General features: G+C 38.9%; 3 protein-coding genes across 5 annotated transcripts; 2 read left to right on the plus strand and 1 right to left on the minus strand.

Annotated features, from left to right (window-relative positions):
- Positions 1 to 21,361: 21,361 nt before the first annotated feature.
- Positions 21,362 to 31,512, plus strand: f3 (coagulation factor III (thromboplastin, tissue factor)). 3 transcript variants are annotated; one of them, XM_031900998.1, is made up of 7 exons: positions 21,362 to 21,673; positions 24,443 to 24,557; positions 26,501 to 26,685; positions 27,618 to 27,805; positions 28,723 to 28,873; positions 29,303 to 29,346; positions 30,297 to 30,428. In XM_031900998.1, the coding sequence occupies exons 1-7, from the start codon at positions 21,598 to 21,600 to the stop codon at positions 30,324 to 30,326; spliced, it is 789 nt and encodes a 262-aa protein (XP_031756858.1). In that variant the 5' UTR covers positions 21,362 to 21,597; the 3' UTR covers positions 30,327 to 30,428. The 3 variants fall into 3 exon arrangements, with proteins under 3 accessions (XP_031756858.1, XP_031756859.1, XP_002933837.1); XM_031900999.1 differs by having other exon boundaries at positions 29,306 to 29,346; XM_002933791.5 differs by lacking the exon at positions 29,303 to 29,346 and having other exon boundaries at positions 21,369 to 21,673; positions 30,297 to 31,512.
- Positions 31,513 to 44,910: 13,398 nt separating this feature from the next.
- abcd3 (ATP binding cassette subfamily D member 3) lies at positions 44,911 to 81,439 on the minus strand. Its single transcript, XM_002933792.5, has 23 exons — positions 81,279 to 81,439; positions 72,553 to 72,589; positions 69,956 to 70,054; positions 68,200 to 68,288; positions 65,647 to 65,716; positions 64,970 to 65,067; positions 63,806 to 63,929; positions 62,839 to 62,895; positions 62,488 to 62,630; positions 62,312 to 62,381; positions 61,985 to 62,054; positions 59,618 to 59,715; positions 59,440 to 59,531; positions 58,919 to 59,010; positions 58,755 to 58,827; positions 52,312 to 52,375; positions 50,561 to 50,638; positions 49,608 to 49,673; positions 49,431 to 49,520; positions 48,633 to 48,752; positions 48,295 to 48,399; positions 46,430 to 46,486; positions 44,911 to 45,935 (listed from the first exon to the last, which is right to left on the minus strand). The coding sequence occupies exons 1-23, from the start codon at positions 81,380 to 81,382 to the stop codon at positions 45,858 to 45,860; spliced, it is 1,974 nt and encodes a 657-aa protein (XP_002933838.2). The 5' UTR covers positions 81,383 to 81,439; the 3' UTR covers positions 44,911 to 45,857.
- A 37,060-nt stretch (positions 81,440 to 118,499) lies between these two features.
- Positions 118,500 to 125,331, plus strand: LOC100491442 (putative nuclease HARBI1). Its single transcript, XM_002933801.2, has 4 exons — positions 118,500 to 119,075; positions 119,229 to 119,367; positions 119,458 to 119,826; positions 125,255 to 125,331. Exons 1-4 carry the CDS (start codon positions 118,500 to 118,502, stop codon positions 125,329 to 125,331), a joined length of 1,161 nt encoding a protein of 386 aa, XP_002933847.1.
- Positions 125,332 to 144,179: the final 18,848 nt, after the last annotated feature.

The raw sequence follows: 144,179 nt of genomic DNA on the forward strand, positions 1-144,179 counted from the left end.
CCAGAAATCTTGAAGAGCCTTCAGTTTGGAGTACCACTATTTTTGAATGGCCCAGTTTGACCAGGTCTGCACGGTCACCTGGAAACGTACACTCACACAGTCACCTGGAAATGTAAAATTAATTTGATATTCTAAGTTACAATAAACTGCAGTGTAAAAGTAGAAAGATCACTGCCATTATTATCCTCTATTTATAGCACTGGCATTTTCCACAGCTCTTTACAGAGATTATACATCATTGACATCATCCCTACCCCAGAGGTCCCTTTCATATACACACTATAGTAAGTGTGATCAGGAGCAATAAATGCACATGCAAATATCGAACCTAGGCAGTAATATTAACCACTGCACTGTGCATATTACTGGCATTTTTATTATTAGTTTATATTGTTTTTACTAGTTTTCACTATTTATTCATACTCTGCACAAGACTTGCATTTATAATTTCCCATTTTAAGGGATATTTGTTATGTTTCCCTCTATTGGCAGTACTGTGTAGGAGATTACTTATACATGTAAATGTATTCATAGGAAGAAACACTGCCCGCAGGGACAAAGGACTGTCAGTTTTTGAGTTGGAGATCTCTTAAAACATGAAAGAACAAAGAATATCTGTCTGAATTACTAAGCAGCCTAAAAAAGGGAGCAGCATTAGTAGTCTCAGTGTGCAGTGGCTGGCAATTCTGGTAAGGTCATTTGAATGCTGAATTTGTGAGTACAATACTAAAATGCCTTAAACTTAACTTCTCAATAAGCTTTACAGTAATGATATTAGAGCAGTAGCAGCATGACACAGTAACTTGTGAACTACTTTACTGGAAATAACACTTCATTCACTTGGTTTACATAGTAATGATATCATCATGTGGGATCCAAGAGACAGACAATACTGCAGTTCATCAGCTGCAAGAAATAGTATTAGCAATGCAAAAAGCAGAAGAGGTTTAGATGAAAAGCAGTGCTCTTGCTCTTCTGCTCAGGGTGCACATCATTTCATCAGGTGCATCAGGTTGGCATAGGAATAAGTTGTGCACTGAAAGCAGTTTGATGTTGCAGCCTGTCCTGGGGATGGGCCAGAGGAAACCAATTAGGAAAAGTAACATAGGGGATTGTTCAGCAACAAAACAGCAACCCTGCTTTAACATAAATTTCTGTGTATACAAGTGAAAAGGCTCTGCACTTTTCTGCACTACAGCATGCAGCACAAATTCCCATAAGTCTCTGAAAAGATTTTTAGCATTCAGAAGAGATTTTTTTACTTCTTGTAACAATAGTCTATGATATTTCCAAACTCCAACTCCAGTTACCACTTTAGTCTCAGATTGGGAGAGGCTATTTTATTAGAGCCCACCTGAGCCAATGAAAATCTGGCCTGGCTCCATGGCCTGGAACCACTGACAGAAACCTGGAACAGACATTAGGCTGATGCCACACGAGGCGTAGGGCTGAAATTTTCGGCAAGCGGAAAAACGCTTGGCGAAAATTCAGCCCTACGCCTGCTACTTGTGCCTGCACCTGAATGAATGGAATACGCTCGGGTGCAGGCACATGTAGCCGATGCGCATGAAAACCCGAGAGAATGCAAAGTCTCGTGTTTTCATGCGTATATCGGCTACATGTGCCTGCACCCGAGCGTATTCCATTCATTCAGGTGCAGGCACAAGTAGCAGGCGTAGGGCTGAATTTTCGCCAAGCATTTTTCCGCTTGCCGAAAATTTCAGCCCTACGCCTCGTGTGGCATCAGCCTAAACTGCTTCCAGAAGGACTTTTCCAGGCATGCTGCTAGTGATTCTATATACAGTCCAGGTGATTAAATGGGGTTGTTCACCTTTGAGTTAACATTTAGAACTATGTAGAGAGTAATATTTTGAGACAATTTGCAATTGCTGTTCATATTTTATTATTTGCAGTTACTTTACTTTTTGTTCAGCAGCTCTCTAGTTTGGAATTTCAGTTATCTGGTTGCTAGAATCCAATTTACCTTAGCAACCAGGGAGTGGTTTGAATTAGAGGTTGGTATATTAATAGGAGAAGACCTGAACAGGAAAATAAAAGAAACTTATAAAAAGTAACAATACCAATAAAACTGTAGCCTCACAGAGCAATAGTTGTTTGGCTGCTTGGGTCAGTGACCCCCATTTGAAAGCTGCAGAGAGTCAGCAGAAGAACACAAATAATGAAAAAAACATAAAAATAAATTAATGAAGACCAATTAAAAAGTTGCTTAAAATTGGCCATTTTATAACATACTATAAGTTAACTTAAAGGTGAACCCCCCCTTTAAGATAGTTCCCATGATGTAACGGAAGCTGCCCTCACAAGCAAAAGTATCGTTTTATTGTAGAGCACACTAACACTAACCTGTGTTACAGGGAACGATCTTACACATAGGAAGCTGTACCCGCTGCACTGGATTGTGTTTCTTCAAAATTTTCAGTTAGTGATCTGATTTGCACAAGAAAGTCTTGTAATAGAGTATATGTCCACATTGGCTTGACACTTCTACTTTAGATACACACACTGGTTACTATGGCTGCAAGCACTGAGCAATGACGACTGCTTACTATAACACAAGGACAAACGTATTTTTGTCTGATTTTATTCTTTGCGTTCCTTCTTTTTCTTTTGGATGATGCCACATATAACAACTGTGTTTTTCCACATTCTATTTTATTTTACTTTGTTTATTTCATTCTGCATGTTGTGCCTCACTCTGGTGATGTCACAGCCTCATTCTCCCGCCCTCTCATGTATGTATAAAGTGTTTGCACATTTACTTTCACAAAGGCTATTGTGCTCTACAGTAAAAAACATGTTGTTGTACTACAAGTTGTGTCAATGCAGATTCCTTTACATCCCCTTGCCTTTAACAAAACAGGGACTGTTTCTCCATATATTGCAATATCCTTGAAGCTGGCTAACTACATCAAAGTCATTCCCTCTGGCCAGTCCTACACTCACTTTTATCTGATTCATTTAGAATTCTACTGCTTCATTATACATTTCACAAAGGGACTGAGTTTTACCTGCAACATACTTGCTTTCAAGGTTAAAACCCCCAGCTGGTTGCCCTTTTATTGGCTCCACTGGGATCACCTGACTGTAGATAGAAAGGGTGGGAGCTACAACATGGAGCTGTCCACTGCTCCTGTATAAACTATAGCCAAAAAAGGGAAAGTTATGTTCACCACAAATAATCAATTTTGCTTAAAGGGGAGGGCATTTCTTGGTAGCCTAATGCACAAAATGTCTTAATGTCCTATATATATTGATAATAGGGGAGTGCAGAAGATTCTGTCTATATGAATTTTTTGGTCACAGCCTCATTGCACCCCCATCAAATGAAAATTCTAATTAAAATTTAGTGGTAAGCACAACTTTTTGCTATATTTTGCTATAATTTATACAGGAGCAGTGGTTAAAAGAGACTAGTGTTGAGCAAATTTTTCACCAGGCATGGATTTGCAGTAAAATTCTTCATTTTGCCATTGGTAAAAACATATAGCATAAGCGAAAATCCCCTACTCTTGTAGGCAAGATGAATAATATATGTGTCAGTTTTTACTCTGGGGTAAAAATTATCATTATCTTGGCACTTATATTTGGACTCCCCATTCACATCTGGGTTTCAAATAAGGGGCGTGCTTCTGGCCCTGATGACTTCCACTGGCTCTGCACAGCCTGGGAAAGAAGGCAGCCCAAAACAAAACTTTTCTCAGCACATCCCTCCTCTTTTTAGAGTATAATGCACTGGCACATGAAATGTTTTTACTATTGGACCTGTGAAGATAAAATGGTTGTAGAACCATCTGTTTGTGAGTCTGTTGTTTTGGTTAACATTAATACAATGGCTTCATACTGAGAACCAATAAACAATATTTTCAAAAACTTTCTAAACTAGTGAATGTGGTAATAATATTTCCATATATTTCCTTACTGTGGGTACTGGATGCTTAACTAGTGGTTTGTGTCTTGGAGAGGCAATTCCTATTATACATCTGTACTGCCACTATAATTACACATGAATTGCTCTGTCAGTTTATTGTCTGTTACACATGCTCTATGTCAGTGATCCCCATCCTTTCTTACTCATGAGCCACAGTTAAATGTAAAAAGACTTGGAAAGCAACACAAGCATCATAAAAGTTCATGGAGGAGCCAAATAAGGGCTAAGATTGGCTATTAGGCAGCCTATATGCACACATCAGCTTACAGGGGGCTTTATTTGGTAGTAAATCTTGTTTTTATTCAACCAAAACTTGTCCCCAAGTCAGGAATTCAAAAATAACTACCTGGTTTTATAGTTTTTACTTTAACATTCTTTATCAGCTGGCATTTGCCTTTATACAGTAACTTTAATAAGTCAGCATATTGCATGGTATTTCTGTAGATATAGTTACTGGATTCAACAGCTTGTTGTTGGATTCTTACCTCTAATTTTACTGAGCTTTATTGAGTCATGGATTTCATGTGTAGAAAATAGTACAATGTCAGAATGCTTGCTTAGGGGCCTATGGCCAGGATTGATACGGCTGCATAGCCAACTGGTAGTTAGGCTGCCTGGTTACACTTGCCCACCCAACCCCTAGCAGTTGGGTGGTACTCAGCTTGCATATCAATTGGGGAGTAGATGCAATTTCCAATTCAATCCAAATAACCTGGAGAGTACACATGTTCTTCAGTGCAACAGTGTAATTTATTGAGATATCACGTGCAGTGATATCTCAATAAATTACACTGTTGCACTGAAGAACATGTGTACTCTCCAGGTTATTTGGATTGAATTTGAAAGTTGTACAGCCAGCACGGGGCCTGTTACCTGTTGACGAGTACTTTCTTTGAATACTGGAACCTACGGCATCAATTGTAGATGCAATTTCACCATATCTATGCAATTATATAGAATAGAATATAGCAATCACCCCCCCCAATATTATATCATACATGCCTCTTTATTTCATAGAGCTTATTTCATAGAGTTATTTCTTGCTGTGGCTAGTTGTCACTATATTATGACCATAATATCAAAGCCTAAGAAAAAGCAGTTGGTTGACCTTTACCCTTAACTGGGCCCTTATGAGCAAAGCTTGCATGGCTGGAGGGAGGTCGACAAAAGCAGCATAGAAGAGTGGCTGGTTGGCCTTACCATCAGCTGGGTTCTCTGAGCTGGATCTCTACAGCGTGGAAGGGCTGCTGTGAAAGCAGCATGGTAGAGTGGCTGGTTGGCCTTACCCTCAGAGCTGGGGTCTGTGAGCTGGGTTTCCACAGCGTGGAGTGTAAGTATTGTTTTTAAATGGAAATGTTTTTAAATCTAAGTCAATGTCTATTTATTTATATGTATCCTAAATGCAGTCGATAACATTCTTTACAGTTGAGTTGAAATATTAGAGTGAAAGCTGGTATGTTTCATGCCACAACAGCATTATTCTTAGCATTCATTGTTAATCACTGCAATATATGCTTTACCTCTAGAGACTGATGTTCTCTGCTGGAAGTTTTAGGCCCTGCCTTGCAGGAGTAACAACCATCACCTATATTGAGTTGGTCTATGAATTTGTTTATACAAATAGGTGTATTTTCCGGTAAGTACATGTGGACACTTGTACAATGTGTTAATAGGAGTGTCACTGGTTTCAGCTTAATTATTAAGCTTTCCTTTTAAGGACTGCTTTACAAGGAAGCAGCTTTGGTTTAAGCTGTCACTGTCTGGAATGTACTCACTACCATGTTTTTTTATTTACTCTTTTGTAAGGCGTGTAGGGATGTGACTAAGGCACTAAGCATGCTAAGCTATTACAATGCCCTGAAGATCTATAAAGCACTTACATCACTCTTCTTTTGCAGTTCGGCAAGATCATTGGGTGCGATTCTACCAATCTGTATTGTGCAAAACTGGAAAATATTAAAAGGGCATGTGGGTGCTCAGCAATGACATAACTCTGGGGCACTTAAACATTTGAATTTCTCTGAAAAAGAACACAAACAAGCAAAGTCATGTTTGGTGAAATTACATGTACAAACATTTTTGGTTTATTTGAGGTCTTTTAAACAAAATCAGTTGTGTGCATATGAAAAGATCCCATTACTTCTGTATATTTTTCTCTATAGGTCCCTGGCACATGCCATTTTGTCCATACCAGGGGCAGGCAAAATGAAATCTCTGCATGTCACATATCCTTATGCTAGTCAGTGGCAAGAACACAACTAAATGCCCACAGAGTAGTGAAAGGGCAAAAGTGGAGAAACTGCCAATGCGCTCTGAACCTTTTGGACAAAATCCGCCCTGTTGCACAGTCTTTGATTAAGTATTTTTGGAGCACGAAATGAAAAGGCTACATAGATGATGGCTTACATAAACATATAAACTTTTTTTTTTTAACTGTTTTTGTTTTGGCCTTCTTTAAGTGCCCATCACTTTTTGGTGGCTTATCCACTTTAATAGCTGAGGGTCTGGGGCTGATACACCTAGACCACCTGTTCTCTGGAATATGTTTTTTTATATCCTATTTTGGTCCTGATTTGTGGCCAGAACGCAGTACTATAACTACCAGCTGGCCCATGGCACAGTGAATTGGATCTTTCCCATGAGAAGAAAATAGCAGTGTAATAGACACAATACATTATACTGTATATGCAGGGGGCACGGACCTGAAGGGGGGCATTTACTAACATTCAAACAACAAAACTGTGACAAATCCAAAACAACTTCTAGTTCATGTAGAAAGCAATAGCATGTGCCCTTTTTACAACTGGAAGATCTTTTGTTGCTTCATGGTTTTAGAGGCTTTTGGGTTTTTTAATGGTTTCATTTGTGAGACAATACAAACAATTTCTGTTTTCCACCTTTTTCCCCACATCTTTGTGCTTTTTTTAAAAGGCTGTTTTAATAAATCACTTTATGAATTTTTTTATGCTTTCAAAAACTTCTAAAACCACGAAAATGAGAGTGTTGATAAATGGGCCTTAATATAAGCAAGGTTTATATCCTGACAGATCCTGACCAGGACATAGAGCATTTTAATTAATGCAATGTTTCAGTCAAAAGATCAGGCTTCTACGGATATTAACATGTAAATCATGACACCGCTCAACAAACTGGCTGCTGCAAGAACTTTATATAAATGCAATAAACAATGTTCTGAGAGTGAATAGTGCCGGGTCCCCATACCAATAGCAATAAATGAGATATTTTTCCTCTAACTGGCAGTTGGCTTAGTTACTCTTGACCAGGGGTCCCCAACCTTTCTTACTCGTGAGCCACAGTCAAATGTAAAAAGACTTGGAGAGCAACACAAGCATCATAAAAGTTCATGGAGGTGCCAAATAAGGGATAAGATTGGCTATTAGGCAGCCTCTATGCACACTATCAGCTTTATTTGGTAGTAAATCTTGTTTTTATTCAACCAAAACTTGCCCCCAAGTTAGGAATTCAAAAATAACTCCCTGGTTTTGGGGCACTGAGAGCAACACCCAAGAGGTTGGTGAGCAACATGTTGCCCCCGAGCCACTGGTTGGGGATCACTGCTCTTGACCAAGCAGCAGCTTATTGATCTGGCCTCCATGATGAATATCTGATTGAGTATAGGTCAGATATTAAAAGGGCACAAAGGGCAAATTAGAATTATTTGCTTAAAATGAACTCTTTCATCATCATTCTATATATCAGATTTTCAGATAAAATATCCTATACCTGTACTAGAAACTAAAATCTATACTGTGCTTTTGTACCCTCATTGGTATTTTGGAAGCATTTGTTCTTTTCAGTTAACAGACTAGTGTATTGGGTCAGTAAGAGCTGACACATCATACTTGACTGCACACCTTTATTTAACTAAGCAGAAGCATTTCCTGGTAAAATCCTTGAGACTGCAGCTCATTTAAAGTAAACAAAGAAATACTTTCCCAAAGGCTTTTGTTTCACAATCAGCACTTTACACTCTGCATTTACTTACAAATGCCCTTTCTACATAAGGGCTCTGGCACTCGGGGAGATTAGTCGCCCGCAACAAATCTCCCTGTTCGCGGGCGACTAATCTCCCCAAAATGCCATCCCAAATTCCTCTCGAGGCAACTTCCGCGATTTCACTGAAATCCTGCCGCCACGTTTGCCATCCCACCGGCGATTTACATTTTTGCCGGTGGGATGGCATTTCGGGGAGATTAGTCGCCCATGAACAGGGAGATTTGTCGCGGGCGACTAATCTCCCCGTGTGCCAGAGCCCTCTTAAAAAGAAGAGGATACAATGTATTGCAATGTTTTTCTCTAACATTAGGGTTATAGGGTGCCAGAAAGGGTTATTATTGGTATTATGTGGGTGCTCAACACTAAGGGGCACATTTACTAACCCATGAACGGGCCGAATGCGTCCGATTGCGTTTTTTTCGTAATTTTGTGTATTTTGCGATTTTTTTGGAAAATTATCACGACTTTTTCGTTACCAATACGATTTGCGTGAAAAAACGCAAGTTTTTCGTAGCCATTCCGAAAGTTGCGCAAAATCTGGCAATTTTTTCGTAGCGTTAAAACTTGTGCGAAAAGTCGCGATTTTTTCGTAGCGTTAAAACTTGCGCGAAACATCACGCCTTTTAAGTTTTAACGCTACGGAAAAGGCGCGACTTTTCGCGCAAGTTTTACCGCTACGAAAAAATCGCCAGATTTTGCGCAACTTTCGGAATGGCTACGAAAAACTCGCGTTTTTTCGCGCAAATCGTATTGGTAACTAAAAAGTTGCGATAATTTCCGAAAAGTCGCCGAAAAAATCGCAAAAACTACGAAAAAGTCGCAAAATGTTCGTTTTCCAATCGGAATTTTTCCAATTCGGGTTGGAATTCGTGTCTTAGTAAATCAGCCCCTAAATCTTTTGTGTATAAATGTTCCACGACCTTGATCAGCAGCAATGGAAATTACAAGGTACAGCACCATTTATTCTATGAGAAATATTTCTTTAATGAAGGCGGTCGTTTAAATTGTTCCCCCCAATTACAGCACGTATTCGTTAAGCATTTTAGGCTTATTAAAATGACTGTACTAACAATACATGCCAACACAAGTTCAGCTGTGCAAGCACAATACTATTTCATGAGCATTATAGGTGCACAAATATGTATCTTAATCTCCTTCTGGAGCCTCATTTTGTTGTTGCAACAAAGGTGCTATAGTGGTGCCTGAAACTGTTGATTATGGAAAAACAGACGTCATGCTCTGAAATGTTAGTGCATGTAGGTCCACACTGTGAAGGCTAAAAATCCCATCTGAAAACTTACTGGCCTATAATTGTCAGGCTGAGATCATAAACCCTTTTTTAATACGAGTATTGCACCTGTTATCTATAATGCTTGGGACCGGGAGGTTTCCGAATTAGGGGTCTTTCCATAATTTGTATCTCCATACCTTAGGTCTAGTAAAAAAATGATTTAAAGATTAGTTTAACCCAATATGATTGTTTTGCCTCTAATAAGGATTAAGTACAGTGGTGTGAAAAACTATTTGCCCCCTTCCTGATTTCTTATTCTTTTGCATGTTTGTCACACTTAAATGTTTCTGCTCATCAAAAACCGTTAACTATTAGTCAAAGATAACATAATTGAACACAAAATGCAGTTTTTAAATGAAGGTTTACGTTATTAAGGGAGAAAAAAAACTCCAAATCTACATGGCCCTGTGTGAAAAAGTGATTGCCCCCCTTGTTAAAAAATAACTTAACTGTGGTTTATCAATTCAATGTTCAATTTCTGTAGTCACCCCCAGGCTTGATTACTGCCACACCTGTTTCAATCAAGAAATCACTTAAATAGGAGCTACCTGACACAGAGAAGTAGACCAAAAGCACCTCAAAAGCTAGACATCATGCCAAGATCCAAAGAAATTCAGGAACAAATGAGAACAAAAGAAATTGAGATCTATCAGTTTGGGAAAGGTTATAAAGCCATTTCTAAAGCTTTGGGACTCCGGCGAACCACAGTGAGAGCCATTATCCACAAATGGCAAAAACATGGAACAGTGGTGAACCTTCCCAGGAGTGGCCGGCCGACCAAAATTACCCCAAGAGCGCAGAGACAACTCATCCGAGAGACCACAAAAGACCCCAGGACAACATCTAAAGAACTGCAGGCCTCACTTGCCTCAATTAAGGTCAGTGTTCACGACTCCACCATAAGAAAGAGACTGGGCAAAAACGGCCTGCATGGCAGATTTCCATTTAAGCAAAAAGAACATTATGGCTCGTCTCAATTTTGCTAAAAAACATCTCAATGATTGCCAAGACTTTTGGGAAAATACCTTGTGGACCGACGAGACAAAAGTTGAACTTTTTGGAAGGTGCGTGTCCCGTTACATCTGGCGTAAAAGTAACACAGCATTTCAGAAAAAGAACATCATACCAACAGTAAAATATGGTGGTGGTAGTGTGATGGTCTGGGGTTGTTTTGCTGCTTCAGGACCTGGAAGGCTTGCTGTGATAGATGGAACCATGAATTCTACTGTCTACCAAAAAATTCTGAAGGAGAATGTCCGGCCATCTGTTTGTCAACTCAAGCTGAAGCGATCTTGGGTGCTGCAGCAGGACAATGACCCAAAACACACTAGCAAATCCACCTCTGAATGGCTGAAGAAAAACAAAATGAAGACTTTGGAGTGGCCTAGTCAAAGTCCTGACCTGAATCCTATTGAGATGTTGTGGCATGACCTTAAAAAGGCGGTTCATGCTAGAAAACCCTCAAATAAAGCTGAATTACAACAATTCTGCAAAGATGAGTGGGCCAAAATTCCTCCAGAGCGCTGTAAAAGACTCGTTGCAAGTTATCGCAAACGCTTGATTGCAGTTATTGCTGCTAAGGGTGGCCCAACCAGTTATTAGGTTCAGGGGGCAATTACTTTTTCACACAGGGCCATGTAGGTTTGGATTTTTTTTCTCCCTAAATAATAAAAACCCTCATTTAAAAACTGCATTTTGTGTTTACTTGTGTTATCTTTGACTAATAGTTAAATGTGTTTGATGATCAGAAACATTTTGTGTGACAAACATGCAAAAGAATAAGAAATCAGGAAGGGGGCAAATAGTTTTTCACACCACTGTATATCTTAGTTTGAATCATGTACAAGCTACTGTTTTATTATTACAGAGAAAAAGAAAATCATTTTTAAAAATTTGACTTATTTGATTAAAATGGAGTCTATGGGAGGTGGCCTTCCCATAATCTCTTACCAGATCCATTACCTGTATAAGAATTAGAGGCCTAACTAAAACTGAACTAAGCTCTCTCAGTACCCAAGGTTGAATTCCAGCCTTGTTCATGTTAATTCTGAGTAAACCTTTATGCACCATATCCTGTGTCAATCACTCACTAGACTGAGCTGAGCAAACAGTGCAGCTATTGGGTCGGGTTTGGAATTCTGGCTTCTCTGTTGTATACACTGAGAACTGTTCTGGTCAGTTTGCCTTTTTAGTATTCATTATAATCACACTATTACCATTATTTAATGGTGCCACACTCTCAACCCACATCTTTGTACTATTAATATAGTAAAAATAGCTACTATTAATGTACTTAAAAACCTTAAGGGGATAGTCTTAACCATTATAAATCCATTATATTTTTGCTAATTTATGTTTCCATTTACTGTTTCGAAGGGGCAGTTATTAATAGGAGCTTTAAACCAATTCCATGAGAAAGTTTCTTTTCAGGCAGTGCCAAATAACACAACAATGTGCTGCAAAGGGAACATTGTGCAGTGTAATAATTTGCCAAGGAATGCACAATAACCTGACACCTGCCTAGTCATGCACATCACAGAAAACCAAGTATGGCTCTAAAAAAAACATTAATTTGTTTGCTAAGCACAAATACACCATATAAGCCAGGGCTGTCCAACTGAAGCCCTGTGGGTCGGGTGTGGCCATCCAAAGGATTTTTATGGTCCAAAGTCTGCCTAAAGGCTCCATAGACTTTACTATATGGCATGATCTTTTAATTTAATACAGTCTAGCATGAGTGCAGATTTGCCCAGGGCCCAAGTGCTTGTTAGATGAGCACTAAGGGGTGCACTCTTTTTTCTTGATTTATGAATTTCTATTACCATTATATTTTCATTATATTCCCTCACAAAAATGTTCTGTCAAAAATTAATTTTCAAGGTATTAGGGTGTCAGCAATCCCTGATACATAATATGCTTAACGTGCTAAATGGCAGGTAGTGTGCCATCCTTGTATACCAAAGGTTTCATAAGTAGACAAATAACTTATTCCATTTATAGTGATAAATAATTATAAACTATTGATACTGTTCTTACAAGGCAAGATCCAATATCAGTGCCTGTGGGCCATAAATGTAATGTTATCAACAAGGCGTCACTGGCCTGTATGTATTCATGGGCTGACCATCTCATTATTAGTTAGTACAATGCTGTCCAACTTCTGTGGTACTGAAGGCCGGAATTTTCTGGCCTATGCAGTGGATGGCCAATAATAAAAGCCAGATTTGGCAACTCCCCCTTTTTAAGCTGCACCCACTTCAAACCACACCCATGTTGTCAGACAGGGTAGGACAAGCAGAGTATGACACACACAGGCAGAATAGGGCAGGCAGAGTACGGCACTCACAGGCAGGGTAGGGCAGACAGAGTATGGCACTCACAGGCAGAGTAGGGCAGACAGAGTATGGCACACACAGGCAGCATAGGGCAGACAGAGAATGCCACACACAGGCAGACTAGGGTAGACAGAGTATGGCACTCGCAGGCAGAGTAGGGCAGACAGAGTATGGCACACACAGGCAAAATAGAGCAGGCAGAGTATGGCACTCACAGGCAGGGTAGGGCAGACAGAGTATAGCACACACAGGCAGAATTGGGCAGGCAGAGTATGGCACTCACAGGCAGGGTAGGACAGACAGTGTATGGCACACACAGCCAGAATAGGGCAGGCAGAGTATGGCACTCACAGGTAGGGTAGGCCAGACAGAGTATGGCACTCGCAGGCAGATTAGGGTAGACAGAGTACAGCACACACAGGCAGGGTAGGACAGACAGAGTATGGCACACACAGGCAGGGTAGGACAGACAGAGTATGACACACACAGGTAGAATAGCGCAGACAGAGTATGACACATACAGGCAGCATAGGGCAGGCAGAGTATGGAACACACAGGCAGCATAGGGCAGACAGAAAATGCCACACACAGGCAGCATAGGGCAGGCAGAGTATGGCACACACATGCAGCATAGGGCAGACAGAGTATGGCACACACAGGCAGGGTAGGACAGACAGAGTAGGCACACACATGGCGTTTGAAACAATGTAACACAAGGCAGCAGACTGACAGACCTGCCTTGCTGGAGGAGACTGGCACTTACAACATTGTTTAAAAAGTAACAACCAGGAGTTCAGCAAATGCTGCTTTCTATAGCAATTACATTTACAAATAACTTTTAAAGCACTAGAAATGTTCAATAAATCAATATTGGAAAGTTGCTTAGAATTTATGTTTTCTTTTATTAAGCAAAGATTATTTTTGGGGTTGACATGTCCTTTAATGTCATAAAAAAGCATTTATTGGATACACATGGCTTGACCGCTAACAGCCTGAGTCTAAGTTGTTAACAATGCAGGGCCTTGTAGTTGTGAACAATACAGGACCTACAGGTGTTAATAATTCAGGGACTTACAGGTGTGAGTAAAGCTGTCCGACAAGTGGGGACAATGCAGTAGCTTACAGCCTGAATCTGAGGTGTGAACAATGCAGGGGCCAGTTAATCGCATTACCATTTAAAGTTTACAAAAAGGTAAGCAACCAGACAGTTAGTTAGTTACAACTAACTTCTAATTCTCACCCTAACTGGTATTAATCCTGGACCTATTTGGTATTCTGTCCTCCTAGGTGGACTAGCCCAACAATCTGGCAGCTTCTTCTTAAACAGACGGTTTCTCATTTGTGTGTCTCAAAGGAACCAAATCCCTATGTATCAAATGCCCTTCCCTTTTTAAGATAAGAATTAATTCTAAAGTACATCAGAAATAAGCATTGCTGAAGGAAAAACTCCTTTTCGTTCTAATGTAGCAATCAGAGGATAATCTATTAAAGAGATACTGATATCAGAAATTAAACCTTATTTTACATTTATCATAACATTGACTTTGCTTGATATTGATATTTTGTCTTAAAAGTATTTGCCATATGCTTTTTTACATTACCTATCTGATCGCCATGTCCCTCTCTGCCATATTTGTACAGCAGTAGTGCAGTGAGAGGTCCAACTAAAAGCTCAGGGTACCATCTAACCTAGATTTGAGCCTGCTGACAGCTGCACAAGGTGTAAGTATGGGAAGGCTGAATAAAGGTTAGTATTAAAAAGTCTAATTTCTTTTAATTAGTTTTCAGCTCCAAATCCTGTCCTTAAGTATCATAAAGTGAATTTTATTTATGGGCAAGTCTATAAGTTGTTTGTTTTATCATACTAGCATTACTTATTGGCAGACAGGGTGTACTTATCTAACCATGAAAGTGTTAAGTGTCCTATGCTATTGTCCATATTTCTAATATCAGATTATGAGCACTGTATCACCCAGGAAACCATCTTCCCAGAAACATGCTTGAATGCCAGTTATGTGACCTTGGCATTCCAAGCATGCTTAAGTGTTTCCAAACCTGCTTGATGTTTCAAAGACCTTTCTGTAAGAGACAACATGAAACAGACTGTGCATAGATGGGTGTGTTCACTTCACAGAACATTTTCTCTGATCCTGACAAGGGGAGGGTTTTGGCCCCCGAACCGTTGATGCACAGGTGGTGACAATAGTGAAGTAAGCTCCCCGACTGCATATAACTCGTGTGTGGCTTCTGGGAGTCATGTTAGTAATGGCTAACAGCAGTGAGAAGCAGCAGTTTTAGGACCTGGGTTTGAGGTGGAGCTTTAGAACCTCCTAGAAAAGAAACAGTAGGGATGGACAGTGGGCACTTCAGTTACAGGTAGATTGTAAAGCCAGAGCATGAGAAAATACTAGGAGGCCCAAATGTAACATATGGAGCCCTTACATCACAATGAATAATACTACATTTTCTATTTAATAGCCCCAAAAATGAATGGCCCAGACATTAGCGTACCATACTCTGATAGTTGCCCTGGGAATAAGAGAGTGGAGAGTACAGTTAATAGAAGGGAAATTTTTGATGCTTATATGTCCCGCTGATCTTACAATCAATACAAACACACATATTTATATATAAAAGTGCCAGAACAGTAACACAAGCCATTTGCTTTTATGGCTTTTGCTAGTTATGTATAATAAAACTCTAACTATATACTGTATATATATATTATGTTAGAGTTATATTATATATAACTATATATAGTAAGCAGTGTTATCACTAAGTATGCTGGGAATGTTTCTACGGGAAATGATGTGCTGACATGCTTAATGCTTTGTTTTGCATACCTTAAAGACCGCTGAGCAGAGAATGAAGGGGAGTGTGAAAACACAATCTAATTTGATTTACAAAAACCTCCTCTAAAAAAGATTCCTCTAGCTTCTCTGGTATCAATCCCTGGCTGGTACCTGCATAGTGTGTCTCTCCCTCTGCGTTGGTTCCCCATCATTCTTTATGAGATCGTCAAGATTTCCCAAGCGTCTGGTTTATGTCAGATCCTATGACATACAGCTTGGCAATCAACATTAGAAACCACTAGTGCACCAGCCTTTACACCTCAGTGGATAGGCATTCCATTTCATACAGATATGTCTTAGCATTGCTTTCTGCTATAATCATAAAATAGTCCTATATATTACCTTTTCTTCCCTCAAAATTCATTGTAATATCCTCCACTACAGTAAGCAGAAATCCTGCAATAATTCTGGGTAATAAACACATGCCAATAAACTGCAATAAGAACATTTAAATTGATCTAGTTTTATAATCATTGTAGTTTGGTTTTAGATTAATACTAAGATATTACATTCTGTAAAATTGCAGTTTTTCCTGTCTGTCTGTATCATATATACATAGTGAGTCTTAAAGGAACAGTAACACCATGAATGTAAAATGTTTTAAAGTAGTTAAAATATGATGTATTGTTTCCCTGCACTGGTAAAAGGTGTGTGTTTGCATCAAAAACACTACTATATATATAAATAATCTGCTGTGTAGCAATGGGGGCAGCCATTCAAAAAAGGAGAAATGGCACAGGTTACATAGCAGATAAACTTTGTAGAATACAATGGGAATCTACGCAGTTTATTTGTTATATGCTATGTAACCTGTGCCTTTTCTCACTTTTACCAGTGCAGGGCAGTAGTACACACTTTCATTTAATATGTTACTGTTGCTTTAATGCAAAGGATTCCTGTTATTGCAGGGAAGGATAAAGGACTAAGCAGCACTTCCAGTTGTTCAGCATGTGGGTACTGTGGCTTGTATTCCAACTAAAACTCAGGGGACACATTTTGGACAAAACCAATATAAACAAAGTATTATCATTTTCATCTTGGGTATTGCAGTCCTCTTTGTCTGCTACTGTATGTGGACTATCCCACAGTCACAGTGCATTGCCACAGGCTAGTGCATTTACTGCTACTGGCACAATCTGATTGAGTTATACCCACTTCTCTACTGGTTATGATCCCCACTGTTACTATAAGCACTATGCTGCCTAACAGTCACAATACCTTCTGTACTAATGCTATAGCCACAACCCCTTCCCAGAAGCTATTATTTCCACTTGCCCGACCACACCTGCTAAAACACAGCCACAGTCTTTCTTTGACTGGAATTCTGGTTGGTGAATACATCCTGATTATGTTTTTTTTGTAATCATACATTTATTCTTCATTTAACATTGAATAAGGGAAATTTAGAATCATTATGTTTCACTTGCTAGCTAATAAAAATTAAACAAACCCATTAATTAGTGTGCATTAATGGGAACTAAGGCAATAAAAGGTGACTTAACTGGGTTTTATTAGATTCTATTTTATTTTGTCAGCTGTAATGAAATATATTTGAAGCTAATTATATTTAACTATTCATTTTCATGTCTCAAGTGTTGCTGGTATAAAAAAATGAATAATCTGAACTCTGTACACACCCAAACAATCACACAAAACGCAGTTTTGACCCTTGAGCTTTGTATATATATCCAAGGAAAGTGCACACACATCTACATTTAGCTGTGTTTTGATACATGGCAGAATTCAGAATATTAATGTGTCAGAAGTAAAATTATTCATTGCCCAATACAGATAAAGGTGTCTACTAATAAATGTACAATGTTGTGAACCTCAGTAAAGACTTGTATAGTAAGGAAAAGGAATGGTCCCCGTAGGTTCACCATACTAACACAAGTGCCATCTTGCATTTTTATGTAATATACCCACCCTTTCAACCAACTACTGTTTCTCTGCTGAGCACCATTATATGTGGAGACCTGTGCAGTGCCTCCCAAAGGCAGGTCATCTACTCAAAGCTTTATTATTCTGTCTTTTGTACCCCTCTATTCTGTAAAGCACTGCGTAAATTGCTGGCGCTATATAAATTATTATAAGAATAATAAGCTTTATTATAATTAAAATTCAATATAGAACTCAAGTATGCATTGCCCCTGTAATAAATGGCCATGCCCTCCTGTTACTGCTATGTGTGCGTCAGGCACAGCTATTTCCTTGGTAATTACAGTGTATATTCCACCTCTTAGTAGCAGTTGTCACTGGCATTAGACTCTGGGTAATGTTACATAGGGCAATTTTTAGGTGCTTGGAGTAGACTTTATGCTTATATATTGGGAAAAAGTGAAATCTATTGAGTGCCAGCTTTCTATTTGCATTATGGTCGATTTACCTCTCCATTATGATGAAAGGTCTGGGGCATGAGCAACTTTACCACCACATCACTCTGTGTAATATTTTGTTACCAATATTGGTACTTTCATTCTAATATTTAAAGGGGAACTGCATCTAAACAGAACTTGATCTTTTTGAAAAGTAAACATACTAATTTTAAGCAACTTTGCAATATAAATGAATTTAAAAATATGCAGCCTTTTCATGATTTTTAATGTAATAAGGCTGGCCCACTGTTCTTCTGCTGACCTGGCTGACTACTTTGAGACTCAAATAAAATGTAACAGTAGTCAACTGTTCTCAGTCTGCCTTCAGCCTGCATCTTCCAAATCCTACAATTCCCAACAATGTGATGAAAATAAGGAAAGGATTGTCACAGTACTTTGTGGCTTATGTAGCTCCTGCATGATGTCCATAGGCTGTGGTGAAGTTGTTACAATGTGTAACATCAATGTTTTAGTCGTTCCTCCCCTGCCAGGCTTTCAAATGAAGCAAAAAGAGAACTGCTTTGCAGCTAGATTTCAGCATATAAAACTTTTATTTATTCATTCTTTTTGAAGAAGAAGATTACAGTGATAGGTATATTAGTAGTTTCCGTGTTGTGTGGTGCTCTTTAACAAATTTTGGTTTGGAAGCCATATTTCCTCTTTAATTGCTTTGAGTGGGGAGCCATATTTTCAAGCAACCATTGACCTTGGGACAAGGGCTGGAGCAGGTTGGTGCTTTCTCGACCAGCAGATAAAATGTATTAAATGACATTGGTCTTAAACAGAAACTGGGCTTCTACACAAATAATACAATGTTAATATCCATTTATTTGCTAATAAGGCAAATATGCTACAACTGAAAGCTAAAGTGAAGATTTGCAAGAAACTGCAACCCCCTAGGCTAGTTTCACACAGCATGTTGTCTATACCTGCATTTTTACCCCAGAAGGAAACTGCTACAACTCCAAATCATGCATAGGACTGGGTGTTTTTGTTACACATTTTAATTCGTTCATGCTTTTTATATTCAGAACTTATAATAAGTAACTAGACACTTGTGGTTTTAGTAGAAATGTGTTTATTTGTGGATTCAAAAACCATGAAAATCCAAAAGTTGAAAAATCTTCTTGTAAATGTTACTTTTATTTTTCTATTATGTAAGATAATACTGTAGATTTATATTTTAACTAAAATATGCAATGCTAGTAGTTTATATCACATTTCACATTTAATGAATAGACTGCATCATGTTAAATAAAAAAGGATTTTTTTGCACCATAAACATATGTTAAAAAAACACTACCAGTCTAAAATCAACAAAAAAGATGACTAAGTTTGGTATAAATCTCCCACAGGTGGAAACTTTTATTTATGGCATTTCATTCTAAAGAGTCAGGTACTTCACAGAAATACTGATACACACATTCAGCTCTTTGGCAGCAAAAGACAGGACCTGCCATGTATACATAATGCATAGTTTTATTAAAGCAAATCAGATATCATTACCTTCTTAGTCACAGTTTAGAGACGTGAGATCAGAATACAGTGGAAAGTATTCACTGACTACATGCACAAGCTATGTATATGAAGCTAGTACTCTCGAAAAAAAATGTAAAACTTGCCATTTATCAGAAAAAAAATATATATACCAATTTTCCCTCCTTTTATGACCTTTTGATTTTATTGGACCCTGCCTTGCCTGGAACTTTCATGTCAGCTCAGTAGATTTTTTGTTATGCACCCTGTAACGTGTTATAGAAAACACAATTGAACTGTGAATTTTTGGTGACCAAAGGAAGGTCAATTTCACATCAAGCTGTTAATACATAAAAAAAACACTTATTTGAGAAAGTTGACAAATGAGTGGATCATTGGCAATTTGGCCTCCAATAGGGAGTTATACAGTTTCAAAGGAAAGGGATCCCATCATTAGCCCATTGCATTCCTAATCTGATGAGGCTTTTCAATTTGCATGATATATAACAGGCATTGCAAGGCAAGGTGTTATTTTGGTCCCATGGGCTAACTGGCTGGAGTAGTGATGTCGGTAGCCAATGCGGATTTTCACCAGCTTCATGTTCAATTTCTCACATGAAAATCAAAGTTAGGGCATCTAAGCTACAAGGCAGTAATGTTAACCACTGAACATAGGGCCATTATTAAAGAGTTTGGTTTAAGGGTGCTTTAGCCACATGGAAGTGTGACCTGCCATTCTGGATAACAAGATAAAACTACATGGTTAGTTAGGGCTACGGCACACAGACTGTTGGCTCCGCTGCTTTTAGCTGGCGTTTTTATGCAGGCTGAGAGAAGCGGATCCGCTCCCAGGCAGCAGCTGGATAGTCCATACAGCTTTACAGAGAGGCAGAAGGGAGTAGATCCGCTTTTCACAGCCTGCAGAAAAAATGCCAGCTGAGAGCAGCAAAGCATACCTGTTATATAATATCCTGAAATATGTATCCTTATAAACTTTGCTTAGTGATGTAATATGTCACATGATTCAATAAAAATTGTGTATTATAAAAAATATTACTCCTGTTATATAAAATGAGAATATTACGTTACCTGTATACTCACAGAACCCATTTACTGACTTATACACAGTGGCATAACTAGATAGTTACATAGTTACATAGGGTTGAAAAAAGACCAGTGTCCATCAAGTTCAACCCATCCAAGTAAACCCAGCACACCTAACCCACACCTACCAATCTATACACTCACATACATAAACTATATATACAACCACTAGTACTAACTGTAGATATTAGTATCACAATAGCCTTGGATATTCTGATTGTTCAAGATGTTACTGGGCCCCACAGCAAATTCCCCCAGGGCCCCCACACACCAGTAAATTGATTTATTCTACCAAGATATTACAAAAATACAAATTAACTAGGACCCTCTACACTCCTTGGCTGGTTCCTCTGTATTTACACCCCTGCTTGTGAAGTGAAACATCCCCTAATGTTACTCTCCCCCATTTTATTCCCTGACTTCATTTCCCTGATATTTACATTTTTCTGGATTTTTTCTGGTCCTCTTAAAAACTTGAAATGGGGGTTCTACTGTAATGTAAGAAAATCAGTAAAGTTAATCTTTGGATATAATATTAATAGATTCGTTCATTGTATGCATACTAGAGCATTGCCCTCAACTCAGAACTGACTGTCCATTGCTCTGACCTGATATTTATCTAAAATATCCAACTTAAACTCAGAATAAAAATGTTTACGCTTTGTGACAAAACCCATACCACAAGGAGTGTGCCTATACATTGGAAACGCTATAGGAATATGCGGATTCCTTATAAAAAGGCAGGCTGTACCATTGACGAAAGCGATGGGGGGACACAGAGTAGTGTGCGAAAAGACTGGAATTAATGCCGGCATTCTATAGCTTTGCAACAAACAAACCGGCACGTCAGTGCTCCGTGAGCAACCTCTATGGGAGAATAATGGTAATAAAATGCAGTCAGAGCCCAGTCAGCTATTCATCACCGCCCCAAAAACCCCCGCCAGGCTATGTCTCCTCCCCTCTCTCACCTACAGTATAGGCTAGCTTCTATCGGACTTTCCTCTGGCCTGGGCTCCGTATAAATTTTCAGCCACTGCGCATAATCCCCAGATCCTTCTTGGAAGTAGCGCCGGTACAAACAGAAGTAAAGGACCTGACGGAGGAAGGAGAGCTCCCCCGGCACTCACATCAGCGCGGATTATTACCTCTGATTCACTTACAGGAGATTTATACGGATATTGTAGGATTTTACAGAACCATGGGCAGAATTTCTTTACCCTTTACAGTGGTGGCTGTCTGCTGGGTGCTCTCCTGGCACAGGGCTTTAGCCTCAGGTAAGCCATAAGCAATATATATAATGTGATCTCTGTATAATTGACAGTATTTATATCCTGTAAAATATATCCTTATAAACGTTGTTTTATGGTGTGCCCAGTTACAGTTATTGTTTAGTAATGCTGCTTGTGCCACTGAAACTTGTGTACAGGTGTGAGATCTATTATCTGGAACCCATTATCCTGAATACCAAGGCCTCAAGCTTTCTAGAGATTAACATTCCCATGCCTGTGTTTTAAGAAATTGTAAAATATAAGGAGTTTTAGAAGTGTCCTTGGAGTTCCCTTGTAGCAAAGCACTCAGCCTTTCATTTCCTTATATTTTACACCAGGAGGTCCACTGTTTGCTACTTATATATACTGTTTTATTTTACAGTACAGGTATGGGACCTATTATCCAGAATGCTCGGGACCTGGGGTTTTCCGGATAAGGGATCTTTCCGTAATTTAAATCTCCATACCGTAAGTCTGCTAAAAATCATTTAAATATTGAATAAACCCAATAGGCTTGTTTTGCCTCCAATAAGGATTAATTATATCTTACTGTTTTATAATTACAGAGAAAAAGGAAATCATTTTTGAAAATTAGAATTATTTGCTTATAATGGAGTCTATGAGAGATGGCCTTTCTGTAATTCAGAACTTTCTGGATAACGGGTTTCCAGATAAGGGATCCCATACCTGTACTGTCAGAAATACAGTAATAGCTAATAGATTACCCTTATTTACCCACAGGGCTTCCCTATCTACAGCTGCTGAATATGACAGGAAGTGTTAAATCATACCTAGAACATTAGCTTGTAGAGGGAATTTGGTCTGAAGCAGGGGAATTATTATTAAGTAGTGCTTATAACACATGTCGCTATGGGCAGTTTCCCTAATCATAAGCATATGTATCTGTGTGTATATGTTTCCCACCAGTGTCGGCTTTCATGGCTTTTCTGTTTGGGGCTTGAACATGAGATCAAATCTTATTTAGTATTTTCCGTGCATTTGAATGGATGTGTGCTCTTAGAGATCCTGTTAGTAGCTATCTAGATTATACTACTACTTATTGTGCATTGTACGCAGGTTGTGTACAGTTTATACCCACCCATAACATATGATTACAGTGCAACTTTAACTGTAATGTACCTTTCCCCACTGTGTAGGGTTAATCTTCCTCCTGAGACTTTCCATACATGGATATACATGAGTTTATAGGTTATTTGCTCAGTTACTACAGTATGCACAGTTTGCTGTGGGGCTTTAGTTGCCTTTTAATACATTTCCAACTGTAGTACAGGTATGGTATCCCTTATCCGGAAACCCATTATCCAAAAAGCTCCGAATTACAGAAAGCCTGTCTCCCATAGACTCCATTTTAATCAAATACTTCAGAATTTTAAAACTTTTTTTCTTTTTCTCTGTAGTAATAAAACAGTATCTTGTAATTGATCCCAACTAATATATATTATATATATATATATATATATATATATATATATATATATTACTAATATATAATTAATGCTTATCGGGTGCAAAACAATCCTATTGGGTTTAATTAATGTTTTATTGATTTTTTGGTAGACTTAAGGTATAAAGATCCAAATTACGGAAAGACCTGAATACTCTTGGTCCCGAGCATTCTAGATAAAGGGTCCTATACCATGTATATCTATAGGTGGGACATCCTAACACCTACATTGTGTGCTCTTTCTAAATGTAATGCATTTCTAATGTGTCCTGCTAGCTTCTATCTTGCTGCTTATTGTAAAGTGATTTTGTGCCATAAGGTTGTCCTTGTATTTGCGATTTTATGCCTCATTTATCAGTGTTCAGTTTTTTCGTTGTTTTTTTATGTGTACTAGACCTATTATTACCTATCTTTGAATGGTGGGCTATACATGTAGGGAAAATTAACCTTTAATGTGCTATGCTTTTAAAAAAATCACAAATACAGCACATGATTGTGAATAAAGTCATAAAGTTAAAGACAGCATTATAACAACATGGACTAATAAGATCATACTGAACCACTTCCTCCATGACCTATAGACTAGTATTCTTGGTGCTTGCTGATGGCAGTATTCATTCATGACTGTGCTTGTGATATAAGCTTCATATTGATTCTTCATTGCACTCCTGCAAATTCCTCTCTAAGGTGCTACAATATGACTTACTCCCTATGACTACACAGCACTAGCACCTGAGGGTTTAAGGGGTTTTAAGACTTATGGTGGATTTAGACATGCAGCTAAGGTTTGGCACAGAGTCTCTGTGTACTTATATATGAATTAATATATTAATGTGGTGAATAAATTATATTTAATATAGGCACTTTCTAGTTAAATAAATAACACGTTGAATACAGAGATTGAATCTGTAAAAATTGCCACACCCACCGCCTTACTAAGGATGCACCTATCACCCAAAGCATTTTTCGGTTGATAGGTGCCCTTTAGGTCACTAGAAATTCATTTAAACATTAAACCCAATAGAATTGTTTTGGCTCCAGTAAAGATTAATTATATCTTAGTTGGGATAAAGTACAAGGTACTCTTTTATTATTACAGAGAAAAAGGAAATCATTTAAAGGTTTCTGGATAAAGGATCCCATGCCTGTATTGCACCTAGGGCCCTGCAATTTTATTCCCAGCTGCAGTTCAGCCAGAAATTGATGATCATTACACTCTATATTTTTAGTGGATTTGTAGTCTGTTTACAATCAGAGACTGAAAATACTGGACATATGGAAATATTATGTCATATATATTTTGTGTGCAGATACGACAAGTATTGGCAAAGCTTCAAACGTGAAATGGTCGTCTATCAATTTTAAGACTATTATTGACTGGGAGCCCAAACCAACAAATTACACATACACAGTGGAAGTGGCTGGGTGAGTATGGGGTGATGCAGAACGTCTTCTATACTCTATATCTATAGCTGTTATATTTTAGCTTTAATACTGTATATTTTCAAGGGGTTAGCTTAGTAACTAAATATGGTGTTTCTATTCTACAGCCTACCTACATGTTCCTCATACTAATGTATAATATTAGTACCCTCTGGGAGTGTGAGTCCCTTTGTTGGGTTTCAGCCCCTGCAATTCTGGCACTTAGGGAGGGTGAATCACCTATCTATGTGCAAAGGATAAATACCAGAGACAGACTGACTCTGCTTTGATTTGAAAGTGCATGGATTGAAATTATCAGCAGCCATACCACTTGGGGGTGTTATTCTAAACTGCACAAACTCTATGATCCTATTAAGCAGTCAGTACATGCGATTCACTAAACAGCAGATGCCAAAGGATGTCGGACTTATCTTAAATGATAGAGTGCATGATACAATGCGGTGAGCGGATATTGTGCAAGCATGTGTAACTTCTAGTTGAACATCTAATTCAGTCACAGTCCCAGACCGATACAGCCTAAAATTAGGATAAAACACTAAAGATTTGTGTGCACACTCTCCAAAATGTTCAGATTCCTGACCAGTGAAATGAGAATGACTTTGGAAGTTTGTATTCTGAAATATGTAGAACAGGGATCCCCAGCTTTTTTTTTACTGTGAGCAACATTTAAATATACAAAAAACATGGGGAGCAACATGAAAAATGTTCCTAGGGGAGACTAATGAAGGCTGTGATTATTGTGGTTATTTGGTAGCCCAGTGGGGACTGGCAGTTTACAGGAGGCTCTGTATGGTCAGCATGGTCTTATGCTTCCAAGACTTGCCTCCAAGCCAGCAATTCAAAAATAAGCACCTGCTTTGAGGCCACTGGGAGCAAAATCCAAGGGGTTGGAGAGCAACATGTTGCCCCCGAGCCACTGGTTGGGGATCACACTGGTATATAGCATGCCAGATATTTAAGTGAATTGCACATTGTGGTTTTAGCAAGCTGTGACAAGTCATGCAGTTCCTTAGTAGCAAGCAGTACAAAGGGAAACTGGCTCGGCTTGGATTTTGTGTCTGGGTGGGGGGTAGAATACTTTCCATTCTGCCAAAATTCAATGCAGTGTGATCCTGTTCGTGTAATATACCAAACACTTGCTTTACTAAACTATCCCGGGTAAGGGTATTTAGAAAAAGAAGGTAAATTTACAGATTACTAGTTTCTCATTTCACAACTAAACCTTAAATCCCTTAAGCAAACCTAATGACTCAGCCATATGTGGTATCAGTTTCATGACAAACTCAGGCTCCTTTCCGTCTGTCTGTAACTAGTTGTATCGTTTCAGTAAAGAAACTGAAAAGTTGGTACTTGGGAATGCAGATACGAAGGCAGAAATAGGCACCCATTATAAATCAGCTGCCTTTGAACTACTATTCCCAGCATGCTGGCCAATCATCTCTGTAGTTTCACACACACACACTTGAATCCTCTCCCTGGCTGAAAGGGGTTTTGGCACTGAAATGTTAAACATGCACATACTCATGTCAGGGTAATTCTACCCACGTCAGCTTTCCTGACTAACCAAATCCATATTGTGCCTCAGGGTCTACTAAATTTTTTTTAATGACAGATTTAATGGCTACTTTATGCATCACTCCTAGGTCTGGAAAGCAGCCATATCATTTTGTTAGATAAAAGCAGTGGAACTAGATTTTTTTGCCTTGTTCTCTGTTATCTGTGTGATCCTGTATGGAGGTTAAACATTCCGCACCTGTTCAGAACAAACTGCACACAGACAAATACACTGTTACTGGGATATTTGCCAGAGGTGTATGGCATCTTGTTCATACCTGTTCAGCTCGTATTGCTAAGCAATATCTATTCTATCATTCTGTGCAGATTAAAAGTAAAAATATACTAACAAAATCTCTGTCTTATTTTAGTGAAGGTTCCGACTGGAAGAGGAAATGTATCTATACAACTGCCACAGAATGTGATGTGACCGACCTGTTAGAGAATGTAAAGGATAAATACACTGCTCGCATTATTTCTGAAGTACAAGATGCTGAGGACTTCACAGAGGAGGCCCCTTACACTGATAGCCCTCCATTTTCTCCATACCAGCAGAGTAGGTGACATTTATCATACACGTTTATGCAGCCCAAAGGGGCAAATGCAATAGCTGGGTTCTTCCCAATGAGCCACATCATAGCTTTCCATTTTAGTGCTATGAGTTTTTTTTGTTGCTTATATGTAGAGAACTGGGGTGCTTTGTCTGTGGACTGGAGCATCACATAACACTAATACTTCACATTCACCATAAATGATATGCCTGATAGGTGTGATTATTATTTTGTAGCACGCTCTGAGTGACAAAAGACCATGTTGGTTAATTTAGAGATTGCTTTGTGGCCAAGGAACCATCATGATTGTTTCCAGAGGGTTTTGTATCACTTATCTTAAATAATCATGGAGTTTACATACATTCTTGTAGTTTAAGGGCTTTGGCACACGGGGAGATTAGTCGCCCCTGCGACAAATTTCCCTGTTCACGAGCGACTAATCTCCCTGAATTGCCATCCCACCGGCGACAATGTAAGTCGCCGGTGGGATGGGACACGCGGCGGCGCAATTTCGGCAAATCGCCAAAAATGCCTCGCGAGGCAACTTCGCCGATTTGCTGAAATCACCTGCGCAGCGTGTGCCATACCACCGGCAACTTACATTGTCACCGGTGGGATGGCAATTCGGGGAGATTAGTCGCCCGCGAACAGGGAGATTTGTCGTGGGTGACTAATCTCCCCGTGTGCCAGAGCCCTAACAAATCAACAAGGCCATGTAGTAACATAATCCAATTACGCATAATCCAAAATGTGCGTAATAGATTTCCCTACTGCGGCGTGGGAATTCAAGTACCTGTAGCACTCGTGTATGGAAAGGGCCAGTATCTGCACAGAATATGTTTTTATACCACTCCTATTTGGTTTTTGTGTATAAATGTAGTAAGGAGGTGTTTTGCACTTCATTAAGTTGCCCTTTCTCTTCTTATTCTACCTCTAGCAATTATCGGAAAGCCAGTCATTGACGGTTATAATTTCAGTAAGGACCATACGAAGCTCACGGTCATAATAAAGGATCCATTAACACCCTACAGATTCTCAAATGGCAATTTTAAGAGTATTCGGGATATTTTCAACAACGACCTTACCTACACAGTTTTATACAGGAGATCTTCTAGTACAGGGAAGGTAAGTGAGCATGCTAGTATTGAGAAACATTAGTTGCCTCTATCAGGTTTTGTACCTCAGTGATTTTAACCCTTAATATAGGTACACTAAGCTAAGCTCCAGATCTGTAATAGAAAGAAAGATACTTAGGTATTTCGTTATGATTATTTAAGTATATGAGTTGTCACTTACTCATGTATATGTGAATATTATATTAGGCCCAATTCCACCGTAAAGCTATATTTTAGCTCTGTTGCTTTTTTAAATATAATGTCTGCTCATTGTTTTCTTATAGGTTTAGGGATTTCTAAATGAGCATTTTTTCTGACATGGAATAATGGGCATTTTAGGCCAGTGAAGCTTAATTCTGGGTACGCAAATGCTACATGGCTTTATCTTCTAAAATCATCCAACATTAATATTATAAGAAAAAGCAGTTTATTTGGGGATTTAGTGATAAGTGATTATCATCACTTTTCAAAGCAGTCAGAATGTCACGCATGTATTGGAAATGAATGAAGAGATTAAACTAATAATTAATAAAGTCATATATATGACGGGGTAGCTATATTATATAAGTTATGCCACTGTGGGGTTTATATATAAACACTGGGCTGTGACCCATGTCAAGCAATTGGATGTTTTCAATGTTGAATGTGATAGGCGTCAAAGATTGTAAGTTCCTCTGGAGCAGGGACTGATATGAATGATGTATATATGTCTGTAAAGCACTGTGGAAATATGCCAACGCTATATAAATTACAGGAAGTAAATAGGGTAAAAACACTAAACTGAGCTTAATTGTAGTCTGAGGCTGAGCAAACATTTAAGGTCTAACACACATAGGTAGTATTTATCTTTGCATAGCTACATTTTTAGGAGATGGATTATTTGATCTGCAAAAAATAATTATTAAATAAATATTATTCCTTTTGCAGAAACAGGAGACAAGTAATAGCAATGAGATTGTCATTAAAGTGGATCGGGGTGAGAGCTATTGCTTTTATGTACAAGCAACTATACCATCTCGCAGTCAGAACCGCGTCAGTCAAGTATCTGACGAGAAGTGCACTACTGCCAGTGAGAACGGTAGGTGTCTAATCACTAATCCATGCATCTCTCCCTACAATGTAAGCAGTGTGCACTGTTATTAGAAGGATAGATTTGCCAGTGTATAGATAATTCGGCTTTATGTGTATGTACACATATAAAGCCATATAGTTAACTATGTAACTATATACAAAAGGTGAAGTTGAGAAGATGTGCACCAATTCTTTCTTAGTACCCCTCCATTACTCACCTGTGTACTATGGAAACTGCAGTAAGGGTAAACATTGTCTGTAGACACTATTGTTCTGTAGACTTCTGGTGCACTTACAATTTGAGAAACACTAATGTATATATACTGTATGCTTTATTTTACACACTCGCAAACAGACAGTCTGATGTATTGATGGTATCAGTTTGCATCTCGGAGATCTGAATATCTGTCTATTTGAATATGCCTTTGCCTTTCAGCAGCCAGTACTATTGGTTCCCCAAGTGAATTTATATTCCTATGTGTAAGTTGACTCTGGCATGACTGCAGTGCACATATGGGAGAAGGGACCTGCTGCGTATTAGGCTTTTATTCATTCTTTGCAAGCAGCTCCTATGGGTCGATAAGACAACAGCAATACCACATCTAACCTATTGCTGTAAATGCTTTCCTCCTGTCTGGGTTTGCTGGAATAGCAACACATTGCAAAGTGATGGGTTGCCACTTTCTTCTTTTAAATGGTGTTTTCCATCTTTATTAACAAACCAGCTGCATTCTGTATAGATTTGTTGCCCTGTTGTTTGCAAAGGTGGTTGGATTTATTACAGTTAAAAAAAAAAGCTTTATAGGCTCAAATACAATCCTTTTGTAATAATAACGAGATCACATATGACATAATACGTAAAGGCAATAATGCAAGCTGTAGTATAAGAATCGTGACCATATAAAGGTAGGAGGCTGTAGGCTAGTTACCTTTATACTAATCCAACTTTATACAGACTCCAATACCTAATGTTTTGTCTTATTTACAGTAGCAGAAATATTATACATATGTGAGTGCAGGGCAAAATAATTAGCACAAAGGGCAATTTGACAGCTGAAAATGGTGGTGATCAAAACTCCACTGCCCACCTGTCCTGGACACCCTGTGAGCTGCTAGCAATAATGTTTGGAGTTCTCTGACCTATGATCACTTATCTTTATACAACCTTCGGCACTCTAACACCCATAATTAATAAAAGGAACTTTTAAAGAATCTTGCAAATGTAATGCTCAGTGGCATCAATTACCAAATATTAGGCCATGTGACAGTATGTAACAGCTAGAGGAGACATTGCTTACACTAACAGGGAGAAGCCTTGCGTTATTATATGCATTCATAAAATGCATATACTTCTTTATGTTGGTTTCAGCATGCCGGTGAACTTGGATGTTTTGACTGTGTCTAAGCTTTTTCTTTTTTGTGTTTTTCAGAGTTGGATATTACTGTATTGGTTGCTGTGATTATATCAGTGGTACTGATCATTGTGATTGTTATCGCTCTGTCTGTTATGCTGTGCAAACGTAAAAGGGCAAAGCAGGGAAAAGAGTCCAACGACGTCTTATAAGCAGCATTCCCAGCCTGTCTACACTACTAGAACCCTGCAGCTGCCCAGCACACTGCTTGCTGCTCCTGGCAGTGAATTACTCTCCTGTTTCTGTGAAACACACTGGTTCTGGAAAACCTTTATAACTGTTACAGTCAGATTCTGACTAGTTTAGAATGTAATTTTGCAAACTATTGTATGGAATTGTGTATGTATGGGAAACGCTACATTTTGAATTTCAACACTATTTTAGTATGGCTCAGGTTGGGCTTAAATTCTGTGCTAAAGAAACTGGCATAGCCAGAGGTCACTAACTAATAAGGTACAGAAAATAGGTACTTGTTTAAACAGTAGCTGGATACTGAGTCTCAGGTAAAAAGGAGGATTTCTCTTGGAGAAAAATATCAATTTTTGCACTTATATAAATTGTAATGCTGTTATCTTATGCTTGTTCATTAGACAATGTTAGGGTTCAGAATCTTATTTATGGCTACTAAGAGGTCCCCAGTTTCCATGTGACATTGGCTGCCAACAGCTGGATGAACACAAGTCTGGCCACTTTTGTGGGGACCAAATCAAAAGTGTACATTTTCATAATATAATGTCATAGTATAATATCCCATGCCATAGGCATATCCTGTGTTACTGGTACACCAACGTGATGGAGCTTGATTTATGTGATTTGTGCATCACTTTTATTTTGTGGCTTTGCCCCATGTCCTTCAGAATGACTGTATATGGGCAGATATGCCATGCATTATATTGTAGATGCAGGTGGTCTCTTTATAGTATCATGAACACTCAGTGCTGCTCCTTAAAACATGACAACATTCCTTTCCATGGAACTATTACATAGTTTTATCAAAGCACTTATAAAATGAATAGTCTATTTTTATAACTTTATAGTATTTTGCATATATATATATGTTGTTTTGGGATAGAGTTTTTTAGACTACGAATCAAGGGAATTATTTATGTATGTGATTTTATATGGTTGGTTTTATGGGTTATTATTAATATTGATTGTGTATTTGTATATTTTGGAGTAACTTATTTTAATGTGAAGGTCTTTAAATAAAGGTGAATGGGGAAAAAGTACTGAATATTTGTATCATCATTATTATAATAAGTAAACTACACCTATACTTTGGTGACATTCTGTTCTGTCCTGGTTAATTCCAATAGCAAAAAATGTTTCCATCCCCAGTGTTCTGCTAATTAACTGTATTGCTAATTTAGTGGGAATGGGTGGTGCTTTTGCACTAACTCTAAAATGTCCAGCAATACATACAGAATATCTCAACCACTTACAACTCAAAAACCCCAAAATTTACTGCTTGGAGTTTTTGATCCAAAGAAGTCAGAAATCTTCATAAAACTATACAAAGACATGAGGCTTTCCAAATCAGTTGTCTATAAAATAAAATGTTTCTGGTATAAATCCCTATATCATGAAAAATAGCGTTTCTTTTTTTTTTTTTTTTTTTTTTTTTTGTATTTCAAGCTCTTGTTCCAGAAGTGGAAATACACAAAAACCCAGATTTGGAAAGCTCAGGTTCTCCTGAAAAAAAACAATATATAATTTGCCTACCTAAACTTAACCCTGCCCCCAGTAAATGCCCCTAAAATGAGTGAGCACAAAATATTAAGAAAACGTCTAGCACTGAGGGGAACCGAAATGTGAAATTCTGCTGGCACTTAAAGGGTGAAACTGACCCCAGTAACACAGACATAAAAGCTACAACCCAAACCAACACTCAAGATTCGCCACTGAGGTAGATTGTAAAGGCTCCTGCCCTATAAATATCACACTCTCTCCTTGTACTTTGCCCAAGATGGCTTCTGGTAATTTGGATCCTGCTTAAAGAGCAAGGAAAGGCTTCTACTGTAGCACCTAATATATTGTAGAGTCCCCTTTCCTGTAGCAAATCGCCAACTTTATTTTTTAAATAATACTAACTTCTCCCCAAAATTGCCTTTTAACTTCACAGTATGTGTAGTCTATCAGGGCTGCCATCTTGGATTTCAGCAAACACCCGCTGTTCTGCTTGGCTGTTCAGTTCATCGTCTATGTGTATCAGTGAAGGGGAACAGAGGGGAGCGCACCTGCTTCTGTCTGTGAAAATGAGCAAAGCACATGCGCCACCTACAGTGTCCAGGTCGCATAGTCTGAGCTGGAGCGATGCATTATGGGAATCCTCTTTACCCAGCTCAGCGTTTTTTCTCCCTGTTTGGCTTCTGATCTTCTGAACAGGAGAAATATGGGGAGACTTAAGGGCACTATTGAGAGAACTGAAGGTATGCCTGCAGCTTGAGATTAACTCTTTACTAGCCTTTCCTTCTCCTTTAAGCCCATGTTTGTTACTATTTGGTTTTTGACTCCTGCCTGGTTACTGACTTTGATCCTTGCTACCTGTCCTGACACTTGGCCTATTCTAGTTTACGTTTTGAGCCTCCTCCTTGTCTGCCCAGCGTTTGAAGTGTGCAAGTTCTCTGTCTGATCCGCCACAGAAAGTTCTGGGGCCCAAAAAGGGCATTGGTGAAGACCGGGGTTGACAGGGGTCTCTCCTGTTACACAAAAGGGTTTCTCTCTCCTGCAGTCACTCAGGGTTCTCAGGAGATTACTTAGATTAACACTTTTCTGAATGTATTAAAAGAGTGTCCTCATAATTTAGCACTTACCTGTATGTCCTCTCATTACCCTGTTTTGTCATTTCAAATGTCTACCACAGAGCACAGGTGGTGCTAACACTGCATAGGTGCCTTGTATATAGGGGATACATGTGTAGGTGATATCATCTAGAGTGCAGTCACGCCAGTTTGTTTTTAGGCATTTTGGAAAAAAAATTCAAAGAATGTGCTGCTCAGCAAGGAGAAACCAACAGAAAAGATACAAGTGGGGGAGGAAAAGAAGTGAAAACACTAAAAATCAGGGGCGAGCCAAGCCTAACAGGTGCTCTAGGCAACCCAGCCGGCCACCTCGCCCCTGCACCCTGCCCCCCACATGTGTGTGCAAAGAAGCATGGGGGACGCCATACAATGACAAGTGCGGGGGCAATGGAGCAAGGACTGCTAACAGCAATAAATGAGTTTGTGGCACAGCTCTGAGAAGGCTCTTACGTTTTAAGAGAGTCAGTAACAGAGTAATTACAAGCTTTGTGCACATTTGCCATCAACTGAGAGAACTGATTCAATTTCAACCCCAGGTCCTGTCAGTCCCTATCTTCCCATTAATGAATAGGTACAATCTAATTATGCTGAAGTGGAATGTTTTGCTTTCATAATGCAATGCCGAATTTAGTAACTATTTAAATTAAACAGCAGAGAAAATCTATAAATACAAACATCAGATGACAGATATACAGGATATTACTTTCCATAATTCTGCAATCAACCCACTGATCAAGCCTGGAAGTGTGGGAAAGAAACATTCCAGCCTTAATTGGCTTCATACCAGGGTTTGACCACACAAACCCACTCAGCTATTCTGGTCAGTGCACTGGTGCCATTGGAATGCATTGTTAATAATGTGATTAATGGATCTATGGGAATCGTTACTCACAAAGAACCTCTTGCTCTAATTACAAAGAGAGAAGATCCTGTATGTTTGAAATATAAGAGATGTGTTCCCCTTGATTACATCTCGTACTGGGTGCTGTCGCCAGATTAGCTGTCATTGTTGAACCCTATTTAATACAATCCGAGAAAAGTACTGGACCTGAAAACACAAGGGTGGGTTAATTTGTAACCAAAATAGCACTGAATCTGTCACTTTCCTTTTCATTCCCTTCTATTAGAACTGCATTGTGTTGAATGGAAGGATACTGCTTAAAGGTGTAGTTTAACTTTAAGGGCTCTGGCACACGGGGTGATTAGTTGCCCGCGACAAATCTCCCTTGTCACGGGCGACTAATCTCCCCGAACTACCATCCCACCAGCGAACATGTAAGTCGCCGGTGGGATGGTACACGCTGCACAGGCGATTTCAGCAAATCGCTGAAGTTGGCTCGCGAGGCATTTTCGGCGATTTGCCAAAATCGCGCCGCCGCGTGTGCCATCCTTGACTTACATGTTCGCCGGTTCTGAAATTCCAGCTTTCAAATAGGGGTCATTAACCCCAACATCTAAAAAACAAATGCTCTGAGGATGGTGAGGCAACAATTTTTAATTGTTATTGCTACTCTTTATTACTCCTCTTTCTATTCATATTACAGCCTCTCATTCAAATCAATGCCCGGTTGCTAGGGTCATTTATACACTAGCAACCAGAAAGGCTGCTAAAATTCCAAACTGGAGAGTTCTGAATAAAAAGCTAAATAACTTGAAAACCACATGTAATAAAAAATTAAAACCAATTGAAAATTGTCTTAGAATATTAGTCTCTACATCATGCCAAACAGGGCCAGTCTTATAAACAGTGAGGCCCAATTGGGACAATTTGGTGGGGCCACGCACCAGCGGGAATAAGCACATAAAAGCTGTCCTGTGCCAGCTGGCAACACCTTTGTAGGGGGCCCCGCCAAATTGTCCCAATTGGGCCCAATTGACCTAAGGCCAGCCCTGCATTCAGAAAGTTTGCACCCAGTCTACTAACTCATAGCAAACAAGCAGAATTTGCTTGAGGAGTGAAAAACACTCATATACTCAGCGCTTCTTGGTGATAATCCGTATAGATAAAGTCTTCAATATAATGGAAATCACTGTAAACATGTGCTGCTTCCTCTTGATGTTAGCTCCCCTTCAGATGAGCCTCGGAATATATATGTAGAATATCGATAGAAGCGCATAAAAATGAAAAATAAAATATATATACTGCAAATCAGTAAGATAAGAAACCAGTAAATAAAGTGAGTGCTTTAGTTGAACACCACTAATACATGTGACCCCAACTCTATGTATCTTCAAACTGCTCACCAGAACAACGTATCGAGGAGCATATAGACCAAACCCAGCTGGGCATTGATTGAAGTGGGATCCAGTTCAGCAATGTATATAGGATAGAAGATGAGGCAGATATAGTGTAAAACTGTTTAATAAATATAAAAGGCCCTGCGCTCTGCAGGCTACTTACAGTATAGTAGTAGTATAAAAGCAATGAACATTCAAAGTGTCCACAGAAGCTCAACGCGTTTCGCATGCTTGCTACACGCTTCCTCAGGAGCAAATAAAATAAAGTGTACAAGTCGCATCGCAATAATCAATATTTGTAACGTTGTAATCAAGCTGTAAAATGAAACCACCGGAGAGAAACCGGAAATGCATTGATGACGCGCTAAAAACCTATGTCGGGTAACCAAGGTGACGAGTGCAGCGCGCGCCCGAAGTGCGCGGTTGCCTGCTGAGGAAAGGAACGGTCGCCATGGAGACGCGTCAACAACTAATGTGTATAGTGTAGGGAAAGGGTAGGTATAGCGCGCATCACTTGCACTGTTAAACAAGTGATCGCTTATAAAATTGCTCAAAATAATCCCAAATCTTTTAGCTACCCATATCTATCTATTGATATGGACTTCATTTTGGTACACGTTATTATTTATTAGTTATTTAGTTATATTAGTTATTTATTAGCTTCTATCAATATTCTACATATATAAGCAGAATTTGCTGCTCACCTATTGGAACACAAATAATCTAACTGCTTATAGGCTGCTATTGGTTATTACACCTGGGGTAAGTGCTGCTGCTATTATTATATTCCCCCACTGAGTTATTAGGCCACATTTAGGGAAGTTGGTAATACAAGGGAGCCATGCTGTTTGCAGGAGCACACTATTTGCCTGGAATTCTGGGACAACATGCTGCACCTCTTTTAACTCTGTACTTTAGGGCTCAGGCACACAATTATGGTCATTTATGACTGCAAGTGTCAGTTGAAAAAGTGCAATTTCAGATGCAATTTGACATTTTGTCCCACAGAATGCCGAATTTTTTTCTAAAATTCTTGCATAATTGCTGCCGTATGTGTCATGAACAGTGAAATACGTCAAAACAAAAGCACAATTGCACCAATCAGATACAGTGTCACTGGACATATATTGACTTAGGCCCTTGTGGGAAGCCTGGAGCCACTGTCAGCTTGAAGATGGTTGTGGCTTTAGAGCCAATACACACACTTGTGCTGAGCGCAGCTATGTGGGAGCACAAGAATGATTTTGGATCCTTTAATTAATGACACCAATTCAAGCAACAATTGTGTCCAGTTCTACATGTCTGCAACTGTGGTTGCAGTTATAAATGAGCCATATTGTGTCTCTTTGTATAGAATGTAACCAGGGTGCCAGTAATCACTGCTTTGCACTTTATAATGTGCCTGATCTGTCAGTACCCACTGCTTAAAGGAGAACGAAATGCTAAGTCATTTGGGGGTGCCAAAATGTTAGGAGAAAACCGCACCAGTCCGGGGTACCTGCAGCGAGCACTTCCTCTTCCTTCTGTTGTCTGAATCCCAGGGCCTGCGCATGCGCATTAGAGTGAAAAAGCAGACTTTTTTAGTTCGGCTCTACTGCGCAAGCACAAGCGCGCAAAGAAGGAAGAGGAGACGCTCGCTGCAGGTACCCTGGGCTGGTGCGGTTTTCTCCTAACAGGGGCACCAGCACAGGGGAAAAGGTAATTTACCTGGCCCTCACTATGATCTGACGCAAGGACACAGTGGGGAACGGAAGACGCAGGGGGGTGCCAGAGGAAGCAATGGGGGTGGGAGGACACAGCAGGGGTGCAGGGAGCAGGAGGAAGCCGCAGAGGACTTTAGTCCGGCCCCCAACACTCTGAGGGACCATGAACTGGCCCCCTGCTTAAAAAGTTTGATGACCCCTGCCTTATACCCTGGGTTGGTGTTCCTGTAAAAAGCAAACTGCACCAGCCCGGGGTAACTGCGAAGGAGCAATCCTCTTCCTTCTTATGTCTATCTTTGGAATCCAGGGGCCCATGTATGCGCAGTAGAGTGAATAAGTTGGCTTTTTTGTTAAGGTTCAGCTTTCTACTGTACTGCATAATTACTGAGATTGTAACAGGTTAGGATGTTTTAATAAAAAACAGGTTCCCATTATTACACTTGATAAAGGGTATTGACCCGAAACATGTCGTCTTACCACTACCCATAATAAATGTTTTGCAGTAAATCTGCTGAAGCTTTTTTTCCTATTTTTTGGGTCCCCATTATCCAGACACTAAAATGTGTTCGAGCGTAGAAGTAGTTTTCTTATGTAGTGCACATAAACAACACTTATAAGCTGTTATATTTAAAAAAATAAATAAATAAATAAATATATCTGTTGAACCAGAGGAAGGCAAAAAAACCCACTTGCCAATTTGCTGCAACAGGGGAAAAAATTCCTTCCTGACCCCTAAGGGCTATGGCACAAGGACATTTATACCCCAGTAATACCCTCAGGGAGAAATCTTCCCTGTCTGTGACTGCTTTTCATTGAGAGCACCATGGTGGTGAAAACACCAAATGTGCAATAGGCCTTAATGGCAGTTGGAAAATTGCCCTGGATCAACTTGAAAATAGGGAAAATAATGTAAAAAAATTAAAAATCTGCAAAAAAATTGGATTGGAAAAAAAAAATAAAAAGGGCCAAAATAGATGTTAATATTTGCTTATTTGAGAATAAAAAAAAAAATTTAAAAAAGGAGAAAAAAGAAAAAGAACAAAACAAGAAAAAGGCTCATTGCAGCCTTGTAAAATGTAAAAATAGGCAGCAAGAGAAAAAGGGAATTCTAATATTAAACAATAGAAAAAAGAATTGAAATTTCTGTTGAAAGTTCTGTTGTACCTGACACACTGCAGCTCTCTTTGCCGGATCCCACTCATTGCAGCAAACGTTAAAGTAGTCCATGTGATGTCCATGTTGGGGGAGACCGACACACTGCAACTCTCTTTGCCATAAATGGCAAATTGCAGCTCTCTTTGCCGGATCCCATTCATTGCAGCAAACGCTGGAGTAGTCCATGTGATGTCCATGCTGGGGGAGACCGACACACTGCAACTCTCTTTGCCATAAATGGCAAATTGCAGCTCTCTTTGCCGGATCCCATTCATTGCAGCAAACGTTAAAGTAGTCCATGTGATGTCCATGTTGGGGGAGACCGACACACTGCAACTCTCTTTGCCATAAATGGCACATTGCAGCTCTCTTTGCCGGATCCCACTCATTGCAGCAAACGCTGGAGTAGTCCATATGATGTCTATGCTGGGGGAGAGCGACACATTGCAACTCTCTCTATTATCATCTGTAATATTCAAAATATGTTATCTGATACGTTCTTTTAGATTTCTACTTGTCTGGCCTACATATTGTTTACAGCATTACATTACAGCATAAAGACATTGGAACTACAGTTACCTTTCTATAACATTTACAATTAAACTCAATGTAATAAACACCTCTTTTTACTGTTCTATTTGGGTAGAATGAAATAAAGTTCACAAAAATCTAATAAATCATAGAAACCAATTAGCATTTGGTGCTCTCATGTTTTAAAGTAGATAGATTGCTATGGGTTAATAGACCTGCTGCAAAGTTTGCAACTTTTATTACATTATATTACATGAATGTAATAAACACCATGATTTGTGCATTAAGGGAATTAGCACATTAAAATAAAGCTAAAAAGTTTCAAAAACATTAAGATGATTGTTAATTTTTGACAACTCTGTAAATATTGTAGGTCTCTTAACTGCACATCCTCACTCTTCAGCTTCCCCACTCACACTGACACAACTCAGAGATATCAGAGAGTCTATTTGGAGTTCATCACTGGTCACATGATTACTTACAGAAACGCCAGTTGGAAAATTGAGGATTTATTGGTATTGGCCATTTAGTTTTTACGATTCTCAAAATATTATATTAATTTAACTCTTCTTACACAGACACAATTGTTTTAACTGTGCAGTTTGCACTTACTAAAATAAATATAATAACATTCAGACGGCCAGTCTTATACACTGTGAGGTCCAATTGGGTCCTTTTTGGCGGGGTCCCCTACACAAGGTGTTGCCAGCTGGCACGGGGTTCCAGGGCTGGGTGGGCAAATAGTCCCTGCCTTTCGTTCTCTCCATGTAAATAATGGTGTAACCCTGCCTTTTCACTTCTCATTCCATTGCCCCCCAACATTTCATGGCACAATGTGGCCCCCAAGCACTGGGCACTGACACACCAAGTACACTATACACAGTGTGATTATTGGACCCTCAAGCACACTATACAGTGACAGGCAGTGGGTACCCTGGGGCAGCAGTATGAATGTAGTGCCCTCTTTGTGTTTACGGTCCCAGAACACATAGCAGCATTATCAGCCAATCGTTGTTGGTGGCAGGCTGGACAGCTTTATGTGCTTTTTATAGCTGTTGCAGGGCCCCCATGGGTGTGGGGCTCTATTGGGCCCAATAGGTCCAATTGGCCTAAGGCCGGCCCTGATGCCAAAAGATAATTCTAAAGGTGAATAACCCCTTTAGGAAAGGTGTCAGCCCTTGTTTAAAAGCCAGTGGGCTAAAAACCAGTCCCTTACCTGCTGTCATTTTGAAATGCAGCCTGCAGTCCCTATATCTGATATAAAAGTGTCAGAATGGTGACAGATATATCCTTTTTACAATTAGGGGTGGATTTATTAACATTTGGTAAAATCATTTTAGAAATATCGATCTTTTCCTGTGTTGCCTCTCTCCAAAAAATGTATTTTGCTCAATCTTCTTTACACAAAACATAGGAAAGCAAATTCTTTCCTGTGCAAAACTGCCCATAGATGGTCATTATAAGAACATTTATTCCAGGATGAAAATGCTTTTTGCAGATGCATGTTTCATAAGACAGAAGATAATGCAACCCTTACTGAAAGCTATTAGAAGTCACCGAGGAGTTATTTGGCCATGTAAGTGCATGACACCACAGGCTGGATGTTTTATAATGGTCACAGACTCTGTTTAAAAGAAAATCCATAAATAGCATACATTTCTGTATAAGAAATATCAATACTCACTGGGAAACTTGGAAATAATACTCTTAACTTACAACTGTCTTATGAAGAGGGGCATTCCATTCATTTTTCATGGAGTGGCACAGTGACACAGTGGTACTTTCAGCAGAAGTTCAGATGTTTAATGGCAGCATGGGCATGAATACACTGTTTCCCCTTGAATGCTGTGTGTCATATAGTGTATATCAATTAATCTTGGAATGGCCTATTCTAGCAATGCCCAGATCATGTCTCTTTACTAGCCACTGGCCAGTAAGATGGAAGTGACACGTGTAAAGCTAGCTTCTTGCTCTAGTGAATGGCAGGCATTTCTGTGAGATGTGCCTGGTTTCTCTGCACTAAGGGACTTAGCAAAGGTCTTTAGGTGCTGCTGGACTATGTTCTCTAGATGGAGGCTTTTCTAAGCTTGGAGCTTCACACTTGACTGCAAGATTTAATGCATCTGAGGCAAGGATGAAGTAGGGCAGGAGAATAGGAACACGGACATAATTATAATTCCCTTGGTAAAAAGAAAAGGAACAGGAAGCCAGGGGAAGACTGAATTAGCTTTTATTAAACATATATTTCAGATTACATTTTTTCAATACTAGGATACGGTTTTGCTTTTTGACTGCTGCACAAGCTAGTGCCCACTATCCCTTTAATAAAACCAGAACTATATGGAATTCTAAAGCATGAATTGTTTTGAGAGGGGTAACTATAGAGAATGGGCTGATTGCCTGTTAGAAAATGAACTTGGAAGGGAGCATTAGGGAAATAGAATGTTAAAGCTAGGAAACTAAAAATAAGACAATTTTTGCAATAAGGAATCAAATGTGGTTTGTAAGTAGAGGTTTTAAACTTCCCAAAATGATGAAATAGAGTGATGAAAGCAAATAATAAAATAACAAGGCTGGAGACTGAGAACTGTGTTGGCTTATAGCTCTGGAAGTTAGAAGGGCACTATACACTGGATAAAAAAACTCTGGACTATTTTTCCCTGAACTACCAGAGCTCAGAATGTTAAAAGAGTAAGTATTGTAAATGGCCTGTCCTAATTAGAATGCACCCCCCTTTGGCCTACTTCCCTGCATTCAGGAATTCCAAGCATCTCCCCACGCAGACATGTCATCATCTGTAATGAGGAAGAGGATAGGATTAGAATCTACATCATACCGAAGGAATTATACGATTCTACTCACCTTGATGGCATCAGAAACAAACGATTTTGTGCAAGGACATAGCAGACTCGTTAAATGGCCGTAGAACAGTTTTAAGACATAATAAATTAGGTAAAATGTTGTTTAAATATACAAATAAAAAATGACACCAGTGAGACGACTGACTGTTGCTTGCTTTACTGGATAAAAATAAATATGGGATAAACAGTGCTGGCCCTGCCTGAGATATGCTGTCAGAAGTGTATACTGTACATTCACATTTCATTGGAAAACAGAACTGGGCAGAACTTGTGTTCCCAGGAATCTTGTGACTTGTCCCAGTGATGAATCATGTTTCATAAGACTTAAACTACACCCGTAGACTGCCGATAACTTGCGGTGACTCCACCAGTTAAGCCTGGTCAGCAGAAAATACTTTACATAATACAATATAAAAGTTAGTTTCAGGAATACCCCAACTCAACTTATCCCTATTCAGCTGTGTGGTTAGATAACACAGATTTCTAAAGGGATCTGAGCACATTTGCATTTTTTCAATATTCATTTACCATGTTTAGCTGTTTCTGAGACATTTGCAGTTTTGGACAAGTAAAACTAGGCTTTTAGCTGAGCAGCTCTCTGAGAGCATGCAACCCTCGTGTTAACTGACTATACAGCAAGTGCGTAGAAAGCACATAGACGAGGATACTCTGACTTTCAGAGTGCTGTTGAGCCAAAATCCTGGTATTAGCAGTCTACAACCGCTAAAATATCTGCATCTCCTAAAAACAGAAAATAAATGTAAAATGTCAGTGGAACGCTATTTTTTTAGGTTTAGATCCCCTTTAATATAAGCTAAAAAGATGGATATAAAGAATGTTATTGTACAGCGCTGCGGAATATGTTGGCACTTTATAAATAAATGTTAATAATAATAATGTCACGTTTGCAAAACACCCAGTGACCCTAGATTCAGATATAAACATTTGGATTGCTAAGATGTTCATAAGACTTTAAGATACATTAAACACCAAGCCAGATTAATTACCCTGTCTAAAACACAAGGATTTTATTGTATTCACAAGATATTTAACTAATTCAGTACAAATTAAGACTGATATTTAAAACGGTCAATGAAAAAATGATTATGGCAAACAAAAATTAATATGGCTAGATTCGCCACATTTTATATACTGAACTTACTGCAGCAGGCTAAAGTTTCAGCATCTCTATAGCAGCAATGATCCAGGTCTTTACTTTTCTTTGTCACAGAAGCTCCCTATCTTGGATTTTGTTACGAGTGTCAGTGACATGCACATGCTCAGTGTGCTCTGAGCAGCTGTTGAGAAGCTGAGCTTAGGGGTCGTAGCAAATTATCAAGCAGAAAATGAGGTTTGTCTGTCATACAAGCCGATGCTGCAGGGTTAATTATTAAATTCTGATGCTAATTGCATTGGCTTCAGAGCTGTCATTTAATGAGAATCTGAATAAATTACTAATCAGCTAATACACTAATATTACTATAGCAGCACATATCTCAACACTGACATAAATCAGGACTGGCTAAAATAGACCATATAATGTTATTTCCATTTCGGTCTATGGGAACAAATCTTTAGAAAATAGTGTTTGTTCTCTTGCCTCAACATAAGTTCAGCTCTATAGTGTTGTTTGAATCTTCTGAAATAAAATAGATGGTATAAAATAAATTAAAAATTGCATTATATCATGGGTACATTTACCATGAAGGTCAAAAAGGCCCATGCCTAAGACAGATCAAGAAAAAGTTTAAATGCAACAGTAACTACCTGTAACTTTGAAAGGGAACTTACATTTGCATCTTCTTGATGCTGCTGGCACACTCTGACTAAGTAAAAGCACAGTGATACATCAGTTGTAATGATCAGCAGGATGTTCAACTAACGTTTAGGTCATGCACACTGGATCTTCCTAGTAAGACAGCAGCATGGGCATCCTCACTGTGGTGGGATCAGGAGACAAAACTCAGATTTCAATGGTGCTTCCTTGGAGGTACAGCTAACCAGGGCCTGGTGCATAGTGAACCAAAAAATAGAATAGGTCCATAGGTAGTGCTTCACACTCCTTTGGCCATATTTTAGAAGAGCCACAGTACCCCACAGTTAATGATAAAATTGAGGAATATTGGCCTGGAACATAATATTTGTATTTGGATAGAAAACTGGCTGAAGGATAAATTGTGGTGCTAAATGGAACATTTTCTAATTGGGACAGTGTTGTTAGTGGAGTACCGCAGGGGTCAGTCCTTGGTCCTTTGCTTTTCAGCTTGTTTATTAATGACCTGGAGGTGGGCATAGACAGTACTGTTTCTATTTTTGCTAATACTAAAGCCCTTCCTAGTGATGTTGAGATGGCAGATTCCGTTAATGCCTTAAAGAGGGGCCTGGATGAGTTCTTGAACAAGCATAGTATCCAAGGCTATTGTGATACTGAAATCTACAGTTAGTATTGGTGTTACTATATATGGTTTATGTATGTGAGTGTATAGATAGGTCAGTATAGGTTTGTCAGTACTGGGTTCACTTGGGAGGGTTTAACTTGATGACCTTTGGTCTTTTTTTCAGCCCAGCTTATCTATTTAACTTCTTTGGTGAGGTTGCCAAACGAGCAGATCTTTTGCTAACATAACCTTTCCTTGGGGTAAGCAATATTGGATTGATCTGATTGTTAGGCCTGAAGGACAATGATCAGATCATAACTGGAGCTATGCAGGCTGTTGGAACAAGGGTGACATCTACGTGCAGATGTGACCCTCTTTTTGATAGCAAAGTGAAGCCTGTCTGATCGATATATATTCCCGATTTTCAGGCAGATATCTGTTGGACAGGCCTGTCAGCTGGCACCATGCTTGGACCACTGCCAACTTGTTTCAGAAGGGCCGATGTATGGCCACCTCAATGCTGGAAGGTTGTAATTGGCTTCATAAAATATACTGGTCAAGAAATGACCACCCCAGCTACAAACACTCAAGATGCTAATTTCATGGTACTAAATAGACAGGTATGGGACCTGCTATTTAGAATGTTCAGGACCTGGGGTTGTCCGGATAAGATGTATTTTCGTAATTTTGATCCCCATACCTTAAGTCTTGGCTGGGATCAAGTTCCAAGTACTTTTTTATTATTACAGAGAAAAAGGAAATCGTTTTTAAAAATTTGAATTATTTGATTAAAATGGAGTCTTATAGAGATGCCCTTCCCATAATTTGATGCTTTCTAGATAATGGGTTTCTAGATAACCGATTCCATACCTGTACATATATTGGGACAACATTTGATATAATACAAAAACTGCCCATGAACAAGAAATTTACATTTGATTTAAATAAAAGGATCCATTACAAAGTCTTGGAAAGGATTTTGTTTTATTGCGTACTCAGTGCATGCTTTCAAGTAGCACATTTTTATGTTACAATATATCCAATCAACTCCCAAAACCAATAAATGGCTCGCTACTGAATTAGTTGCATAAAAAGCCATCCAATTAACATCCACTTTACATTAAAAGGAGATGGAGGTTGCTGAAAAATACATCATGAGCTGTATAACTTGAAAAGAATCAGTGTATTGTATACAAAAGTGCAGCCAAACTGCTTCACGCCAGAAAACATACCCTATGGGTAACCAAGGGCTGCCATTAACTGGAACAGGCCAAAGTCCTGCATGGCCAGCTGGGCTGATACTGCTCAGCGAAAACCATTTTTTTTTTTTGGTGAAACATGCCGCATTATATTTGAGTCTTATTATATGGATTAGGTGAATGGGAAAGTGCATCAAGTTATGTTTGACTTGTGCCTCAGTATCAATATAGATACAAAATGAACCTGAGAATAATTTAAAGAAAACATTTTTACATTTACAGCAGTTAAAACAGACATGCTTTCGTGGTTTTGAATGATTTCTTGGTTTCACCTTAGGCCTAAGCCAACGCCACAGGAAATGCTTAGGAAAGGAAGCACAGCTTTCAGGCACAGGACAACAACAGTAGTACCCAGAGAAAACGTGGCAACCTAGACGCTTCTCACATAGGAACAAGACGCATTGCCCCGTGGCAATACAAGCTTCAGTATTTCTTATTAATCCATTCATTTAAACCCTAACCTCTGTGAGGAATTCATTGGTTCTCTTAGTGCAGGGTTAATAATTAAACAGACGTAAACACAATTGTCAATATTCTAAATATTAAACATGGATTCTTTAGGATTAGGCAATATTGGTAAAAAAACCCTACAAATTATAGTTTTTAACAGGTTTATGGAAGATTTGCTGTCACTGTAATTACTAGCAAGACGTTCAAGATCCAAATGCATCCGTCTCTTCTGTGATCTGCTTGAACTCATAGTTGCCCCTGCCGTCCATGTGAAGGTAAAACTATGTGGGGAAAAAAAAGAGAGGAAACGGTCAGTCAGTGGCTGTCCGAAGGCCGGGCCAGTGCAAGAAAACAAAAAAATTCTCTATGGATTTGCTTGTAATGCACACTATTCCTACTGTTACTCATCATTTTTAGAGCAGTTATATTTTCATTTGTCAAAATTACCATTTTGTATGTGGTCTTGTTTAGGCAACATATAAAAAAAGCCTTCACATACCACAGCATTTGCACGTAAACATCCCTCACTGCAACTATCACATCAGGTGACTTTTGTTGTTCCCCATGTATACCAGTGATATCACCATGGGGTAGGGAGTAGGACCCAAGGCTGTATAACTACACACACAATAACTGTATCTGGATTACAGTGAAGAGATATATGCACAGAATGATCAGTGTCATGCCAGTGCATACATCCTTTAAAACAGACAGATGGGCACGTGCTAATAAAAAAAAAAAAATTCAAATCATTCTGCACATGAAAATGTCATACCTCATGGTGCTTCCAGAGGGACTTTCTGTGTGACACTGTGAACAGAGTTATTCCAACCTAGGAAGCAATAAGAAAAGAGATCCACAATTAACAGAATAATAAGAAAACAAAATCAGAAACAGTTGTGGTAATCATTGTAATACAAGGACAGTGGAGTCACTGCTTTAAAATGTGACCTGCAATATCTCTTGTTAGTGGTTACATACACAGTACTGTCATTTGCAACAGGGTTCTTCAGATTTTCTGTTTCTTCATAGACAGTAGACATTTTCACTTGAACATTTGTGAGACATACTGTACATGTCAGCTCCATCACAGTGGAATGAGAATGAAGATCTGGTTACTGCACCATCTGCTGGTCAAACATTCCCCACTACAGACGTTGTTTTAGTCTGTATCTAATTCTGCTGCTAGTCCTCCTCCTCTTCTCAACAGAGAACAGGTCCCTCCACTCCTGAAATCCTTATCATGGCTTCCCATAAAGCTAAGAATAACTTATAAGTTTCTTCTCATGACTTTCAGTGCCCTTCATTCCTCTGCAGCACAATACACACAACATTCCATTGCTGATTCCTCTGTTGCTCTTAGGGCCACTGCCTGGTCGCACCACCAGCTTCTACTGCTGTATGCCAGCTTAACATTCTGTCTTGCTGCTGCTTTTTGGAATGCCATCCCTAAATTCCTCCGGAGAGAACCTTTCCTTAGTCTATTTAGAAATTATCTCCAAAGGAGCACTTGCATAGCATCTGACTGCAGGCACATGTAACATTCACTGTAACCTGCAGCACCTATTATCCTCCTAAGCTAAAGACACACTTATACTGTAAAGCTGGCCATACATGCACTGATAATATCGAGGTTTCGTACAATCTTCAGTGCGTGTATGGTAATTCGGGACCTTCTCCCTCTTTAAAAGTTAGCATTTAAACTATAATGTAACCGTATTCTTTATCTTTTATTTTATCACTGTATTGACCACAGTTTCCCATTAATTTATCATTCTTCTGTACAGTGCTGAGTGCACCAGTAGCAATTTATAAATTAGATGATACATACATACATGGGGCTAAATTACAACCTGCACCAAAACAATTATCAGGCTGTATGACAAAGTCCCATCTGCTCATAAAAGTATTTCCACAGAAAAGCCTGTGATCTACCAGTGAAGGTTTTAGAGAACAGAGATTAGCAATGATTACCACCACCAGTTTAATTACCCTCAGATTGTGTTTGTTGTATCAAGGGTCATGATTATGGCATAACAGACCTTAAACTAATGGCACATGAGGCAGATTGTAGCTGGCACAAAAGCACCTCAAATTACCCCCTGCCACTTCCCATTGAGTTGAAAAGGATATACCTGAAATCTACAGCACAAAAAAGCCATACAAGAGTATGAAAAGCCCTTCTGTAAACCTTTTAAGGCATATGGAATTTAACTCAATAGGAAACAACAGAGATTTTGGGAGTTTTGCAGCTTATGAAATCATCCCCTGCGCCTTTAACCTTATAAAGCAAAACAGACAGATTTATTTCTACTTGTAGCATGCCATGGCACAGATAATCTACCTGAACACTGTGCACGAAATGTATTGCTTCAATACACCACCAGCCCTTGCAGCTGCAAAGCCCATTCTGAACTCTAACTCACTTGAATTGTTGCAAGAATGAACCTGCTCTAATCATAAAACCAGGAACCAGGAAATATAGGAGTTGAGATAGACAGACCCTAACACGGATTCCATTGTGGTGTATTCATATATTTTGGTAGGTTGCTGCCAATATTTATAAGATTTTGGGCTTATAAAACAATTCTGTTCCATTTACTAGATTTGTTTGTGTTCTTTTTAACGAGTAGTACTTACCTTCCTACAATGGCTGTAGATGTAACCTTCTACATCTACACTAACGGCACTTGTGCATTCATCCAATATGGCAAACTGGGGTTTGTGGTAAAACAACCTCGCCATCTGAAAAAAATATATATAAAAACAATGTATTGCATGGACACACGGGCATGATTGTGTGAAACAACAATTAAACATTTTTGTATAAACTGATAATACAGTGTAAGTAAGTAGTATTTAATAAAGATAAACTGGCCCATAGTCACAGTTAAAGGGCTTATGGTTTTAAAACTTCCGTAAATTTGGTGCATCCCTAATTGCAGCTGTTTAACAACTATCTTTAAACACACGCATACCGCCATCCTCTGTTTTTCTCCTCCGCTAAGGACGTCCATCCAGTCTTGGACACTATCCCAGCCTCCTTCACGGTCAAGAATATGTCCCAACTGAACATTGTCAAGGTATTCCTTCAGCACCTGTTAATGAAACGGGGCCAATGCAATGCATCACTGAATCATCAGAAATTACTGCTGTAATAACAGCTTGCCTCTTGTGAAGAGTTAAGCATTACTTGTATCTACGACCAGTAACAGTTAAAGGGATTCGGTCATGATTTTTATGGTGTACATTTCGTTTTTAAATTACACTGTTTACATAGCAAATAATTCACTCTACCATTTAAAATTGTATTCTTGAACCAACAGATGTATTTTTTTCCCTACTCGCATGTAACTGGAGGAGTCCCAAGCCAGACTTGGATTTCTTACTATTGAGTGCTATTCTGATATCTACTGGGAGCTGCTATCTTGCTACCTTTCCATTGTTCTGCTAATCGGCTAAGGGGGGCGATATCACTCAAACTTGCAGCTTAGCAGTAAAGTGTGACTGAAGTTTATTAGAGTACAAGTCACATGGCTGTGGCATCCTGGGAAATGAAGAATATGGATAGCCCCATGTGAAATTTCAAAATAAAATATAAAAAAATCTGTTTGTGTTATTACTCTATTAACTGATGCATTTTGACGGGGGGGGGGGGGGGGGGGGGGGGGGGCAACAAAATAAAAACACCACATCTTCCCATGACAGTATTCCTTTAAGTTTTATTACAAAAAAAATTGCCACATGAAGATACAAAAGCATATGAAGCAGCTTACCTTATCAGCTATTCCTTTACATTTCTGGTCTTCTTGGGTGTCTGGATAGATTACTTGATCCCGCAAAGTCCCAAGGGTCATGTACGGTCTCTGGAAGGGTAGTGATCACATTATTTATGTTGTAATCGGATCATGCAGAGTATAGATTATGGAGCAATCAAATACATCAATACATACCTGAGGTACATAAAATAGTTTTCCTCTCTCAGGTTTTGTAAGAGAGCCTCCAAACAGAGGCCACAACTGTAAAATATAAAGGAATATAAATGATTTGTTGCACGTGCTTACCTCTGGAACTCTATCCCTGAATCCCTCCGTAGGGAACACTCACCCACTCTCTTTAAGAAAAAGCTCAGCTGTTACCTTCTGGAGCACTAAAACATTATTTTGCCCAGTCCTGCGCTTAAGGGCAAATGCCCATACCTGGTGCACTCTTACCTTCCAATTTGTGCCTGTATGTTACCCAACCACTTAGATTGTAAGCTCTAAGGGGCAGGGACCTCCTTCCTACTGTGTCTTATACCACATGGCACTTATATATAAATATTTATTGTATTTATTATATCACTTGTCCTCCCTGTGTGTAATTTTGCATTCTGTAAGATTGTACAGCGCTGCATACCCTTGTGGCGCTTTATAAATAAAGTTATACATACATACAAACATACATACATACATACATACGTGAAGCAATCAAGAGGTTGGGAAGACCAGTACTGTTATTCACTAAGCTTTTCCATTTACACCTCAATCTTTACATGCCATATATAAAGCACATTTACACTGACATTGCTCTTCACTATTACAATATTTATATGTAGAAGTGGGATCCTATCATCTTAAAATGTCAACATTTAGGGCACATTTACATTTTTTTCATAATCAGAGATTTAGCATTTTTGGATTCTGACATGTTGGGTTTGATGTAGATGACTATTTATTGTAGCCAGTAGGAAGAAACCTACCTCTCATTAAAAATAAACTATATCTATATCACTTTTTGACAAAAGCTAGATTGCTAGCTAAAATGTTTAGTAACCATATACAGATTTTACAAAAATTAAGCCAACAAGTTAGCACGAAATATGTACAGTTAATTAAAGTCTCAGAAAGTCCAAAGTAACACTCACCTCTCCCAACACACGGAAAAGTGAGCTCTTTCCACATCCATTGGGTCCACAGACTAGAACATTAGTGCCCGACCTCACCTAAAATATACACATTTAAATAGTAATCAGTATCTTATTAACAACACAGACATTTACACACAGCATCGATTTGGCTTCTTTCCAACACAGCCACTTAAAAAGCCTAATAAAAGAAAACATAATTCTAAGCAGCTTTTAAATATACATTCATAACAAATTTCCAAGGGTTTCCAATTTATTTGTAAATGTAACTGCTGCTGAAAGCAGGGTCTGTCTAATTTGCTATTCTTTGCACTACTGGTTCTGACTGTTGGAACAATGCAGAAGACGGCTGATGGTAAAAGACGTCTTATCTGGATGAGAGTTGACCTGTAATATTGTTTCAAGAGTCAACCAAAACCAGAAGTGCCAAAAGAGACAGATGCAGCAATTAACAGCAATTAAATTTGCAAATCATTTTAAAACCAATAAAACTGTATAGTTAATATATACAGGAAAGTTCTTTATTTTTGGGTTTACATCTCCATTAACTTAAAGTAAGTACAATCACTAGTCTACATTTTTCACAAGGATGTTTTTATAAGGATATACTGAAGGATACAGAGTCAGCTCATATTTATTGGTATGCAATTTAGTTTGCTATATGATTTACATTATGATGAGAGTTGACCTGTTATATTGTTTGAAGAGTCAAAACCAGAAGTGGCAGACAGATACTACATTTAATAGCAATGACATTTTCAAATCATTTAAAAACCAATACAAATGTGTAATGTATCAGCATGCAATTTATTTCTGCTCCATAATGTACAGTTCTGAGAACATAACCAACAAGCGCACAGGTATGGGATTAGTTATCCAGAAATCCATTATCCAGCAAGCCCCGAATTACAGGAAGGCCATCTCCCATAGTCTCGATTTTAATCAAATAATTCAATCTTCGATTTCCTTTCTACTATGTAATACACGTATAGGACCCATTACCCAGAATGCTCGGGACCAAGGGTATTCCGGATAAGGGGTCTTTCCATAATTTGGATCTCCATACCTTAAGACAACTAAAAAATAAATAAAACATTAAAACCAATAGGATTGTTTTGAATCCAATAAGGATTGTTTATATCTCATTTGGTATCAATTACAAGGTACTGTTTTACAACTTTATTCAATGAGAAACACAACCATTTATTGGCTCAGAATTTAAATACAAAATTCAAAAAACAAAACATACTATACCAAATGGAAAAGTACATCCCATGCTACATGGCACCCTCTCCTTCCTAACGCGTTTCGCACACTAAGTGCTTCATCAGAGGAAGTCCTTTAATGTGTTTAATTATTGTATGGTATTTCAGGACCTTTCAGTGAGATACATCTTAGGTTTTCTTTCTCAATCTTACTAATTGTTATGAACTGTTTTACAACTACAGAGAAAAAGGAAATCAGTTTTAAACTTAGTCTATGGGAGACAGGCTTTCCGTAATTCAGAGCTTTTTGGATAACGGTTTTCCGGATAAGGGATCCCCATACCTGTAATAAAACAGTACTTTGCACTTGATCTTAACTAAGGTATAATTGATCCTTATTGCAGGCAAAAAATCCCACCAAGTTTATTATATGTTTAAAAAACTTTTTAGTAGATAAAGTATGGTCATCCAAATTACAGAAAGACCTAAGGTCCCAAACATTCCAGATAACACATCCCAAAAAAAGAGTTTTTGGGTTTTTTTTACCTCAAAGTTTAGGTCTCTGATCAGTATATCTCCATTGGGTGTTGCTAGGGGAACATGATCAAATCTGTAAGAGAGAAAAAAAAAACTTGTACAAAACTATACATTTACATCAGTAACTTTAGGGCAGATTTATCAGTGTGAAATTACAGCTTACCACAAAAATATTTCACCTACTTTCTATTCATTCCTATGGGATTTTTAGAAGTGTATTTTTCAAATGGTGAACGCTTCTAAAAATCCCCTAGGAATGAATAGAAAGTGGTGAATTTTTTCTGTGGTGAGCTCTGTTCTCACACTTCTGGCAAATTTGGCATGTTGTAATAAACCTAAAATATAAGCTTCTTTCTCGCTGGTGTTTAGTGTCAGGGTTATATATATATATATATATATATATATATATATATATATATATATATATATATATATATATATATATATATATATATATATATACACAGGGTTGGAATGACAGCACACGCAGGATGTTTTTCAAGAAGAATCACAGAGGTTTAGATAAATAAATGGGGGGCCTGTAGGCGTTGGTTCCCCCCTTCCCCAGGTACGAGTATATGCCCTGCGGAGGGCTTTTGGCACCCAGTGACTGCTGTTGCTATCCCCTTATGTGAGCTATACAGAAGGTACTCTGTGTCTCATGGGCACTATTCATAGGCACAATGCGCAGCCCTGGCGGTACCCCGAGTCCGGCGCGCTCCCTTATGTTTGTGGACAATCACAGCGATACCAGGTTCACCTATGCGGTGACCTAAGTGTCTGCTGTCTATTTGCTTGTCCCTAATATGTAATATGGCCCTGCCCTTTTGGGTGCATAAGTTTGGCCAATTTTGCATGTGCCTTTCGATGCCCGCTCACGACCAGGGGTTGGTTGCCTAGCAACGGCGACGGTACTAGTTTGCGAGTGTGCTCAAGGTTCCGTACCGTGGGGTTGGTTTTTTGTACAGGTGGCTCCTTCCCAGCACTAGTGGAGGCAAGAGGGGGTGGGGCTTTTCATGCTCTTGCAACTTTTAAAAGAGACAAAATGGCCTGATGTTGTCACTCCCTGAGGTCTTCTTTTCTTGTACCCAATAGCTCTGGACTTATTATCCTTATATGTCTACACCTATATGCAATTTTGGCAATGGTTTTCCACTGTCTTTTGTTGTTTTCATTTTGTTTTGTAAAAAAAATAAAAAAAGTTTTTTTTTTTTTTTTTTTTTTTTTTGTTTTTTTTTTTGTTTGTTTATGGTTGCCTAGCAACAGGCTTGGCGCCCTTTTGTGCTTAAAAACGTTTGTACTGCACTGTGATGTTACTGTCCCTGATGAAAGTTCCAGATAGGAACTGAAACGTCGGACTGAATAAAGCCTCACATTTATTTATCTAAACCTCTGTGATTCTTCTTGAAAAACATCCTGCGTGTGCTGTCATTCCAACCCTGTGTATCTACGCTTTCAGCACTGGCACCCAGGTATTATCTTGCTCTTATGGTGTGCAGCTTTCCAGCAACTCGTTTCTATATGTAACATTAAAGCAGCACCCAGCCATTTTGTATGCCTTTCGATGTGATGACTCCATGATGCCATATTTCCTGCCGTGAGATCGGACAGAGGCTATTCACAACATCACTTCTAACCCAGCAAGAGATTGCACCTTTGTTTGCTAAACTTAGAATGGATGAAGGTGGTTCACAATTCACTTATACAGTTGATACCTGTCAGGATTTCACCTTTAACACAGCGGATGCGGACAGAATTCTATTTACAGAAACTCCACTGGACATCTCTGTGAGTAAATCTTCCATTGACATTTATCACGATATTTTGCATCTAAGGAAACGGGAACTTGACCTACAACTTCATGGCATTTATCTTTCCAACTATCATAGACAAAAACTGATTCCAAGGGGCTTTAGAATAAGCAATATCCCTACTATTGGTCGCAACAACCCAGATTTTTGTAGTAAGTGGTGTGGTATTCTGAATCACTGCTCGTTTGACTTACTTTTACTGGTAGTGGAACAGGTGGGGAAAGATCTTGCTACTGTCAGGGGTGACCTTAAATTACTTGAAACACAATATCTTGACTCACTTAAAACTGATAGTACCTCTGACTGGCTTAACAAACTACAAAGTAACATTGACAAATACAAACGTGACCTTACTAATTTCAAACAAAACAAGCTCAGGAAGGTATCTGACGATTACAAAAATAAACGGGTTTACGGGTGGTTACTTGGTATCAAGACAGATAACCGTAATTTCAGACCATTGAGAAAGAAAAGGTTACCTAAGCCTCTTCTGACACTGGACAGCTCAGATCAGTCCACTGACTCTGACAGTTGTTCTGCTACCAAACCTTTTTTAGGGGTGACTACCCGGTCCAGAAGGGACAAAGAAAGCGACGGTACACCAGACGAGGGGGGTGGAAACATAAAAAGCAAACCCCCAAGACCAAAGAAAATATTATCTTCAACCTAAGTCAACATATTATGACTGAGGGTGAGATTTCCTTGCTTTCTAGAGGGCTTTCCTTTGTACCCAGCTCTCAACCAGATACTTTTAACACACTGGTTGATATATACAAATTTCAGAGAAAATTAAAACTTAAAGAGCATTTCAGAAACTCCTCCCCTACAGTGCAACCCCAATTCAAGGGTAAAAGCCAGTTTGAACCCCCAAACACACCACCCACAGTGCGTACTTTTGGCAAAGTACTCTCTCTTGAAGCCAAACAGACGGGTAAAACCAGTAGCATGCACCCCAACTTATCCCCTGCTGAACGACAAGCAATCCGTTCTCTCCAGAATGACCGGAACCTGGTCATCAGGCCAGCTGATAAGGGTGGGTCCATAGTACTACTAGACTATGCATACTACAGGGAAGAGATACGGAGACAACTCTCTGACCTGAACACGTACAGGGCACTAAATGGTGATCCTACTATTAAATTTAAAAATGAGCTGGACCATTACCTTTTCCAGGCTCTGAACGCTGGCTGGATTACCCAGGACACATACAACTTTTTACTTACTGAATTCCCCCGTACACCCATCATATATACATTACCAAAAATTCATAAATCCTTATCAGCACCACCTGGCAGACCGATCATCTCTGCGGTTGGCTCTCTCTACCAGCCAATCTCAACATATATTGACTCATTCCTCCAACCTCTGGTTAAAACCATGACTTCGTATACTCAGGACTCCACACATGTTATTAGAAAGCTAAAAGAATTGGGCGACATCTCGGACAGTCATATTTTGGTTACCATGGATGTTACTAGTCTGTACACGGTGATCCCACACGACCAGGGTATTTCCTCAGTAAGGAGGGCATTGGCCACTAGTGAGGGCAAGAATGTACCCACTGAGTTCCTTCTGCATTTATTAGAACTCACATTGACTAGGAATTTTTTTCGTTTTGAGAAAGATTTTTTCCTGCAATTGTCGGGCACCGCCATGGGCAGTGCCCTGGCACCATCCTACGCTAACCTTTACATGGCTGACTTCGAATCAACACATCTACTCCCATTACTCCATAAGTCCATCTCTGTATATTTTCGGTACATCGATGACCTGTTCCTAATCTGGACTGAAGGTGAGGAATCTCTGCTCTCCTTCCACCAATATCTCAACAATCTCGATTGTCCCATCAAACTGACTCTTAATCACCACAGAGACAATATTGACTTCTTAGATCTCAATATTTTTAAAACAGATGGTGGAGTGGGGACCAGACTCTTCCGCAAACCAACAGATCGGAACTCCATCCTGCACGCCTCTAGCTACCACCCTCCTGCTACAATCAAGGGCATCCCGTATTCCCAATTCCTTAGGGTCATCAGGAACAACAGTTCACCTGACACAGCCAGAATACAACTCCAAGACATGTTTGACAGATTTCTGGAACGTGGCTATAAGGAACAACTACTACTCACACAACTTCAAAGGGCTCTCACCCATACCCAAGACACTTTGCTTAACAAAGACTGCACACGGGACGCACAACCAGCACCACTAATTTTCACAACCACCTTCTCATCCACTTCCCGTGCTCTCTCAGAAAGCATCACCAAAAATTGGCCTATGGTCAATCAGGATGAATCACTATCTCTCTATCATGTCAGCAAGCCTGTTATTGGCTACAAAAGAGGTAACAGCCTAAGAGACCTGCTAGTCACAACTGACTTTAAAAACTATGATGGTAAACAGAAAGACTGGCTTTCTTCATATAAGAAACTCGGGTGCTATAAGTGCCCGGACTGCGTCACTTGCAGGTGCCTACTATGTGGCCCGGACTTTCCACACCCACATACGGGCAAAAGGTACAAAATCCTCCATAGACTTGGCTGTCTCTCCACCTTTGTAGTATATATTATCACCTGCCCGTGTGGTTTATACTACGTGGGTAAAACGGTGACTACTTTGAGAGAACGCATTGGGAACCACCGCTCTGCTATTAGCAGAGCGTTGAAAGAGGGTGAGTCCATCCAGCCGGTCGCTAGACACTTTGTTAACATGCGACACCCCTTGCCCACATTTAAATGTATGGCCATCGATCACCAACCTCCCCTAACAAGAGGGGGCAACCGGGACTTGGCCTTACTCAGAAGGGAATCTCGCTGGATATACAAACTGGACTGTGTCGCTCCACGTGGTCTCAATGAAATCTTGCCCTTAGGTTGTTTTATCTAATATTTTGTATTGTTCCTTTCCTCAGAATGGACTCTGAAACGTGTCCGTTAATATAGCTCTGCAATACACTTCTTCTTACCTATGTTTTTCACCATTTGTTTTTTGGTAACATTTCCACCAGGTACATGGTTCTGTAACTATGCACCACTTCCTTAGCAACATAGTTGCAACCTCTCCTGTTGGGCTAGGGTACTACGTTCGGTATGCATATGACCTCTTGTGGTAACTGTGGTTATGGCGACTCTCCCTATAATGGTGCTATATGTGGGTAGCAGGCGTACCCATGCCCCTTCCCTGAACCAATGTATATTGCCCCGCGTGGGGTACACCTACTCCCCGTGTTTGGTGTTGGTGCGCTGTACATTGGGGGGCCTGTAGGCGTTGGTTCCCCCCTTCCCCAGGTACGAGTATATGCCCTGCGGAGGGCTTTTGGCACCCAGTGACTGCTGTTGCTATCCCCTTATGTGAGCTATACAGAAGGTACTCTGTGTCTCATGGGCACTATTCATAGGCACAATGCGCAGCCCTGGCGGTACCCCGAGTCCGGCGCGCTCCCTTATGTTTGTGGACAATCACAGCGATACCAGGTTCACCTATGCGGTGACCTAAGTGTCTGCTGTCTATTTGCTTGTCCCTAATATGTAATATGGCCCTGCCCTTTTGGGTGCATAAGTTTGGCCAATTTTGCATGTGCCTTTCGATGCCCGCTCACGACCAGGGGTTGGTTGCCTAGCAACGGCGACGGTACTAGTTTGCGAGTGTGCTCAAGGTTCCGTACCGTGGGGTTGGTTTTTTGTACAGGTGGCTCCTTCCCAGCACTAGTGGAGGCAAGAGGGGGTGGGGCTTTTCATGCTCTTGCAACTTTTAAAAGAGACAAAATGGCCTGATGTTGTCACTCCCTGAGGTCTTCTTTTCTTGTACCCAATAGCTCTGGACTTATTATCCTTATATGTCTACACCTATATGCAATTTTGGCAATGGTTTTCCACTGTCTTTTGTTGTTTTCATTTTGTTTTGTAAAAAAAATAAAAAAAGTTTTTTTTTTTTTTTTGTTTTTTTTTTTTTTTTTGTTTGTTTATGGTTGCCTAGCAACAGGCTTGGCGCCCTTTTGTGCTTAAAAACGTTTGTACTGCACTGTGATGTTACTGTCCCTGATGAAAGTTCCAGATAGGAACTGAAACGTCGGACTGAATAAAGCCTCACATTTATTTATCTAAACCTCTGTGATTCTTCTTGAAAAACATCCTGCGTGTGCTGTCATTCCAACCCTGTGTATCTACGCTTTCAGCACTGGCACCCAGGTATTATCTTGCTCTTATGGTGTGCAGCTTTCCAGCAACTCGTTTCTATATATATATATATATATACACACGCACTCACCAATGCCTATACTACCTAACTGTAGATTTTAATATCACAATAGCCGTGATATTATTCTTGCCCAAGTCATCCAAGACACTCTTAAAGGAATTCATAAAATCTGCCATCACAACACAAGATGCCCCTTTATTAAAGTCAATTTCTACAGCTCTCATATTGCATTTATAATCCCATTTCTAAAAGCAAATATGTAGCATTGTCTGCCATACTCCACCCTTTAAAAAGTGGATGGTAATTTCTGTGCCTGTCTGGCAAAAGGAGAGAAATCAGATGGAAGATGTTGTTTTATAAGAGGTACTTTTATAGGTAAGCAATAGTACTCAGACTGTCTAGCTAATGAAAGCATCTATAAATATAAAACCCCAGACATACTTAATTATCTTGTCAGCATTGATAACTTTTCCACTTCCAGGTATTAAGGGGATGCTTGGAACAGCTTCTACCTCTGTAAGATTTAAAAACAAAAAAGGGGGAATAAAAATGTGTGCATGTCATGTTATGTACTGCAATAAGTAATAAGTAACAAAGTTTATTACCTTTATCCTGCTGGGAGACCATAGTGCGTTCATACTTCCCTTGGTTCAAATCCTTGAGCACTTGCATTAATTCTGTTATTCTTGCGGTAAAACTACAAGCCAAATAAACATATTTAGTTTTTCTTTTAAGAGATGTTTGTGCTTTTAGCCAACAACTGGCAAATGTTCAAGGTTCATAGGGATTAGTTTTTTCTTTACAATTAAGCTCTCTTAGCACAAACATGCCATGTAGTAATCTGCCTGCTATCAGTCCTGCTTTATAAACACATCGTAATGGAAGCAGAAATGCCAGGTTTTGCAACAGGGAACAAAGGTAACTAATTTATGCTCAGTATTTACAAGATTTATTTTATACAAAGGGCAATGAGTACCTTGTCCAAAATCTCCCATTAGTTACTTTATTTCACAACATTATGTATAGAGTGAGTTTAGAGCATCAGCTCAGTGTCTAATATCATAATTATACCAGTAAAATATGTAGCAAAGTTAATATACAATCAAGGCTAAATTTGTAAACTAACCCTGATAATCTAGTCATTTCGCGGCCTGCAAGAACGATCCTTCCAAGAGCCTGGGACATCCGAAGCAACATCCTTCCACTCTGATAGTAGTCCTAATAATAAAATGAGGAAAGCCATGAGATACTGCCACTCAAAAGGCATAACCTGTACTTGACATACCATCAAACTTTACACTCACTTCTAGAAGCTCTGCATGTGAACTGTTTAGATGGCGCGGGTGGTTTATTGTTAAGAATGGACGGCTAACAACAAGGTATCCAACCACAGTTGCAAGATCTGAAATAATAATATATCACAAAATAAAAAAGGTGTTTAGTAATGGAATAATAAACTTAAACTTATACAGTGCAGCAAAGAGTAAAGGCAAAGGAAAGCTTATCTACTTACAATTTAAACCTTTATACAAAATATATTTTCAGCTGAAACTAAAATTAAAATAGCATCATTTAGGCCAACGCCACACAGGGCTTGTTCGCGCCCTGTGTATCAATGCAGATGAGAATCAGCCGATTTGCTGGCATTCGCTCTGTTGTGTTTCTGCACTTGGGAGTCAGCCTGGGTGAAACCACACACAGCAGATTTTCACACAAATTCATACTCAAATGTTCTGCTTCCTAAATCCACTCCATGTGTCCACTCCAACACAGTGACTCCAGGTGCAGACACAGTATAGTGGCCTATACTTATACACAGGCCGAGAAATAGCCCCTTGTGGTACTAGCCTCAGGGTTACTGGCTTAATACATGTATACTAAGGGGGTGATTTATCAATGTTCGAATTAGAATTTTTTTCACGATTCAAGTTTCCCTAAAATTATGGTTGAAAAACTTGTCTGTTATTTATTAAAAAAAACTTGAATGTAAAAATTCGGCATCTAAAAACTTTCAAGTTCATGTAGAAGTCAATGGGAGTTGTCCTAGGCAAAGCCATATTTTCAATTTGAGATATTCAAGTTTTTTTGAGTTTTATTGGAGTTTGTAAACTGGAAAATTCGAAGTATTTGAGTTTTTTATTCAAATGAGTTTACCATAAATAAATAAGCCCGTAAGTATTATCTTGTATATAATTCCTCTTGGTTTAAATTAATATAAGAGCATGTAATTCATTTTGGGTTAAGAACATTCTACAAAAATTAGAAATGTATGTTTTCATTTTTTTATATTCATTTGAATACAGAACTCTCTGCAAAAGAATAATTTAAAACACAAATTTACATTATCAAAAATTTGCATCACCAGAATGAAAATGTATTGGCTTTAAAAGTTACCGGTACACGACTTTAAGGTACTGAGCAACTAAAGGACAAGGAAATTGTTATTCACCATGGTTTCCTATGTGAGCACAATGTCTCCTTCTTTATTGACTTTTTAGCAGTCCCCTGTGGCTGTCTAGAATCATATGAAGCTACAGTATAGAATTTTGTAAGTTATTATTCTGTGCATGTGTGAATTTCACATGGTACAATACTGTGCATGCACAGTGCTCCCAACAGCAACAAGAGGCCAAAGGATGTGAATGAACAGTGTCGGACTGGGGTATCAGGGGCTGCCACCTCAGGGGCCCCCCACCAAAGTTGCAAACTTACAGATGTGCCTCCATCAACCCCCAACCCCTGTGTCAGTTATGCTGTGTCACTTTGCACGTTTCACATTCATTATTCTTTAACGTGTTGGAGGGCTAAGGGTGGAGGGCTAAGTTTCAGGCAGGGTTCCGGACTGGTTCGCTGGGGCCTACAAAGGCCAGGGCTCACCAGGTTTTTTCCCAGTGTCCCGTCTGCCCAATCTGACCCTGTGAATGAAGACCATGGCATTAGGGCTGGAACTATGGGTAGGCAGAAAAGACGTGTGTCTAGGAAGCCCGACGGGGCCCTAGTTCTGGCCCTGGATAAGGGAAACTTTGGTACCAGCAGCAAGCACCAACATTTTTTGAGAGCAGAAGTTTGTGTTTCCTCCCGTGCTCAGCTTGTCAGGGAGGGGGATGAGGAGTGAATCAATTTCGGATTATTTACCTTGGACACCTACGGAGCTATGCCCAGCAATGGTGGAATGGTGCTAATAGGAAAAGTACCCTATGCTTGTGCTCCTCTTCACTGAAAAACACATCAGCCCAGAGGACTTTTTCTGTGAGCACCATGCTACAGTGCTCCAGGGTCCAGATCACATGAAGGACCTGTGCATTCTCAAAAAAAAGGGAACAACCTCCACAGCACAATGCAGCCTTCGCCCCACCCAAATGTTGGGGGGGCTGTAATTCTGGAACCAAACCAAGAGTGGTCGAGTTAAATGGCAATAAGAGCTGTACAGCTAGCTATGCAGGCTGCCTAGCTCTGATGCCTAACTGTTGCATCAAACTGAGCTGCTCTGTACCAGACGTCAAGTCAGGAAGCAACATCAATAGAGGCTGAAACTTCTGCTGCTGATAAATACTGGTAACTAACATATGACACTGTAAGTAAATATATTTATTGATATACTTTACTTTATAAGTGTAGAGATTATTCTGTAATTAGCAGAACAGGAGTGAGAGTAATAAGGTTTGACTTACATTTGGCAATAATGCTATCTACAAATCCCATGGAGAAACGGAACAAAATAAAGTTATGCAAGTGCTCCACCTGTTGAAATAAAAGAAAAGTACAAAAAGGTTCATGGCCACATAATTTTATTTATTTTTTCAACGACCTGCTTAAAAGAAAACTGGCACAGGAAAGTTATTTTAAAAATATTTATACTCCTCAGATGTCTAAAAGAACAAATGGGAGGCAATTAGTCACTATTGTACTAGAAATTTGTCCTCTGCAATTATAAGCAGAGCATGCATTATGCCTAACTTTCCACCATACTATCAGTACTTTTCCACAGTTCAACTTACCAGTTTTTGGAAAGAAGAGTAGATGGTAAGTTTCTCCCTCTTATTCCCATTATAAAATGCAATTTCCTCACTAAAAACACAAAAAATAAATTCATAAAATATTATTTGAAGCTCTAATTATTTCAAGTCTGATTTAGCAGGACCATGTTTTTGGTTCTCCCACAGCAAGAACATACCTATTGGTAATGAGCCTTGAATTGACATATCGGTATTCGCCTTCATATCTCTGTTCAGTAACTGTCATCTTGCCGATGGGTCTTCTGAGGCGTGTAAGGAAAAGGCCTGAGACAAGAAGGTATGCCATCATACTTGCTGGCCCCTGCAGGAAGACAGCACAGGCAATTTATAAGGATGATATTTCAGTTAAACAAGCTTCTGAATGTGAGCATGAAACAACTGCATGGCATAGTGTAAAAATGGGTTATTAAAAAAAAAAAAAAATAATAATAAATATATATATATATATATATATATATATATATATATATATATATATATCTACTAACACATACAGAATCAACTGTTACCTGAGCTCCAATAGCACTTGTCAGTTTGAAGATGTACAAGACAATGTCCAAAAATGGCTAAAACACAGAAAAAAGATGAAATGAATTATAATAAATACAGTAAATATATGTAATTTATTTTAGCAACAGTGACCTAAATTTCATTGAGAAATGACAAAGGTGGGATGTCGTACAGATATCCCTTCCCAAAATTCCCAGATAATTAACTTTAAAGGAGAACTAAAGCTTAACTAAAAAAGTGAGATAGAAATTATGTACATTATGTTTTGGGTTTCTGAACCAGCCCAAGGCAACCGCAGACTTTAAGCAGGGAAGATCTGTGCCTCCAAATATGCCCCAATCTTCTTTTCTGCCGATTCCTTGCACTTGCTGTGCTGTTCTTAGTTACTGAGCTTAGGGGGCTGACTTACAATATACTGCATATACACAATATAATTGTCACAATATAATGCTGATTTGTAATTAATACAGACAGGGGTGGCCCCCCGGCTGCAGATGGATTATTGTCACCACCGCGTAATGACGAGCGCCGGGGGCAATGACTAAAGACAGCGGACTAGGGGTAGGCAGGAGAGGCTGCCTCTTCAGCCTACCCCTAGTTCCGGCCCTGAAGACAGATAATTATTACACTGCAACTGTAACCAGTGCAATTAGTATCAGAAAATAATAATTTGCCCTGTAGCATCAAGTTCTATGACAGGCAAACCTCATTTTCTGATTGATAATTTATGACGACCCCTAAGCTAAGCTTCTCAACGGCTGCTCAGAACACACTGAGAATGTACGTGTCGCAGACACTTTCCACGATGGTGACCCCGTGACAGCTGTAAAGACCTGGATCCTTGGCTACTGAGGTGCTGAAACTTTAGGGTGGTGCAGAAAGTATATAAAATATGGGTTGCATTTTAGCCATATTCATTTTTAGGGTTTAGTTTTCTTTTTAGATATTTAATCTTCTGCAATTCACCTTGCTCAGATTGGAATATAAATCCACCACACTGTTACAAAACCTCTCAACATCTTGTGTAAGCAGTTGGTCAGCATTCGCTATTCTGTTGTCCAAATTTCCCATCTTGTAGTAGGTAAAGGATCTAAGGTAAAATAAAACCAATGTTCAAAAGATACAAATGATCAGTTATACTGCACAGTAGATAGGATTTATTTTAAATGCAATCCTAACATGGCTGTACACAGTACATGGTGATAACACACTGCTAGATAGTCTAACATGTGTATTATGGCCTTACTGGACATTGTTAGTTGGCTCTTCCTGGGAACTACTCTTTGCAGTGCATATTATTATACTGATAGGGAGAGACAGGGAACATGACAATATACTAAATCCTAGAGCAAAGTGGTGCAATGATTAGTACTGCTGCCATGTTGCCCAAGGTTCAAGTCTAGCCAGGGCAAAGTCTACATGGAATCTGTATGTTCTCTTTGTGCTTGTATGGGTTTACTCTAGGTACTCTGGTTACTCCCACATTCTAAAAACATACAAGTAATTTAGCTCCTGATAAAACTGGTCCTAGTGTGTGTGTGGATGTGTTAGGGACCTTAGACTGTGTGTTCCACTGGGGCAGGGACTGATATAAATGATGTATAATCACTGTAAAGTTCTGCAGAATAGGTGGGTGCTATATAATACAGGATAATTAGAACAAATTCATGGCTGCTATAGCAGGAAGGCTTGCTGTGGCCCAGTAGACTAAATAATAGAACGTTATGACAGCTATTGCAGGACGGTTTTGTGTAAGATCCACGCACCATAGTGTTGTGTAATGGTCAGCAGTTGTCACTTGGACCTCATTATTCTAATTCCTATTATGCGGGCCCACTAGGAGAATACTGTCCCACAGGGCACTTTTTAATTAATAAATGCACTGCAAGCTGAAGAGGGTTTATATACAGTATAGTATACAGTCTGCACACAATGGTCTTTTCTTTAAAGTGCATACATACAAAGATATTCATATACACCACAGAAGGGACCACTGAACAAGAGAGGCCTTGCCAGCCTATAATCAAGTTGTCTTACACATTGTAATCTCAAACATTTAGTTCTGTAGCACTGTTCTCAGAACAGCACATTTTAACTCACTGCTATATATTAATAAAAATAAGTACTTACTTTAGATATTCATCATAGAGGTATTTGGTAAGTCTTTCCCGGAAACACAATTTTAACTCATTCAGGCCAAACTTCAAGAAATTATTTACCAAAGAGATCTGGCGAGCATAACAAATTACTATTAGAAAAGTAGCAAGAAGATAGTTGCTTAAAAACATGCCATCTGCCTCAAAAATGCATGCAGAAGTACTTTCACAAAATTACAGTGTAAGTCAATAAAGGTCAAACAGACATTTTTGTATTGCGATTTTTGAGCTTAAAATTATACATAAGGTGCCCCATGTGCAATTACTACTACTAATATAATAATAACTACACAATCTCATAGCCATGAAAAAAATATATGAAAATATTTTCCCTTTAATAATTAACATAAGTGGCATCCACTATGAATACTTAATACAGCAGAGAACTTATTTATTGCTGGGTTAAGCATGTACTAAGTGTACACTGGCATAGGTATGTGGCATTGCTAACCAATGAGGGAGAGGGCGTTCTAAATAAAATTATCTTTCATTATTTTAACATTGACACACACACAACTGAGATATCAAGTAGTACAAGTATGGGATTGGTTATCCGGAAACCCGTTATCCAGAAAGTTCCAAATTACGGGAAGCCCATCTCTCCATTATAAGAAAATAATTGTATAAATAATAAGTATAAAGAACACTTACAGCAGGCATGGCAGCGATAAAGTTGAACAGGTATCTCTTAAAATCTTTTCTGCTGCGGCCAATGATCGCACTGCAAACCACCACATGCATATACTGTTAGCGGCATCCATTTAAATGAGTACAAGAGCTTGTAAGAGTCATTTATATCAGACAAAAAGCTTTGACCATGGATGAAGCAATTATTCCGAACAGATATCAGGCTTCCAATAGAATGATCTTACACTTACATGGCTACTTGATACAGGCAAAGTTTGCACAGTTTTAGCAACCAACCAACAGGCAGCATTTATTGGTCACGTCTTTAAAGGCAAACATCTGTTTAGTTGCTACAGGTTACTAGACCTGATACAAACATTGTTTCATTACAAAATTACCCCCTTTGTGATTTGGTGCCTGGCTTGGAAAAGAAATGTGGGGAATATGCTTATATATGCATGCATGGATGTTATTGGGCCAACTTGTATCTTCAATTTAGTGACTTTTTAAATTTTAGTTAAGGCTTGTAGTAACATTAGTAGTGTGCCCAGCCACGTGCATGCATTCTTGTCATTCATTACCAGAGGAATCGCAGAGACATACTGCAAAAAGTGTTTCTTGAATACAGATTTTTTTCTGCTTATGATTCCACTGGTGGGGGGGAAAAAAGCAGGGACTCACTTTAATAATATGATTAAGAATCATATGTAAGAAAAAAACATTTGTAACTGTGTTAACCGCTAATAAATATAAAGAATTTTAGCTGCTACAGAGGGGGAAAGGTATATAAACAGTGGTGCTTGAAAGTTTGTGAACTCTTTATATTTTCCAATATTTTTATATAAATGTGAAATAAAACATTATCTGATTTTCAAACAAGCCCTAAAAGTAGATGAAGAAAACCTAGTTAAACAAATGAAACAAAAATGATTATATTTGGTCATGTATTTATTGGAAAAAAATGGTCCAATAACATATCTGTGTGTGGCAAAAGTAAGTGAATTCTTAGGCTAATGCCAGACGAGGCGTAGGGCGGATATTTTTGGCAAGCGGAAAAATTCCGCCCTACGCCTCCTACATGTGCCTGCACCTGAATGAATGAGATATGCTCGGGTGCAGGCATATGTAGCCGATATACGCATAAAAACGCGAGAGAATGCAAAGTCTCACATTTTATGCGTATATCGGCTACATATGCCTGCACCCAAGCGTCAAACTGGCTCTCTTTGTGTAGAATAACCCATACCAATATCTTTGACTCAACTCACTTATAAAACTGGCAATAAATTATCTTTAAACTACATAAGGGTTACTATATTATGGGCTATTTTAGGCCCTTTTAAAAACTGCATTTGTTCTTTTGCTCAAAAAAATGCAATCTTGTTTGGCTACCCAATACCATATCTAATTTATACCCTGCAATAGTCCATGGGATGAAAGCAGCAACTAGAGAATACTGCTCATGCTACACAGATTATTATTAGGTGGGAGGATGCGATTATGCAGATGATTTCAGATCTGGTCTCAGACTCATGATAACATGGTAAATTAATATTTTATTTTGTTACAGGTTGCATATTAATATAGTGCACTGTACATTCCACCCTGGTGTGGAGAAAGCTCTGCATGTTAAATTAAGTATATATTTCTCTTTAAGATTGCTTAGGGCAAACTGTCCTGTTGGAAGACGTGACTTAATGCATCTAAAAGGTTGTAAGCCAGCAGAAACATATGGATGGGGCTGGCATTAGTAATAGTGTACATATATTGTAGTGCCTCATAAAGAATGAAAAATGTTATCACCCACTATCAAAGACATTTCTATCAGGAAATAAAAGTAATCAAATGGATAAGGCAAATTCAGACCTGTGTTTTGTAGGCAGGTGGAGAGAAGTAGATCTTCTCTTCACACTTCAGGGAAATGGTGTGGTGTTTTTGTAAAACTTTTAAATCACACACAATGTGAAATGATGCACAGAAGTTAGTCCAATTGCAAGATCTGGTAAAAATGCATGCATTCACATTTTTTAATGATTGGACTGGCTTCCATTCAGTGATTCACATTGTCTGCAATTTAAAAACACACCATGTGCCATTGCAAAAGGTACAAACTGCAACTCAGAGGGATGATGTTATGATTCTGCCACATTTGATGCCTCAAAGTTTGCCAATCCATGGCTTCTTAAGATTATTTGCAATGGTTACTAAAATGAATTAAGTGCAAAATAGTGGAAAAAAAAAAAAAAAAGTTTTTTTTTTTTTTTTTACTTAAAATGCAGTAGAAGTGCAATGATTCTTGCTGGATACTGAATACCACACATTTGTGCAAATGGTAATGGATTATTGTGCAAACCCTTTTTGGTTGGAATTCTGGGAAATCACTGTGGTTACATTGTTTTGTACTTTATACCAGATTAGCAAATGAGCCCTGATATACAATTCTTCAATTTTTAGTGAATAGCCACAATCATCTAAATCATACAGTCTACACGGTAATGTTCCAGTTTCTTCTTCTGTTTAAAATGAACAGCAACTATAACCTATTGATCTTAACATGAGAAAGAAAAGGGTAAATACCTTTCAATAAATGTGCCATTCTGAATCATCCAAACATCACAGTATGTACGAGCAATTAGCATCACAGCTATAAGAACCAGATAGCCAGTCTGGGACAAAGAGAAATAAGCATTTGATTTGAATGTATGCATTTCAGTTTTTAATTTTTACTCCATCTATGTAAAGTTTGGAAGGAATAATTTTTCTTGCATTTTCCTGCACAGGACAAAAATGCAGGTGCATTTACAAATATCCCTTAGGTTTTTATTGCCTAAAACACATTTTTAGGCACAATGCAGATGAAAATCCCATTTGAAAAATACTTAGGTCAGCATTAACAACAGCAAAAGTTAAAAGGTTCTTAAGGTGTTGTTGAACTTTATACAGCCATGTGCTAAATATTTTCTGTACTCCCTACTACCAGCTGCTGTTGATATGATAAGTGTAGATGGTTCCATGGAAAGCCATAATGTGAAATCATTAGCTGCTATGTGAAGGAGGCCTGTAAAAGTTTTCATTTTTCCTATAGGGCAAATAGAAAAACAGTTTTTCTAGGCACTATCTGAGATGAGCAGGTCTTTTGGGGGAACTGGGAATTAGTATATTCTTCTATGTTGTGTCTATGTTGGTGTCTTAAGGCAAATGCCAGACGAGGCGTAGGGCGGATATTTTCGGCAAGCGGAAAATCACTTGCTGAAAATTCCACCCTTAGCATCCTACATGTGCCTGCACCCGAATGAATGAGATGCGCTCGCGTTTTTTTGTGTATTTCGGCTACATGTGCCTGCACCCGAGCGTATCTTGTTCATTCGGGTGCAGGCACATGTAGGAGGCATAGGATGGTATTTTCAGCAAGCGCTTTTCCGCTTGCCGAAAATATCCGCCCTACACCTTGTCTGGCATTAGCCTTAAAGGACATGGAAAGGCAAAGTCACTTGGGGTGCCAAAATGTTAGGCACCCCCAAGTGGCTTAAATCACCTACCTTTTACCCCGGGCTGGTGCCCCTGTTGGGAGAGAACAGCACCAGCTCGGGGTAGCTGCTGCACTTCCTTCTTCCTGGTTCGGGTGTGCGCGCATGCGCAGTAGAGTGAAAGCCGAACTTTAACAGAGAAGTCGGCTTTTCACTCTACTGCGCATGCACCTACCGCATAGTCACAGCTAAATGAAGCAGGAAGGAGGTAGCGCATCGCTCCAGGTACCCCCAAGTGACTTTGCCTTTTCTTATCCTTTAAAGGAAAACGAAAGGCAAAATCACTTGGGGGTGCCAAAATGTTAGGCACCCCCAAGTGACTTTAACCGCTTACCTCGTACCCCGGGCTGGTGCCCCTGTTAGGAGAAAACAGCACCAGCCCGGGGTACCTGGAGCGGATCGCTTCCTTCTTCCTGCTTCCGTTGCTGAAATGCCAGCGGTGGGCGCATGTGCAGTAGAGTGAAAAGCCGACTTTAATGTTTAAGTTCGGCTTTCACTCTACTGCGCATGCGTGCGCAGCGAATCAGGAAGAAGGAAGCGCCAGCAGCTACCCCGGGCTGGTGCTGTTCCCTCCTCACAGGGGCACCAGCCCGGGGTAAAAGGTAGGTGGTCAAAGTCACTTGGGGGTGCCTAACATTTTGGCACTTTGACTTTCTTTTTCCTTTAAGGTACTCTGGTTTCCTCCCACATGCAAACTGGTTAATTGGTCCAGTTACATAGAAGATATGTAAGAACAAGAAGTTACCCTGCCTCTATGATTTAGGGGAATGAGAATAATGGGGTATTATAGACAAAATGAACCATACCTCCTTGGAGATAGTTTTAGGCACTAGTATTTTCAAGATCTGCCCAATCCGTGCAAAGAAAACTCTATCAACCACTGCTTTTTCCTTTTTTCCATCTTTCTGAAATAAAAAAAATCATCATTACTATTAAAGAATAAAAAGCATTTAAAATTGATAAAGTCTTGAAATGATCTAAAAACTGTAGAGTGATACAGAGAGAAGCCTATGAAAAAAAGTAAGTGCTGTAGTAGGTCTGAGGTCCTGGTTATAGCACTGTTTTGCAAATTAGATATAATTTCAAACCTAGTGCTGCCCAAAATTATAGTTAGCATCTTCAATTAGCACTCTAATAAATAGCACTGTAAATAATGAAAGAATAATTATTTCTAATTCAGTTAAGTGTCAGAGCTAGCAAAACAGAGTTCCACCCCCAGGACCCATTGCCCTGGGACTGGCACTTTTATTAGCAAGAGCAAGTTTATTGCATTTTTAACTCCCAATGGGCCAGGTCATTGCACTTTATTTATAGGGGGTGTGGGGGGGGGCATCCATCCTACCCTGCACAGACCTTATTCCCACCAGCAATGTGCTCGGCACCTTCCACCACTTATTTAATCTGCAGCTAGGTGGAGAGCAGAGCAAAGCACCAAACACAAAAGCTTATTGACCAAGGGGCGTGATTTTAAAGCTTTTAGTGCTCTAGCATTTGCATCTGGGGTCTTTGTAAGTTACCCCTCATATTAGTTATCTAAATTGAACATTTAAAATGATTTTTTCATAAAGAGTACTATGTATCTTAGTGTTACTCTTCTTAAATGGCCCACACTGAAATAAAATGATTTGCATTACAGTACAGCAGATGTGTAAATGGACCTTAATGGTTCAGAAACAAAAGCTTTGTCCTCCAACTCATTAAGCATTCCTACAGCTCTCCTGTTGGTCCTAACCATGTTTCATAATCCAAAAGGGTGGATATGGGGCATGGTCTTATCTAACAAGGACAGTCAGAACAGAAGATAACAGAAATACAAGAAGGTAATTAAGATATAGATATAATAAGTATAATTCCCATAGGTCCACCTGCTCATTATTCCTCCTTGCTGTACCCTGACTGAGCAGCTGTTCTAGTTTGCTTATAGCCTGACTTTAGGCTAATGCCACATGAAGTGTATGGCGCATATTTTCAGCAAGCCGAAAAACGTTTGCCGAGAATACGCTCCATGCGCTTAAAACTCCCCCTACCTGTGCCTGAAAGAATTGAATATGCTTGGGTGTAGGTACATGTAGCCGATATTCGCATAAAGACGCAAGACTTTACATTTTCTCTCGTTTTTATGTGGATATCGGCTACTATTGCTTAGCCAAGAATCCATAATCCACACTGCAGAGAGTTTTTTTTTTAGGGTGGCAAGCAAAGTGCTGTAAATAAGGCTCCTTGCAACTTGGTTAAACAGATCCTGATACCTTTTCAATCATGATACCAGTATCCTCCACATGACCTGGGATCCCAGGGGAAAGCAGATTTTCTTTAAAAAAGATAAATCTTTATTTGCAGCTAATATCAAATATCTGACTAGTGGAAGTGGGCTGCTTCCCACTTTCCCATATACAGTCAGCCAGAAGTCAGACCTTGATATACACATGGCTATATAAACATAAAGGTGTCACCTACTCTATTAAAGGGGAACTTCATGCTACAGTAAACCTTAGAGGTAGATTTACTGCCTGTGTTCGACAACCAATTGCTGAAAAAAAACAACTTGTTTTTTCCGCTAATACTCATTTGCTGCAAATGGGATTTTAAAAAGCAGAGTATTTTTTTCCATCCACAAGTGGGTTCTTGAATCCAGGAATGTACATGTTTTTCCAGGAACAGGTTGCCCGAACATGGACAAAGATTGGCAAATCTGCCCCTTTGTATAAAGTAAAAGTCGATATTCTGATATGATTTGCAGCTGATCTTTTCTTTTCTTTTCAAACTGTCTTTCTATTCTGTTCTTTCCTTTCCTTAAATGTACAATGCTACTTGTTGCTGGGGTATCCAGACAGCATATTGTTTTATTTTTATTATTTATAACTAGAAGTTAGTTATTTAATTTATTGTTTTTGTTTTAAACAGGCCATCTCCTATTAATGTTTGACTTCCCATCAAACCTCTTCCAGGTTGGTATAATTAATGCAGTAACCACAAAACAGGCACAAAAACCCTACAAACATGTTCCCCAAAGTGAGTGCAAATATTGGGTCCATGTCATATTGCCAACAAGACTCAAACCAAATTGGCAGGGCACTTTCAAAGCCGTGTAATAGTATAGGCAGGATGATCCATTCATCCAACTGCTAACACCGCACCAAAATGCCACTAACCACTAAATATGGATATACAAAGTGGCTGGATTTTAGAGCCAATAAAGAAGTTAGTTTGCAGAGCATCTTGGAATACCATTAGCTACATCATACAAAAATTTGATTAAGGTTAACCACTCCTTTAACAGGTGAGAGTTGCATCCCACAATGATACAGAGTTAGATGAGAGCATAAGATTGGATTATTTTATTTGCCCATTTCTGTTTTACACCATTGCTATTACTCAAATACAAGAAATGAAATCCAATCACCTCATTGTTTTGTACAGATGGCTTGCCATTTTTCTTCCTGAAAATAAAATAAAACACATTATATTTTCAAACTGTATCCAATATATATTAACAATTTTTATTTCAAAGACGGTAGAGGAGCATTGATGAGCAAGGAGTAGTGATGAGCGAATCTGTCCCGTTTCGCTCCCCTGAATCTTTGAAAATATTTGTGAAATGCTGAAAATGAAAATTGTCACACGCGTAAAAAAATGAGGGGTGCAACAATTTTTTTTGAGGCCCGTGACAATTTTTTGACGCATGCCAAACTTTTGCACCCGTTTCATGAAAAAAATCCGCCAATGGCAAAGTGCAGAAATTTTCCGAAAATGCCATGCCTGGCAAAAAAATTCGCTCATTACTACTACTGAGAATTGTTAACTCATGGCAATTTCGGATTTCACAATGTATTTACAGGTTAGTCACCCATAACTTTATTCCACTTGTGTGTACTAATACAGTACAGTAATTGTAAAACTAAACATACACCCAAGTGCCACAGAGCAATTCTAAATAGCAATACAGACCAACCCCACACAGACCTGAAAACTATATTTCATTGCTTAGCTGAACATTGGGCATCTTATTGGCTGCTATGGATTATGGCTCCTGGGCAAACTTAGTGCCTTTTATTACATATGGGGGATATTCTGCAATGCTGTGCAATAGAAGCATTTATACATTAAACATACTATGTACATACAACTACAGTATAAAAAAACAAATAAATAAATAAAAGTTCCCATGTTGTTAGGTTCTTGGCTGTGTATTGCACAATGCTGCCCAGTGGTGAGATCAGAATAAGCACTTTGGACTTTTAACACATCACACCATTGTTCTCTCACCTAGTTTTTGCACTAACTTGCATAATACAGTACCTTTAACCTATAAAACAAACATTACTATGGGTGCTATAGTAACAGGGACTGGGAAGCTAATTTCCCACAGTTGACAGGGCAGTTTACCTAACAACCCACATGGCATGAGAAAACATCTGAATTATCCTGATTATCAGTGTCTTCTTGTTACCCATGATTCTTGGAGTCATTGCATTTGCATAAACATAAAGTAGTGACACAAATTATACCAGTGAAGCTCACTTGGCAACAAAGTTTGATAACCAAGATTGCAGATCAGTACCCACAACATGGTAAGATTATGAAAATACAGAAGTAGAATAGGAGAGGCTATCCTTGCATATGGTACTGGCATTTGAAGAGCGCAGTGTTAATGTGCAGAGCATTGTTACATGGCGTGGCTGTGATGTTAATCCTTACATTACACTATTAGGAAAAGAGCAACGAGCATCTCAGTGTATCTCACTTCGTGGCACGCATCCATTACTTTATAAACAGGAATCACATTTAGATGTAGATGTGTCAAAATTTGAGTTTAGCATTTAATACATTTAAAAATTCACCCATGTTCTATTCATTCCTATAGGATTTTTAGAGGCATATTTATCAAAGGGTGAAAGTTCGAATTCACCATTTGTTAAATACGCTTATAAAAATCCCATAGGAATAAACAGAATGTGGGTTTAAGCAGCACTTGTCAGGGCCTAGCCATCATTTGTACCCAGAGGTAGTCCATCTATCAGAGCTCTAACAGTTGACAATATCAGAATTAAAGGAAAAGTAACACTAAAAAATCTATTCTACCCTCCCCCAATAATTGCCCTATCCTGAAAACCATTTGTTATTTTGAATGCTTTAGTAGAAAATACCTGTAAAAAAACTTGGCTTCCGGTCATTTGAACAAAGGCGATACGGCGATGCAGGAAAAGTTTCAGGGGATGCGTCCACTATGCGACGATCGATTGATCAAGCCTAGCCTTCCTTCTGTATAGGAAGGAGTCAGGCTAGGCTCGATCAATTGATCGCCGCATAGTTGATGCATCCCCTGATACTTTCCCCGGCATCGCCGTATTGCCTTTGTTCAAATGACCGGAAGCCTAGTTTAACAGATATTTTCTTCTAAAGCATTCAAAATAACAAATGGTTTTCAGGATAGGGCAATTATTGGGGGAGGGTAGAATAGATTTTTTACTTAAAAATATTTAGTGTTACTTTTCCTTTAACCTGGTAACAAGGAAAACAATGTGCATCACATCCATCAATCACATCCATGTGATTCTACAGACATGAATAGGGATGTGATTATGACCATTTGCACTGCCCTAGGGTTCTGATGTAGTGAACATGCCTTTCGCACTCAAAGAACACATGGTAAATGTGACAGAACAAGATGCAATACATTTGCAGGCTAAACAACAGTAAATGGATCTCCACTCCCAATAGCTACTACAGATCCCTTGTTAAATTTGTCTGCTTTGCACTGCATTGCTATGTGCCCAGCTTTGTTACTATTACATGCATTTTAAGCAAAACAATTCCACTGCTGAGAACATACAAACAAATTAAAGTGTATAAATTTGGTCTCAAAATTAGTATTTAAAGGGACTGATTGAACATAGGTGAACAAGTGCAGTCACAAATAAAGACCTATCAGAAACTAGTAATCTGATCAGTAGCAGCTCAGATTTATAAAAACCCAAAATTTCTTTTCTTTCAGTTCTCCCTGCTCTGTGCCCCTCTTTTCTGTTCAGCCATTCAGCTAAGCCACTAGATGTCCATCCCTCCTCTTTGTTCTAAGTTTTTACACCACACAAAGAAGTTCTTGCAACGTGAACTGGACTAGAAATAACGTAAGAGCAAGGGAAGAAGCATTGCACAGTGCAGCAGAGTCCCAGGAGAATGAGAGAACTGGGAAGGATTCTGGGTGCCTTGTAAATTGGAAGTACAGTCGTTCACAGCATCTCCCAAAGCTCAGCAAACACGTACACGTTGCACACACATGACTCCCCCACATACAGAAATTAGGTACCTATTGAAAAAAAATATTTTTTAAGAACTCAATAGCTTTTGGAAATATAAATATATGCTTAGCCACTACTATTCCACAACTTCATGTCACTTGCCTGAGGCACCTAGGCCCAAATCCATGTTGTAAAAGGAGATGCTGCAATGGCCTTTGGAACCCAACTAAAGCCTTTAAGACATACTAGTTTAAAGACATATAATAATATTCACTTTAGGGATATTACAGAAACAGTATTGCAAAGTTTGTGTCAAGGGCCAATTATCAAAGAGTGACCTGAAAATATTTAGTTTACTCCTTATGTGTTTCATGTTGCTTGTGGTTTCAGTATTCTTCCCAGAAACACTTAGCAACTAGCAGGGAAAAAACTGAAGCTGTGGGGAAACATACATAATGATATGTCTCCCTCATCTCTTCTTACCAAATAGAACAGTTTTTTTACAGAAGCCATTTCTACTATGGCGTGCAAGGTTAGTGCCAGAGTGGACTAGGACAGGAAAAATACAAGGTGATGGAAAAATACAAGGTGATACATCTGTCGGTGGGTGGGTGGAGTACACTGGGTTCTTTATGAAAAATATAAATCTGCAGGGCACTACTCCATTACAAAGATCAAACTAACTAATGAGTGAAACCTCTTAAAAATGTATGCAATATCAAAAATTCAAAACGGAAAAATGAAAATTTCCAGTTTTCCTGGTATAACCTGATACAGACAGCATTGGTATTGGTATTGACCAATACTTAGTTAAGGAAAATATTTAGAGTCTTTTTGGACTCACCTGCCTGGTGTAACCTTGTTATGGAAAGCCTGCTTATTCAAGAAGATCATTCAATGTCAGTAGTTGCATACTAGGAAGAGGAAACTATTACTGTGGCCAGGAAAGGATATAATAAGGGCAACTGGCTGGAAATATACAAATTACCTGCAACAATTTGCAGGTAATTTGCAACAATTTGTAGCAATTATAAACTGAATAGGAAGACATTAATTTTTTTTTTAATTTTTAATTGGAACTTAATTTTGAAGAGTCTGTGTGTTAAGTGTAGAAGCAAACAGATAGGGAGGGCTGAGTTTATTTAGAAAAAATAAGATTAAGATCCAGTGATGAAATAAAGAACTGAATGGGAGCACCAGCATTTCACTACCCTTATGCGGATTTCAGACATTGTGAGGCTGGACTCACAGCAACAGGAAATAATAAGCTTTATGGGGTCAAAGAGTGAAGCATGGCAAAGGGACAAGTTCCATGCAACTGCCAAGTTCTAGTGCAACACTATGAAGTCTATGCAACCTTACATAACCGTATTACCTTTTTCTCAAATTAGCTTGTATGGCAAAACACTAAAGCATAGGGAAAGCAGATGGGAAGGACATTGATTCTTACAATTTAAAGTTTCCTCCAATATTTAAAAAAATGTAATATAATTATAAAAGCAGATGGGGGAGATAGTGTTAAATACCAGTGGAGAAATACTGGCTTAGTGAACTCATATCAGTGTGTTCATTTAACCTTTGGCTTCAAAGCCCTGTGAGGAGAATTACACATACGCGTGTTTTCAAGTGAAACATTAAAGCATCGTACCATCTTAAAGATATACTGATAAAAAAAAAAGAGATTACTCATGATTTAAAAGAGAATGTCTTTAAAAGGAAAAGCTATGAGTGATAGCTGCACTGTCTTTCTTTATAATAAGACTATCAGTGCTGTCTATGGTGAATGCTCCTCAGAACTAGAATCCTATATATAAATGCAGAGAATGGGAAGTCCTATGCACATAACAAGCAGTACCTTCACTATGCCTATCATAGATAATTCAATATATACCTGTACCCTTGTGACTCATTAGTGGCATATACACACAAAATTCAAGTGTGTATATTTTGAATATTTGTTCAGTCAATCTCATGCAAAAAAAATTCACAAGTGACGCCTTGACTTTCATATTAAAAAAAAAAAATGAACTTCTTTTATAAAGATATTCTCCCAGATGTTAAGTGGTTGGGTCTCTGGTACTGTATCCGCCACCAGACACAGTTGTCACTGTATTAGCCCACATAGTACATTCTTTGTCCTGCGGAATGTTAGTTCCCAAAGAATTACAAAAGCAGCTTAAACAATTGTGATTTATCCAACACTAATCTGCCATCTAAATATTCTGAATTAATCAAAGAGTTATTTCTTTAAAAAATGAATTTTAGAGATTGTTATTATTGAGCAGGGATCCCCAATCTTTTTGTGGCAAGTAGACTATTAGATTTCCAAATTCAGATATAAATGACCCGGAGAGTACAGATTTTCTCTGTGGATTTGTGTAATCCACTGAGAAAATGTGTACTCTCTGGGTCATTTATATCTGAATTTGGAAATGTTGTACAATGAGCACGGGGTCTGTAACCTGTTGAGGAGTACCTACAGATAACAATGGTGGCTACTGCAGGACTTTTATTTATACTGATGTATGACTATTAGCTCTGTAGGCCAAAACTGGTTTAGGTATTGTAAGAAGAACTAATTTTGAGTCCCTAAGTCATGGAATCCCCAGAAAGGCCATTTTTATGTTTTAATGGGTTAAATATAGATGCAATTAAAGGAGACATTTCATATTAAAATTAGGAATGTACCAGTAAATTATACTCCTCTAAATATAGAATGATTGTGCTTAAAAAAAAGTTGTGTTTCGGACTGATTTATTGAGAAATTCCACCAAAACCCCACTAGTCCCACCCATCTGTTCCACTTCCTGCTGGCTAAATTCTCTGGATGTGCAGGGGAGCCTGCGGTTCTCAGTACATGCAGGAAAGGAACCAATCAGCAGCTAGGCTGACCTGATAGGGAACTGAAGCCTATCTTTGCCTGTGTGAGTGCAGGGCTGTGATTGGGTCTCCCCCTCCTACGGTGCGTCTGGCAGGGACTGTTAGGAAACACCCACCCTTCATTTGAAACAGGGTTTAGCCTAAAGTGAAACCAGCACCATATATTATTCATAACTGCCTACAGGGTTTTTCCCATGTATCCAATATGTCTCCTTTAAGACAATTTATGACAAGTGGAAAACAAACAACAAATACATTTGCACCACTTCTAGAACTAAATAGCTACCAATCAGGACGCCATATTTATTGGTTTACCATGTAAAAGCAGAGCTCTGACCAGTTATTAGACCTAACTAGATGCAGATTCCATACATGTTTTATAAAACATTCTATTAAGTAACTGATGCAGGGCTGCAAGGATCACAGCACACCCCCTATGAAAATACTGTAAAAAAAAAAAAAAAAAACCCTCAAGACCAAACCTTCGTATTCTGAAACTAACTAAACCTATTGCACATTTAGCCATGAGATTGTGTTAGAACATGTTGGGTTTTATTTTGTAAAACTAGTCAGCCAATAACAAATCAGGCGCTTGTTTTTAATAAGCTTAACTGCGTTATATTTTACAAAGCTAGCCGACTGTTTTGTTTTAAATCAACAAATAGGTATTCAACCGCACAGCCCTTAGATCAGGCTTGATGCATCAATCCTCGCAAGGCACACCGCTGAGCCCTTCAATACAATCCGAATATAGAGGAGAGCACCATAAAGCAGAATTCTGCTAAAATGCTATTTATTTCAGACCAAAAAACACAACATGTTTCGGGCAATGTGACGCCCTTTATCAAGTGTAAGTATTACTTGAACAAGGTGAACCATTTAAAGCATAATAGCATTTTAGCAGAATTCCGCTTTTGGTGCTCTCCTCTATATTCGGATTGTTTTGTTTTAAATATCAAAGCAGGAAAAACAAAAAAAAAAAAGAAGTCACAAATTTAATGTTGCATTTGTTCATTTAAACCCATGGGAAAACAGCAAGATAAAGGGCTGTGCTGCAATTCTACACCTTGTAGAAACACCCTGCAATAGATTTACTACATAAACTTGCCTAATACTGTATTTTGTCAGAATTTCACTTGTGCACAAAAACAAAAACATGATGAGCTTTTTGGAAAATCTGGCCTGGCCCACATAAGAGAAAATGCCATTTATTCTAAAGGTCTGTGCTGACACAAATCACAGGCCCACACAATTCACAATGCCAGGCAATCTTAATTTGGTTCTAAGGCTAATGTCAGACCAGGCGTATGGCATATATTTTCGGCAAGCTTAAAACCGCTTGCCGAAAATACCGCCATATGCTCCTACCTGTACCTGCACCCAAATGAATGGCATACGCTCGAGTGCAGGCACATGTAGCCGATATACGCATAAAAACGCAAGAGAATGCAATGTCTCACGTTTTTATGCGTATTTCGGCTATATGTGCCTGCACCTGTGCGTATTCCATTCATTCGGGTGCATGCCGGTATTTTTGGCAGGGATTTTTCAGCTTGCCGAAAATATACACCTGGTCTGACATTAGCCTTAAGCAATTTCACCAATTCCAGCAAAAATTATGTAGGGCATCTATACTTTTTTAATGACATTAGGACCTAAGACCTTCACATTTGCAAAGTTAAATGGGTTAAATGAGCATTTTAACCAGCACCTACTAACACTCATGGGGAATAAACAGACTCCTGAGTATTACTGCTTTTTCTTTCTTTAACTTTGCACAGTCACCCTGCATCTAGATGCCATTACTCCTGGTTCACTACTCTCTCATAAATTGTTTCAAGAGTCAAAACCAGCAGTAAAGAAACAGAAAAGGACAAATATCATGTAGAAATAGTTGCACAGAATTACATTTTCTCTCATTATGCAAAATACTTTTCAGTATTTTGGTGATTTTCCCCTTTAAAGGAAAATGAATGTCTAGTTGCTACATACATTTGCAGGTACTGCAACCTTACAAAATAGAGTATATGCTTAACAAAACTTCAGTTTATGTTTTTAGCATCCTTTGATCTTCAAAACATCAGGTTGTGAGGGGCCCTGTCTGCAAGGGCTAACAATCTATAAGCATTTACTAGATCTCCAATATTACTTGGGACAAAAAATGAACACTAATAACCATATTTTTGCACTTTTTCTTTCCTTTCCTCTCGGCTACTTAATCTTTACCACACATATAGCTTTCACACTAAGCACGTTTCGGCATATCCCCCTTTATAATCAAGTTCTAAAGTCTATTAAGAAGGCCTATGCATAGATAAGATATGGCAGTGTATAGGGAGCTCATATACAGGGTACAAAAAGCTATTTCCACAAAGACAAAAAATAACTGTCATCACAAAACAAATGATGTGAGCACAAAATGAGTGATACACAAACAAATATTCTGTTGCAGTAGATAAAATATTTTTTGGCACAGCTGGGAAAAAAACATTGTGCCACTATACACTGGTGTTGCCAAATCAGATATCTGGAGCAGGAGTCACTGTGAAAGCCTTATTACTCTATGGCACTTGCATGACTCATTCTAACAGACAGGAAAGATCACCTTTACCCCGCAAGCAATAAGGGATGGTTCGTTTACTGACTGCCATCTGTCAGAGCTGCACTACATTGCACCTGCAGAGGTGCATAGCAACCTGTGCATTTATTTCCACTCATAAAACTTTCATTCATTTGAAGCATGTAATTATACTCTCCAGCAACCCCAGTGGAATCATATATTATATAATCATATATGAGATATAACTCAGCAAAAAATGGAGAAAAACAGCAATGGGTTGTTTGACTTCTTTAACACCCCATCCCTTTCCCCCTGAAACACCTGTATGGCACAGGTGTGGAACAGATCTCTTCAGTTATGGCCTGGGATGCCCCCTGAGAAAAAGGTTAAAGTAAGACACTGCCCAATCAGGGCCCGGCGTTGCGTCCCACACACAGACAAACATCTTACCCGCTTGCCCCCCTCCGCTTGTTAATCAGGTAGAGCAGGAAAAGCGCCGCGCCAGCTACAGACGAGTTGCGGGCAGTCAGGTACTTGCTGTACACCGGCGCCATGGTCACTGTCAGGAGAAAGGGCGGAGCTTAGACAGAAGGGAAGCCGGTCACCCACCCGCAGCATGCTGGGAAAGCAATAACCACGCCCACAATTCTTACCACATTGCCGTCACCATGGAAACCGTTTCAAGTTTCAGGTGCCGAACTTCCAAATGTCCTTATTCTGGGCATTGTAAGCTAAAGGGTAAATATTGTGTGATAATGTTCAGTTTGAATACAATTTACTTTTTGTGCACGCTAAATTTGGATTTCTTTTGCACTGTACGTTCGGGAAAATCTTTGGAAAATGTTAGTAAGTCAATGGCCCCGCCCAGAAAAGAAAAGGACGGTCGCGGCACAGCCTACAGCAGAACTGGGCTATTGTTACGCGCTGAGATTCCGCAATACCGGTGCTGTGCTGTGTGCTACCGGGATTTACTTGATGGACGGCTGGCAGTTCATCCAGGGCGCACTCTGCTGGGCATATTGTTCAGGAACAGTTTATGTAGTAATGTGTGCGCTTTATACATCTCACCTTATGTATGTGGGAGTCAATAGGAACCAACTCAAGCCCTAAGTGCAAGGGTGCAAGGTCCGCATGGTTGCCAGTTATAGTTTTACAAACATGGCATAAACGAAAAAACCTCCCTACACCTATTTAAAAAAAAAATAGAATGATAGTTTATATTGTGTTGAGTGACCTATTAAAGAATCTCACCTAACTGGAATATATATATCAGTAAATATTGCAACAAGTAAACTGGTAACCCTGTATGACAAGTCTGTTCTCCTTTAGCTCATTATCCTCAAAATAAGCCTCTAACTCCACAGATTTACACATTGGTTTCTAAACCTGTGCCATATTTAGGGTTGCAACATGGTCTAGGTAAAAGGATTTCAAGCCTTTTGATTTTGTATCTTTTTTTGTTTTATCATTTTTTTAAAAAAACTTAAAGGAGAAGGAAAGGTAAAAACTTGAACTTAAGCTTTATCAGAAAGGTCGAAAATACAGCCATAAGCACTCACAGAAACACTGCACTCTATCCTCCAATAGCAGGGGCGGGCCAAGCCGCCCGGGCGCCCTAGGCAACCCGGTCGGCCACCTCGCCCGCCCCGCCCCCTCCGTTGGAGCGCATGTGCAGTTGGGGGGGGTGCGATGCCGTGGGTCATTGCCCCTGCCGCTTGTCATTAGCGGCGGGGGCAATGGCAAAGTAGGGGAACTAGTGGTAGGCAGCAGAGGCTTCTACCTGGCGCCCCCTAATCATTGCGCCCCCTAATCATTGCGCCCTAGGCAGCTGCCTCTTCTGCCTACCCCTAGTTCCGGCCCTGTCTGATAGTATTAGATTTACTCTCTTTTAGGGCTCCTTCAGGTTTGGGGCACAAGTCTGCTCAATTCTCTCCCGCTCCATTCTCCTGCTCCCCTTCCCATAAGTATTCATAAGAACTTAGTCCCCCCCTCCCTTAGGAATGTGTGATCTAAGCTTCCAAAAGCTATAACTACAGCAGGAAGCTACCAAGCTAAAATGGCAGCTACTATCAGAGGGAGCTTCTAGGGCTCTTTGCTCAGGTATGGTAAAGCTTTCTGCAGAATAAAAATAGCATCCTGGGTGACACTAATATGGTGAATCTATTGCCAGAAAAGTACCAAAATGATTTTCCTTTTCTTTTAATTATAACTTTGGAGCAGTCACTGCTTGTTCAGGCCCCACAGAACAGGGATTGTTAGTAATAGCAGTGGGGTAGATCAGATAGAGCACGAGGACTACACCAACATTTTATATTAGTGGTCTCATTCCAAAGCGCTTTACTTGTGAGGTTGAAGTTTCAGCAGCCAGTAGGTGTTCAAGGTGTAGTAGAACAACAGCTGATGGGACATATGATGTACAGTCCTAATTTATATAAAAGTAGGGCCCTGCAAAATTGTTTTACCCTTAACTAGGGGTACTAGTTGTTCTTTCTGTAGTTTCTGGTCTCTGTATTATGTGACCTTATATTAATATAGTGGTTTCAGCTGTGCAGTCTCTGCATCTTGCTGTTTGGCAGAATGCATGCCTAATACAGTGTACTCACAATTACAGTCATATGAAAAAGTTTGGACACCCCTCTCAGCCTGCATAATAATTTACTCCACTTTCAACAAAATAGATATTAGTGGTATGTCTTTCATTTCCCAAGAACATCTGAGTTCTAGGGTGTTTTCTAAACAAAGATTTTCAGTAAAGCGGTATTTATTCATTAATTTTGGAACAAAGTTCTTTAGACTGATGAGACAAAAATTGAGTTATTTGGTCAAAACAAAAAGCGCTTTGCATGGCGGAAGAAGAACACTGCATTCCAAGAAAAACACCTGCTAATTACTGTCAAATTTGGTGGAGGTTCAGGGACTGGGGCCCTTGGTAAAGCCGAGGGTCGAATGAATTCAACCCAATATCAACAAATTCTTCAGAATAATGTTCAAGCATCAGTCACGGAGTTGAAGTTACGCAGGGGCTGGATATTCCAACAAGACAATGAACCTAAACACAGTTGGAAATCTACAAAGGCATTTATGCAGAGGGAGAAGGACAGTATTCTGGAATGGCCATCCCAGTCCCCTGACTTGAATATCATTGAAAATCTATGGGATGATTTGAAGCAAGCTGTCCATGTTTGGCAGCCATCAAATTTAACTGAACTGGAGTGATTTGGATGGACGAATTGTCAAAAATACTGGAACATCCAGAATCCAGACACTCATCAAAGGCTATAGGAGGTGTCTAGAGGCTGTTACATTTGCAAAAGTAGGCTCAACTAAGTACTGATGTAAGATTTCTATTGGGGTTCCCACATGTATGCACCTGTCTAATTTTTTTATGATGCATATTGCATATTTTCTGCTAATCAAATAAACTTTATGTTACTGCTGAAATACTAGTTTCCATGAGGCATGGTATATAATAAACGGAAGTTGCTACTTTGAAAGCTCAGTCAATGATAAACAAAACTCCAAAAAATTAAGAGGGGTTCCCAAATTTTTCATATGACTGTATGTGTACAATCTAGCAAACCTGTGTTGTTTTTATTTGCATTTATAGGTCAGAATGTTTACCCCAGTTCATATTCAAAATTAGAAATGAGAGAGCCTGATAGAGATTTATAGAACAGACCAATTTGCCAGAAGGCCTGCTGGGTAAGTCTAGGAGCTGGTCAGGCTCATAACTGGATGAAGGTCAATGAGAACATAAACTACCTTGTGTTAATGTAATACATTTGGCTGGCGTTCCAAATGAACTTCGTATTTAGTTTTGAAGAATTTATAAGCTTTAAAGTGATAACAAATCTGTTGCCCTGGTTTTATCTCTAGTCTGCTGCTTTCTATGAATCTCAGTCTCAAATGAAGTCCATTTTTATGTGACTGAGGGGGGATTTTAAAGAAGACATATCATATAAAAATTAAGAAAATACCAGTGAATTATACTCCTCTAAATATAAAAGCATTGAGCTAAAAAAGTTGTGGTTTGGACTGATTTATTGAGAAATTCCACAAAAACCCCACTAATCCCACCCATCTATTCCACTTCCTGCTGGCTGAGTTCTCTGGATGTGCAGGGGAGCCGGCGGCCCTCAATACACTGCACTGTAGGATAGGAACCAATCAGCAACTAGGCTGACCTGATAGGGAACTGAAGCCTGTCTTTGCTCGTGCTGTGATTGGCTATCCCCCTCCTACTGTGCTTCTGGCAGGGACTGTTAGGACAAGTCCACCCTTCATTTGAAACAGAGAACTGATAGGATCTATAGGGTGCTCCAATAAGGTGGCCATTTTTACAGGTAGGATTAATGTTTAGCTCAAAGTGAAACCAGCACCATATATTATTCATAATTGCTTACAAAATTGTGTTTTTTACCATTTATCCAATATGTCTCCTTTAAAAGATGCTTGCAATAAACTGAGGTATCTTGCAGTACTTGAGACACTCAGGGCAGCTATACACTGCAGCCATCCATGACTGGAGGCAAAGGGAGTTTGGAAAAGTGGCAGCTGGTGTAAGCAGAACTAGAGTGCAAATTGGATGGCAAATTAATAAACCACTCTTCCCGAGCATAATTACCACTTTTATGGGAGGAAAAATTCTTCAGTGATCCCCCTAATGAGTCTTACACTGACATAGGCCGCCTTATTATCTGGCCGATGATATTGCAGGCAGGTTCCAGAACTAGGGGTAGGAAGAAGAGGCACCTGCCTAGGGCACAACAATTGGAGGGTGCCAGACAGGAGCCTCTCTTGCCTACCACTTATTATTGCCCCCGCCACTTGTCATTACACGGTGGGGGCAATGACCCCCCTCTCCCCCGTGCTAGCTGGAACTGCACATGTGCGCCGAAGCACACGCGTGGGGGGAAGGGAGGTGCAGGGGCGAGGTGGCTGACCGGGTTGCCTAGGGCGCCCAGTCGGCTTGGTCCACCCCTGATTGCAGGTGTTCAATGCAAATGTCTGGCAAGAAAGGGATGTATCTGTATTGAATGTCAAAAGTGAGTTGCTCATTGTATGCAAGTGGAGTTTAATATCAGGCCAGGTATCGGTTGGCCAGGCCCCTCGGTTCTGCCCCTACACGGGCCGATAAGCTGCCGAATCGGTCCAAGGGAACGGCCCGTGTATGGGGACCCTTACTTTTAGGTGTGGCTCATGGGCATTCTGGAGAACTGGGGCCACAAGGTTCCAGGAAGACTTGTTCTTACAGCCTTCATAGTTTCATGGTTCCTAAGGGATGTATTTTATTAGATCTAATAAATACATCAGCACTGCTTGCATTTAAAATAAGATACAGTTCAGCCGTGTTAGCTGGATGTTTTAGATGAGGTTTGTATGCTGGCAACATTTCACCAGTTTAAAGGGATACTGTCATGACTTTTATGGTATACTTTTTATTTCTAAATTACACTTTTTACATAGCAAATTATTTACTCCGCCATTTAAAATTTTATTCTTGAACCAACAAGTGTATTTTTTTTTAGTTGTAATATTGGTGTGTGTTAAAAGGACATTACAATAAGAGAGCAGGTGGATCTATAATATGCAGACATTCACTCCAAAAGGGTTAAATATTGATATTAATTTAAGGGCATTTTTATGAGTTGTATTTATTTATTGTAATATTTGGAGCCATCTCAGAGCATTGTGCCTGAGTTTTTTAGAAGGAGCCAGCGCTACACATTAGAACTACTTTCAGATAACCTGTTGTTTCTCCTACTCTCATGTAACTGGAGGAGTCCCAAGCCAGACTTGAAATTCTTATTATTGAGTGGTATTCTGATATCTTCTGGGAGCTGCTATCTTTCTACCTTCCCACTGGTCTGCTGATTGACTGCTGGGAGAGCATGTCACTCAAACTTGCATCTCAGAGGTAAAGTGTAACTGAAGTTTATCAGAGGTAACATGGCTGTATTTTTGAAAAATGGATTTCAATGTAGGATTCTGCTGGAGAAGCTCTATTAACCAATGTGTTTTGAAAAAAACATATTTTCCCATGACAGTATTCCTAATGGCCCATTACAGATTGGCTCAGTCCAAAGTGCACTGTTTAAACACCCATTTTACATTGTAGGGTTGCTTCCTAGCCAGTAAATTTGTACTTTTCTATTGTTCTGCCCATATCCATCCACTTCTGCTTTGTATGAACCAAAATCTTCACTGTTGGCTTACCCCTGCCAGTATGAAACCCTACCCACCAAATTCCACCTTGTCCACCCTTTATGTTATTGACCCTATCCCTTATAACAAAAGCCTGCCCCTATTTACAGTGGAGGAAATAATTATTTGACCCCTCACTGATTTTGTAAGTTTGTCCAATGACAAAGAAATGAAAAGTCTCAGAACAGTATCATTTCAATGGTAGGTTTATTTTAACAGTGGCAGATAGCACATCAAAAGGAAAATGGAAAAAAGAACTTTAAATAAAAGATAGCAACTGATTTGCATTTCATTGAGTGAAATAAGTTTTTGAACCCCTACCAACCATTAAGAGTTCTGGCTCCCACAGAGTGGTTAGACACTTCTACTCAATTAGTCAACCTCATTAAGGACACCTGTCTTAACTAGTCACCTGTATAAAAGACACCTGTCCACAGAATCAATCAATCAAGCAGACTCCAAACTCTCCAACATGGGAAAGACCAAAGAGCTGTCCAAGGATGTCAGAGACAAAATTGTAGACCTGCACAAGGCTGGAATGGGCTACAAAACCATTAGCAAGAAGCTGGGAGAGAAGGGGACAACTGTTGGTGCGATTGTTCGAAAATGGAAGGAGCACAAAATGACCATCAATCGACCTCGCTCTGGGGCTCCACGCAAGATCTCACCTCGTGGGGTGTCAATGATTCTGAGAAAGGTGAAAAAGCATCCTAGAACTACACGGGAGGAGTTAGTTAATGACCTCAAATTAGCAGGGACCACAGTCACCAAGAAAACCATTGGAAACACATTACACCGCAATGGATTAAAATCCTGCAGGGCTCGCAAGGTCCCCCTGCTCAAGAAGGCACATGTGCAGGCCCGTCTGAAGTTTGCCAATGAACACCTGAATGATTCTGTGAGTGACTGGGAGAAGGTGCTGTGGTCTGATGAGACCAAAATAGAGCTCTTTGGCATTAACTCAACTCGCTGTGTTTGGAGGAAGAAAAATGCTGCCTATGACCCCCAAAACACTGTCCCCACCGTCAAGCATGGGGGTGGAAACATTTTGCTTTGGGGGTGTTTTTCTGCTAAGGGCACAGGACAACTTATTCGCATTAACGGGAAAATGGACGGAGCCATGTATCGTGAAATCCTGAACGACAACCTCCTTCCCTCTGCCAGGAAACTGAAAATGGGTCATGGATGGGTGTTCCAGCACGACAATGACTCAAAACATACAGCAAAGGCAACAAAGGAGTGGCTCAAGAAGAAGCACATTAAGGTCATGGAGTGGCCTAGTCAGTCTCCGGACCTTAATCCAATAGAAAACCTATGGAGGGAGCTCAAGCTCAGAGTTGCACAGAGACAGCCTCGAAACCTTAGGGATTTAGAGATGATCTGCAAAGAGGAGTGGACCAACATTCCTCCTAAAATGTGCGCAAACTTGCTCATCAATTACAAGAAACGTTTGACCTCTGTGCTTGCAAACAAGGGTTTTTCCACTAAGTATTAAGTCTTTTTTTGTTAGAGGGTTCAAAAACTTATTTCACTCAATGAAATGCAAATCAGTTGCTATCTTTTATTTAAAGTTATTTTTTCGATTTTCCTTTTGATGTGCTATCTGCCACTGTTAAAATAAACCTACCATTGAAATGATACTGTTCTGAGACTTTTCATTTCTTTGTCATTGGACAAACTTACAAAATCAGTGAGGGGTCAAATAATTATTTCCTCCACTGTATATCCTGGTCAGCTTTTTATTTTGCAAAGGTGGCAACACTAGCTGCAAAAGTAGGTGTTTTTATCACTCAGTCCTCTATATTCGAGTTAATTCATTTTTTTATATTAACCTTAACTACTAGAGATTTTTAATAAGTGCCACTTTTGGTGGCTGATTACAAAAAAGGGAGCTTAACTGGTAAAATCACAGACACTGTGTTATTTTCAGGCTTTGAGCTTGTACAGGGGCCCTGACAACCTGAACTGATTTTGTTCCTGAGTCACTAGGCATAAAACCGCATGCTTCATTTGCTTTTTCCTATTAGCCCACCTGCCAGATCTTCCCTTTCCATTAGTGTTTCTACTTATCGGAAACAACTCACAGTTAATTGCAAGCCCTCTACTTTGATAAAAGCCTGTAGCATTTGTTTTATATTCTTGATAATAAATATTAACATCTGTCAAAATTAAAAATACAAATGTTGTTCAGTGCAATTGCCCTGGTGGGGCTGTATGTAATGTACCATGACTCGCAGTAATATGAGGCACTTACTGGTTTTTGTACTAGTCAGCAGTGTTAACTAAAAGGCTAATGCCACACGTAGCGTATTCTCGGCAAGCATTGAATACGCTCGGGTGCTGGCACACGTGGCCCATATCCGCTGAAGATGCAAAGTCCTTAGTTTTTTGACGGATATCGGCTACATGTGCCTGCACCCAACCATATTCAATGCTTTCGGGTGCATGCACAGGTAGGAGGATTTTCAAGCATAGGGTCGTATTCTCAGCAAGTGCTTTTTCAGCTTGCCGACCATACACGTTGTGTGGCATTAGCCTAATGCTTTGCTTGTTTCTCATAACATATTACTTGATTTGCTCTACTTTAATGTCTCTTAGATAAAATTCAATAAAACACAGGAGTTCAGTTATATACATGTCTTTTTAAATATGCATGAACATTTAATAAATTGTGAGATATCTCTAAAACAACAGTATTGTGTTTTTCTGATTTTCTCTTTTTGATTAACTGACAGTTTACATAGATGGGCTCTTTATCTAAAGTGGGGAAAAAAAGCATATCCTGCTTACCAATATTTAATTTTCTGAGCTGGAACATGGCAGTGTCCAATAAATGGCTTAATCATTTGCTGTTTGGCAAAAATATATACCGTATTTTCCGGTGTATAAGACGACTGGGCGTATAAGACGACCCCCAACTTTTGCAGTTAAAATATCCTCAATCTCCCCCCCCCCGCAGCGTCCTAAAGCTTGTCCTCCCCAACATCATCCAGCTCCCCCTAGCGTCCTCCCCAACATGCTCGAGCTCCCCCAACATGCTCCCCCACATACTTTAGCTCCTCCCAACATCCTCCCCCACATACTTCATCTCCCCCCAACATCCTCCCCCACATACTTCATCTCCCCCCAACATCCTCCCCCACATACTTCAGCTCCCCCCAACACTTAAGCTCCCCACATACTTCAGCTCCCCACATCCTCCCCCACATATTTCAGCTCCCCCAAGTGACCCCTGCTGTGTCCGGCTGTTTCCTCTGGCTTTAAACGTTAAAAATGGCTTCATCCACCACGCTTCCTCCGGCTGCTTAGGTTGCGCCCCGTGTGCGCTGACGTGACGCGTATGCACAGGGCGCAACCAATAAAATTAACCGCTGACCCCTTTAAAGCGTTACAGGCTCATTGGTGGTCAGCGGTTAATTTTATTGGTTGCGCCCTGTGCATACGCGTCACGTCAGCGCGCACGGGGCGCAACCTAATCAGCCGGAGGAAGCAGCAGGCGATCAGGAAGCGTGGTGGATGAAGCTATTACGTTTAAAGCCGGATGAATCAGGCGAGCGGGAGGGGTGGTGGAGGACGCTGGGGGTCCCTGCAAGCAAGTACCCGGCGTATAAGACGACCCCCGACTTTAACCCAGATTTGTCTGGGTTAAAAAGTCGTCTTATACGCCGGAAAATACGGTAATAATAAAGCTGTTAAAAGGACCTGCTCCTCTTTCTACCTATTTTCATACCTAGGAGACAGGGTTGGGAAACCCCTGCTCACTGCTATATTCCACTTCAGGAATAGAATTTTTGAATTTCTGACTTGGAGGCAAGTTTTAGTTACATACAAGCCATGTGTACTACCAAACAGAGCTTTTGTAGGCTACCAGTACACTTTGGGCCAACCAGCAGCTGTTCGCAGCCCAAATCTGGCAACCCTAGTAACTTGTTGCATGCTTGTGTTGCTTTTTTTATATTCAAATGTGGCTCACAGGTAAAATAAATTTGGGGATCTCTGTTGTTAGGGTCCAGATTTCCATAGCAACCACATTTGTTTGAATGAGAAACTGGTTTATGAATAGGAGTGGGTCTGAATAGAAAGATGTCATAAAAAGTAACAATGACATTTTAGCTTCAAAGAGCAATATATTATTGACTGTCAGGGTCTGTCCCTTTTGAAAGCTGGAAAGAGTCAGAAGCAGAAAGCTAAAAAATAACTAGAAAGGGAAGTTTGAGAACAAACTTCATTTTGGGTTGAAAAACGTGAAGTCACTGAATGATATCTGGCTGTTGTTGGCTCCACCCAGTTTTTCTACCTTGGATCACAATTATATAGTAAAACCACTGTGCAAAGTTTGGGGACCCTGGTTTTAATAGTGTCTGAATGGCAGCAATTTAAATTTCCCCACTGAAAGTCAACAAGTGACATCTGATTGGCGGTTGGTGGCTGCAAAGTTTAGGGACCCTAGGATTAATAGTTAAAGAACAGCAGCAGTTTAAATTTAAACCAATAAAAGTCAATAGTTAAATTGTGATTGGTGGTTTGTAGGTGGGCATAAATACTGTGAGAATGACAGCATTTTAAATTTAAACCAATAAAATTCAAGGAATGAAATCTGATTGGCTGTTAGCGGCCCAACCCACTTTTGCTATTTTTAAACTGCAGTCCCCCAGTGACCAGCTCTGCAAAAAACACTTCTAACCTTGAGTCGAAGCCACTCAGTGACAAACAGTGGGCACCCTGGCATAAAAATTGTGAGACTGACAGAATTTTACACTTCACCATTGAAAGTAAATAGGTGAAATGTGATTGGCTGTTGGCGACTCCGCCCACTTTTTCCCCCTAAATTTGAATGGCAAATACCCAGTGACTAACTCTGGAAAGTTTAACAACCCAGGAATTAATACTTAAATAATGGCATCAGTTTAGATATAAACCAGTTAAATTTAATGGGTGGAAATGGATTGGCTCCACCAGTGACTGATTGTGTAACATTTGGGAACCCTGACATAAATAGAGTGAGAAAGGCAGAATTTTAAATTTAAACCAAAAAAAATCAATTGGTCAAGTCTCATTGGCTGTTGGTGTCTCCACCCACTTTTTAAAACCTAAAAATGCAGTCCTCTAGTGACTCTGGTGTTAATACTGTAAGAATGGCAGCAGGTTGAATTTCCCCATTGAAAATCAATAGTTAAAATCTAATTGGCTGTTGATGGCTCCAGCCACCTTTTCTAACTCTGGATCGCAGTTACCTGGTGACTAGCTCTGCAAAGTTTGGGGACTTTAGTATTAACATATAATAAATGGCAGCAGTTTAAATTTAAACATATGAAGTCTATAGGTGAAATCTGATTGGCTGTTGTTTCCCCCGTCCACTTTTCTAAACTTGTAACATAGTCACCCAGTGACTGACAGCAAAGTTTGGGAACCCTGGCATCAAACCAATAAAATTCAATAGGTGAAATCTGATTTGCTGTTGGTGACTCCACCTACTTTTTCTAACCTTGAACCAAAGTTACCTGGTGCCTAACCCCAGTGTTATTACTGTGAGAATGGCAGCAGGTTGAATTTCTGCCAAGTTAATAGGTAAAATCTGATTGGCTGTTCACAGCTCCACCCACTTTTGAGCATCCAACAATCATCATATTTTCATTGAGGCTGACTATGTGATTCAAGTTTGGGGAGTGTAGCCTCAAAGCTGTAAGATTGGCAGCTGTTCCAATTTTCCCATTAAAGTCAATGGCTGTTATTGGCCCCTCCCACTTTGGGGTCATCCAACAAAGTCGCTGTTTCGTTCGTGGTGACCCCATGATTTTGTGGGGGTGTGGCAAAGTCAATGGGAAAATTGGGGTGTTCAGAGCCGCGCCACAAAAAGACGGGGAAAAGCTTAGAAAAGCACAAGCAACCTGCTCCGCTATAGGGCGAAGAAGTTTGGAGAGTTTGGGTGTTGTACCCCTAAAACTGTAGGAGGAGTAGCGTTTAGAAAATGGGGGGCGCTAAGAAGAAGAAGAACAGTATGTTTTGGTTTTCAACCCAACATAATAAACGATAAAAAATTAAGATCAATTGAAAAGTTGCTAAAAACTGTCCAGTCTATAAAATACCATTTACTTACAGTCAGATTTATTTTCCGATTTGGATTTTTAGTGCTAAAAATCAAGTAAAAAAAAAAGTTGCCAATCTTTCGAGATGTGCTATGCGACCAAATGGCTAAAAATCTGAATCCAACAGTTCACCAGCTAAAACTTGCTGAGATCACGTAAACGTCAGTGGCAGATGTAATTTCCCTTTCTTAAAAGCTCCTTCTTGAAACTTTAGAGTTTTCAGATTTTTGACTCTGGCTTTTGTGCGATATTTTAAAAAATTCAGGCGACAATTCAAAAAAGTTGGCACTTCAGCGACTTTTTCCCATGCTGACTTTTTCAGTTTGGATTTTTTTTTTTGTAAATGTTAGACATTAGTGGAAGTGAGTTTGGTCGAATTCTTAAAAATGTGAGAAATGTTTTGTGTGGCCCCGTTGGCCAGCCAGTGTGGAGCTACACTGTGCAGATGTTGGCGCATAAATGCAAACTTTTACATTTTCACGCCAATATCTGCTCAGTGAAGCACAGTTAAAGTGAAGATAGTGCTCAGTGAAGATACTGTTACTGCTGGAGCATCACTTAGTAGTGAGAGAGCAAACACAAAGTTAAAATCTGACATGGGACAAGCCATTTCCTTTCTTTCCCAGGTGGCCACAGCCATGTGACTTGTGCTCTGATAAACTGTAGTCACTCTTTACAGCTCTGTTGCAAGCTGGAGTGATACCATCTCCTCCCTTTCCCACCCAGCAGCTGAACAGCAGAGCAATAGGCAGGTAACAAGATAGCAGCTTCCTGCCACCTCTGCTGAAGGATTCAGCTACCTGAACTGCTAGTGCCTCCATGGGCAAACAGCACTACTGGTACTGAATTTTAGAAAGTGGGTAAACAGGCAAAACTGCCTATATTGCCAACCAATAATTTAGGGTGGCTTCAGGCATTTCTCTGCCAGCTAAAATACACTGTGTAATAACTGCCTCATGTGCCATTAGCCTCAATTAGCTTGTGAAGTAATGATATATATATAGATCTATACACAAAGTGTACACTTGTAAATAAAGGTACATTAAATTCTATGAACAATACCTCCAGATCCCAAATAATTAAATACAGTTAGGGGGGAAAAGTAGTGGCACCCAAATTCATTAAATACAGCGATAGACAATGGGAAGCCTAAAATACATTAAATACAATGGGAGGCATTGATTTCTGACACCCCAGACCCCCTTACCCTTCCAAAAAGCAGGTTTCCCGAAGGCTGGAGAAGATTTCAGCATTGTAAATGAGCTAAATGTGCCTAGTGGTAGACATGAGAATAGCACCCAAGAAGGAGAAACCCTGTTTGCTATTATGGAACTTTCTGAAAGCTCAGAATCAGGCACAATGCACTGAGATGGCTGCCTACACACCTAAATTACAACTAAAAAAGAATACATGTTGGTTCAAGAATACAATTTTAAATGGCAGAGTTAATTATTTATAATGTAAACAGTGTAATTTAGAAATCAACAAAATACACCATAAAAATCACAACGGAATCCCTGCATTTTAGATCTCCTTTGGGTTCAGTTTTTTGGAAAGGACTAAGCCTGGGATTTCCTAGCATATGACTTGCCAGGTTGTTATTGTTTTTCTTCTCTGTAATTGGCTCAAGCAGATTTGTATGACGTTCTTTTATATTTGCTATCCTGTGGTATAAAAGTAGGTTTGCTTGCTGAAGCTTCCTAGGGTTAAACTTTAGGGCTCTGGCACACGAGGAGATTAGTCGCCCGCGGCAAAACTCCCTGTTCGCGGGCAACTAATCTCCCCGAGTTGCCTTCCCCCTGCCATCCCACCAGCGAACATGTAAGTCGCCGGTGGGATGGCAGACGCGGCGGGGCGATTTCGGGAAATCGCCGAAAAAGACATCGCCACAAAAGTGGTGATGCCTTTACTGGCTAATGAAGATAATAATTACACCAAGCCTTTAGAACATTTTAGTTCATTTTTCAAATTACTGATTACTACCAGAATCTTTATCTGATACTTCACCTTCAGATGTGATTGAGGTCTGGAGTATAAGTGCTGTGGGATTCAATCAGAATAGACAAAGGCCTCATGTTTTTAAGTACACTACTATTCTTCTAACTTGGGATACCATACAAACCATTGTCCAACGGAGCAATTTAGTTGCCTGCTACTAAAAGCCTTTCTACCGGCAACAATAATTTCCAGTGGAAAGTCCTACACGTCGTTTCAGCTTTCCGAATTCACGTGAAATTTCCTCACACAGACTCCTCACAAGCCGAAGCATGCATAGGCCTTTCCAGCTGTGATTCCTGTTACTGGTGGAAAGGCATTTCAGCAATAGCAGATATCTATCACAGACAACTATATTGCTCCCTCTGATATTAGCCTAACATATAAGGTATACCCTTGTATAGAAAATAATCAACCTAGAATTCAATATGTGCACTCTGCAAATCTTATTTACTCCCTGGATCCAGAATAGGACCTTCAAGAACTCATATTATTAGCAGCCTAAAATAAATGATACTATTTAGAATCAGCAGATGAGCATTAACTTAGATATAAGTGCGAAAAGAAACAGCCACTTGTGACAGAAAAGGAGTAAAAGTGAACTCATAAGGTGGCCATACACATTCAGATTTTAGTATTCTGATGAACATTTGGATATCGTTCATTTGTTTAAATGCAACAAACTAACATTCAGACTGAAACTGTAGGATAAAGCCTTACAAATAACAAATCATAGAATGTTCTAAACATAAAATAATTGACAGACACCAAGGGGCTTTGGAATTGGAAAAGTTCCGACTTGAAAACGAACATTTTGCGACTTTTTCGTATTTGTTGCGATTTTTTTGGCTTCTTTACAAATTTTTCGTTACCAATACGATTTTTGCGTAAAAACGCGAGTTTTTCGTAGCCATTACGAAAGTTGCGTAAAAAGTTGCGCTTTTTTCGTAGCGTTAAAACTTACGCGAAAAGTTGCGCCTTTTTCGTAGCGTTAAAACTTAAAAGGTGCAAAGTTTCGCGTAAGTTTTAACGCTACGAAAAAAGCGCAACTTTTTGCGCAAGTTTTAACGCTACGAAAAATCGTCAGATTTTACGCAACTTTCGTATTGGTAACGAAAAATCCGTAAAGAAGCCGAAAAAATCGCAAAAAATACGAAAAAATCGCAAAATACCGGTCATTACGAAAAAAACGCAATCGGACTCATTTCGACCCGTTCGTGAGTAAGTAAATGGGCCCCTTATTGTACAAAAGTGACATCCCAAAAATGCATTGTATGCCACCCAAGGATACTGTTAGATACACAATACATGTACTGATTTTATCATTATCTGACTGAAATATTTTAACCTTTCTGATGGGCTAAACAACTGATCGCCATGGTACAAAAATTTTCGGGATGATCTTGTCCTTACAGTGCAGGGGGTAGGGGATAAAACCATTAGTTGCCTACTGCCACATCAAAGAAAGAAAATACAGTATAATGTATGCATTGAGATTAGAGTCTTTTTGTTAGCATAAAAGTTTCTGTTTCTAACCCGGATGGGGATGGAGCCGAGGGTGGTATGTGTCCCCAAAAGGTCAGCTTTGCTCACTTTATTTAGATCATTAATGGAATTACAAATTGGAAATGCAAACTACATTCTACATCTATGTTTGTGTTGTACCCCCTAGTGGTAATGAAGGAGAATTAAAAGCACATGTAAAGTACAGTACATCCAAACATTTTACTATCAGGAATCAATCCTAAACCACTAAATCTTTATTAAAAAAAAACAAACCCCTGAATAATGTAAAGTAATCAAGCCCTGGAAAGGAGGCACCCAAGACATATAGTGCAATACATCTCTAAATAAATGCTTACACATATATTATACTTAACCCTTACATTGTCAACTGATTTTCTAGAAATCCTTTTACTAACTGCGTTTTTCAATATTTTTTGCTCTTTTTCTTAGGGTTATGGCACATGTGGAGATTAGTCACCAACGATAAATCTCCTCTACTGAGGACAAATAATCTCCTGAAAATATTTTCCCACCAGCAATAATGAAAATCGCCAGCGGGAAAACATACACAGCGCTTCAGTTTTGCAAAGTAGCCTGAAGTTTCCTCGCGAGTAGGGTTGCCGCCTGACTGGTATTTGACTGGCCTAGCCGGTAAATCACCAGCTAGGGCTGGCATTGGTATTACACATTTACCGAAAATATACTTGCCAGTAAATTTGTAATGGCCTATAAATTCTTTCCTTTACGGACCCTCTCTGCAGCTGATCACCCTTCTGCTCTGGCTATAATCCCACCCAGTCTGCCCATTTCTCCACCCATTTACTGGCCTTATCCACCTTACCCACCTTATCCAGCCCGCCCATTTCACTGCCCCTTACATATACATAGCCCTGCCCCCAAATTACACCCACCCACGACACCCAAGTCCCACCCCCAACGTAAAGGCCAGTATTAGCCACAGAAAAAGGTGACAACCCTACTCATTTGGCAACTCTTTCAGTTAATGTCCTCTAGCAGATCAGTGCCGTTGCACATGACAATGTTTGTAGAGTGAGATGGGGAAAATACATTTGTGGTGCAGTGGTGGAAACCTTTTTACATTTACTAAATGTAAAACTGAGGGATTCTGTTTGGGATTTTTCGCTAGTCATTAACGCTTTCCTGACTGCCAGGAAATTTTTTTAACAAAGTGACACATTTATAAAAGATCAGTAGTTCACCATAAATTAATTTTACTATGATGTATGCAATGATGTTTCAAGACGGTTTGCAAGTAGACTTCATTTTTTTGTGGTTTTGTTGAGCAGCTCTCCGGTTCAGAATTTCACAAGCTATCTGGTTGTAGGGGTCCACCCTATCAACAATTTAAATGGCAGACTGGAATATGAATGGAAGCGGGTCTACATAGAAAGATAATTAATAAAAAGTAACAATAAAATTGTAGCCTTGCAGAACAATAGTTTTTTGGCTGCAGGGTCTGCAACTCCCATGGACAGAGGCAGAAGAGGAAGGCAAATATTTATAAAACAAAATATTTTAAAAATACCAATTAAAATATGGTTTATAATAAGACATTCTATAACATAATAAAATATAACCTGAAGGTCAACTCCCCTTTAATTTATCAGAATGTCTTTGACATTCTAGTCTGTGGGGGTGTTAGGACCCATTGAAGTGAAGAAATGAAACGTGATTAAAATGGTAATCTCCAGGAAATTAACTAATATCATCAAACCTAATGCAATTCAAGTTAATTGGGGGTATACTTGTAAACATACAAATATTTTTATTATGTGGGCACCATGCATGTAGTGCAGGTTTGGGCCAGAAGCAGGTTTATTGCTGTATTGTAAATGGTGTGTGTTGATATTAGAGCACACTGTCTAGGGATATAATTAGCAAGGATATCATTACATAAATTATAGAAATGTAACTTACTTATCATACAGGTATTTAGGATGAAAAAAAGCATTTCGATGAAACTCAGCAACTGCAACTACAAAATCTTCTTATAACAATTGTGCAAGAAAACAGTGTTAGCAGCCAAAAGAGAACCGCGTCAGAAAAGAGGAATCTGGACTTTTCTCAAAGCTCAATAACAGCAATGAGTAGATATTTGCTAAAACCCAGGAAAAAAACAGCCCAATAATGATCAGAAAAGTTACTGTAATCATTTATTTCCTTGGTGGAATTCTGCTATTTTTTTAGCAGCAGATTTCATCTATAGTGCAAGTATTATTTCCAACCTTTTGTATAAAAAAAACACCCCTATGCACATTACTGGATTATCTGGATTCAAAAGTAGTTTAATAAAAACCTTTGCTGGCCTCCCAGGTCAAGCACACAAGCATACAAAAGGCATGATATAACTGCAGATATTCCTAAGGAGAAGGAATAAGCTTATAATGAGGGAAAATGGAATACTTTGGTTGACACCTGGTGTAATAGGGAAACAAGTGAGCTGTATATGACTTTGACAGATTAGTCTGGGTCATGGATGCGTGGCTTTTCTTTTTTTGTGAACTCCCAGTTTGAGAAAAACGCAGAGCTAGCAAATGTCAAATATGCCTGATAAAAAGTTGGCCAAAGAATAAAAATATTATTTTTACAAGATTTTTTATTTTATTTTATTTACTTTAAAAGCAAGGGAAGTTATATTGTTTTACCACCAGGGTGCACTAATGTTCAATAGACAATTCTTTAGGAAATACCTTTTTTTGATACTAAGGTTTAACATTGTCTAGCAAGTCACAACAAACTTCCCCTGGGAACCCCGACTATAAAAAGGTTTTTGCCTGCTATGTGTGACAAGATTACAAAGGCTACAGATGAAGAAAATATTTATTTTAAGAATTAAGAAAAGAGCAAATGCATAATTTTTATTTGTAACATAATAATTGTATTTTCTCACCTTTTGCAGTGAGCTGAGTAAACGGGAGGAATCCCATCCCACTAATAATATGACCTCTATCACATGTTTTTTTCCTCTACATGCTGTTCAGAGACCCACAAATAATCAGGGCTGGGCAGAATTGTCATTTACTGTAAATGGGCATAAAAGACACGCAACTTTACTTGTGTTCAAATGTCATCCAACAGGTGTTTGCAGCCAGTGGCAATTCTGGGGCTGCCGCCTAAGGCAGCAGCCCCGATTCTCACCTTGCCTCAAGAGCCTCGCTTGCAGGTCCGGACTAGAATTCAAAATAGGGCCTGGTATTTTAAGTACACTGAGGCCCAAATAGCCCCCACCAGCCCAATAAATAGTGACTGTCTGTAGTATCCTTCAGCAGCCCCTCTGACATTTGCCAGACTTTACAGATTACCTGTCTGGGCCTGGCTTCTTGTGCTTATTATGTGCAAATGGCAGAGTAAAGATAAGTGCCAGCATTCCTGTAATTTACACCTGACATTGTCCAGGCATTTACTAATTTTCTACTAATTGAGAAAGTTGCTCTTTTATATGAAATGTACAGCAGTGTTTAAAGAATCATTATTCTGCCCCATCTCATTTCAGCTAATTGCTCGATATTACATATCCTGTTACATGATTATCTTCCTTTTTCTCTGTAATAATAAAGCAGTAGCTTGTACTTGAGCCCAGATACAATTAATCCTTATTGGATGCAAAACAATCCTATTGAGTTTATTTAAAGTATGGAGATCTGAATTACGGAAAGACCTGTTATCTGGAAGACCCCAAGCATTCTGGATAACAGGTCCCATGTATTTATTTTCTTCTTTAGGCTTTACCTGTTGAGTTCTCCAATGTGAAAGCCAGCAGTAGCTCGTGTATAAAGGCACCAGCAATGCCTCAAAGCTGCTGCTCATCAGACCCGGAGGTAGGAGTGCACGGGGCATGCTTGCCATTCCTATTAGTGACATTTCTAGCACACGTGCGAAACTGCTTATTATAAACAGGGCTTCAGTATGTGTTTTTTTTATACATTTGTAACCATTGTCAGCAAAATATATATATTATTGTTTTTAATTTACGTTTAAAGTGACATTTCAGGCACCTCTGAGAATTCATACCATGATTTTTTAAAAATTCATTGCTTTTCTGTGTTTTTTTATTGTGGCTTGAGGGCAGTTGGCTCTTACACAGCATGTTTTGCACATTCCAGTTGTATTATAAATACTATCATATGCTGGTGCAGGGTCGCACGTGTGTGCTAACCTACATGTTTGCTAATAGTGTACACTAAGGAATGTGCTATTCATGCTTGGTTTTGTTAAAAACAAGTTATGTGACTTTTCGCAAAGTTTTGGACTTTTATCTGTAATATATAAAAAGAACAGAATTCTGCAGTCACTAAAGAACCACTGAAGAACTTATACATAATATAGAATATTAGAAAAATTCTGTTCATGAATGTTCCTAGGCCAGAAGGTACATCACAGTTTAAATCAAATTTTTACACTTTGATAAACTTGGTGAAGTCCATTAGTCAATAGGAACAAAGGCATGTAAGTTTGATCCTGTACTACTTTTTACTCCACTTTATACATATGGAAATGAGGAATGTAAGTAATGTAATACTGGAAAATACGATTTAGTAAAAGGTATAAGGGCTCATTTTTGATCCAAAACTAGTGAATTGTGTAGTGTCGAAAGTACAATTTTGCTACGAGGTTTAACCAAATGCAGTGTTTTTTTCCCATAATTCCTGCATAATAGAGATTGCAAGAGAGTCATGCACCTGATGGACTTTTGCCATAAACTGTGGTGTTAAATTTGTGCAGCTGCAGCTGGATCAGCAGCTGTTTGCATTTCACAAGAGGGGGCAGGATGGAACAAGCAGCACCAAACTAGGTAGAAGTCTTTTGATGCACGTATTATTATTAACATTAATTTATAAAGTGCCAACATATTCCGCAGCGCTGTACAATAAGTGGGTTTCATACATAGGACATACAGAGTAACATATAAAGCAATCAATAACAGATACAAGAGGTGAAGAGAGCCCTGCCCAAAAGAGCTTACAATCTACAAAGAATCAAGTAAACTGAATTTTTCATGCAACTGGCGCCGCAATGAAATTGTGAAATTTTGCTCCCATACGGAGCAATGGGGACTTCTCCCCACTGCTCCATATCGGAGTTTAAATGGGTGAGCATGCGCGCTGCTGCGCGGCGGGGGGGTACACAGAGAGAGAGGTTAGTTTGCACATGTGTGCACGGGGGGGGTGCGATTGGGGGGCCAGCCTCTGGGCCCCCAGATTTGAAATCCAGCACTGAAAAGATCCCTACAGTCACTTTAGCCTTGCAATGTAAAATGTATTTTTATCCTGTATTCTCAAAGTCATGCCGTCATGCTTTATACCTAAGATTTTAGCTGTCTTTCTAAAGAGCATTTATATGGTTTAATAGTGTACTTCCTCAACCTAATATTCATTTCCTGCTGCAAAAACCAAACAATGCTATATGTCAGTGTCATGTCAGTAATGCATTGCAAATTGCTAATTCATGTTGGAATCACCCAGTTCACCTGTCTGTGAATCACAGCAACAGCATGTTGGTTGCATCCAGAACAAAAATGTTTGGTTGAGGAACTCTGTAAGAAAAAAATAACAACTTATTTGTGAAACAGTTTATTTAACATTCAATACACTTAGTGGGTTTTTATAATAGCAACATTTACCCTTCAAAGGACTCTTGGTGCAGTGCAAAGTGAAATTGCCTCCCCTAAAATACTATTTAAAAATAGTATGGCGCTGGTCGATGCATAAGTTCAGAGTTCACAGACTCGAGGGAGCCTTTACATTAACAACTGCCTTGTGTTACTGCCAGGAATCACTGTAGGGCTTATTTATTAACATTGGAGACAAACATAACCGGTGATGTTGCCCATAGCAACCAATCAGAAATTAGATTTTATTGGTCACTTTCAAGTTAAAAAAAAAAAGATCAGATTGGCTGGTATGGGCAACATCACTGGTTGTGTTTGTATCCAATGTTAATAAATACTCCCCTGTGTGTGTAGTGAACACTTGCAACTTACTTGCACTTAACAATCAGCATTATTATTGTGACAGAAATAATGAAATGCATGGACACCAGCAAGATGTGAACACAACTTGCACAAGGCATGCCTTTACACACATAAATTTGTGTCCATATTGGTAAAGTCTGAGCAATTTAAAAGATGTAGTTAGCAAATAGCTTGAAAAAATAAAGTGAAAGCAAAACATGAAACCATCCACAACAATCAATATACATGTCCTAAGGCCCTTGGACCTAAATCAGCCTGAGTGGAGCAGGGGGCATTTTTGAAACAAAATTCCCATGGTTAAGCAGTCTAAAGTCTAATTGGCCAAACTAAGCCATATTGAAACTCTCAGTAGCAGGGATATCATTCTGAATATAATTCTGACCAATTTCATTTTGTGGTTATGCCCTCGGGAACCATGGGAAGTTCATCTGTAGTGATGCTGCCACAGAAATCCCTAGACCCCCATAAAGGTATTGGTATGGCTCCTGCTTTCCTTATAGCACATGATATCTAGCCATCCAATAGATTTTTTTTCTCTGCACAGCACTGACCTTAAAATGATTTTCAGTATTTTGGGTCCTAATACTTAGTTAGCTTTAGTGAGTGTTTAACAGGTACTCACTTACCCAGGACACCTTTTTGCAAGTCTCTTATCTTTATGGTCTTGATAAAAACTGGGCAACCTAGGGTGGAGGAAATGTATGATAACACATTCTCAGTTCAACAGTATTAACAGTTCTAAAACTCGCTATAACTAAAACAGTTCTAAAAATGCTACAGTGACAAACAGCAACATTAGAGCAAACAGTTCCATCCCTAGACAAATAAAGGCAACCAAATTAATGCTCACCATTAACTCTTCCTTTTCTCTAAAGACAGCAGCCAGTCTGAGGTATGTGTGTTTACTGGCAGAGTAACAATAAAGCACATCCTTTGGGCTCTAAATTACCACCAGTACTAGCACTGATTAAAGGGTGTATAAAGGCCAGGAATGGCCACTTAGATATAATGATGTCACTTTGTGTTGTTTCCATTCAGACTATAATTTGTGCTGATAGCAGCAGAAAGCCAGCAACAGAGTGATAAGCTCTAATGAGCAGGGTCCTCGTTATCTCTTGTATTGGTCAGTATTTGTATGTGATCTGTGTTTCATGTATACCTTCCCTTGTGCAGCGCTGTGGAATATGTTGTCTCCTAATTACGTGCCAAGAATGATGTCATTATATCAGGGCTTGTCTTATGGCACTTTTCAAATCATGCTCTTTGAATTTGTGTTTTTATTGTATAAGAGGAAGTGGTTTTCTCAGTGTATTTTTTCAGGATATATTAATTAGCAGAAATTTAGCTGAAAGTTTCAAATCAAAAGTAAAAGGTATAAAATGAAGAATGCCTTCTATCTCTTTTTTGGCACATCATCACCAGGCACCAAGGAAGGGATTCGTGGCAGAGGGGAATGCCAGTGTTTGTTTCTATCTTTACCCTCAGAAAACCAGAACCTGAGTGATTTTACTGAGTGCCTCTATGGATATGGAAATCCTGTAAGTGCAATATAGACACCTAGAAAAGGAAGCAACAATACTGTAATGTGGGAAACAGGGAATAAATATTCTGATATCCAAGTGAGGGGTCTGTAAGTACCCACCCTAACATCTATCAGAGTTTGTCCTCTTGTGCTATCCGGTACACGGGTCTTTCCTCTTTTCAATCGCTGGGGATATTGGTAGTCATGTGCTGCACCTTTCTCCTGACCTTACACACATTAGGATGTGCAATTTAGTTCAAAGTACTGCACAATATTACTCCTGTTGCTCTCCTGCAGTTAAGAGTGCTTGGGTTTTTTCAATACAATAAGAAAAATAGCTGAAGCAGAAAAAAGAATCCTATACTTTTGAGTATCTTTAATGTGCATAGACTATCAATGCATGGCCCAAAATACATATAGGAAGCAATATAACACAGCAGGACAAAGTTATAGCATATCTCTGCCATTAAAAGCTAATAGTCTAATTTGGGGTAGCCATAAAGAAAAAAGGACCTGTACATCTCTAAGAAGTATTCTAGTTCTGCAATTTAGTGAAATACGTTCTTCTGCTTGAAGGGGGCAGAAGGCATTTTTATAGCAAAATGCAGCTGACAGGCTAGAAATAAAGTGCTGAAGAACAATTAGTTCTTAAGGTGAAGACATGAATCGTGTATGTAAGGGCTTATTGCAATTGGAGTAAAGGACCAATATCGCCAGCTAGATTCGGCCCGTGTATGGCCACCTTTAGGCCAATAGCATTAGATTAAGTGGATTGTAAGAACTTCCAGCAACATGATTCAAGTCTGATTATTGAGTAAAGTTATGTTATGCTGGACCTTTTGGTTGAAAAACATGGCATACAGATTTATCCAACTGCAATGCAAATCAAGGTATGCAGGAATTGTCTATATGCGAGTAAAATCTATCCAGTGTGCATAAGCCACGGGAAGAGAGAAGAGTCATATACATATAGGCATTTGCAGCTTAACAAAGAAGAGAGAGGTGACAGACCAGATAGTATGTCCAGTTTGCAACGGTCTAGGTGGGATTGCTAGGAATATGGCGCTCATAAACAGTTATACAAGTCTTTGTAAAGGAATTGGCTCATGTGTGTCCCTAAAACAATCCTCTTGAAATCTGATCAGCAATTGCTCAAATATCAATCAGAGTGTACTCATTTCATGACTGGTAACTCTGCATCCCTCAGTGTTATCTCTTAGCGGGACAGACTGACTATTTCTTCCCCAGCATCATTTTTGATAATTATTCTGTGTATGACCAGCCTAATAAGTTTTACTAGCAGAAAACCTTTGAAAGAGGTCCACTTGTTTTCAAAGAGAGTGTAACCAACAGATATTGTATATCCTAAATTGTAACTTATAAAAGAATCTTATATAATTTGCATATACATATAAGTGTATTTCTATTTTACAGCTTTTACTGTGAGCCATCTGTGTTCTCAGTCACAGCACTGCCATGAATGGCCTGGTCACATGGGGCTTTTTGTCATTTTGACTGTATTGGAGGTTGAGCTTGGGTTGTTCAGGGGCATGGCCAGGCAAACATATGTGCTCTTGGCAACCCTGTGGTCCCTCAGACCTAACATTAAGAGAAAAAAAAATTCTAACTGTAACAAAAAGACATCTGAGCTTAAAAGACCCCACTATCCATTCATTGGCTGATGTAACCTAGCCTCTATGTGTGCCCTTGGTTTGTGTGTGAGTTTACCAGAAGGATTAACTGTAATACTTATAATTCTTGAAAATATATTTTCCATAAATGACTTTCTATACAAAAGTTTTATGGGCTGTGTTATGTTGCCTGCATTGTTTACTGGTATGGTTTCCCTTTAATAGCACTTGATACGTGTAATAATAGATGGTAGATCTCAGTGCTGTAATGAAAAACAAGTGTTTGCAGATTTTTCATTGGCTCCAAGCCAGAGCTAACACTGCAGCACAACACTAAAATTGCTGACAGGTTGGTCACTGTATCCCTAGTTAGATATTTGCCTAAACTGTTAGAAACAGTTACACAGCCCAGCCTTTGCTGGTTCCATTTTGTATGAAACTAATTCTTTCTCTTCCTGGAGGGTTTACAGCACAATACTCAATACCAATACCATGTAGAAAGCATGAGACTATTTCTGACTTAGCTGCTGAATTGTAAAAAACCCCAGGACCCTGTCTATTTTGTTTAGATGAATCTGCTGATGCATCATCCAGTAGCACACAAACAGTGGCTTTCATTTGATAACAATACAATGATCCCTACGTTAAAGTGAAAATGCACACTTATGAATAGGGATTATTTTCCATTTGTGTTCCTTTAATTAGACAGTAAAGTATCAGATCACTGTATAAAGCCCTGAATATTCCTTTTCTTGTATAAAGTGTTCTTCCACTTTTTCCATAGAAAATATAATCTGGTGATCAAAATAGATGGCACTATAGCAGCTCAGTCTGGTATGTATGAGATGCATATCTTAGTCAGTGGCCCCCCAGCAGTCACAGGGCCTCTGTATGGTGGTTATACCACTTATATGAGTCTTCTGTGCAAGTTATTGTATTTGCAGCCCATTTCCCTAATGGAACACAGAATACATCCAAAATCATCCTCTCCTGACTCCCATTGACTTCAGTTGGATATGATTGGAAGTGCCAGCAATGGTGGGTTTCAGAAACATAGGAAACTAGAAATTACTGGCTAGCATAATCATATTAGGGTCCCTAAACTCTGGGAATCAGATATTTGAAAGTAAAAGTGGAACTTTTAGGCACAGCCAATTTAACTCAGTAGGAGGTTGCAGAAAATGATTTCAGGCAATTTTGTACTGGCAACCAATCCCTATGTTGCTAAGGAAATGGGTCCTTGGGAGAGGGCCTTGCTAACTTAGTATTATGTTAGTATTATCCCCATGATTCCTGATGGCAACCCATATTTATTGACTTATTGTTTCCCATCTAACCATCTTGATTGCCTCATCATCTGCTGTATTTTTAATGAACAATGGGTTGTTTTACATTGCTCCACTGAGAATGCTTTAGCTAAAATAAGGTATACAATGTAAGGATCAGGAAATATTTTTCCTTTTGGAGATATTTGTTTCAAAATAGTTCAACACCCCTTTAATATATATTACTAAAAAAAAGGGTCACAACATGCAGTCATATTTTCCTATTCAAAATAGATAAATGTAACCGACAGGTCATGTCCCATGTTTATTAGTAATGGTGAAATGCCAGTAAATAATACACACAGTAACCCGAGCTTCTGAGCAAGGACCTTGGTTCAGGAAATTATCTCTTTGGAGTATAATTAACTCCAGGTAATCACAAACACATACTATCAAAGCACACAGATTTATAATCCACTAAGAAGGTTTAAATATTTGATCTTACTAGGAAGAGGTGACCTGCTATAGTCAACTAAGACCTTTTTTGCTAGTTATTTGCTATGACCAAGTCATTTTATGGCTGTGAAAGGAAAACAGAGCTGGTGTGTATTTGACTTCTGACACAGCTTTATTCCCAGTTTATGAATAGTGTGTGGGGGGGAAGTCTTTTGTTCCAACTTTGGCTTTCTTTCTAGCAACAGAAACTAGGTATAGAAGTCAAGCAGTGCTGGGTCTTTTTCACTGAAAGAGCTGTTGCCAATAAATGGAGTTTCAGCGATGCTTCCAAAAGTTCTCTTGTCTGCAATTTAAAGGCAAGCTATAGATCAGAAACATCCAACCTATAGGCCTTCAGCTGTTACCTGACTACAACTCCCATTATCTATGAACAACTGTCAGGGGATACTGGAAGCTTTAGACCAACAAAAGCTGACTGGATTAGCATTTATTAAACTAGTGTTTTGTATTAATGAAGGCTTTTCTGGTCATAAGTGCCCAGATTTCCTAAAGTAACTTGGCCAATATCAACCATACTGCCCAAACATTTGTGCATGAGTGATCACAGGGATAATAGCTGATCTGTCCAAACTGAAAATGTCACTTTCTTTTAAATCTGACAGAACTAATGGAACAATAGTATCTTGCCAACCCCAAGTATGTCTCATTTAGCCTGTAGGTGATCATTTAGATTCCATGAAGGTTGGGCACTATTGTGACCTTTATTTTATATCGGTTGCTTTGAATTATTATTGCTCCGTACCATATCTCTTGAGCATTCCTTCCATCTCCTATTGGTACCATCACCTCATAATATAGGTAATAATGTACCCCTTATTGTAAAATATAAGGTTATTAAAGGTCATCAATGACTTCCATGAACAAATAAAAAGCATTAAACTGTTGTGATGTTTTTAAGGAATTGTTTCTTTCTACCATTAATGGTTACTATTCTTTCTGTGCAGATTTGCTCCGTTGAGCATGGCAAGTCCTCTGAATACAAGAGGCAGAATTAAATAGCTTGCTTATATGCTCTGTATTTGCAAATGTCACAAAACAGTCTAATACAGGTAAATACTTTACAAGCATATTTTAGCAGTATTGGTAATTTAATGAAGAGACAATTATTTTACATTCTGGGATAGCATAATGGTGGAGTGCAGGAGTTGTGGGTTTGATTCCAAAAAAAGGCACTGGGGCTCATTTATCAACGCAGCGCAGTAGTAGTCGCAGACGCATAATTTTTGCCCTGCGCATAAGCATATTTATCAGTATATCGCAAACACGGTCGCTTACCGTTTCATGTGTTAATTTGAACGCAAACGGATGCGCCACGCACAAATCCGTTTATGTGGCCGCAGAATTGCGCACGTGAGGTCGCAAACAGTATGATAAATTATGTGCATGGATGGCGCAAGGTCACGGCCAGGGGCGGCGCATTTGTAGCGCATATATGGACGCAAACGGTGTGGTTTTTGCGTTCGTTGTTTCGCATAGTGCGACGGTGTTGCGCCTTTCTTTGCGCCTAACTTGGCTTTATGATTGTTATCGTGTAGCCTATGTTGAACTGAAATGCATCTTAGTTAACATTTAATGATCCTCCTATTCCTTACAAGGCCTTGAACTCCCCTCCCTCAGTATAACATTAACCCTTTGCTAACCGTGGGTGGCTAAACTCCCTTCCCACAGTATAGCATTACACCCCATCAGGGCCGCCATTAGGGGGGCACAGGGGTACAGTTGTCCCGGGCCCGGACAATTTTAACTTTAAAAGGGGGCCCGGCGGTGCTACAGTTTTCTTATTAGCTCGGGCCCCCTTAAATCAATTCCGGGCCCTGTCATTGGTGGTCAGCAGGTGATCCTATTGGTCACGCCCCATGCATACATGCATGTCAGTACGCACGGGGCACAACCTTATAAAAAGACCTGGCGTCTTTCGCAACTCAGAAGTGCAGTGCTATCGTGAACGGAGGAGCCACCGTAGACAAGGGGGGCTGTGCTGTGCTGGCTACCAATGTACTAGGGTTTGGGCACTGCTGACTACCAATGTACTAGGGGGGGCCTGCTGGCTACCAATGTCTCATGTTTGTGAGTCCTTTGTACTGGTGGGAGGGGGGCCCAGAAAATTTTGTTGTGAGGGGCCCCGTGATTTCTGATGGCGGCCCTGCACCCCATTAATTAAATCTAGGACCCAAGAAGTAAACAAAAGTGCAATATGTCCTGGGAGGGGGGTGAGGAAGATACCAGGGGTGGTTGCCTGACAGAGTACTGTGTGTTATTGTGTTATATTGTGCTGTTTGTTTTTGCCAGTGAGATTTATGGCCCCTGTAATTATCCCTTAAAGTATAGACCCCTCCTGCCCCACTCAGGGTGCTCTATGAGTAATGTAATCTACAGGTGCTGAACATCCAGATATGATGCATTTCTGTATAAAGGATAAAATAAAGAATAAAGAAACAATTATGCAAACAAACAGTAGTTTTATTTAACATTATGTTATAATAAACATGTTTTTTTGTGATTTTAACATTTCTGTCGTAACACACTAATTATTTTTTATTTGTTCCAGACTAGCAAATTTATCATCAATTTTCAAAAAAATTTCCTGTTTGAACACTTCCATCTCTTGACGAATAACATCGATTTTCTCAAGTAAAGAGGAATGACAATAACTACAATATGATGAAGGAACTTTGGATGCCTCCATATTGACACACAAAACTGACTCTTGTGAGTTAGAGAGTGGGATTTCGGCATAGCTGCTACATGCCTCAATTTCAGCCTCTGGTCCTGCCGAAGCTTGTGGTGATGACATGTGTGTAGAAAACATATCTGAAATATCATCAGATGTTGGCAATTCAGGCTGCTCGTCATGGTGTTGAGATGCAGGCTCTAAAGGATCAGAAGCCTGATCATCATAGGCTGCCGGTTGTATATAAGGCTGAGGTGTAGTTGAGGGCCAAGTGATATGGGCACATACCTCAGCTTCTGCCTGTTGCTCTTCTACTTGTACAGCCTGTGATAAAATGTGTTGTTGAGGTATTTTGCCTGCTGATTTTTTTACAGGCTGGTGTTCAGGTGGTTTAGATTGCAATTTTGACCTTTTTTTTCCTTGAGCTTGCAGGACAGATGGTCCGGCTACTGGCTCTTTCACTGTTTTATGTGCTTGAGCTTTGGATGTAGTCTGGGCCCCAGGTATCTTATCAGATGATACATTGGAATGGTGGTGTGTCCTTTTACTACACCTCTTTTTCATTATGTGTTGTCTATCTATTGAAATGAAATTTAAAATTGTTAAAAAATAAATATACAATTATATTTTAATGAAGTAATTCACCTAATCCTTATTGGGGATGTTCATAAAAAAAAAAAAAATTTACGTCATATTAAGGGAGAATGTTATAGTGGTCATGGAATTTTATTACAATATAATCAAATGCATGAAATTAGTATTTTTATAATAACAAACAAATATAAATAATTTATTAATAGTATTTCTATGTCTAAGAGCTGTTTGTCTCTGCACAGTCTATGTGAAAAAAATAAGATATAAGATATAAATGTTCTTATTCAAATATGTTTTAAATCAAATAAATACACTCAGGACTTATTTAACCCCACAACATAACCACTGGATGTCCTGCCACAATGTTATTTTGCATTACCTAATTTTAATAGATGTGATCAGAGTCCTAACTGATCTAGAGTACAATCTGGACAAATGAAACTTCACATGGGACATTAGCACACAAATGTTAGATATTTTTGTTCAAATTAAATAAACTATGGGGCACATTTATCAAAACCTGAATTTGAATCCCGAATGGGCAAAATTTTGATTGGATCCCAAATTTTTTGAATATTGCAAATATCACAAAAATGCTTATGAAAAAAATCGTATTAGTCATGAAAAAATCGTATTAGTCACGATAATATTTTATTTGCGATCTGAAAGTCACCAAATTTTTGGAACAAACCATTGGAAACAGTGGCAGAGCCTTTCAGAATTTTTGTTTTGGACGCGCTAAAAATCGCACAGTCGTGCAAAAAGTTGCGCACGCAACAAAAAATTGCCCAGACGCATGAAAAAATCCATGCACGTACGCTTGGAGCGTTTGTGCCTTCGTAAATGTGCCGCTATATCTGAAAATTGTTCAAAAACTTGGTCTTATTGTGCGTTACAACAGATTTGGTCAGTTCAAGAACATGGGTCATATTAAATCCACTTACTTAACATTATTCTGTGGCGGATCTGCTTTATTCGTTCCTTTTCTCGTCTATTTAAGTCATTCCAGCGCCGTTGTAGTTGGCGTAATGTTCGCATACGACCTGTTTTTTCTGCAATAATTTTTTGCACCTCCTGAATTATGCTAATACGCATAAAGTGATAGTTTTGCGCATAGCTTGGGATGCGGTCATATCTGCACATAGATATAAAACAGCACAAGTCAAATTATAAATTTGGAAGCACAATCTTGGAAAGGGCAGGTTGCATTTTCTGGTGTATTGTATAATAATTGAATCCCTATTTCTTTAAAGTTATAATTTTATTATTTCCTAATTGTTCTTAACACAATCTTGCTAATGGTATAATAATCCAAATAATTGATCATGAATGAAGTCTAAGTTTATACTGTTATCATTGAGAGAAAGTTTTGAAAATAATATGCCAACAATCAAATGACCTTTAAAAGTATTAACTTCATTAGATTTATATAAATTAATTTAGTCTATTAACACATGCTTACCTTCTCTTATCTAAAATTTTGACAAGAAAATAAATTTCTCTTGAAGAGAATGCTTGACTTCTTTGACTGTCTGCCATAGTGCTCCTCTATCTTTCTCTGAGACTAGCAATCGGCCGAGATCCAGTGCGCCTGTGACGTCACGCATTTGCCACACCCAGCTAACCTATCGAAGAAGCGCCGCTATAGACGCAAATAAAGTCAAAGCAGACGCAAGAAAGATAAGTTGCGTCGCTACGGGTGCGTGCTGCGTCATAACGCTGTTATGCGCAATTTATGGCGCGAAAGTGCGTTTGTTGAAAACATTTTTGCAAGAAGTTTTGTGCATGAAGGTTGTGTATGAAAAGTTTCCAGGAGGAGAAAAATATGGCAGAACAACTTACTGACAAAGAATTCCAACAGTTGCTGCAGTTTTTGCCTTTTATTCGAGCTCAGTCTACAATTCAGAGTGCAGGCTCCCTGAATAATGCTCCCACAGCTACAAACCTCACATCTGTGGTAAGTAGTGTTCCACAATTAGCTGGACCAACAATTATTTTGGAGTCTACAAAGTCTGCAAGCGCTGAACCACCTGTGCCTGAGGAAAATCTGATTTGCCAAGGTTTGTCTGAAAACACTTCTACTACTGACAAAGCAGAGAATGTGATTCCGTTTAAAAAGTGACAAAGTAAATCTAAACATAAAAGTGTTGCTTGTGACCCAAATGTATTGGAATATGAAGAATTAGGCAACAATTTGAGGAACCAGTGTGAGGATTTATCTTCCAGTGAGGATTCAGAAGACTTAAAAGGCCATTCCAAATCTGGCCTTATTGAGAGTAGCCAGAAGCGAATGTCAAAATTTTCTGATGAAGAATTAGAAGTCTTAATTCGTGAAGTAAGTGTATCCTGTTTTTGTTTTTATATTTCATTAATGAATTTAACATGTGTCACGTATCAGGATGCATGCAATTTAATTTAATTGATTTTTGTTTTATTTTTCAAAAAAGTCAAAATAGTAGCTGAAAAGGTTTTCAAAAATTTAGATTTATTAACATTGTGATTGTGTTTATGAAAAATTCACAATTAAAAGTTTATATTAATTATGTTTAATATTTTATAAAAAAAAAAAGGGGCAAAACTCCATACATAATAACAATATAATTGGCCATTATCAGTACACAAGAGTATCTCCAAATGTTTTGTTTATTAAACATAAGACTAGTTAAATAGAAATGAGTGGATACTATGGGGCTGATTTACTAACCCACGAATCCGACCCGAATTGGAAAAGTTCCGACTTGAAAACGAACATTTTGCGACTTTTTCGTATGTTTTGCGATTTTTTCGGATTCTGTACGAATTTTTCGTTACCAATACGATTTTTGCGTAAAAACGCGAGTTTTTCGTATCCATTACGAAAGTTGCGTAAAAAGTTGCGCATTTTTCGTAGCGTTAAAACTTACGCGAAAAATGCGCAACTTTTCGCGTAAGTTTTAACGCTACGAAAAATGCGCAACTTTTTACGCAACTTTCGTAATGGATAGGAAAACTCGCGTTTTTACGCAAAAATCGTATTGGTAACGAAAAATTCGTAAAGAATACGAAAAATTCGTAAAGAATACGAAAAAATCGCAAAACATACGAAAAAATCGCGAAATACCGATCATTACGAAAAAAACGCAATCGGACTCCATTCGACCCGTTCGTGGGTAAGTAAATCAGCCCCTATGTGTTATGTCTGTTGGCAATGTGCTTTATATAACATTAGTAAAATTACAGAAATATTAATGCAGGTCTATCTGTGTTGTATATCGTATTAATATTTGTAAACATTTTTGTTTTAAGGTCACTGAGAAATATGAGATGCTCTATGGATCTTTGGCTTCAAAACTTACTAATCAAAGGAAAAAACAAATATGGGAAACCATCAGAAGTAAAGTTTGTGCTGTTGGAGTTAAGCCAAGATCAATTATTCAGCTTAAGAAACGGTGGCTGGATATTCGCCGGTAAGTATTCCTAAAAAGTTATTCAATTCCAATAGGCTAAACCTATAGGGAATAGCTTTAGAACGGTAACCTGAGCATAGTGGGCTCTATCCAATAACAGTAAAGATGTGAAGAGGTAGGGAAATAAGGCCATAGGGAGCTGAACCCTATGGGTCCCTACAGTTATTTAATAGTTATTAATAATAAAAACTTTTCTTGCTTTAAAAAAGTGTAATTCATTTTTTTAGCCTGTTTTTAAACAATACCATTTGCTCAATAATATATTAATGTCAAAATGTATATACAGGTATTGGACAAGTTATCCTGAATGCTTGTGACCTGGTGACTATCCAATAAATTATATTCTTACAAATGCTACTTAGTGATATTTGTTAGAATAGTAGCTTAGTGAGTTAACTTGTCACATGACTTGTGAAATCAAGTGTATTATAAGGCATCATGAACATTTGTATTGTTGCAATATTTAATGTACTATTTTTATTCCCTAATTAAAGACGTACAAAGGATAAACTTGGTCAACTTGAGAAAATAAGACACAAAACTGGTGGTGGTGAAGAGAACACTGCATCTCTTAATCGGTTTGAAACGCAGGTAAATGAAATTAAATAATTATCCAAAAATTTAAATAAAAAACCAGCTCTACTTAATGCAAGAATAATTTTAGACACTTCTAAGTAAAATAACAAAAAACCATAGATGAATACATAATATAAAGTGATTACACTAAAATTATTAATATTGCATTATTAAATATGACCAAGTATTCAGCAAACCACGTAGCTGTCATTTATTTTGCCACTGAAATGTTTTTAGGTGTATTATAATATTTATCTGTCTTTCTATCACTATCTTTCTGTGTTGATGAATTTGAAATGATATGAGTTTAGTTTCAGTGTAGACATGTTAACAAACCAATAGCATTGTCAGCACTTAACTACTTTTAATGGTTTAAATTAAAAATTATGTTTTTCTTTAAGGTACAAGAGACCATACCCGAGCTCTTAATTAAAGGGGATTCTACGCTTGATAGTAGTGATCTCAAATCTGTCGGCACATATGGTAATAAAAACTTATTATATAAAATATGTATTAAGTAAAGTACGAGAGACAGAATTGATTGAGATTTGTGCACATTTTTAAGTAAACATTAAAAATTATTTAACTATAACACTTAAAAACATTTGTATTTTCCTTTTATTTAATTTATTAATATACATCTTTATATTAGCCATTATTTCCTTCATAATGCTAATTGTGAAACTATTTGCAAGCTTACAACAACACTTTTAATATACTTCTTAGTAGTATATTAGGCATATTTTGAGAAAATCCACTTATCTACTACCCTTCAAAATATCCTTTAACACAACTTAAGTTTTACTATGTCTGTATTTTATATATATATATATATATAAATTTTTTATTTTTTTTTATTTTTTTCTAGCTCAAATTGAAAAATTATTCATGGATGAGGACGCTATTCAAGACACAAATAATGAGGATATCGCCTCCACTTCAAAAATCCATACCAAACCATTTGTGTGCATTGACAGTCAAAAAAAAGTGATTCTAGAAGAAATGTTACATCTGTGCAAGGAAACAGGACCTGCACAAGATAAATGTTTAAATGTATTAAATGAGATCTTGTCAGTATCTAAAGAACAACTCAAACTGGCACGAGGCAACAGTAACATATTACAAAGCATGTGCTCCTCTATGAAGTCTGTTGAGTTAGCCTTTTTGGACTTTTTGAAATTGGAAAGGCACCTTGTACTGGCAGTAGAAACGGACAAAACTGATTACATTGTGGATGATCTAAATACAGTAGAACCCCCATTTTACGTTTTTCAGGGGACCATGAAAAAAAGATGTAAAATCAGGGAAAATGTAAAATCAGGGAAATGTGTTAAGGACACATAAATGTCAATGATTTAAAGGAAATAAGTACAGGAATATTTTTTTATTTGCAACACAGTTCCTTTACTGAGTTATTTCACAGGTTTTAGCAGAAGTACTGAAACAACTTTTTACAGTACTGTAAAACATTTTGCATTTAATGCATGTGTTTACTAAAAGTTTGAATATCACTATAAATTAATAAGATGCGGAAAAGAATACTGTACAGCACTGAAACAAAAATCTGTACTCTTTTAAAAATCTGCACCTTGTACAGCTGTTCCCCATACTTGTGCAACTCTCGCGGTATTTTGTACGCTCCCGTATAGGTACGCATGCGCAGTATGAAATATGAGGCGATAGTGGTGCCGCTGACCTTCCTAAGATGGTGCCTGTGATCGCAAGACATGGGGGAAACTTTAATTCCTAAAGTAAGCTGTATTTTTACCTTAAAACTAAGCGATTTGCTAGGGAGAGGCATGATAAAAACAGTGTAAAATGCGGGAAATACAAATGTAAAATCCGGGAATAGAGCCCATAGGAATGCATTAAAATTGGTGGGACCACAAAAAAACGGTGTAAAAAGCGGGAAAACTTAAAATCAGGGGATGTAAATTGGGGGTTCTACTGTAGTAGTTTGTTTGAATCTGACACAGGGGATTTGCCAAAACAAGAAGAAACTAACACAATAGAATTGACAAGTAAACCAAATTCACCATTGTCCGTTACCCAAAAGCAAAACAATGCACCGAACGATACATGTTTAGTTGAAAATCTATTAAGCCAGCAAGATGCCCAATGCTGTGACGGTGGCAAACCAAAGTGTGACACAGAGGCACATTCTCAGGAGAATTCTCAGGAACCAAAACTCCTCAGGCGCTCAACACGAAAGAGGAAATGTAATGTTGAATTAGCCAGTCAAAAAAGAGGGAAACCAAAAAACATTCAAAGCAACAAATAGGTTTTTTCCTATTACCATAAACTTAAATTCAAGGTTCTTTTGAAATATGCATTCTGTTATTTTGAACTGGCTTTTAAGTTATTTAGATATATAATTTCTATATTTTTTGTATTTTATTGTGTTAGCATATTTGCAGATCTGACTTGCTGGAGGAGGCAATAAGCAAAATATTTTTTGTTTCATCAATCAACAATGATTGTTTTTTTTTTGTTAACACAAATAAAAATTTAATGTGTTGATCAGCTTTTGATTGAATTGTATTTTTTTTTAACTCCTAAATAATTATTGTGTCATGCAGCCAGGGATAAACAGTAGACTGTGTTTTGATAAGGTGACATTCAAGAGCAATTTTAGCATTCAGTTACACACTTCACCAAAATAATATGGTTAAAGAGTTTCAAGCATAGGTGGAGGGTGATTTCTTCATTTGTTTAGGCTACACATGGGCCATACACATACTGACCTAAATCTAATGTGTACATTTGTGTTGATCAGTTAAGTCCATAAGTGTGATCAGTTAGTTCAAACATATAGTTCACCTTTCAATTAATTTTTAATGTAGGCAGCATTGATATTGAGACTATTTGCAATTTTTTTAATTTTAATGGTTTTTCATTCAGGTTTCTGTTCATCAGCTCCAAATTTTTGATTTTACCAGCTATTTGGTTACTTGGGGTGGTATTTACACTAGTAAACAAGTAGTGTTTTTAACCCCCATTTGAACTATGGAAAGAGGCAGAATAACAATACAAATTAATTTATAAAAAATAAATTATGAAGACCAATTGCAAATTTTTGAGCAATAGACCAATGTAAAAACAAACATTACATTAAAATTGAAACACCCCTTTAGGTCTGTGTCACACGGGGATATTATTTGTCATAGAAAAATCTGTGTTGTTGCAGGTGAATAATCTCCCTGTGTGTCGGAGGCCTTAGATGTGTTAAAGTTAGTTTGATAGACAGGCAGGCAGTGGGTACTGACATCCAAGGCACATTATATGCAGTGAGAATTGGTGGGTATTGATGGCAGATATTCAGGCCCTGCAACTATAACACTGGCACTGATACACATCACTGGCCCCACTGTAACTAACTAGAAATTAAATAAACAATGTAAAAATTAAAGAAATAATTTTTAATTGTTACATTTGCAAGTGTCATATCAAAACGGTGTGATCTTATGAAATTTTTTTTGTATTATTTGTATTTTAAAAATCACACATATGCTGCTTAATTGGCGCATAGTAGGTGTGTTTGCGTCCATATAAACGCATTTGCTATTCGTGGCGTACCGGCCACATATTCCACGTGCGTAGTGACGCAAATGTGCGTTGAAAACACCGCGAGCAGGTTTAGTTCCGTGAGGATATTTTTCAGAGATACATGGCTTTATTTAATAATCACCACCATGTCCTATTAGCAATGCTAATAGATTATTTTGATGATTCAGATCATATTGAAAGACCTAGGCTGAGAGTTGCCCGAAAATTTAATGCTCGCACTGTTTTGTCCCAATTAACAGATGAGGAAATCAGACTGAGATACAGGCTAGGTCGAACAGCTATTTGTGAATTATATGACAAAATCAAACATTACCTAGAGCCAACCACAAAGCGCAGCCTTCCTATTCCTGGAATTTCTAAACTATTAGGGACATTACACTTTCTTGCATCGGGCTCATTCCAGACAACTATTAGTGCATGCACTGGCTTCAGTCAGCCATCATTTTCTAAACATTTAAAATTTGTCCTGGCTGGTATTTGCAGTTTAGCAGCAGAGCTGCTGAAATATGACATGGATCCTGCAAATTTGGCCAAAATGAAGAGTGATTTCTACAGTATTGCTCAAATGCCAAATGTCATTGGGGCCATTGACTGCACTCATGTAGCTCTCATTCCACCAGCTGACAAAGAGCGTTTTTATTATAATCGTAAAGGGTTTCATTCCATTAATGTACAGGTAGGTGACAATATATTTTTATATATAATTAAAACTTTTACATGTTAACCTTATTGATTGTAAACTCGATTTAAAGTAAAAATGCAGGTATGGCTGGAGCTTTAAATTAACTCTTTACTAGCCTTTCCTTCTCATTTAATATCAACAAAATAGGTTGTCTGTGATGCATCGTGCAGAATCCTGGATGTTGTTTCAAAATTCCCTGGATCAACACACGACTCTTTCATATTTAGAAACTCACACTTGCATGAAAGGCTGCAATCAGGAGAAGCTGGAAGTGGATGGCTGCTTGGTTGGTATAGTTTTTAATTTACATTTTAGTCAGATGTAAAACATTAATTAAAGGGCAACTTTTGTAATTTCTTATTTTTCATGTTTTAAGGAGACAGTGGTTATTCCGTTAAACCATGGCTTATAACACCACTACTTAATCCACAAAATGAATCAGAAGAGAATTTTAATAGCAGCCATAAAGCCACAAGGTGTATCATTGAAAGAACCTTTGGAATTCTGAAGAGTCGATTCAGATGTTTGGACAAAACAGGGGGTGCCTTAATGTACAAACCTGAAAAAGTCTGTCAGATTATTTTTTGTTGCTGCATACTGCATAATTTTGCCCTCCTGCATAAGGAAAACATGGAGATTGCACAGGATCTGACACCACAATCAGAGGATGTCATTGAGCCAAATAGTGAAATAAATCAAGAAGGCGTGCTGATACGCAGGCAACTTATTCGTGATTTTTTTACTGGTAAGTTTATTGAATGTTAATATTGCAAATTCCTGATTCTGCAGTTTCACTCAAGCAGCCCAGAGTGCAATATGCTACATCTGAAGTGAAATATTAATTTTTAGTTAAATATTCTCTGCAGCAGTGCTGTCCAACTGGCGGCCCGTGACCCCCCTCTGTGTGGCCCCCCACCTGTCTGGCTGTTTTGATGGCTCTGCCTGCCCTATGGTGCCTGTGGGAGGTGAACCTTGCAGAAGTTTGTTGTGGGAGTTTGTTAGCAGTTGGAAATAGCCATTAAATGGTCCCTAAGGTGTGTAATTATATGCTGGGGGTTGCTTTTCTTTCCACGGGGAGGAGGAACTATATGGATTTAAGGGTGTGTCTTAATATGACATAATATAATTCTTTCACATATGAATGGTGGTTGATATACCCGCAGTGAGGACCATGCATTTGGGTTTTTGCTGCACTACCACCATTGTGATAAAATAGGTGTGGTTTGAAGTGGGTGTGGTTTAAAGGGGGAGTGGATGCGAGAGAAATTCCAGCCCTCGGCAACGCAGAAGTTGGACAGCACTGCCCTACAGCATCCATCGAATGTAAGTTAATGTTGTTGGAAAATAATTGGCCTTTAATGAGATTAATGAATTAAGCTCAGCAGGGACAATTATCAGAAAGGTAACAACTACTTAAGAAATTTATAAAAGGCTACAACATTAATGATAATTCAGCCCTAGCTCATTTACAAACAAAAAAGAAAAGACAAAATAACAACATCTACAAATTTTGTACATTGAAAAAAGAAGATAAATGTCACAGATTATTCAAAGTGTAAGTAGTAAAGCACTATTCTGTTAGAATGACCATCTGTACACAATGTTATGTCAAACGACAAATTTATTAAATAGAACAAAATACAAGAAAGAAAGGCATAGTGCAAAATGTAAAGCATAATGATATGTTTGTGCAAATATAAATAATTCATATTTTTACATGTATTGAATTTATTATTTTGCAGATGCATAATTGGCAGAACTGTGGAAGAACATTTGCAGAGAAAAAAACTGTAAATCGTGTCTATTATTTAAAAAAAAAAAAAAAAAATTAACCTGTTAATATAAAGAAATATGAAATAAAGATGACAACATAAATGATGTCTGCATTCAATTATTAAAAAAAATATTCCAGTACTTAATCAAACTGAGCAATTCATAATAGTCACACACTCTTTCAGGGTTACATTTATTTTATAAAGTTCTGTATTGTTATAAAAAAATATAAATCAGATATGTAAGAAATGACACTAAGTAACCCATAGCAAACAAAAATATGTTTGCTTTTAAAAAAGGTGAGCAGAAAATTATAACTATTAATTTGTTGCTATCATTTACTGGTACTTGGCAACCTTACTACTCCCTTTATTACATAACCCCCTATGGGTGTATCATTTACTATTAATAACGGTACTAATAAAGACATATGCCCCTTTTATGTTACTGAACTGTAAATACACTTGATCTAATCAATAAATGGATGAAATAATTAATAGGAATATTTTTTTTTTTTAAACAATTACGCATTATGTGCAAATATATGTAACATTATTAATATGAGAGAACAATGGTGGTAATGTAAGAAATCCATAACAACTACATGCTTCCTAACAAAACAACCTAGTCAGTTGTTGTTTAAATTAAAAAAAGATATGAAAGACTCACATTAACATTTCATATCAAGGGCAACTGTGTTTATAAAAAAAACAAAGATGAAAAAATATTACAAATGTATTGAAACATTATAAACAAATTAACAATTATAGTTTATTCATAATTAGAATTAACATATCATAAGTTTGAGAGACATTAACATAGTTTATTAATGACATACATAAATTAATTACTATAAATATTGCACTAATTTCATTTTAGCGCAAATATGCGACTATACTAACGCAAGTGGTGAAGAACGCGCAAATATACGCCACAAATGAACTGGCGTTAAAAGTTTAATGCAGCTACACCTGCGCACATTTGCGCATATATAAGCGCAAATAGCGCTCATACACTCGCAAAGGGCGCGCAAAAATCGCGCAGTTAGAACACGCCCCTGGCCACACCCACCCCCACAATTTAAATATTTGCGACATTATTGCCCAGTATTTGCGACATGCGCAATAAAAGAACTGCCGTAAAAAAAAACACAGCGCAATGTAACGCATATGCAATTGCGTGTGCGTAAATAATGGCGCATAATAATGATTGCGTCCGTTTGTGCGCTGCGTTGCGTTGATAAATGAGCCCCACTGTCTGCAATGAGTAGTATGATATGTATATTCTCCCTCCATCAGTAGATATTTTTGTTTTCTCCTACACACCAAAACCATAACAGGAATGTTAAATGGCTGCTGAAATTAACCACATTGATTTTGGCTCCTAAATGCATGCTAATATTGATGAGCGAATTTTTTTTTTAAATTTTTTTTTGTCACGCATCAAATTGGGCAGCGGTCCCGTTAAAAAGGGCGTGGTCACTTCAAAAAAGGGGGGGCGACAAAAAAAAAGACGCGGGTGACCAAAAAAAACAAACACGTGGCAAATGCGTTTTGCGAATTTTTCGCTGTTTCGCAAATTCACTATGTGTGTTGGCACTTTGGTTGCTGCAGCACCTCTTAGAGCACACAGCAGAGGCCAGCGGGTCAATGCCATGTGGCACTGGCCTTTCATCTTAGACTTTAAACATCGCTAAGGCAGGGGAGAGATGTAAATGATGAATACATTAATCATGACAATGTTTTTTTGGCTGAATAAAACAAATGAATACATTTATTGTCTTTGCATGTATATGCATTTCTGCGCTATGTACAAGCTTATTTCTACAGTTAATATTTGACGCTACCAAGTGTAGAATATAACATTTGGCCATTCCCCAGACCTGCCTTCTCCCTGAACAACCCCTTTTTGGTTGCTGGCATTGATACAAACCTGATGATTTCTTTGAATTTAGATATAGTAAGTGATTTTTCCCTTTTTTTGATATTTTTAAAATGAAACTCAAGATGGAATTTTCAGAGATGAAAGCTGATGAGAAACAGAAGCAAAAATACTAAGTATATAACCTTTTAAAGAAATTTGTGTCACATTAACAAAAGGATTGTGGTGAAAATGCTATAGAAGAGCACCAAACCTATAACAAGACATAGGGGCACATTTACTAATCCACGAACGTCCGAAAAGCGTCCGAATGCGTTTTTTTTTGTAATGATCAGTATTTTGTGATTTTTTCGTAAATTGTCGTAGCGTTCCGTCGCGCCGAGTATGAAAGATTCGGATTCATTCAAGCTTCAGTATCGTGACTTTCCTTGGGCCAGGTTGGAGCTGCAGAGTGCCATTGAGTCCTATGGGAGGCTTCCAAAATCATGCAAAGTCTGAAAGGTTTGCCCGCCGTTTACGAGCGCTCAATACGAAAAAGTTGCGACAATATACGAGCAAATCGTAATGGCTACGAAAAAGTCGCGACAATTCGCGCAAGTCGTAATGGCTACGAAAAAGTCGTGACAATTTACGAAAAAGTCGTAACGGCGACGAACAAATCGAAAAAAATACGAAAAAGACGCAAAATGTTCGTTTCCAATCCGAATTTTTCCCATTTGGATTCGTGGATTAGTAAATGTGCCCCATAAGGTAGGCATAAAGAAGCAAAAACAGACAACAATTCACCTTTGAAAGAAACACCAACAAAAATCAACTGCCCATCTGTATACAGTTTTGTTGGTCTGTAAATGTAGCTCTGTAAAGCTATTCAACATAGGCTCATCCCCAACAAGTGTGCCCAGAACCGAGCGTATATACAAGGCACTTTGCTGTAAATCTCAGAGAAATCCCCTGCCAAAGAAAAGGAAAGATGGCAGTGGTTAACTGCATGCATTTTTAAAAAGGCAATAAAATATTAATGAAAAATAATCCCAACAAGGAAAGCTGTTAGCAAAGCATTACTTACCTTTAGAACTGTAATTCAGGTTTAAAGCATTACATTACAAAGACCTGCTACTTGCACTGTATTATTTATGAGTATTTGTTATAACACGGGCTGTGACATATTACTGCACACTACATGCACATTCACTTCCAAAAGCCAACAGGACTGGTTATTACAGGAGTTACAAAGGCAGGTTTTTTTTTTAGCTGAAAAAATCTTTTCATATGTGTGTATTAACAGAACTTACAATGTATCCATCTTGTTTATTCTCTCTTCTCCATTTATACTGTAGGCAGTCTCATACAACTGCAGAAAGTATTCCACATTTCCTCCCAAAGGAGCTTGCAATCTAATTTTGTTGCACGGGGCAAAGAGCATTAAATGATTAGAATAAGGAAACAGTGGAAGGATGATGTGTATCTTTACTGCACTGCTCCTTGTTTTACAGTAAGGGCAATGTCACATGGCCCATTTCAGTGAAATGATTGTTATGGTGTGCATTAACTTTAGGATTTTGCGCTATATAAAAATACACAGTTTAAAGCACCCAAAACAGCCACACGTGGCATTACAGTAATACCAGTTTACTTGGGGTTTGTGTGGATTCAAAAAAATATAGATAACAAAAAACAGGAGCTTTAAATGTCAGTGGCTCTAGGATATTGCAACTAGATTGGCAACCTTGCAAAATGGGAAAAAGTGTTCCATTATGATGTTTCTCCTTAGAAAAAGTAAGGGCAACAGCATGTTGTTAAATGCACATTGATGCATTTTGTATATTCCATAAGAATGCACAGTGCCCTTACTTTGGCTGAGAAGATGAGGAACACTTTTTACCAGTTTGCAAGGTGCCCATCCAAGCTGGCAGAGGAGGTGCGAATATAGGTGAGGCAACTTTTTTATTAAAAAAAAAAAAAACAATTTCAAAAAATCATGAGTAGACTGCATAACTACTTTCTAAAAAGTGGACCATGCCTTTAAATCTCCCTTGTTCTCTGACACCTGTTTGCGTTTTATTTGAATGGGGGGCAAGCTGCTTGTGTAAACACTCCCATTATAAGATCTTTTAAAAAGCATTGGATGTGGCTCTATGACTCCCTAGATGCCCAGCAGGGCATCAATCATGTAGAACCAATTCAGTCGCAGAGATGAAGAGCTAGTAAAGCCACAGAGTATGACAGGCAGAATAATGTCTCAGGGGGATACCTTCCCTGCTCATGAGCTGCCTGTGACAGACCCTGGTGCTGTCAGATGGCCTCACTGCAGTGCATTCCTAAGCAACAGCTGCCTGCAATTGCAATTGCTAAAGAAGGCATATTGATCACTGTGGCTCTTCATGAAAGGATTGTGGTGATTAAAACACCCCATGTGCCACACACCTTAACAAGCATAACCTGTACATACTCCCATTACCTTAAGGAAATTAATTATTATTGAATAATGGATGTATCTGCATTGCTTTGCTTGTTTAAAGGTTGCACTAAAATGCCTTCTGAAAAGAATCCACCTATCACACAATCTGAATTTTATGAAAAAGATATGTTGGCATAAGCTCATTGTAAGATGCTTACATTAGCATGGAATGTGAAATGAGTCATTTTTCTATAAACAGAAGCTAAATATTATTATCAAAGGCAGGACTCTTAGCATAGCCCATAAGCAAATGACCAATATGAGGTCATTTTATTAGAACCAGATTGCATTCTCCACCCTAACTGTGTATACTAAGGAGCAGTGTGACTTTCAATTTGCACAAATCACCCAAGAAAAAACATAAGCTAGAGTCTCATCAAAGGTTTTCTGCACAGCAAACTAAAATATATTATGGTTTTGAACTTATTGATATTTTAGCTCTTAATTATATTCAATGTCCGACGCTAAAATACATACAAAATGTGTACCAACCAGATAAGAGCTGTTGGCATTTATGTATTGCAACATACTCATACAGGAAGAACAACAAGCCTTTCACCTGTGAGAATCCCCAACCAAAAACATTGTAAATTTGCCTACCCTGTCCTACCAGACTACGTTTTTTATAATCCATCCTACTTTCTCAAAGTGTATTCATACAAAAACTGTTCTTTTAATAATGTAATATAATGTAATTCTAAGCAACATTTCAATACACATTAATTAAAAATGTTCAGTGGGTTTAAAGTTATTGTAGCTGAAAGCAGACGGTTGTTAAAAAAAGCTTTCAATGGCAAGTCCACTTATAAATAACTTTAATATAATTGAAAATGTTTAATGTATCATTTTCTTTTTTTATGACATCTAATAACAGAGATTAAAGAAACAACCACCAACATAAACATCAGCCATATGGGCATATGTACACTTTTAAAGAATCTGCTTGCCACTCACAAGTTCAAGTAGGTAAGTGATACCACAAGGGAAATCTATAAATTACACATAGAGATTGTGGTTGTTAAATAGATACAGTTTTGGTTTAATTCTGGGGCAGTATTATTGTCTGTCAATTCAAGCCAATATAGCACAATTCCTTTTGTTTAATGCTACCTGTTGTTGCAAAGTAAAGTAAAAAAAAGATTGTGTATAGTTAGTGATTGCCAATGGTACATTTTTTACTTGGAGTAAGGTTCTTAGTGGGAGTGGCAGGGTTTACTATTGTATCCCCTTTCTGTAATGTGTTTACCAATAGCTTTGGGAATGAGCAGTGTAAGCAATGTTGTCAATGAAACAAAATTATACAGGCCAATAACTTATTATAAAATCTATCCAAGATGTGGCAGTTTTGCAGCAGATTCTGGACAAACTGGCAATCTATTTCTAATATTCACCTGATTGGCTTAATTTGGGATTATCATCTGCCTGTTTATGATTTTGGTTATTTACCCCTTCCTGGGTTTTTTTCCAGATTGTTACTACATGTCTTTGAACTATCATTTCCTGGCACTTCTGTTACTTTGTAGGCTGTTATTCCTCAGACCTCTCAGAAAAGCCTAATAGTACCTTTCAGATAAAGAGTAACTTTGTCTTGTGAAACAAATGTTCTGTAGTGTTCATGAACAAAACCCAATGTTTTTAGGTGAAACCAACAGGATTTAGAGAGTGTTTGAATGTGGGGAATTAATGAGAGTGCAGAGTCAAATATGACACCTAGATAGCGAACTTTTGGAATTGGGGTTATATTATTATTTTCCACACAGACATTAATGTCAGGCAGGGAAACAGAGTTGGAAGGTGGGAAGATGCCCAGCTCTGTTTTGTTCATGTTGATTTTTAGGCAACGAGAGGACATGAATGCTGAAATTGCAGTTAGACAGACAGTGACACGAGCTAGGAGCAAGGGCAGGTCTGAATAATATATTCCCCATGTCTGTACATAAAGTACTTTTTAAACTCAGAAATATACTATTTACATATTGTTACATTTTGCTTATAGGGATAATTGGATACTCTTTCTGCTGAAACAAAATACTACCATTGTAAAAGCAATAAATACCACACATAGCATTGGTCATCTACCTGTATGCTATATGGATTTGAGCAACAGCACATTGTTTTGTCAACACATATTTTCTCATGAAAGCTTGAGGCAACAGAATGTGAGGATTGTGACATTTTTGGCAGATGAGCCAAAATCTCCTGTTACGTGGTCAATGATGCCTAATAACTTTAACAGGAAGTGATTTGATCTTTTCTGTTTATATAAAAGTGCAGTAATTTCAACATTCAGTAATTCCTGGCATTATATTATCACCTTTTTTGAGAATAACTGCCAACAAATCAAACTTGTTGCATTTTTTTTGTATATATACACACAGTATAATTTTGGAAATATGCTGTAAGGCGTATACTGCAAACACAACTTTTGTTGTGTTTTTTTGTTATGGTTAAATACACTACCAACAATCAATGTAAAGTCCCAGGCTATTTCATTTTATTTGCCTTGCTTGCTCTGACCCCCATATGCCACCCAAGACTGGCTGGTTGGTTATCAATCACATAACAATGTCCAGTTGCTGGTAGCCTATTATGACAGTCACACCTCTAAAGAAGCCGAACAGGTGATATACCTCAGTTGTGACACATTTCCTAAAAGCCTAATTGGTCCAGGACTTAAAGTTTTACATTTCTGGGTTTTATGTATGGTGCAGTATATGATCACTAAAAAACATTGTACACATTTGGACACTCCCCCCGCTTCTTTTATTATAACAGCACATTTGGCCAAACATTGCTATATGAAAGGATCAGAATTAGGTGTAGGGAAGTAGGCTGTACAAGGTGCAACTTAGGGGGGCACGATTTGATGATTTGAGGGGAATTCTGTAGTTTGAAAAAGGATTGAAACATGATTGAAACAGGATAGGCCGAGATGTGGCATCTTGGCTCTCTCCGAGCCTTTATACCTCTAAAAAGAAAAGTACACCCTGGCTAAAGTATATAGGTAATTATCGCTGTGGAAGAAAGAGATGTAAGGCATGTCATTTTCTAAATGTGTCCAAAAGCTTTATTAGTAGACATACAGGGAAGGAATTCCGGATCAAACAATATTTCAATTGTCTTTCGAAGGAGGTTGTTTATTTAATAACATGCTCGTGTGGATCCCAATATGTAGGGAAAACAATACATAATGTTTCCATAAGAATTTTGGAACATGATTCTGCAATAGAGAGAGGTGATTTAAGATCTGCAGTATCAAAACATATGATAGAGAAACATGACGGGAAGGCATCTTTTACCTTCCAGATAATAGATAAACCATCTTTTCAAGTTAGGAAGGGAGACTCGGAAAAAAGGCCGTTAAAAAGAGAGGCCTTTTGGATATATAATCTGCATTCCCTAGAATCACAAGATGGTATGAATAGAGAATGGGAATTGTCTTGTTTCTATTGATATGTATTTGGGAAATCACATTTACCTATATCTCTTTTGTATTTATGTTTGTATCCTTTTTCTAATTATATTGATATTATTTAATATACATATTTAGGGTATATGGGGTTTGATGTCTCTGATTTTATGTTATCTTGTGGTTTTTCTTGTTTTATATACAGTGGTGTGAAAAACTATTTGCCCCCTTCCTGATTTCTTTTTCTTTTGCATGTTTGTCACACAAAATGTTTCTGATCATCAAACACATTTAACTATTAGTCAAAGATAACACAAGTAAACACAAAATGCAGTTTTTAAATGAGGGTTTTTATTATTTAGGGAGAAAAAAAATCCAAACCTACATGGCCCTGTGTGAAAAAGTAATTGCCCCCTGAACCTAATAACTGGTTGGGCCACCCTTAGCAGCAATAACTGCAATCAAGCGTTTGCGATAACTTGCAACGAGTCTTTTACAGCGCTCTGGAGGAATTTTGGCCCACTCATCTTTGCAGAATTGTTGTAATTCAGCTTTATTTGAGGGTTTTCTAGCATGAACCGCCTTTTTAAGGTCATGCCACAACATCTCAATAGGATTCAGGTCAGGACTTTGACTAGGTCACTCCAAAGTCTTCATTTTGTTTTTCTTCAGCCATTCAGAGGTGGATTTGCTGGTGTGTTTTGGGTCATTGTCCTGCTGCAGCACCCAAGATCGCTTCAGCTTGAGTTGACAAACAGATGGGCGGACATTCTCCTTCAGGATTTTTTGGTAGACAGTAGAATTCATGGTTCCATCTATCACAGCAAGCCTTCCAGGTCCTGAAGCAGCAAAACAACCCCAGACCATCACACTACCACCACCATATTTTACTGTTGGTATGATGTTCTTTTTCTGAAATGCTGTGTTACTTTTACGCCAGATGTAACGGGACACGCACCTTCCAAAAAGTTCAACTTTTGTCTCGTCGGTCCACAAGGTATTTTCCCAAAAGTCTTGGCAATCAATGAGATGTTTTTTAGCAAAATTGAGACGAGCCTTAATGTTCTTTTTGCTTAAAAGTGGTTTGCGCCTTGGAAATCTGCCATGCAGGCCGTTTTTGCCCAGTCTCTTTCTTATGGTGGAGTCGTGAACACTGACCTTAATTGAGGCAAGTGAGGCCTGCAGTTCTTAGATGTTGTCCTGGGGTCTTTTGTGGCCTCTCGGATGAGTTGTCTCTGCGCTCTTGGGGTAATTTTGGTCGGCCGGCCACGCCTGGGAAGGTTCACCACTGTTCCATGTTTTTGCCATTTGTGGATAATGGCTCTCACTGTGGTTCGCTGGAGTCCCAAAGCTTTAGAAATGGCTTTATAACCTTTACCAGACTGATAGATCTCAATTACTTTTGTTCTCATTTGTTCCTCAATTTCTTTGGATCTTGGCATGATGTCTAGCTTTTGAGGTGCTTTTGGTCTACTTCTCTGTGTCAGGTAGCTCCAATTTAAGTGATTTCTTGGTTGAAATAGGTGTGGCAGTAATCAGGCCTGGGGGTGACTACAGAAATTGAACTCAGGTGTGATAAACCACAGTTAAGTTATTTTTTAACAAGGGGGGCAATCACTTTTTCACACAGGGCCATGTAGATTTGGAGTTTTTTTTCTCCCTTAACCCTTTTACTGCCAGCCATTTTGGTCAAAGCGGAACTTGTATTGCCAGACAGTTATTGAACATTTTGCACTGTTTCACTTTAGGGGCCTTTCCTCGGGGGGACTTTTAGTTTACCAAGGAAAACAATATATCGTTTTTTTCAGAACAACCTAAGCTTTCAAAATATGGTAGAATTTTTGTGTAATTCCAATTCTGTAACAAGATATAGGCTTCTAAATGTCTAAAAATGCAAAAAAAAATCAAATTTTCCATAATATAATCACACATACTAGAAACAAAAATTATTTTATGCACGAATATACAACTGATTTGGAAAGTCCCATGTCTCCTGAACGTGCCAATACCAAATATATATAGTTTTATGGAGATTTCTCACTTGTATAGGTCAAAAACTCCCAGCAGTACACTACCAAATTCCCAAAGCACTGCTCCAAAAAAACTGCATACTTTGGATTTCAAGGCCAAAATTCCACTAACAGAAGGTTTATCCCAGAAAATTGTACATTTTTGGAAAGAACAGATTCTGGGGAATACAGAATAGGCACAACTGTCTGTCTACTCCAAACTATCAAGTCGCAATGCTTTCCTAAAGTTATTGGTTTTTATCAAAATTTGTGATTTTTTTTAAAAATCGCTTCAAAGCTTCCAGTCTATAGTATCTTATCTCCTACAGGTCATAAAGTAACCAAATAAAACACCCTAAATATGAATGCCTGGGGTCCACTGAACAGTTTGATGCCCAATATGTATAGGTTTACCTAAGTATGTGGCATGTAGGGGCCCCAATGTGAACATACCCCATATGAACTGTCATTTCTGTCATTTCAGCTTCTGCAAAATCAACACATTTACATCATTATATGTGGGATAAAGCTAGTAAAAAGTATGCTCACCCCAGAAAGTCATATATTTTTGGAAAGTACACATTCCCCCGAATCTAAAATGGGTACCCATGTCTTTCTACTCCAAAGTACCAAGCCGCACAGCTTTTCTAAAGTTAGCAATTTTGATGACATTTCCAAAAATCCCCTCAAAGCTTCCACTTTGAAGCATCTTATCTCCCACATAGCATTAGGTACCAAGATAAAACACCCTGAATTTGAACGCCAGGGGTCCACTGAACAGTTTGATGCCCAATATGTATAGGTTTACCTAAGTATGTGGCATGTAGGGACCCCAATGTGAACATACCCCATATGAACTGTCATTTCTGTCATTTCAGCTTCTGCAAAATCAACACATTTACATCATTATATGTGGGATGAAGCTAGTAAAAAGTACGCTCACCCCAGAAAGTCATATATTTTTGGAAAGTACACATTCCCCCGAATCTAAAATGGGTACCCATGTCTTTCTACTCCAAAGTACCAAGCCGCACAGCTTTTCTAAAGTTAGCAATTTTGATGACATTTCCAAAAATCCCCTCAAAGCTTCCACTTTGAAGCATCTTATCTCCCACATAGCATTAGGTACCAAGATAAAACACCCTGAATTTGAACGCCAGGGGTCCACTGAACAGTTTGATGCCCAATATGTATAGGTTTACCTAAGTATGTGGCATGTAGGGGCCCCAATGTGAACATACCCCCATATGAACTGTCATTTCTGTTATTTCAGCTCCTGCAGAATCAACACATTTACATTATTATATGTGGGATAAAGCTACAAAAAAGTACGCTCACCCCAGAAAGTCATATATTTTTGGAAAGTACACATTCCCCCGAATCTAAAATGGGTACCCATGTCTTTCTACTCCAAAGTACCAAGCCGCACAGCTTTTCTAAAGTTAGCAATTTTGATGACATTTCCAAAAATCCCCTCAAAGCTTCCACTTTGCAGCATCTTATCTCCCACATAGCATTAGGTACCAAGATAAAACACCCTGAATTTGAACACCAGGGGTCCACTGAACAGTTTGATGCCCAATATGTATAGGTTTACCCAAGTATGTGGCATGTAGGGGCCCGAATGTGAACATACCCCCATATATACTGTCATTTCTGTCATTTCAGCTCCTGCAAAATCAACACATTTACATCATTATATGTGAGATAAAGCTACAAAAAAGTACGCTCACCCCAGAAAGCCATATATTTTTGGAAAGTACACATTCCCCCGAATCTAAAATGGGTACCCATGTCTTTCTACTCCAAAGTACCAAGCCGCACAGCTTTTCTAAAGTTAGCAATTTTGATGACATTTCCAAAAATCCCCTCAAAGCTTCCATTTTGAAGCATCTTATCTCCCACATAGCATTAGGTACCAAGATAAAACACCCTGAATTTGAACGCCAGGGGTCCACTGAACAGTTTGATGCCCAATATGTATAGGTTTACCTAAGTATGTGGCATGTAGGGGCCCCAATGTGAACATACCCCCATATATACTGTCATTTCTGTCATTTCAGCTCCTGCAAAATCAACACATTTACATCATTATATGTGGGATAAAGCTACAAAAAAGTACGCTCACCCCAGAAAGTCATATATTTTTGGAAAGTACACATTCCCCCGAATCTAAAATGGGTACCCATGTCTTTCTACTCCAAAGTACCAAGCCGCACAGCTTTTCTAAAGTTAGCAATTTTGATGACATTTCCAAAAATCCCCTCAAAGCTTCCACTTTGCAGCATCTTATCTCCCACATAGCATTAGGTACCAAGATAAAACACCCTGAATTTGAACACCAGGGGTCCACTGAACAGTTTGATGCCCAATATGTATAGGTTTACCCAAGTATGTGGCATGTAGGGGCCCCAATGTGAACATACCCCCATATATACTGTCATTTCTGTCATTTCAGCTCCTGCAAAATCAACACATTTACATCATTATATGTGGGATAAAGCTACAAAAAAGTACGCTCACCCCAGAAAGTCATATATTTTTGGAAAGTACACATTCCCCCGAATCTAAAATGGGTACCCATGTCTTTCTACTCCAAAGTACCAAGCCGCACAGCTTTTCTAAAGTTAGCAATTTTGATGACATTTCCAAAAATCCCCTCAAAGCTTCCACTTTGCAGCATCTTATCTCCCACATAGCATTAGGTACCAAGATAAAACACCCTGAATTTGAACACCAGGGGTCCACTGAACAGTTTGATGCCCAATATGTATAGGTTTACCCAAGTATGTGGCATGTAGGGGCCCGAATGTGAACATACCCCCATATATACTGTCATTTCTGTCATTTCAGCTCCTGCAAAATCAACACATTTACATCATTATATGTGAGATAAAGCTACAAAAAAGTACGCTCACCCCAGAAAGCCATATATTTTTGGAAAGTACACATTCCCCCGAATCTAAAATGGGTACCCATGTCTTTCTGCTCCAAAGTACCAAGCCGCACAGCTTTTCTAAAGTTAGCAATTTTGATGACATTTCCAAAAATCCCCTCAAAGCTTCCACTTTGAAGCATCTTATCTCCCACATAGCATTAGGTACCAAGATAAAACACCCTGAATTTGAACGCCAGGGGTCCACTGAACAGTTTGATGCCCAATATGTATAGGTTTACCTAAGTATGTGGCATGTAGGGGCCCCAATGTGAACATACCCCCATATATACTGTCATTTCTGTCATTTCAGCTCATGCAAAATCAACACATTTACATCATTATATGTGGGATAAAGCTACAAAAAAGTACGCTCACCCCAGAAAGTCATATATTTTTGGAAAGTACACATTCCCCCGAATCTAAAATGGGTACCCATGTCTTTCTACTCCAAAGTACCAAGCCGCACAGCTTTTCTAAAGTTAGCAATTTTGATGACATTTCCAAAAATCCCCTCAAAGCTTCCACTTTGCAGCATCTTATCTCCCACATAGTGTTAGGTACCAAGATAAAACACCCTAAATTTGAACGCCAGGGGTCCACTGAACAGTTTGATGCCCAATATGTATAGGTTTACCTAAGTATGTGGCATGTAGGGGCCCCAATGGGAACATACCCCCATATGATCTATCATTTCAGCTCCTGCAAAATCAACACATTTACATCCTTTATGTGGGATAATGCTACAAAAAAAGTACATTCACCCCAGAAAGCCATATATTTTTGGAAAATACACATCCCCCCGAATCTATAATGGGTAAATATTTCTTATTGCTACAAAGTACCAAGCTGTAAAGCTTTCCTAAGTTTGCAGATTTATATGACATTTCGAAAATCGCATAAAAATGTTGCAATTTGCCGCATTTATCTCTCACAATTTCTTGATAAAGATCAGATAAAGACAAATCACCCCAAAAAGGAACACCAGAGGTCTACTGAACAGTTTGATGCCCAATATGCATAGATATACCAAAGTCTGCGGTATGTACTGAACCCAAAATGAAAATAGCGCATAAGGATTTCTCGCCTGCCAGCTCAGCTTTTGCACACAGAGCCCCCTGTCAGTGTATTATGTGCCAAAACTTCCCCTAACCATACAGTGACCCCCACAAAACCATATATTTTTGGAAAGTACACATTCTGACAAATCCAACAAGGGTAAAGAGTCCTTTCTACACCAAAGTACCAATCTGCAGAGCTTTCCTAAAGTTATTGGTTTTTATGACATTTCAGAAAATCGCCTAAAAATGTTGCAATTTGTCGCATTTATCTCACACAATTTCTTGCGTACAAAGGCAAGTCACCCCAAATAGGAACACCAGAGGCCTACTGAACAGTTTGATGCCCAATATGCATAGATATACCAAAGTCTGCGGTATGTACTGAACCCTAAATGAAAATAGCGCATAAGGATTTCTCGCCTGCCAGCTCAGCTTTTGCACACAGAGCCCCCTGTCAGTGTATTATGTGCCAAAACTTCCCCTAACTATACAGATCCCCCACAAAACCATATATTTTTGGAAAGTACACATTCTGACAAATCCAACAAGGGTAAAGAGTCCTTTCTACACCAAAGTACCAATCTGCAGAGCTTTCCTAAAGTTATTGGTTTTTATGACATTTCAGAAAATCGCCTAAAAATGTTGCAATTTGTCGCATTTATCTCACACAATTTCTTGCGTACAAAGGCAAGTCACCCCAAATAGGAACACCAGAGGCCTACTGAACAGTTTGATGCCCAATATGCATAGATATACCAAAGTCTGCAGTATGTACTGAACCCTAAATGAAAATAGCGCATAAGGATTTCTCGCCTGCCAGCTCAGCTTTTGCACACAGAGCCCCCTGTCAGTGTATTATGTGCCAAAACTTCCCCTAACTATACAGAGACCACCACAAAACCATATATTTTTGGAAAGTACACATTCTGACAAATCCAACAAGGGTAAAGAGTCCTTTCTACACCAAAGTACCAAGCCGCAAAGCTTTCCTAAAGTTATCGGTTTTTATGACATTTCAGAAAATCGCCTAAAAATGTTGCAATTTGCCGCATTTATCTCACACAATTTCTTGCGTACAAAGGCAAGTCACCCCAAATAGGAACACCAGAGGCCTACTGAACAGTTTGATGCCCAATATGCATAGATATACCAAAGTCTGCGGTATGTACTGAACCCTAAATGAAAATAGCGCATAAGGATTTCTCGCCTGCCAGCTCAGCTTTTGCACACAGAGCCCCCTGTCAGTGTATTATGTGCCAAAACTTCCCCTAACTATACAGAGACCCCCACAAAACCATATATTTTTGGAAAGTACACATTCTGACAAATCCAACAAGGGTAAAGAGTCCTTTCTACACCAAAGTACCAAGCCGCAAAGCTTTCCTAAAGTTATCGGTTTTTATGACATTTCAGAAAATCGCCTAAAAATGTTGCAATTTGCCGCATTTATCTCACACAATTTCTTGCGTACAAAGGCAAGTCACCCCAAATAGGAACACCAGAGGCCTACTGAACAGTTTGATGCCCAATATGCATAGATATACCAAAGTCTGCGGTATGTACTGAACCCTAAATGAAAATAGCGCATAAGGATTTCTCGCCTGCCAGCTCAGCTTTTGCACACAGAGCCCCCTGTCAGTGTATTATGTGCCAAAACTTCCCCTAACTATACAGAGACCCCCACAAAACCATATATTTTTGGAAAGTACACATTCTGACAAATCCAACAAGGGTAAAGAGTCCTTTCTACACCAAAGTACCAAGCCGCAAAGCTTTCCTAAAGTTATCGGTTTTTATGACATTTCAGAAAATCGCCTAAAAATGTTGCAATTTGCCGCATTTATCTCACACAATTTCTTGCGTACAAAGGCAAGTCACCCCAAATAGGAACACCAGAGGCCTACTGAACAGTTTGATGCCCAATATGCATAGATATACCAAAGTCTGCGGTATGTACTGAACCCTAAATGAAAATAGCGCATAAGGATTTCTCGCCTGCCAGCTCAGCTTTTGCACACAGAGCCCCCTGTCAGTGTATTATGTGCCAAAACTTCCCCTAACTATACAGAGACCCCCACAAAACCATATATTTTTTGAAAGTACACATTCTGACAAATCCAACAAGGGTAAAGAGTCCTTTCTACACCAAAGTACCAAGCCGCAAAGCTTTCCTAAAGTTATCGGTTTTTATGACATTTCAGAAAATCGCCTAAAAATGTTGCAATTTGCCGCATTTATCTCACACAATTTCTTGCGTACAAAGGCAAGTCACCCCAAATAGGAACACCAGAGGCCTACTGAACAGTTTGATGCCCAATATGCATAGATATACCAAAGTCTGCGGTATGTACTGAACCCAAAATGAAAATAGCGCATAAGGATTTCTCGCCTGCCAACTCAGCTTTTGCACACAGAGCCCCCTGTCAGTGTATTATGTGCAGTAACCCCCCCTAACTATACAGTGACCCCCAGAAAACCATATATTTTTGGAAAGTACACATTCTGATGAATTCAAAATAGGTAAAGTTATTTTTGTACACCAAAGTTACACCTGGCAAAGCTACGCTAAAAACAGATCAGGAACACTTATATAGGGATAAAATGTGATAAAACCACAAAAATTGTGCAAATCAGTAAAACAACAAAATAAGTTACATGACAGTGTAATTAATGGCCAGAATATCTGATCCAATAGTTACGCTGTCAAAATAAACAGTTTTTAGGTAAAAGAAAATAAAAACAAAGTGGTAAAATGAAAAAAAAAAAAAAAAAAAAAGCAAAACAAAAAAAACCCAAAGTGTTTGTATATACATGTGTGTACATGTGTAAAAGTTGTGTGATAGTGTGTAAGTGTGTATATGAGTGTAAATAAGTGTATAAAAGTGTGAAAAATGAAAAAAAAAATATAAAAAAATGCTAAAATGTGTGCTGTAAGTGTGTGTAAATGTATGTAAGTGTGTATAAATGTATGTAAATGTGTGTATAAGTGTGTAAAAGTGTGTAAATGCAAGAAAAAAAAAACTCCTTACCTGTTCCTGAAGACCGATCGCCTCCTTCCTCATTTGGGCCGGCGCTGGGGGAGAGGGAGGAAGCAGGAAGCAGCAGACGCGATGCGATCGCGTCTGCTGCTTCCTGGAGGGTCCTGCGAGCCGATTGCACATTGCCCAGGGGGGCTGTCATTGTTAGAAGCCCTCTGCAGCGGCGGCACATGCCGCCGCTGCAGAGGGCAGCGCTTAAACGCCAACGACGTATGAGACACGTCGTTGGCGTTTAAGCCCTTTTACTGCCAGCACGTATGCCATACGTGCTTGGCAGTAAAAGAGTTAATAACGTAAACCTTCATTTAAAAACTGCATTTTGTGTTCAATTATGTTATCTTTGACTAACAGTTAACGGTTTTTGATGAGCAGAAACATTTAAGTGTGACAAACATGCAAAAGAATAAGAAATCAGGAAGGGGGCAAATAGTTTTTCACACCACTGTATGTGTGGGAAGTAAGGGTTAATTGTATTTAACAATTTCCATCTGGCACTGATTAGAGTGGCTATCTGGGTATAAATATTTCTTCCCATTTGGGGACTGTTTATGCTTCTGATGAAGTGGCGGGATGCCACGAAACGCGTTAAGCGTAGGTCCGTAAGATGTACATGTGCCTTTTTTAATGTGACTGAATAAAGACTGTTTTTATTTTCAATCACGTGGTGCTCTGCTTTTTGTGGAAATTTTTGCTATTTTGGGCCATTGGGAGTTGGTCTGCGAGCAGCACGCGTGGCTCTCAAGCGGTAAGTGCTCCCGTGTTTATTTTGTTTTTGGGTGTGGCTTTGTGTCTGGCACTAGCTGGTGGTGGAGATTGGATTTGGGCTTGGGCACCCATATTCCTCAGCCTGGCTCTGCTATATAATGTGCCTTTAATCCACAAGGGGTCTATAAGTACCATCCTACACGGTTCTATCTTCTAGTAAAACTGCAGAAATGTAGGGTTAGGCGATACCTTTAATTGGCTAATTGAGTAGGTAAAATTGCAAGCTTTCGAGATGATAATATTTAATATTAATATATCTCTTCTTCAGACTTAAAGATGTTGCATTAAATGAAACTGTAATAGAAGACATTTATACTATTAGAGTTCTATTAGAGTTTCATTTAATGTAACATCTTTAAGCCTGAAGAAGAGATGTAATACTATCATCTCGAAAGCTTGCAATTTTACCTACTCACTTAGCTAATAAAAGGTATTACTTAACACTACATTTTCTGCAGTTTTTAATGGCTAACACGGTACAACACCCTACTACTATCTTCCATTAAATGGAATTTTGCTTTTGGTGACTTGATTGTTATAAATTCTGTTTGGGATTAGCAAATGTGATTTTATATTTACCAAACCACAATGTTGCTTTTGTCTCATAGCACTGGAGTTATATTTTGTACCTTTTTGTTTTGAGATTACTGAGAGTTCAACAAGTTCAGCTGAGATTGGTTTAAATGTGCACTGAAAATTGTGTTTTTTTTTTCTACCTGGGTTCTCCTCTGCCCTGCTGGCTCTTTTATGAGCAAGCTGGCCTTTCTCTGCAGGGGCCCAATGACCAAGGAAAATGGGAATCAATACAGCAACAAAACACAATGAATATATTCTATACATATTTATATGGAATGGCAAGTGTACAATGGTTGCAAGTTATTATAACTCTCATATGTAGTGCTAGGGTACAATATATGTCAAAACAAATTACAGAATGCATATTATGGCAGACACAAAGAAATGGTTTAAATTAAAGGGGCGCTAAAACCATAAAGTTATATATTTGTTACATGTAAACTGAATATGATTTCTATGACCTCCAGATAAAATATTTGTTTTGTGATCACAATTTGTTTTTATCAAGATTTTTTGTTTGCTGCAGTTGCATTTTTTAGATGCAATTATAATGCAATTATAAATCTTGGCAGGTTTAAGGTCAGGATTTGTTATGCAATAGGTATATTAAAATAACTTGTGATTTGCAAACATACTGCAATAAAAAGAAGGCATACCTTAATGAAAAGTTTTTAGCATGGTTAAAACTGAAACAGAATGTTAATTCAAATGGATAATTTTCATTAAAAGGTTACCTACTGCAAGGAAAATGTTCCCCAAGTTTCTTTGCAGACAAGCCCCCTAACCATCGGTGGGCCCAGCACACAGGAAAGGAGCATAATGTCAGTCTGTGTGGATCTACACAGAGCAGATATCACTACAGAAACACAAAAGTATGCATTTTTACACTGATATCTGGTCTGCACAGCTCCACACAGGCAAATGCAGTACCTGTCAATGGAGCTACAGGAAGAAGTGTGTAACTGTCTCCGAAGTCTCCCACCTTCTTTTGTCGGCTCCGCTCACCACTTGCTCTCTTGACCCTATGCCTTCCTCTCTGCTTAAACACTGCATTCCTGAACTTACTCCGGCTCTTACTCACATCTTTAACTCTTCTCTGACCTCTGGACGCTTCCCCTCTTCCTTCAAACAGGCCTGTGTCAAGCCCATCCTAAAAAAGGCCCTGCTCGACCAGTCCTGTCTCTCTAACTACCGCCCTGTCTCACTTCTACCGCTCGCCTCCAAAATCTTAGAGCGTATTGTCTTCTCCCATATCACTAACTTTCTTAATGCCCATAATCTATTAGACCCTCTGCAATCTGGTTTTCGGCCTGCGCACTCTACTGAAACAGCCCTGTGCAGAGTTACAAACGATCTTCAGGTTGCCAAAGCCAAAGGTCACTTTTCCATACTAATCCTCCTAGATCTATCGGCTGCGTTTGATACGGTTGACCACTCCCTCCTGATGCAAATTCTGCATTCGATTGGTCTCCGTAGTCAGGCTGCATCCTGGATCTCTTCTTATCTCTCTAACCGTTCATTCACTGTCTCCTATGCTAATAAAACCTCATCTCCAGTTCCTTTTAATGTGGGGGTACCTCAAGGCTCTGTACTTGGGCCGTTGTTGTTCTCCCTCTACACGCTGTCTTTGGGAGATCTTAACCGTTCATTTGGCTTCAAATACCATCTGTATGCTGATGATATCCAAATTTATCTGTCGACCCCTTCATTAACAGTTGAAACTGAGACTCAAATCTCTAACTGCCTCCTGGCCATCTCTAACTGGATGAACCAACGCCACCTCAAACTCAACCTAACAAAAACTGAACTAATGATCTTTCCGCCTAAGCCTGGTCCTACCCCCCCCCTATTCTATCTCTATTGATGGCACCCTCATCAACCCCGTCGATTCGGCGCGTTGTTTGGGGGTGATCTTTGACTCCAGTCTCTCATTTTCTAACCACATTAACACCACTGTCAAAACCTGTCACTTTTTCTTACGCAATATTGCCAAAATTCGTCCCTTTCTTTCTACTGCAACAGCTAAGCTGCTCATGCATGCTCTCATCCTGTCATGACTGGACTACTGCAACCTGCTATTAACCTCCCTAACTCCCATCTTTCCCCCCTACAGTCTATATTAAACACTGCTGCCAGAATTCTCCTCCTCTCATCCAGGAGAGTTCAGGCCCTTCCCCTGCTAAAGTCCTTATCGTGGCTTCCTATTAAACAAAGAATATCTTACAAACTTCTTCTCCTAACCTTCAAAGCCCTCCATTCCTCTGCTCCTCACTACATCTCGTCCCTTGTGTCTCCGTATGTTCCCGGCCGACTCCTTCGTTCCTCGCAGAGCAATCGTTTGGTTGCGCCCCCCACTACTACTGCGGTTTCCCACCTTAAACCTTTCTGCCTTGCTGCCCCTTACATTTGGAATGCCCTCCCTGATTTCCTCCGGAGAGAATCCTCCCCCTGTCTTTTTAAAACTAAGGTTAAAGACTACCTTTTGGAGCACTCGCCCAGCACCTAATCTGGGAATTGGCACTTATATTGTAGTGTCACCCACTGTGACCTACAGCACTTATATTTGCCTATTTGTGTCTGTTAGTTACCCCTCCCATATAGATTGTAAGCTCTACGGGGCAGGGACCTCCTTCCTCTTGTGTCCTCGACTCTTAACTTATTGCTGCTGTATTTATCTGTATTTATTGTTTTACTTTGTATTTATCTATTATCTTATTAACACCCTGTTTGTATTAATGTATTCTACTGTACAGCGCTGCGTACATAAGTAGCGCTTTATAAATAAAGATATACATACATACATACAACAGGGGATCCATTTTCCTCCACTTTCATACAAACACAAGCAAAAAGAAAAGAGAAAAGCAGCTGATCCTCTTCTATGCCCCTTTCCTAAGGCCACAGTCACACATACTGTACTGTCCACTTCTCCCTGCCTGCGTTTTGTAGGCAAGAGGAGAGAAGCAGATACATACACTCTCATCTGCACTTCCATGTGCTGCACTGACAGACACAGTGTCAGCCTGAGTGCAGCTATATGGAGTGGAGGTTACTTAGAAAAATGCATGCATTTTCGGGGTTGATCTCTGCTCTGTGTAGCTGCACTCGGGCTGGAGAATAATAAGTGTATGCCTGTCTTTCATTTCAGTGTGGACATTGAGTAGAGAGGATCTTTCCACAGCTCTCATACAATGATATTTTTCATCAGGTAGAAAATTATTTTAACCATTTTTCTGGGACACTATACATTAAAGGAAGTAAGAATATAATGCCAGTATATGTCTTCTTAAATGACAACACTTTTGCACTTGTTTTCACTTTTGCCAGACCAAAAAAGATATATGCAAATAAATATTTTTTTTACATGTTCCACAAAACATAATATAGTTTATCAAACACTTATATATATATATCTTGTCTATGCCAGAGATAAATACTGCAAGTTTTTCTCTTGTTTGTCCCTAGTACCCTTTGCAAGCTGTTACTGAAAGCATGCTCTTTATGTAAGCTTTTTTCTACAAGCAGTGGTGACATTTTCCTGTGGTCTGTAGACTTCCTGTCACTAATGTGCTCTCCTGTTCAGGTTCCACTTAAACTACAGGCTCTGCAGAACAGTTTTTTTTCTTAAAGGAAATATAAACCCAATATAATACTAAGCAATTATCCAATATGTGTTAGTTAAAAGCTGTGAATGTCCAAGGTACAAGGTATTACAAATACCCTGACCTTGGTGGGTGTTTTACATGCAAGGCATTGTGGGAAATCCTTTTCTGGCAGAGAACTGGGTTCTGCTGACTTTAAATACATCAGAACCATAAGTGCAGAAGGGCACACATACTGCTTACAGTTACAATTATATTTACCATAGTAGTAACATAGTAAATTAAGTTGAAAAAAGACACAAATCCATCAAGTTATTTTTATGCCTATATATAACCTGCCTGTTAGGTGACCTAGAGGAAGGCAAAACCCTCTTCTGCATCCATTTTCCTTCCTGACTCAAAGGTGGCAATTGGAGCAGTCCCGGGATCAACCTCTTTCCCAATATTTAGATGGAACTTCCTTTCTTTTCATTGAAATGGGTACCATTGTGTCTGCTGGAAGAACCTACTGGTAGATAAAGCATTAAAGAGGTTATTATAAGATCCACTTATATATTTATACATAATTATAATATTACCCCATAAGCCCCTCTTCTCCAATGTAAACAATGCCAACTTGGCCAGTCTTTCTTCATAACTTTTTATATCCTTTACCAGCTTAGTTTCCCTTCTCTGGACCCTCTCTAACTCAATTATATCCTGTTTGAGCACTGGAGATCTGGAGTAGTTCTGGTCTACCCTTTATTGAAATGTATATTGGAAAGTTACTTGGAATTAAATTTTCTTCAATTTGGGGATTTTATTTATAGGTTTATATATAGGTTAACATCCTTGAAAATAATCACATTTTAAAATTGTATTAGCACTGTGCCTAAAGCATTTAAAGCACCTCAGAAGATTGTCTCCAGTCTCTTTGCTTGATGCTATATGCCAAGCCTGCCCTTTGCAGTGGGGCTATGCCACTAAAATCTCCTATTTATGGCTACCACCAATGCAATATGACGTGCAATACCATCCAGCTGCTTCCTAAAATTGCTCCTTCAGTTCACAAGTTTACTGATTCATTAATGATGTGCGTGTCAGCTGGTATAGAAGTGTGTTATCACTGTCCCAATATGCCCGACCCTTACGCTAACCAGCACCAATAAGAACCTCAGCATCCAATAACCCTGTAGCCCCTTGCTTTAGCTCTGCTACAAGCTCAGGGTCAACATGAGGGACTCCTTGTAAATACGCAATAGCTGCAGAGAGTGCAGTAACTTTTAAAATACCAAAACAAAATACTAAAACAAGCAGAAATCATGTCCTGAGACAGACTTTGAGAATGCACACACAGCCACTCTAACATATCATTTAAGCTCCCTATAATGAGAACTATGATTTCTAAAAACAATGTGTAGGAAGCTTTTATATCTTTTTGACAGCAGTTTTTATAATCAAAATCTCTGGGCAGTACCAAATATTAGACACCTCTCAGTGATTACAATAGTTTACCTGATACCCCAGGCTGGCGCTCCTGTTGGTACATAAGTACCACAGGCCAGGCCAGTGCAGTTTTCCTTTAGGTGCTCCCTGTGACCTTCCTAAAGTC

This window comes from Xenopus tropicalis, chromosome 4 (assembly GCF_000004195.4).
Source record: "Xenopus tropicalis strain Nigerian chromosome 4, UCB_Xtro_10.0, whole genome shotgun sequence".
Taxonomy (NCBI): Eukaryota; Metazoa; Chordata; class Amphibia; order Anura; family Pipidae; genus Xenopus; species Xenopus tropicalis.

What these genes read in the sequence shown, in the direction of transcription:
- abcd3 (XM_002933792.5), bottom strand. Translation starts at nt 81,382, where the DNA reads ATGGCGCCGGTGTACAGCAAGTACCTGACTGCCCGCAACTCGTCTGTA. An exon ending in AATGGCACATTTATTGAAAG is followed by an intron (nt 65,717 to 68,199) that starts GTATTTACCCTT and finishes GGTGGTTTGCAG; the next exon opens with TGCGATCATTGGCCGCAGCA. An exon ending in TTTTCCGTGTGTTGGGAGAG is followed by an intron (nt 49,674 to 50,560) that starts GTGAGTGTTACT and finishes TATATTTTACAG; the next exon opens with TTGTGGCCTCTGTTTGGAGG.
- LOC100491442 (XM_002933801.2), top strand. Translation starts at nt 118,500, where the DNA reads ATGGCTTTATTTAATAATCACCACCATGTCCTATTAGCAATGCTAATA. An exon ending in TTCATTCCATTAATGTACAG is followed by an intron (nt 119,076 to 119,228) that starts GTAGGTGACAAT and finishes TCAACAAAATAG; the next exon opens with GTTGTCTGTGATGCATCGTG. An exon ending in TGGAAGTGGATGGCTGCTTG is followed by an intron (nt 119,368 to 119,457) that starts GTTGGTATAGTT and finishes TCATGTTTTAAG; the next exon opens with GAGACAGTGGTTATTCCGTT.
- f3 (XM_002933791.5), top strand. Translation starts at nt 21,598, where the DNA reads ATGGGCAGAATTTCTTTACCCTTTACAGTGGTGGCTGTCTGCTGGGTG. An exon ending in GCACAGGGCTTTAGCCTCAG is followed by an intron (nt 21,674 to 24,442) that starts GTAAGCCATAAG and finishes TTTTGTGTGCAG; the next exon opens with ATACGACAAGTATTGGCAAA. An exon ending in ATTTTCTCCATACCAGCAGA is followed by an intron (nt 26,686 to 27,617) that starts GTAGGTGACATT and finishes TTCTACCTCTAG; the next exon opens with CAATTATCGGAAAGCCAGTC.